Raw genomic sequence first — 112239 nt, 5'->3', positions numbered from 1 at the left:
CAAGAGGCCAAGAGCTCTGTTGGTGGAAAAAAAAAACAAACAAACAACATTTTCCTTCCGAGCAACTTACCCTTCAGCTGCGAAGCACTGAGGCTTCTCGTCCTTCCAAATGCATCGTAAAAATATAGCAGTGCTTTCGAACCCCGCTGGCACTCGTGCTTCCTTTCGTTTCTAATGCTTCTGCAGCCACCGAGCACATCCAAACCTGGGACAGCGGAACTGCACGCGGGAACAGTGAGTGTCTTTGCAGCAGCCACGCAGAAAAAGAGAATTTGGGGTTCAAAAGAATTAAAAGCCAGAGAGAAAAAAATTAAAAATAAAAAAAAATAATGGGGGGGGGGGGGTAATTAAAAAAGGTGGATTTTTTTAGTTCAAAAGAATTCAAAGCCACACAGAAATAGAAGATTTTTTTTTGATTCTAAAGAATCAGAGAAGAGCCCCGAGCACCTCGGGCTGCTCAGCTAACCCCTCCCTTGGGCTGGGACAGCAGAGGGGGCAAAAACGCCTTCCTGTGCTCCCGCGGCTGCGGGGAGCTTCCATTGTCTCAGATCAACATGTGTCGAGACTTCCTTTGAGTTCTTGGATCTTGCAGCTGCAAAAGGAAGGGCAGGCATGAAGAAAAATGTGGCAAGAAGACAGCAATTCATTATTTCATCACTTGTTAACAAGCTCTGCCATTCCTAAGAAACAGGGACAGCTGCAGATTTCTGCTCTGCGCTTCCCACCGGGGCTCCCGGGAAGGTGCAGGCTGGCTCCGACCTCCTGGGCGTTTTGACATGCATCCAGGCCCTGGCATTTCACAATAACCTTGAAAACTTTGCAAGAAGTGGCAAGAAGCAGCTTCCTAAAATGCGGAGCTGTACAGAGGCTCCTCTTTTCACAGAGCGAGGCAGCAGACGGTTGGTTTTGCCAGCGACGTTCAGGCTGACATCCTGCGAAGCGTCGCTCGGCATACGAACTGGGTAGATATTGGAGAAGCAGGATAGCCCATTGAGCTGGACTGATTTCAGCTGTAATTCCCAAGATTTTTGGGTCTGTGCCATATCAAAGAGGTCACACAAACATTATCAGGTAATTGGTTAACGTAGAAGTTTTAAGGGCCAAATCTTCTCTGGGCTGCTTCAACCTTTGGCCCTACTGGCAGTGGTTTTCATCTCAGCAGAGATAAAATGCTTCAGCAGCGACGGTGGGAAGCCTCCCTTTAAAGCCTTTGGGAATCTGTGTAAATAAGTGTATGATTCTCGTTCAATCAGGGATAATGTGGAGGCATTTTTTATAGCTTTCTTCTAAAGGAGGCTGATGACCTTTATCTATGCGCGTATTAAATCTGTCTAGAGGGCATGTTAGTATAAAAGCAGTGCCAAGATGCTACCCTTGCTTAGTCATCATCAAAAGCATCAATACATGCAAATATGTAATAACTCCTCTTCTACGGCCAACATCTGTTAAAACTATTAAAACACGCAAGTTCAACCCCTCTCCTGTCCTGCCTTGTCTCATACTATTGTCACGTGGAGCAAGCAACTCCTTTCCGAGTATTTTGCCAATTTTCCTACTCCCTTTTCAGCAGAATGTCAGAAATAGCACATAAATAAAAAAGAACAACACCACAAAGGCAACTGTGCTTCTGGCCAGAGCGAGCAAGAATGAATTTCTGGCGTGATAAGTGCATATGGCAGGAAGAGGGATGATTCTGTCTTGCGGAGGGACAAACAAGCCTTTCAAGTACCTTTGGCAGCTCTGATGTTAACACACACTTACTGTTATCCTATAATGATGCGGAGAAAAAAAATGACAAGGCTAAAGCCACATAAAAATGCATCAAAGGGCACAAAGCGGCGGTGGAGAGCGGCTCGCCTTTCCTGGATTACAGGGGTGAAGAAACAGAGCTCCCTCGCTGCCCTGTCCCATTTGGGCCAGGAAGGGAGTGCTGGCAGCGCTGCCCGGTTTTGAGATGGAGCCAGGGGAGTGGTAAGGGGCTGAGTGAGGGCAGCTCTCTGGGGGTGCTCTTTAGGAAGGAGCTGGTGTTTCTGATGGGTCTCCTGCAGAGGAGAGGCCCCGGGCTTGCCAGGCACGGGGAAAGAGCCAGGGGAGTTTGCCCAGACTGGGGAGGTGATGCTGGGATGCAGCCACCAGGAGGGCAGTGGTCACTGTGCCCTTACGGGGGCTTTTCACACCAGATCCTGTCCCGCAGGGGGAAGGAAGAGTTCCTGGGGGCAGCAGAGGCGTGATGTGGGTGGGATGGATGGATGTTTCCCAGGAAGAAAAGTGCTGCAGATGGCAGCAGGGCTCATGCCCTGCCGAGATGCGCTGAGCGATGTCCCCCAGGGGGACACCAGCCTGGGCTGCCCAAACTGCTGGGGCTGAGGAATGCGGCTGCTGTCCCTTCCCCACTCCCAAGGGAGGCTCTGGACACAGCCGCTATCCATGAATGCCACTGGTGCGGGATCAGGGAGCCAGCAGCAGTCAAACATCACGAGGGCAAGAGGCAGCCGGGAGGGGCTGAGGTTCTGGTTACCAGCTGTGACTTCTTGTTGCCTTTGTTCAGCTGAGCCTGGCGAGGAGGCCGAGGTGACCTTGCAAAGCTGGGCAGGGGCAATCCTGGGAGGTGCCACAGACCAACCTGGGCATCGCTTTTCCTTCCAGTGCCGGCCGGTCCCACCTCTGAGCCACATTGTCCTCTCCAGCTGTGGGGCGTTGGCTGTAAGCAAGGAGATCGTGCTCTTCCAGGAGGCCTTAGAAGCAGCTGACAATTGTGTCAGGCACAGGGAGCTTTCACAAAAGGCCAGAGGCTGTCCCTCAGCAGTGACCGATCACACATGGGGACAAAAGAATAGCTTTAAAAACAGCTGGGTTTATTTTTAGGGTGTGAAATGGCCGCACGATGCGATTGACTAAAAGAATAGAACAACCAGAAGCAGCACTAAACACCAAACTTGCCTGCACACCCTTGCTTTTAACCACTGGGAGGCTGAACAGCAGTGACAGTGGTGCTGCTGACGGCGATCCACCTTCCTGCACCCGAGTGTGGGATGGACGGATGGTGTCTCACCGCTCTGATAAGAGGGCTCTGATAAGAGGGCAGTTCCTCGAGCTCCTGATCGCAGCTGCACCCCGCAGCTCCACTGGGGAAAAGGAAAGGGAAACAGCACGCAGTAATTTGAAGATTTCTTGTTGCTCTCACACAAGAAGCATCCCCCTGCTTCTAGTTCCCTGGTGTGGTGTGCACAGCCTTTGTCACGGCGCTGCGGGGCCTGGGCAGGCAGAAGCAGAGTGCCCGGCCCTGTGCCCTCCCAGCCACCACCTCCGAGACCTCTGTGCTTTCTTCTGGGTCTGGCATGGAGCTGAACACACACAGGAGCTTGGACTTTTGTTCTGGAAAGTTCTGGCGTTACCACTGCTCATCGCAGTTCCACATCGCAGCATGGTCCCATAGGGCCTGCACAGACCCCAGCTGATGCCACGTCCCGTACGGTTTAGTGATGACATGTAACAGCTTGCTTGCTTCATTCCTTGTCTTGATCTTCTCATCCTGAATGCACCCCTTAAAGTTTTGGCTGTTGCTGTAGTTTTGCAAATACCAAAGAATAATTTGCCCTGCCCTCTGCACAGGCAAAAGGTTTCCGTAACCCGTGTGACAGCTAAGCTCTTGGCAGCAGGAATCACAGCACTAGAAATTAAAAAGAAAAGTAGATTATACAAGAAAGGGATCTAAGTGAACTCAATCCCACATTCCTGAAATTGCCCAAGAGGAGCAATGGTTTCTTAGAATCTGTTTTAAAGATCTTCACTAAGTCACAAACCGTGGAAAAAGACTGAGCATCAACCTGTAGGACTGCTCATTATGCTCAGATGCTAATGTAATCCAATGTTATAAGGACATCGCCTGGGCAAAGGCGACCAAATAGGGTTTTAATTCACTGTCATCCCCAACCCAGTGATTTTTTACAGGCAGGGCTACAAGTGAGAGCTGTTATGAAGCAACCAGAGAGTTTCTGGGTCTGGCTGCAGCCCACCACGTGGATAAAATCCCCCCTGAGCACTGGAAGTGGGTGAGAGAATGAAGACTTCAGCATGAGCCTCCACTTGGAGAAGCTGTAGGAGGCCAGGCTCTTGTCTGCTTTTTGGTGATCTGGGCCAGTAAATCACAGCGCACAAATCTGTTGGCCGTGGTTGGGCAGCTTTGCCTAAAATCAGCTTTGTTCCTCCCAAAATGGCTATAAATCAGTCAGAGTTGCCTTTCCACAGGGTAGAGCGTGGATGCCCACCTGCAAGGACACTTATTGCATCCTGCTTTAAGGAGCAGTCACCTGTCACATAAAGAAATGCCAACAGAGAACGCTGCAAGGAAAAGGCTTGTATTTAGTCTGGTGAATAACAGGATGGATGTCAACCTGCCAGTAAGGTCCTCACGGAGTTGTCCCTAGTCCAAGGGGGTTTTGTTGGAAGTTTTATTAGGACACTACTACTTTGTCTAGTTTTTAACTTCTGTCAGAGAAGGAAGTGGCTCCTCAAGAATATAGAGTCCAGTCTGTTGGTACAGGACTTACCAGGGGACCACTGTTTGGGTTTTTACTAAAGCAAACAGGAAAATCCCCTCCTCTAATTTATATGAGGTTCCATGTCTACAACAGATTAACATGGACAGCTGTTATCTGCAGAACACTTATTTTTTTCTCCAGTGAAAATGAGTTCAAATTCCTCTCAAAGTCCTCTAATGATCAACCCTTTTAGTATTTAATATTTCATTTCCTAGAGACCTTCTTAACTCTAAATACAGGGTTATACATATATATACATATAGGTTTTTATTACCTATGTTTTTATTACATATAGATTTTTAATTATACATACAGATACAGATCTTTCATATATTTGTACATGTATATATAAAATCTACGAAGATCTGTAAAACAGATGCTGATTTAGCAATCAGCTGAAAAATAAGAAAACAGAAAAGCCTGCATTTAATACAGAGATTTTGCTGAGTTTGTGTCACACCTACATCTTTACATATGAAAAGGAAGGAGGATCTGTTTGACTTTCTTTGCTGCCTTGTAAAATACTACCAGAAAAACAAACAAACAAACAAACAAAAAAACCTCCACTGAGAATCTGTTTAGGATAGCAGAAAGCCTGCAGCTCAGCCTGCTTCTAACTTGGATTGGGGTTGTTCAGAAGGAACAAGAGGAAGAACCCTTATCACTGAGCTGATGGACAGATTAAAAGTGGACCTGTTCATGGGACAAAGTGTCATACTGAAATGTCCCAAGATAACAAAGGAAGCCAAGGATGTGTTTTCAGAAAGTCAGTCAGTAACTGATTCAAGTTCCACACACAGATGCTTGCAAAAAAGGAGAGCCTAATAGAGAAAACACTTAGAATAAATAAAAGGAATAAACGGGAAATGCAAAAGCATAAGAGTGAGTTTATCTGACATAAACTGATTGTTATAATCCACAGTTTCTAAGAAAGCAGCAAGGGAGGCAGGTCAGCTGCAAGCCTATTCCTCCTGGCATGGCTAACATGCTCTGAAAGAATTCAAGCTCTTACCTAGCCTGGTTTCTTGCTGGAAAACTAAACCACTGTGCTTCTGATGCTGGAATCTGTTTGAGAACAGCACCATTCCCTGAGGCATAGTTGATATTTTTAATACAGTCTTAATACCTCTCTTCATTCCTCCTCATTCTTAAGTTTCCATTGAGCTTAGTAGCAGCTTGCCTTTATAATTTGATCTATTTCTTTCAGTTATAATACTCAGCCCATGATTAATTCAAGTCTTGAGTGATAAGATCTAACTCCAAGCTATTTGACTTGAAAAAGAGAGCAGAGGTTGTCATGGTTCACTCGTGTAACCTTAACCATTTCTCGCAGCCTTGTGCCAAGCAGACATCTTCTGAGTGCCTCCAGACTGTCTTCATTTCCCTATCAGCCAATGCACCGAAGGAGGCCTCTCATTCTCCAATTTCTGTGTACTTTTCTAATAGCCAGCCAGTGCTGAAATAAATCCCCACCTCCACACCCTCATGGGTTTCTATGTGAGAAAGCTTCTGCGTCTTCCAAGTCTGCAGAGAATACTACAGGGTTTGTTTCGATGCACACCGCTGCCGTGCTGCTTTTAAATCCATGACTCACCCTTTTCCCTGAAATGATATCAGAACAGCCATGATACATTTAGGATTTTTTTAACAACTGCCAGCTCCTGAATGTGCTTTGCTGAAGGCAGGAGCTGTTCTGCCCGCAGGAGGACAGCAAAGGACCATGAGGAGGGGACACCCCCAGGGCCGTTCTCATCGCTCTGCTTCCTCGAACCAGCAGAGAGCTGGGGGACCCCAGGCCCTTGCTTACATCTTCTTTGTTCACACATTGCTTTAAAAAAGGCTCTTTGATTTCTGAAATATCAGTAAGCATCTTTTCCTTTCATTCCCTCATCATTTATACGGCAGCGGCAGCAAGATCCACGCCCTGTAGGTAAACCTGGAGGAACGGCTCTGCCTCAGGCCTAACCCTGGAGGAAAGGCTCTGCTGTTCCCTTGGCCTGAGCCCGGATGGACAGAAATGTTCGGTGCCAACACAGTCACCCTTGTGACATTGGCCAACATGTTCAGGGACACCTTGGGCCTACACTGGGAGCCCCCAGGGGCACTCACTGCCAGAAAAATGCAGACAGACCACAAGGTGAGACCCTATGAGGTCTCCACCTCACACAAGTTCACTTTGCTCCTTCCAGCTGTCAGAGGACAGCAGGCAGGGACCGCCTCCAGACGCAGCAGCTTATCCTTCCCTAGGAGATTAATATCACACACAAAAGCAGCAGCAAATCCTATAAAGCCTTCACTCCTGGCTGCTTTGCTCCCGGCAACCCAGGCTGAAAACCCTCTCGTTGCTCCTGCCCTAAGGAAAAAGGAAATGCACCGGGGCACGGCACTCGTCGCGTCGGGGACGTGTTGCATCCTTGGAGGCAGAGCTGGACCCTTGGGAACACAGGGGCCGTTATTCTCCATCCTATTTTCTGGCACAGAAAGGAGCCTTTTGGGGCCGAAACCACGGGGAATTTGAGTGATGCTCTGCAGGGAGGTGACGCCAGGGAGGTGCGAGGCTGGGCCCCTAGCGCTCGCCCTGCCGAAATGCCGGTCTCGAAGGGAAGGGGATGGGCGAGGTGGATGCATTTTTGCCACCAGAAGGCACTGGGGAGCTGCAAATGCTTGCACGGAGCCTTAACGCCGTGCCTGGTGCTGCCTTTCGCCTTCAGCCCCTCTGCGGCCCTAAAGGAAAGCACAGGGGACTGCAGCTCACCAAGAGAGCCGTGTTATCATTTTCCTTGGAAAAATATGTGAATCAGCTTTTTTTTTTTTTTTTTTTTTTTTTTTTTTTTTTTTTCTGAGTAACAGCGATACGAGGCAGGGAAATAACACCACCAGACTGGGAGGCTGGGATCATCTCCAGGCTCTGAGCTGCACCAGGAGCCACGGGGCACGACAGCGGTGGTGCGGTTTTTGGGGTGCTGCCCTGCCTGCAATGGGAACTCTGCCTGGGCAAACATGAGCGGGGTTCTGCCTGCTCCTTGGGGCTGAAAGGGAACACCCTGACAGAGGAACACGGTGCCAGAACCGCTGATGGCTCAGGGAGGTGGGACGAGCCCTGCAAAGGCAGCAGGGCCAAGCAGCACTGGCTGGGCCGTGGAAGGTGCAGGGACCAGAGCTGATGGGGACACCAGCTTCTGGCGATTTTGTGAGGTTAGTGAGCAGCTGGTGGCAGGAAATGGCTCTTAAGAAGCTTCCATGCGTAGGGAAATATTTCCACCTGGTTACCAGCCAATTTAAGTTCTGACAGAGAAATGGATGTAAATCCTCAGCGCGCACAGACGTAGCTGGCACCTTCCTGGGGTGAGCACATGCATGGACCCCCCCAAGCCACGATTCTCCACCACCATTGTTATTTTTGGAAGGTGCAAAGTCGCTCTGCCTTGCAGCTCGGTGACACATGGTAAAAACGCTTCATGCAGTAAGTGCGTGAGGTCCTCGCTGGCTGCTTGCAGCTGCCATGGCCACAGTGCAGCTGGGCTGTCACCGTCCCTACGGGCACGTGCTTGTCCTCACATCTCTGGGGGACGAGCTGCTCCTAGGAAGACTTCACCCTGCAAGGGCTGATTCTCAGAAGCAAGTTCCTCCTGCACATTGCAGGTTTACAGAGCTTTTGATGGTTATTTAAGGGGTTGCCAAGCTCACCTGTCCACCTGGGCCATGCACCAGAAGGTGTTGCTCCATAGCAAGTGCAGCTGCATCCATCCCACCTCAGCCGTTCTGATTCATAGTGAAGCACTTCAGCACACACCTACACCTTCATCAGCAATTAAACTGGCTGTTAGAGATTCAGTTTCACAAGCTGTTCAGGTGTACCTCCATCCGTGTGCTCATATAAAGGACAACCTGCTAATGCTGCTGAAATCAAACCTTGCGTTTTTTTGTGTTTTGTTTTCTGCTGGGGCAGGTGCCCAGCTCCAGCCACGGAGCAGCCATGTGAGCACGGAGGAGGAAGTGACACAGAGAGTGACATGTGGGTAACACAAAGAGAAACGGGCTTAGCATGAAACCACATGCGAGATTTAAGTGAAAACAGTGAGGAAGTCAAGCATAGAAAAATAAGGGTCAGAAGCCAGCGAACAGAGTAGGAGCCACACCTCGGTTTGTCTTCCCTAAATGGACGGTCAGGTTTTTTGGTCAGACTGGGACAAAAACCCCCAAAATGACTGAAATATCTGCCTCTTGCCATCCGTCTCCTTCGGCTCCAGGAGCCAGTCGTTGCAAGCGGGAGAGTGGCAGCTCCGCAGAGGTCACTGAGTTACATGCTGCTAATTCTCTGTTTATTGACCTCAGCGAGGCAGGATTAGTGCAGGCCAGCAGCGCGAGGTGCTGTTTGCAGGCACGCCAGGAATGTGGCTGCTCTAGCGTCATTTCTGCTGGGTTTTGAAGAGGATGAGGAAGGGAAGGCAGGGAGCTGCTGTGGGGCAGCAGACATCAGCTGCAGGGAACGTATGGAGCTGCCGAGCAGCTCTGGGAGAGCGGCTTTTGGCACCCACAGTCAGTCCTGGCTGCTTTGGAAAGTGTGAGCTAAAGCAGAAGGACTGTATCACCGTGGCGTTGTCTTGTGGCCTTGTTCCTAACAGGGACAGCCCCAGTGCCTCCCTGCGCCTGGTTCCCAGGGAGCTGCGTGCAGGGATCGTTGTGGCCTCTGGGAAAAGCTCTGGGCATTGCCGATGCACCCAGGGCCCCGAGGTGGCAGCCTGCTGGTACCACTGCAGTGTTTGCACCTGAAGGGTAGACAGAGCTTCCCTAGAGAGGGAATAACAGCACAACCCTGAGTGCACCAGAAGATGCCTGAAGTCCAGCTCCTGCTGCCTGTGTCGCAGGAATGCTCAGAGAAAACTGCCTTGAGTGTGAGACCCTCAGGGAGAGCACAGACCTGAGGACATCTAAGGCTACTCTCAAGCAAATCTTTATCTGTTCTCTGAAAGATCTGGCAGAAAATGGCCTAGCCAGGATCAAACTGTGACCAGCAAGCTGGTGCAATGCCTACAGGAGCTACCAAGCCTCTATACAACCCAAGAAAACCATCAGGATTTCATTACCTATGTCCAGACCAAACTTGCACCTATTGCTTTGTCTTGCATAATTCTGAGCTTCTGGGTCCCAGAAGTTTTCTGTAAAGTTCTCGTTCCCAAGGGCACTTCCTAGCTCCTTCACTTACTCTACCAGATGGATAGTTTATCATCTTGCACTTGATCACTTTGCCTCCCTGTCTCCTGCCATCCATCTCCTCATGCTCTGGTTCTGGTTCTCCAGTGCTTCTTCCTTTTGCTGTTTATCCTCCTTCCCTTGTTACTATTAATTCATGACGTTTCTTACACTCACATTTATTACCTTTGAAAGTGGCAGGACTTTATTTATTTATTTATTTATTTTCCTGTAGACACTTGGGCCGCTTTGTTTTGCTAATATCAGTGTATCTTTCCTGGTCTCCTGCTCAGGAGTGGTCTCCAGAGATATCACTGTAAAGAAATGTTTTCCATGAAAAGTGTAACAGAGCACATGGACATTGCCCCGTACTGAGATGTGAGCTTGTCTTCCCTCCCACAGTTCAAAGTTTGAAAGAGCAAAAGTCAGTGTTCTCCCGCTGGTCATCTGCCTTTACTGCCTGCTATCTGCCAGCATAGTGTCACTGATGTCCTGCAGCCCTGACCTGCCTGATTTTCCACTCTCTTCTTGCCAGTTTTCCAGAGGAGAATGAGATCTGAAAAGATCTCCAGCTAATGCTTGAAATGCAAGGAGAGTGCTAGCGATGTGGCAATGCCTTGGAGGGATTAAGGAAGCAGGAATTCTTCGGAGATTGAGGTTAGAGGGAATTAAGAATAGAAAGTACCAGCTGAAAGTGCAGCAGGTTTCTCTGTCTGGTAACAGTCAGGAAAAGAAACATTCCCCAAAATACAATTATTCAAAGCCATGGTTTGCTCATGAACCGAAGATTCCTGTCACCTCTGAGTTCTTCCTATTCTGGATTGAGAACTTCAGGCTTTTCCAGCCTCGCCACACTGCCCTTTTTCTGCCTTTCAGAATTTCCTTCTAAACTCAGAGAGCAGCACAGCATGCTCCCCAAGCGTGTATTAGTGGCAACTGGTAAATCTGTGGCAAAGCTTGAACAAACCTAAATGGTTTTCCTTGACAATGTCCTGTTTGTGGTGCAGTGTCTGCCATCCCCCTTTCTTTTATCGCCCCTGCCCTGGCACTCCATAGTCTGGTCTAAAAATACCACCTGCTCGGCTGCCAAAGCACTTAAATCTCTGTGCATGGTTCTTCTGTTCCTTTCATCTCTTTATTTTTTTTTCCCCTTGATTATTTATCTGTCTTGCATTGATTTTGTATTTCTTTCATATATAAGTTCAAACATCTTGAAAATCACACTGCAGGGTACACTTTCAGCCGCTTGTTTCTTTTCTTTTTACTCTTCTTTTTATTTTCTTTTTAAATTTAGGACTGTTCTTTTCCCCTGAATGACAAAGCAGCACAGGCAGGAATGGGTTTCACGGCTGCCTGCCTGTGCCATGATTCAGCAGGTTGTAAAAGGAAGGAATGTCTTCTTTTTTTGGGAGAGGGTGGGGGAGAATGAAAAAGCTTGTGTGACAGGCGTGTGTGCGACTGAATTTGACTTCCTGGTGCTTGTGTGTTCAGAGCGTTGCATTTTGCTATCCTGCGAGTTACCCAGAAGTTAATAACCTGTTTCAAAAGAGGGACTTGAAAGATGCTTGGTGCAAAACTGGACTTTACCTAGACTGAGGAGGAAGCCTGCTGAATTATATTTCATTATTACTCTTTAGAGTATTCCTCTGTGGTGTTTTTAGTTTCTTATTTAAGCCACTTGGTATCTCACATGCTGCCTGTTGTTTGTGGCCATTTCCCTGCGTGTCTCACTGTATCTTGTGTTTGGTCTCTGAGTGTAGCTCAGTCAACACAGAGGTTTAGGAGCCAGCTTGGTGGCTTTCTGGAAAAAATGTGAGCACTGGATTCCAAACTTCAGTGTAAACAGGGCTTTGCTGATTTCATTTATGCTGAGCCTTATTTCTGAGCGCTGGGCCCCTGCTTGCATTGTCCTAACGCGGTGGAATTTTCTCTGTGGGGAGACTTATATTGCTGACTCACTGCATCAACTCAAAACAGATTTATGTTTACAAAGAAAACCCCTCTTCTTCCCGCCCCTCCTAGCAGCACTGAACGTGGCGTTGCTGTAGAAAACCTCGTACCTGCTGGAGCAGGCTGCAGCCCACAGACCACACAGGGGCTCACTTTAAGCTAGGTAGAGCAGATACAGCCTCCAACATAACTTTTATCACCTGAAGCAGGTCAGGTGGAACTTAAAAGCGGAATTACTGAGAGGGCGGCAGGAGCCTGCACTCATCATAGGGCCTTATTCTTTGCCATCCCACACTGCCCTAAGGGAACAGGTTGCTGCTCAGGTTCAGCCCCTCTGGCGATCCTTTTTGTGGTCCTGCAGCCACCTCCTCCTGCCTTCCCTTCTGTCACCGCAGCAGGGACCGTTACTTCTGCATTCCCCACGCTTCCGTCCTCGTTAGGCCCTATAAAAGTGGAATATTTACAGAACTTCACCCCTTCAGAAACACGTTTATTTTGGAAGCGTGGCATTGCCTAAAGCTCCTGGCGCTACACAACGCCTCCCAGCCCCAGGCTGGGTGGCACCCCCCAAATGCCTGAGTATGGGCTGCATCTCGTGACGTTCATAAATCCTGGTTTTGTCATGTTCCTGATTCCTAGTTTTGTGATGTTCCTGTTTTTGTGCTGTTCCTGATTTTGTGGTGTTCCCAGCTCCTCATTTGGTGACATTCCTAATTCCTAATTTTGTGACGTTCCTAACTCCTAGTTCTGTGGTGATGTTCACTGCAACCCCACGAGAGGTGCTGGATGTACATAACCTCCTAAACGTGTGGAAACCCTTGAAATCCCCTTAAAACGGGCTAAATAAACATGAAGGACACGGGAAAGGCACTTGTGCTGCTTCACACCACGGGGCCCAGGCCCGGGCCTGGGCCTGCACTGGACGAGGACCCCGGGGCCCGGCCCCCCTCAGCCCCCTCAGCTGAGGACCCCTCCCACACCCCAACGGCCTCCCCTCCCTCAGCCAACCGCCGCGCACTTCCTGCAACGCGCCGACCAATAGGCGCGCTCCACGAAGGGCAGCGCCGGAGGGGCAGGCTCCGAGGCGGGGCGAGAGGGTGAGCGGCGGCAGGCTCAACCAATCAAAACGCCGACTCGGCGGCGGGGCGGGAGGGCGGGCGCTGCGCCCACCAATGGGAGAAGAGGAGAGAGGTGGGGCGGGGGGCGGCGCGGGCTGGGCGGCAGATAGGCGGGCGGGCGGCGGCGGCGCTGGGCGCGGGGGGCCACGTGACGGAGGTGAGGGCCGGGGCGGCGTTGGCGGCGCTCGGTGAGTGCCCCCCCACGTGTAACCGGGCGGCTCCGTGACTGGAAATCGGGGGCTGAGGGGGCTGGGACCCGGCTGGGCGCTGAGCCTTGGGCGTGGTGAGCGGCGGGGGGAGGCCCTGCCCCGCGGCGGGTGCCCCCCCCCCAGCCGTGATCACCGGGGAGGGGGCAATGAGGGGAGAGGGGGGGGGCCGGCGGCGGCCTGGGGACACCCCCGGGGTGCTGCGGGAGGGAGGCCGGGCCCCGAGGCCTGTGGCGGTGGGGGCGGCTGGGCCCTGACGGGGGTGCGGGGATGGGGGGGGGGGAACGGGCGGAGCGGGGCTGGGCTCTGTGGGGGGGGGGAGGGGAGCGGAAGGCTCTGGAAGGGGGGAGCGAGGCCCGGGGGGGATGGGGCGGCCAAAACCCGGGGGGGGGGGTGCGAGATGCGGGGCCCGCTGCGGCCTCCCGAGCCCTGGGAGCCTTCGGAGCGCTGTGGGGTCGGGGGCTGAGCTCGGGACGCGTCTCATAACGTGAAAAAAAGCCCCCGAGGCCCAGCCCCGCTGCTCCCCTGTCAGAGCCCGTCGCAAAGAGCAAAGTTTCACGGGCGGTCTCGCGGCCGGGAACTTTCTAGGCTGCAGGAGGAGGAGGAGGAGAAGGGCTGCGGGTGGGCCCGGCCTGAAGGGAAGCGGCCCCGCGTCAGGGTGCTGTGGTCGTGGTAAAGCTCCCAGCTTTCGTGGTGTTGGTGTCATAGGGTGTTAAGCTGTTAATGTAATTAACGCTGCAGCGTTTCTGCAGAGCGTAGTGGAAAGCTCCTTCCTAAATTTGTTTGGGATGCGTTCGGTGTTGCTGAACATCGTCGGGTAAGCGTAGTTAACGTACAGGTTTTATGGGGCATCTCGTCCCCTGTGGTTTGGGGTGTTACTAAAATATTACAAGGAGATAACAGGACTGGAATGATGTATGGGTTAACGTAGTTACAAGTACTGGTTAACAGACAGATTGTGCTGAAGTTATTTCGAGTGCATCAGAGTGACCAGAATATTTACATTAAAAAAATACTATGGAAGGAATACTTCTACAATCCCTGAACCACCTCCCAAGCTGAGTGTAAGATGTTAACTGCTTCCTGGTATCAGCTGCTCTCCTAGGATGGGAAGCCTAATGCTAAGCAGTAAGAAAGCTTTCGGCCTCTGCTAGGTTACCCTTTCATTTGGTGTCGCAGCACTTCCTCCTAAGTCAATGAATAAATCCTTTACTGAGAGTACCCTGTAACTTGTACTTAGCCCTCCCTTTTATTTCCTTTTCTGGCCTTTCATTTTTCTGCCTCTAGCAGTGATCGAAATGGCAGCCTGTTCTTGCAGGAGTCAATTCTGTAGCAAGGCGAACTTGAATTGATTCCTAGGATCTGAAGGATCTTGGGGCACCTCCAGATCTCTCCCCACCTACCATAATTTCCCTTGCAGTCCATCTGTTTTATGGCCAGAAAGCCTTGCAGTTCTCTTTGTCCTCCAAGGACTCCCAGTTCTGCGGGAATCTCTGCTGACAAACGGTACATGGTGTTTCCTCCCTTGCTGTTTGTGCACCGTTGTGCATTATTTTTAGAAACTGGCATATTCGAAATGCTTATTAAAAGCAAGCTTTGCCGTCGCCTTTCACACCTAATCTCTTGCTTGGGTTGTGCTCAGTGCAACCCAAACAGAGGGCTCCTTTTTCTGTGGGACCTTGGGGCTCCATGGGCTTGGCCAGTCCTTTCTAGAAGACTTCCCTCAAGCCTTAAGGAGCAGTGTGTCCTCACCACCCCCTACTTAAAAAAAAAAAAAAAAAAAAATCAGCAAAAAAACCACCCACCCACGCATGTAACTCTGGCCTGTTGTAAGCAAGGCGATGCTGGAAGTTGTCTAACAGCAGAACCGAGCACTTAAGGGAGAAAATAGTGCCTGCACCGTATGAGCTGCTGCATATATACGAGCGTAATTTCATTATATCCCTCTCAGAGCAGCAGTGAGGTAATTTGCTGGCTGCTGAAATTATGGTGCTTGGCCGCGAAGTTGGTGGTTCAGCTTTGCCCCCGAGTGTGGGTTTCCTAAGTCTGCCCAAAGACAGGTCTGTCTGTGGCAGAAACGCACGTGATGCCATGGCGTGGAGCTGATGCCGTGCCTTGCAGCTTCATTTCCTTTATCCTGGGCTGCTTGCTCATTTTGTTTCATGGTGCTTTCACTTGTCCTATAACACCTTCTGCCCTTACGTGCTGGACTGGGGAATTGATGAAGAGTTAAAGCAGCACAGCAGGAGGATTTCCAGCACTCTTAAACCAGCGGCTGGTTCACCGTCGGGCTGTGTGAACGCCTCCCATGGCACAGCAGAGGAGCCAGGACGTGAAGCTGGAGGCATCTTGAGATGGCAAAGAGGAACCTCTTTTTCAGTGCTTCTAACTTTAGGAAACGGGTGTGCTGCTAAGCAAGGAGCCAAGTCTTTGCTCAGAAATGAAAAAAATGTAGTTTGAGGAGGGGAAAAACATGCATCTGCCTCTCTGCCTTCCTCTTCTGGTCTCTTTGCATTTTTTTTGTGTGCTGAGATGAATTTCTTATGCCTCTAAACTCTTGTCATGATTCTTGTCTTGCATGAGGATGTGTTGTGCTTATTTTTACAGCTGTGCTTCCACTGCAAATACCACATGGAAATCCAGTTTTCGGAACAGGGGGCTTTGCTAGTAACCTTTGCTGCTTGTACATGCTCACGCCAGTTTCAGCTGTCAGTTCAGACTGATGAAACAAAAAGCAAGGATGCTCTCCCAGTTAAACTGCTGAGGTGTAGCTGATGACAACTTGCAGGATGCAGGCGGTTTTCCCCCTTCAGTTCTGCAGCAAGTGCCTTGTTTTTGCGAGACGTGTTTAATCTGACTGTTAATTACTTTTAAAAAAAGGAGAAAGCCACTTCAGTCAGCTGTGTATCTGGTAGCAATCGCGATGTGGTTCTGTGTTCTGAAATATGCGGCGCTAAGAGCTGGCTTGAGGAACCACTCAAATAGACGTGTAACCAAGGAGATGATTAAACTGGTTTTGCAGGCTCTGCTTAACCTGTCAGGGAAGAAACTTTCTAAATAGTATGTTCTGGAAGTATGATAGCAAGGCACTTGGATATCCTTTGTGGGGCCCTTCCAGCTGCCTCTCCTTCCCCCTGCGTGTTTGTGGGGATAATCGTCTGCTGTATGGGTCAAGCATTCCCGGTGTCATGCCAATAATCACAAAACTTCAGGTTTTATGCTGCAAAAAAGGGGTTCCAAGTAAGAATAAATCTCTGAAGCTGTGAGTCCTGAAAGCATTGGAACCTGAAGGTGACAGTCACTTAGTCCTGCACTGGGAGTGCTGCTTCTATGGCAAGAAGCTGATCCTGCCTCTTTGTGTCCAGTTGGTTTAGTTCCTACCACTGTAAATATCAAGCTCTGCAGTGCAGCTGTTCCAATGTTCTGGTGTCTGCCCCGTAAATACCAGGGGAAAATGCTTCATTCAGCCTTCTGACAGTCAGGAGTTGGTGAATGGTGCTTAAATGTCCCTTATCCCTTCCCTGGCGTAGAAGCTGGCTGTGGGTAGGCACGCAGACAGAAGTGATTTGTTAGCTCTGACACTCTTGAACACTCTCCCAAGTCAGTGCTTTGCGATATTATGTTGGCACACTGCATTGATGGGAAAACTGCTGCAACGTCTAGAAGACCTCATTTATTTAAAAAAAAAAAAAAAAGTAGATGAAGTTCTAATCGTATTTGACTTGGGACAGTGGCACGGTGAAGGTGAGTTGCACTGCAGTGGAACGGAGACTTCAGAAGCCTGCCTATTCTGAGGCTGGGGGCAGTTGCATGGTGAGAAGTACGCTAACCTTCAGCGATATTACGCAGTGAAACCTACAGAGAGGAAGTTCAGGCAGAGATTCAGAAATAGCTGCTGGTAATCGCTTGGAAACTGGACACTTCTTCAAAGGAGGAATCTGGCCATGATGGTGGCTGTGCTGCTGGAGGTTAGTGTGTTAGGTGGCTGAGCACCTGTACTTCCTAGCAACCCAAAGCTCCACCTAAAACCACCAAAGAATTGTTTTAAGCCTGAGTTTTTATAAAAACTAAGTCTTTTTTTCTCTCCCTTTCTATTGTCCCCTATTTATGAGTAACCCAATTTACTAGGGTCTGATTGCTTGTTGTGTCCCCAGGGATTATGTGTGGCTGAAACCTTCTCATGTAGCAATATGTATGTTACAGACAGATGTAGCTCTTTAAACATCCCAAATGTGTGTTTTGCTTAAATCGCTCTTCTGAGAACATGCTGTCTTTTATTTATTACACTTTATTAATCCCTAACAATACGCAAACTAGAATAAGGAGCTTGCCTTGACAACTGGCAGTTGCTGAAGGTGCTACCAGTCCGTACTGGGGTGTATGAATGAGAGCTTATGTACAATTTGGGAATGATTTAATACGTAGGAGGTGTTCTAAACAGCTTTCTATAGGAATACAAACTTGTGAAAACTGCTTGCCAATGATTATAAAGGAGCAAGGGTACGAAACTGGATTAGCTCCTCTTGGGGCTTGTAGCTTTTGTGAAACAGAAAAGCTTCGTGTGCAATACCAGGCCGTGTGGTTTGCCACTTGCTAAGCAAGAAGTGCTGGTGTTTGCCAAAGGTCACTGCCACTGCCAGAAGCTTCCAGGGTTGTGGTTGGGGTGGGATTGCCCAGGAGGGGTGAATTCGGTGTGGAGATTGGGGGTGGGTGATTGGTGTCGTTCACCAAAACGTCATTGCCCTCGGTGAGGTGACCAGAGAGATGACTTGCATGCTAAATCGCTCATGTCCTTCGCACAGGCTTGGGAGGCGGTATGGAAAAACTGCGTCCCCTTAGAAAGAGGAAGGCATTGGCTTACCTTTAACTTCGCTGTGCTTTTAAGGTGACTTTGCTCGTATCACCCGTAGGAGCAGTGCAGTGATCACTATCCGCATAATGTAACGTGAAAGTGGTTACAGGACTTGGGTAAAATCTTCCTGCATTTAGCTCTGTTAAGAATGAATTTGCTGAGGCTCTGTTAGCAACGTGAGACAAAATCCAACCCTTCCCTTGGAAAGGTGTCCTTGTGCCACCTCGTCTGTAGTCGCTTCGGTCTCAGCACACATCTGGGCTCCAGAGCTTGCTTTTTCAAATGAGGTTTCAGGCTCTTTCTGTTTTTTGCTGTTGGCTGTTGATTTATGCAGAACGTACTGTCTGTGCAGGAGGAATGTGAACTTCCAGTGGCACTGATGTTTGCTGGACAGTTTTTGTTCTTGGTTTTGTGTTGTGGTTCCCAAATTTGTAATATCTATGAGCAGCAATGTGGTCTGCAACTGTTTTCAATTCTGCCTGTACGCTGCCTTAAAGTTAACAACAAACAAAAACACAAGTAGCAGGCTTTGCTTATATGTAGGAACACTTAGTTTTTGTCAGCTGCTCATGCTGTGAGCTGTGTCCTTTGGCCCAGGGCTGTTCTGCTGCAGTTGCGGGGGCTGTGAGCATGTACTGAGCCCGTGGTCCTCAGGGCATCGCTGCTTGGAAACTGGCTGCAGTTGAACGTTGCTGTAGTGGCAAAGTGGACATAACCTCGACAGGTCCTAAAATACAGTTTTGTTGTAATTAAAAAACATCCCCTGTCATTAGAAGCAAGTTAAAGAGTAATCTAAGAATGGTAGATTTGGTATGCAGTGGTGTTTTGGTGTACTGGGTAGTGCTGATAAGCTTTTAAGACTAAATGCTTTCAGTTGCCTAAACATGCTTTGGAAAGTTTAAAAAAAAAAAAAGTTTTCTAGCATGAACTTCTGCCCCTACAGGCCTTAATAACTCCATTTGAGTTATGTTTGTAAATCTGTGGGGCTATAGCCTGCGGCAGGAATGTAGGAGAAGAAGAGGATGTTTAGTTTTATAATGACTTTCAAAAAAAAAGAATTAGGCTTAGCTAAAACCTTGACTTTGGAAGTAAAATCTGGAATGTAATTCAGGGAGCAGACTGCTTTCCTGGTTGCTGTGTGGGTAAAACTACAAGCAGTATGGAAGGAGCGTTGCTTTCTGTATCAGCATAAAGGTGCAGTGATCAAGTAATATTTTTAGCAGGAAAGTCAAACTGAAATTCATTTTACTTAAACTTTTTGAGCTACAGATTGTTGAGGTCCACTGTGTTTTTGGTAGCGTAATATGCTGGGCACATAATTTATTAATTGGTGTGATAGTTTAATTCTGTGAAGTCTCTGTATTAGATTTCTTTTGGTTGTTCTGTTAAGTTAGAGATCGAATTAACTGTCCATTGAACAGCAACAATTTTTCTGCTGGGTCTGCCTCAGTGTCCAGCTGCTTACAGACATCTGCCGGTAATATCAATGGCTGCTGGCAGGAATTCCAGGATAAAGCATGGGGAAGGCGACCGATGAATGAAAGTGCCAGTGTTCTGCATGTGAAAGGAAGAAAAATATTGAACAGGAGATAGAAGATTGATTGTTCCAGGGATGCTTGAAAGAGGTAGCTAATTGTACTTCAACTCATGAACTCGATGGAAATGCCCATTTCAGCATGAAGCACGTAGAGCTCTTCACAAGCAGAAACAAGCTTTCTGTTCAGGTTTTTGTAGGGGTGCGAGTTGGGGTGTTGTGGACTTGGGTATGTGCAGTTCTGCTCATGGGCTGGCAGTGGAGGAGCAGCACTGACACTTCTGCACCGGGATATGCAGAACTTGTCCATGGGCTCCTCTGGTCTGTTAGCATCTGCTTTGTAGTGAATACTTCACCATTTTCTTGTATTCCTCTTCTTGAGCTGTCTTAACTAGCCAGCCAGGATAAATAGGGAAGCTGAGAAGGTAAGTTTGTACCCGTCCTTCAGTGGTGTGGCAAGACACTTCACCTGTTGTCCTCGAAGCTTGGTTTTGAACCGCGAGTTGGTGCCTTGCTCCATGTGCAGTGCTGGCCTGACTTCTTCCCTTATTCAGATCATGGAGCTGAAATGGTTACTGTACGTGGCCCTGCTAGCCCTTGGGGCTCTTGCCGTCCAGGCGCATGATATGGATGATGACAATGACGGTGATGACGTAGTTGATATTGAGGATGATTTGGATGATGGCATTGAGGAGGTAGAAGAGTCAAAGCCTGGAACTAGCAGTCCTCCTCCAGCTCCAAAGGTTTGGCATGGAACTTCTTTAAAATTCAATTACTGCTTGTGCTGTAGCTACTGTGAATCTGATCCGAGTTCTCTTTGCTTTGCTTTGCTTAATGTGTTGTGATGTTTTTCAAGGTGTTAGCTGGGAGTAAGGTTTGGAATTAAGCTTAGCTATTCCCTTTCTTTCTCATCTGACCCTGTCTTCCTTGAAGACTTATATCAGTATTTCAAATCTGAAGTGTAAGTATCAGGCATTAATGCTTCCAGCTAAATATATACTTCAGTTTTAGCTGCAGAGAAGAGCACAATGGCTTGGCAGAAGCAGCAGTATTTACATAACTTCTGTACTTCTGCTGCCAGAGTGTTCCAGGTAATGTGCTGAAGTGTAGACTGGGAACGCGAGCTGTATGTACCTGTTCTTCTTTAAGGTAGAGAATGTGCCTTGAAAGGTGTGTAAATCCCCTTTTTCTCTCCCGTAGGTTACCTACAGGGCTCCAGTCCCAACTGGCGAGGTGTATTTTGTAGAGTCCTTTGATAAAGGAACTCTGGATGGGTAAGTATGATCTGAGGGATGATTGAACATAATAAATCAAAATTTTCTGTGAAAGGGAACAAAACTTTCTAGATTCTGTTACTCAATCACATTATCAGGCAGTGGTTAGGGAGGGTTACAGCAGTGACTATATGATGCTGGTTTTTAGTACTGAAGCAAACTAATATATTCTTAGGTACTAATAATGGGGGGAGATGAGCCATATATTGTGGAATCTTTTAATGCTTTTCATCTGACTTTCTGTAGCTCAGGTAATGTGAGGATAGTGAGGTTCTACAGCTTTTCATAGTAAGAATTTATGAAGAACATGATGCTGAGGCAGTGATCCTACTTCACAGTGGGGTGGGAAATAGAAAATGCAGAAAATTTTGGACGCTTGGGGATAGAATTCATGAGGGGATCAAGACACTGGGATGCTTTAAGAGCAGGCATTTTAGTGTGTGGTGAAAAAGGATGGGTTTCTGACCGTTGGATGTTTGTCTTGTAGATGGATCCTTTCCAAAGCCAAGAAAGATGATACAGATGATGAAATTTCCAAATATGATGGTGAGTCCTACCCAGTTTTTTTGACTGCTAGATGTTTCTGATGTCCTTTGTCATATGTAAAGAAGAGGTGCAAGTCTGTTTCCTGATTGCTTGCTGAAATTATTTTCACTGAAGAAAATGGGGGAGTATTTGTGTACGTGGTTAACAACATGAAGTGTGGTTCTGCTGCAGATGAAAGATTCAAACAAAAGCTGCTTTGAGGTTTTAAAGTTTTTAGTGAAGATGTTAAACTAATAACCTGAGGAGGCGAAGTGCTGATTTTCTTGCTTGGAATTAGGCTAAGTGAAGATTGTATCAAATGAGTTTTGATAATGTTTGGATAATTTCCCTCCAGGTAAATGGGAAGTCCAAGACATGAAGGACACCAAGCTTCCAGGAGACAAAGGGCTTGTACTGGTAACCCGAGCCAAACATCATGCAATTTCATCCAAACTTTCAAAGCCTTTTGTATTTGATACCAAGCCCCTTATTATACAGTAAGTAAAAGATAACTCGGTGTTCTGTTATTTCAAGGGTGACGTGATAGCAGGCTGAGGTTTATTTTGTAACAGAGCTCTTGTTGACTGGGAGTCTAAATGACACAAGATATAATAACCTATTATACTACTTGTGTAAGAGTGTAAAACAGTAATTTAGATTCCTAAAGTGTAGAAATTATGAACTGATGGCTCCCTCTGAAGCCTGTGAAGGAAGGTAGTCTCTGACAACTACACTTGGTAACCAGTCTGTCGACTTCATTTAATTCATTGTGTTAACAAGGACATAAACAGATTTTTGTACTGTTAATCGTAGAAGTCCATGTCTTTTTTGGACAAGACCTCATCTATATGCAAGTCAATGTGCTTATTCAGTAAACTCTCATTTCAAAGGTGGGCAGTGTAGTAGAGGTGCACTTGTTGCCTCCTTCCTTTGTTTTAGTTCATCGGTCGTGGAGGATGAATAGCTTGTTCAGCCCTATTGGGCCATGAGTGATGTAGAAGAATCTACTTGCTGCATACGTGTTAGACTAGCAAGCAGGGGAAAAAAAACTTCCAGTGGCAACAATTGAGTTGTGGGTATTACTTTATCAGTTGTAAACTGAGTAAGCCAATTCGTATTTGTACAAGGTAATGAGTTGGTCACTTTGCTTTGCATTACTGCTTAGTTTTTGGCTCAAAATACAAGGCTAAAAATAAAATAAAGTGGTCACCCACTCCAGCTGCTGGCACTGAGAGAGGATCAAGCATACTTAGCCTATTCCTGACAGACATGTTTTGCCTTTTTCAGACTCCTTGGCATCTCTAAATATACCGTTGTATGCTTATAACCCTAAAGGGCATCTTCCTAGGACCCAACTGTTCTCCCTTTGGTCATCTTGCAAATTGAGTTGTCTGCTGTAGCGGTTGTGGGGAAAAATGGTTTGCTTTAATCTCTGTTGCAGTCTCTTACATACTGAAAAGCCTTTTCTCTCTACTTCTAGATCATAATCTTTTAGACCAGCACTCAATTTCTTTAATCCTTTGTTAGGTTAAACCTTCTAAATCCTTGATTCTTCTCGTTTTGCAGGCCCTTATGAATATCTGCTTAGTCCTTAGAGCAGAGCTTGTGTTTTTAATGTTCACTTGACTCTTGATTTAAAACAAACAACAGAAGTCTTACTCTGAATTTGTACTTGAAAGTTGCAATCATGTATTGTGGAAGTAAGTTTTCCTTGTGTATAACATGCTCTCAACTTCTTTGTCCAAAATTAAAAATAGGTATGAAGTAAACTTCCAAAATGGAATAGAGTGCGGTGGGGCCTACGTGAAGTTGCTTTCAAAGACCCCTGAGCTTAACCTGGTGAGTGATGCTGATACTCTGAGCATTAGCCATGAAATAACGCTTGCTTTATTTTGCTGTTTCCTAGAGAAACCTTTTCAGTAAATTTAGTGGGGCATAGTTTGGGCTTGATCTCCAGAGTACTTTGTACTCAGTTTCCCACTATTTTCAGTTGGAGATGAGGCCAGAATATTTCAGTATTTCTCTTCAGTAACAACTCCAGAGTTTTCCCATAGCTGAGCAGTTCTACTACTTGGAAGTCTACAGTACTTCAGATTTCCCTAGGTTCTAGAACTGAAGAGGTCCCTTACCAGAGTAGCCAGTGTAGAGACCTTCTTGGAAGCCACTGTCCAGAAGGAAGATTGTTTTATCTTCTAAAACACTCATGCAAGTAAAAACATACCTGGCATTTATTGCTGTGCCTTTGAACACTCTTGTCAGTTACTGGATATACTTATATATATATATCTACATATATATATGTGTGTGTGTGTGTGTGTAGATATATATATATCTGAGGTTGGACTAGGTACAGGCTTGTATATTCAGAAGCACACAGTAGTTGTATAGAAGAATTTGCTTCGTTTGCTTCATAAAAGGCCCTTGAATGCATTCTATTAAAAGTGCCCTCAATAGAAGAGACAATGCTGCGTCCTTTAAAAATTAAGAGTCACTTCCTCTCCTCCCAGTAATATAGTTGCTTTGAGTGTTTTAGCCTGTTCAGACAAAGCTTTGCTGCTGGGTCAGTGTGTATATATATATAGGCTTGTATAAACTATGGATTTTCCTGGACTTCATGGGAAGTACCTTTTAAGTCTTATCACCCATCCTTTTCCTTTTGTTCTGCATTCTCATTAAAGCTTTATTAGTAATACAGATTCCAAACTTAAAGCTGTCTAGCCAGTTTCATATGTGCATTGAATCTCAAGATAACATTATCCAAAACAAATAGACTTGCAGTGTGCAAAGGTGAGATTATTATATTCAGTTAAGTCTTAAATTGAAACAATATACAAGCTTAGAAGTATATAAGCTAAATACAACTTGGCCTCACTTCTGTTGTTGCTTATCCCTTTGTATGGAAGAAACTCAGTGCACTAACTATTAATTCATTATTGACAGTACCTGATATGTGTGTGTTAATAACTTTAAAAAATAATTTTTGCAGCGTAGAGATGTTTAAAAATACATACATATATATGGTTGTCACAACTTAATGAATTACTTATCTTGTTGATAACACTTGAATAGCTATTGTTTTCCCTCTGAAGTAGAGGGAAGGTGCAAAATGAAGAAGTTAGGCTAATTCTGGTCTTCTCTCTAGAAAATTCTGGTCTTCTCTCTAGCAGCTTGTAGTTGTGATGCAAGTTTTAGTCTAGCTACTATCACTGTCTTGATATCCAAGCTGCAGATCAATGTCTAATGATTCAGGAGGTATTATGGTGGGCAGTGGTTGAAGTTGTATCTCAAAATAATATCACTGTTCTTGCATTTCTTCTAAAGGATCAGTTCCATGACAAAACTCCATATACAATCATGTTTGGCCCTGACAAATGTGGAGAGGACTATAAATTGCACTTCATCTTCCGACACAAAAACCCGAAGACTGGCAAATATGAGGAGAAGCATGCGAAGCGTCCAGATGCAGACTTAAAGACCTACTTCACCGATAAGAAGACGCACCTTTATACTCTGGGTATGGTGTCTGTTAACTATGCATGTTAATAACTACTACTGTGTTTTCTGAATCAAAAACTCAAAGTAAACCAGATGAACAAACAAATCTTTGTATCAGCATACAGCTTGAGAGCTCTGAATGCTAAAACTAGTCTTACTGTATAAAGGCTTGCTTCTTCCTTGCAAGAAGTTCTGATTCATGTAGGAAGTCATGAGACCTTGAACTTAATAGTTAAAGAAGAACTGAATTTCAGAACAGTTACGAGTAATGTGATATGCCAAGTGTATCCAAAATTATTAGCAACATCTATATAATGTTTGAATGCTGCCCTCTAGTAATTTGGGATATTAATAAACTTTAGATGTAGAGGAGAGATTAAATTACTGCCACTTCCAACAGACTTGCATTCTTTGGGAACAGTGGCTTTAGTACATAACTTTTAAAGTCAGTTTTCTGTAGCATTTAATTTTAGTTGATTAGTTCTGCACTTAGATTTGGACAGCACAGTTCTAGGTGCAGAGGGAGGGGGCAAGGATATGGTGGTGGTCTTCCCACTTCTTTCACAGTACCAGACAAAATCAGTGGTTCCTGCAGTACAGTGTTTGGCATTAGCTATGCCTAAAAGTATCTAATGGGAGTACTCAAGCATCTCAGTGTGTTCCATTACAAAGGTAGCAACGAATAAAGAAATTCAAACCCTGTGAGTCAGCAGTGGGATTATGAATGGGGGTCTTACTCTTGAATAGGATGTGAATAAATACTATTCCTATTGCTAAAGCACTATTCAATAAATCTTAGTTTAACAAGGTGAGATGTTACATCAGCACTAAGTACACTTAGACTTCATGGGAAAGGTTTTTACCGAGTCTTAAAAACAATTGTTAGGTAGATGATAGCTTGGATTGCTCAAGTTTGAATTGTGCAGGTTACAGTGGGGATGAGTGATACCATACAAAACATGCTTCACAAAGTATGTGCAGTGGCTGCATTGACTTTTTTTTCCTTCCAGTCTTGAATCCTGATAATAGTTTTGAAATACTGGTTGATCAAACGGTTGTCAACAGTGGGAACTTGCTAAATGATATGTCTCCTCCTGTGAATCCACCCCGAGAGATTGAGGACCCGAATGACCAGAAGCCTGAGGACTGGGATGAGAGGCCCAAAATCCCAGATCCAGATGCTGTTAAACCAGATGACTGGTAAGATGTTAGAGGGGTACTTGAACCTGTGTTTTGTGAACCATAGACTTGAGTTTGAGCTTGTATGCATATTTGCAGTGGCTGCTAGGGCAAGGGATTTACTGCAATGTGCCCTTTCTAGATTGGCTTTAAAAATGAGTATGATCTTAGGTGAAGTTAGGACTGTGCTGTGAGGCACTGTATATAGGTAACAGGCTGCAAGGCAACTTTATTCTTAAAACGTGATGTTGCTGGCTGGTAATCTAGATCAGTGGGCATGTTCAGACTCTGTAGAATCATGTCTTGGGGTTGAGAACTTGTTGCATATTGTGTATTAATATACTGACTGACTTCCTCAAGGGATGAGGATGCTCCTGCAAAAATACCTGATGAAAATGCTGTGAAACCAGAGGGCTGGCTGGATGATGAGCCAGAATATGTAGCAGACCCTGATGCTGAGAAGCCTGAAGATTGGTAAGTTTACTGCCTGTTGCAAATGACATCAATAATTTCATGGCTTTGGCACTGGTTTTAGCAAGTATAAGAATAGCCAGTTCATTGTTGTTCACTATCAAAGTTGCTGTCAATTCAAGCTATCTTGCTTCAAAAGCAGAAGGCAGAGCTGGTCTTAGTAGGTATCTTGTGTTCTTGTGTTCACCTGTGTACTTGTCAACTGTTCTTTCCTATGACTGTAACCTGAATAGGTCGGGGATGTTCATCTTGTAGTTGTGTACTGCAGTGGGAGGGGGTTGTGCTCAGGGGCTGGCTTTTTGTGAGCTGCTGTGCTTTCAAGCTGCTTCCTGAATTACCTCTCCCTTCTGCAGTATCTTTTTCAGACCTATGCTATCATGAGTTTCAGTATTTACATCTTCTAGTAGGAATCTTAATATTCCTGGGAATCAGACATGCTATAAGCTTGTAAAAACAAGGGGCAGACTTCAAAACTGAGTTGCTGTTACAGGGATGAGGATATGGATGGTGAATGGGAGGCACCTCAGATTGCAAATCCTAAGTGTGAGTCAGCTCCTGGCTGTGGTACCTGGCAGCGACCAATGATTGACAATCCAAACTACAAAGGCAAATGGAAGCCTCCTATGATTGATAACGTGAACTATCAGGTTGGTTTCTTCATTTTTGTAAACTTCTGGCCAGTGCAGGATTTCCCTTCCAAAAATCAGAATGATCTACATTTAGCAGATGTAATTAAGAATAAAAATACTGTCATGGTCTTACTGTGTTTCAAGTGGACAGTTTCAAAGTGTTTTGTTTAACCTGGCTTCACTCTTTTGTAGAACAAATAAAAATTGGTTCCCAGAACCTGAAGAGCCACATATATAAACACTGTAATTGAGTGCAATTACCTTAAAGGAGGTTGTAGTGAGGTAGAGACTGTATTCTTCTGCCAAGCACTAAGTGATAAAATGAGGGGAAATGGCCTCAGTTTGTACTGGGGAAGTTTAAGTTGGCTATTGGGAGAGATTACTGAAAGGGTTGTGCAGCATTGGCATAGGCTGCCCAGAGAAGTGGTTGAGTCACCATCCCTGGAGGTCTTCAAGAAAAGGTTAGATGTAGAACTTAGTAGCATGGTTTTGTGGTGGACTTCTCAGTACCAGGTTAAAGGTTGGACTAGATTATCTTAGTTGTTGTTTTTTTTTTTTTTTCCTCAACATGAATGATTCTGAGATTCTTTGCATTGGTCTTTTTGGCTGAAATGGGCTGAAAAATAAAATTCAACCTCTGTGCTAGTAGGTAAGGCTTGAATGTGTTGTCTTTCCTAGGGCATTTGGAAACCCAGGAAGATCCCAAACCCAGATTTCTTTGAAGACCTGGAGCCTTTCAAGATGACTCCCTTCAGTGCTGTGGGACTTGAGCTATGGTCAATGACTTCTGACATCTTTTTTGACAACTTTATCATCTGTACTGAAAGAGCTGTGGCTGATGATTGGGCTAATGATGGATGGGGACTGAAAAAGGCAGCTGATGGTGCTGCGGAGGTGAGAAACAAAGGCTTAATTGTGTGCTTCCTACTGGAACGGTAGGAGCACTGCTGCTATTCTCGTCTAGTCTTTATCAATATATACTTACGTGTACCGAGGCTGTGGATTGATAATCCTTGTTAGAATCTCAAAACCTTAATTTGTAATTACAGCATGTAATAGTTGCTATAAATGGCAGTAAGTATTTACTGCTCTTCTGAGGTTCTTGCTCTGACAGCTGTGCTGTTAATTGTAGACTAGTTCTTAATTTGTAAACCATGGAAGAAGTACTGGCGCAGGCTAGCTTTAGTTCTTTTAGGTATTAAATATGTTCAATGTTGCAGAAAGTCTTTGAAAATTCTGTAGTTCAAATTTAACTGTTGTAATTTGAGTTTTAATGGTTCACTTTATCTTCTAGCCTGGTGTTGTGGGCCAGATGATGGCAGCAGCTGAAGAGCGTCCCTGGCTTTGGGTAGTGTACATCCTCACTGTGGCTTTGCCAGTGTTCCTTGTTGTCCTTTTCTGCTGTTCTGGGAAGGTATGCGTTTCCTCTGATAAATACACTGAATCTTTTTAAAAATTCTACTTAATGTGCCTTAGCTTCACAAATAACTGGTTGGTTCTGGCAATTTTTTTTAGAAGCAGCCAAGTGCTGCAGAATACAAAAAGACTGATGCTCCCCAGCCTGATGTGATGAGCGAGGAGAAAGAAGAAGAAAAGGACAAAGGAGACAAAGAAGAGGAGGAGGAGGAGGAAACAAATGAGGAGAAGCTAGGTAGGCAAACTTAGATAATCTTGACATGTGAAATTCTATCTGAAAGAATAAAAAGATTGGCAGACCTTGTATCAAGTCATTGGTGAATTGAAGGTGGCAAAGTCTTAATGACAAGGGAATGAATGAGGGTTTTTTTAATTTCTCTTAGAAGAGAAGCAAAAAAGTGATGCTGATATAGGAAGTGCTAGTCAAGAGGAAGAGGAGGAAGAAGATGAGGAAGAGGACAGGAAACCTGCATCAGAGGTATGAGAGCACTTAATTTTTGAGGGAAGCATTGTGGATTTTTTGTTGGTATAGAACAAGCCTTACTAATGTGTTAACATCTAAACTTTTCCACTGTTAGAGCTCCAGAGAACTTAATTGCTGTGCAGAATAGGAATTGTTGTGGCCAACCTCAGCAAAGCAGGAAACCTTGCTAAAGGCACTTGCTGTAGACCCTGCATTGTGAGAGGAGTAGGACTGTGTGGAATGCATCTTCTTGAAGCAAAAGGTTTATTCAGCTTTGTGTGCAGTCAGGATGTGACCTTTTAAGTGCTCCACATTGACATAATGGCTAACTTAAAAAATAAAATGGGTGGAGTGTTGCTTGAAGTTAAATAGATGCTCACAGCAGCAGAATCTGTTAAATATTCTCAGCAAATATTTATGTGTGCACCATGAAAATAAGAATTTGTCTACCATGTATGTAAAGGAAGGGGTAGTAACTGCAGTTGGTCCTTCAGAAAATGAAACTGCAACGTAGAGCTGAGAGTTTTTTAGTAGGCTTGCTCAAAAAGGCTTTCAGGAGTAAATTTAGATTAGATTTCCTTGATGTTTCTACGACTTTCTTACAGGAGGAAGAAACTGTGAATAGATCACCCAGAAACAGAAAGCCAAGGAAAGATTGAAAAAAAATCATAAAAACTTGATCTGTGATTTTTTTTTTTTCAAAACATGGTTCTGGGAGAGGACCTTGGACACCTTACATTGAAACTTGGACAAACCTCAAGATTTCACCATCCACAGGTTCCAGTCACACTATCCAATGTAACGGAGTGTCTAGCAGTAAAATATTTGCAATCATCTGTTTTAAAGAACATCATTCCTGTAGAAAGAATGCAGTTAATATAATGGGCTGTGGATTTTGGAATGTAACATAACTAACCTTTTTGTTTTTGGTTTTAAATATTCTTTTCTGTTTTTAAGTAGATTGGTAGAACTTTACCAGTCTCAAACCTTGGTTTAATTTAATATATTAATTAGTGAGGAATAACAATGAATCTTGAAAGTGCTAGATGATAAAAATGCAGTTTTATAACTAGTTTTTTTTACAAACATGTAAATTCCTAAATGCACCAATGTCTTTATATATATATATATCCCTTAAAATTTAATAATTGTTTAAAGAAAAGCTATCAACATATTTGACAATACCTCTTCCCACAAAGGAAAAAAAACAAAACGGGAAGGGGGTTGTGTGGGGAAACCAGTAACTAAACTCTCCAATCAGCTCTGTTCTTCTGGGGGTCATGGTGGGGTGGGGGAAGAGGAATGGGTGGAAGGAAGGAATTAGTTGGTCTCTGGAATATGCACTCTGTGCATGGCTAAAGCCCGGTTAAGTGTTGATAAATGATCTAGGATTCAGAGTGAATTGTCCTAATGTGGCATTTAATCCTGCAGACCTTGCAGATAATAGTTCTTGCTAGTTCTTGAACTCTTTTCGTAAAGCTAATGTGTCGTTGGGGTGGGCTGGGGTTAGACTACTTTCCCCTTTCCCCTCTGTTCACCCACTGATGCTTTCCTTTCTCTCTGACTGTACAGCTTTTTTCCTGAGTGCAGCTTTGCCTCAATTGCTGGAAGTGCTTCATGTTCAGCTCATTGTCAAAACTCTTTATTTTTATAGCTAGGCCTACTCCAGGGTCCAAACACTGGATAGGACAGTGTCCCATATCCTCTCACTGTTATCACCATATGTCTATTCCTGTAGGAATGGGGGAGGTGGTCAGGTAGACAAGATGAACCGAATATTTCGTAAGGAAAAACAAAACAAATAATAAAAAAAAAAAAAACACAAAATAACCAACATGTCAGTATTTGTAGGTGGGGAAGGAGCATGTGGAATATCTTAAGTGGTATGTGAAACTGTTTAAGTCTTTTATCTGCTCTTCATGTAACAAATGCATCCTAAATTATATTGTGAATGTTAGGGAGTTCCAATTCCAGCTGAATAAATTTTTTTAAAGTGTTGAGTCTACCATATTATACTGTTTCAAACACTTGTGGAATGCCGGTGATCACTACAAGAGCATACCTCTGAGGGTGAAATCTATGTAACTTCATTACACTGTACCAAATATGTTGGAGTTCGGATGTCTATATAGATAAGCTTTTCTTTTTGTTTAGAGTGAAATTAAATGTCCTGAAATTACTCTTCTTGCACTGAATTTAAACACTCCAGTGTTGTTTGGTCATAGGTATAGTACGGGGAGTAATTCCCAGGGGCTGGGGAGGGATGGGTGTTCCAATTACCTTGCAAACAATCTAACCAATTACTAAAAGCCTCAGTTTTATTTTTTTATTTTTTTGGAGAAACATCTTTTGCTGCCTGTCCTTATGTTGTATCCCTTGGTTGTTGTGTTTGAAATAGTAGTGACCACAAATGCATAGCAGGATTTCTTGATCTTTCTGCAGCGTGCAAATAAACTATTGTAAGCAAGATATTGGAAGTAATTTCAGACTTCTGTTGGGAGCTATTGCATGTTTAGAATGCCTTTGCCTGTTGAACACCTGGTAACTGCTGCTCCTTCCTGCCAAAATAGCTTATACTCTGACATGGAAGATGTCATAGCTTAAGCATTGCTATTAGCTTGTTCTCAGGACTGTATTTTTATCAAGGAGCAGCTGCTATTTATGACTCAGTCCTTTGAGATGAAGTATATGTAAATGGTTTCAATTCAGCTAACATCTTGGGCACAATGTAAATCTATTAATCCAATGTTTTTTATCTTAATATGCAAATTGCCTTAAATTCCTGAACACTTCATGTGCATACATGTTCTTTCCAAGCATCAAAAAGGAACTTAAGATCAGCTATCAGCTTCTAACTAGCACTATATTAAGGTGAAATGTAAATCTACATTTGCTTCTGCTAAATCTCCTTAAGAGGTCTCCTGTCTGCATGTTATGGCTTTTTTTTTTTTTTGATACCATAGTGTATGCTTAAATAATCACTACAATAAATTATGACTTTCCAAAACGGATAGACAACTCAAAAGTTACTTCTTATCTTGCTTTCTCACTTGGGTGGCTCAGTTTAACTTCAGAATTGCTTTTAAAGCCTTGAAGGAAAAAAATTGCTGTCTGTTTATCCTGACTTAAAAAAATGCAAGTACAGCTGTGTTCTCCTAGTAGTGTAGCTCTGCCTGGTGGTGAAATGTCAACTAGGATTGAAATTGGTTCAAGTATGTGAAAGTACACCTGGGTTGGGTGTCTGTGAGCAGCCTCAGTGAGAGATGCCAATTTAAGGGGGGGTGAAGGAGGGTGATGTGAGGTGCTTCAGCTAAATGGGGGGGGCTGGAAGAGTAGAAAAGGCTGAAGTTTGTTTCTCTTTTCTCCTAGCAGTTGATCAGGCTGCAGGTAACCTGCTGTAGAAGTGTTATTATGTGGGAACTGTAACTCATAATTAATTCACAATAATTCATCAGGGATTACTAAAAGGTACTGAGGTTATCTGATTTAGGGCTGCTTCCTGGTACCAGGCAGGGTTAGAGGGAAGTGCTGAGGGCTGCCAGAGCTGTTCCTCGGCCTCTCCCTCCCTGTCCCTATAAGAGCGGGGCTGGGACTCTCCCTGTGCCTCCTGTCAGAGCTGCGCCTTTCCTGGGCTTATTTATTTGTGGCCGCACTGCGCCTTTCCACCTACTTGCGGCTGCACTGTGCACTTACACACGAAGAGCATGTTTAAAAATATATATATAATAAAAAATTAACCCGATTTTGCCTTCCGTTGTCTAATTAATGCCCTCTGGGGGCGGGTAGCTCGCCCCGAGCCCTCACCTCAGGGGCCCCTCAGGAGCCGCCCCGCGGGGCGGGCAGCCCGGAGCCCCGCCCACCTGCCAATCACTCCACAAACCCCGCCCCCTTTCCCCGGCTCCTCCCCTCTCCCTGCCTTTTAAACCCCCGGCCGGCCGCTCTCTCCCCACCCCTTCCCTCCCCTCTCCCTATTGGCCGCCAGCCCCGTCCATCACTCCCCGGGGCCGCGCGGCGCCGCGTGACGTCCCCCCGCCACCCAGGAAGCCCCGCCTCCTGCTCCTCCGCTCGGCTCTGGAGGGGGAAAAAAACAATTTCAAGATGGCGGCGGCGGCGCGGCTAACAATGGGGGCTCGGGGCTCGCCGCCCGCCCGCGCCTGAGAGCGGCGCCCGCCGGGCAGCGCCGGGCCGGGAGCGGAGGGAGCCGAGCGAGCTCCGGCCGGGGGAGCAGCGGGGGCAGGGCTGAGGGAGAAGGGAGCGAGCGGAGCGGCTGCGGGGCAGAAGGAGGAAGTGGGGCGGGGGGGGGGGGGAGCCGGAGGGGCGCCGAGGAAGAGGAGGAGGAGGAGGAGGAGAGGGGGGAGGAAGGGCGGCTGAGGGGCAGCCCCGCTATGGCGAGGAGCCGCTGAGCGGCGGCCGCTCTCCTCCCCCTCCCGGCCCATGGTGCTGCCGCCCTGCCCCATGGCGGAGTTCGTGGTGCCGCGGCACAGCGCGGTGATGGAGCGGCTCCGGCGCCGCATCGAGCTCTGCCGGCGGCACCACAGCGCCTGCGAGTCCCGCTACCAGGCCGTGTCCCCGGAGCGCCTGGAGCTGGAGCGCCAGCAGACCTTCGCCCTGCACCAGCGCTGCCTGCAGGCCAAGGCCAAGCGGGCCGGCAAGCACCGGCAGCCGCCCCCGGCCCCGCCGCCGCCCGCTCCCCCCCCGCCGCCGCCGCCGCCTCAGCAGCCTCCTCCCGCCGCGGGGGGCAGCGCCGACAGGAGCGGGGCCAACGGGCTGGACGCTGAGGGGGCGAGCGGGGAGCAGCACGGCCGCAGCAGCACGCTGATCGCGGTAAGGGGACCTTAAGGGATCGGGGGGGACCGTAGGGGACCGGGGAGGACCGGGGGGGACCGGGGGGTGGGTGCCCGGCCGGCAGCGAGTCCCCCTCTGGGAGCTGCCGGTGGCTGTGGTGCCGCTTGGTTCCCTGCTGGAAGGGTGCTCAAAGGTGCTGCTGGGGGGAAAAGAGGGTTAAGGGATCGCCTGCTGGTCCCTACAGCCGGTGGTTGTGGTCCTTGGTGAGGTGTATGGTGAGGGGTTTCACCCAAAATGGCCCTGCGGGGTCTGTCAGGGGTGCGTTGGTGCTGTGGAGGCTTTGGGGGGTGTTTTTGTTGGTTTGTGCCTTCGTATGATCTGTCAGGGTTGAATCCGGTCGCTCGTTAAGGGTACTTGATACAGGTACGCTTATTACCGTGGATAAATTGAAAAATAAAGAGTTTTGCTGCATCTTGGAAGGAGCTCCAGTTGAAGTCAGAAGGCAGCTGCTTATTTGCTGCTCGCTGCAGTGGGTGTGAACACGATGGGAATCCCACTCCACCCAGCAAAAAACTGGCTGAGCTCAAAATCTGAATGTTTCTCTGGCCTCTCTAGCATTTCTGGTTGTCGGGACATATTCATGCAGCCACGTTTGTATATCAAGATAGCTGTTGCTTAACTTATTCTCAACCCTTCAGACGTCCTGCTGTGCACTAATGTGTCGGTAATGTAGGTTAGTGGGATAACCTCGTAAAGGGTGCCTGTCATAATACCTGTCTTTCTCCAAAATAGGTATTTCTAAACGGTGGCCTTCATGCAAATGACCCGGTGCTGTCTTAGGTGCCTTTAAAAAGTGATGCTGGGTTAACCAAATGTGTTTTCAAGTTAATGTATACGTTAAATCCAATTTTTAAGATGGTCTGTGTGTTTCTTCAGATTAGAGGAAGAGGAGGACATGATTTTCTGCTACCTTGGACCTCATTTAGCTGTAGTTTTTAAAATAGAATTGCAGCAGAGCTTGCCGTGTTCTCGGGTATGAGTGTACGTGGTGTGAAGCAGTGAAACATGGCACATGGATGTCAGCTCTAACGTACCTAGCGCTAGGCAGCGTGCATGCAGCTTGTAGGGTTTGTGATGTGAACTGCAAATGTTGCTGAGCTGAGTTGTTGTTATTCTTCCTAATACACACGTGCGAATCTTGGATGTACAGACTTTTCTGAAGACCTCAGCACTCGTGGTAGTTAGGGCACTTCAGGTGGCTGTTAGAGAAGTCTTTGAGGACGAGAGGAAACCTTCTTACACATTCCTGACGGTGATCCTGTAAAACTTTACGGGTAGCTGTTGTTCAGTAGGCTCAGCTTGAATGTAAGTTTGTGTCAGCATACAAATGACTCAAACTCATATTTTGTTTTGAAAGACCTGATGGGATTTGTGTTTATTTCCTGTCAGGGCTCTAAGGCTTTTTCATGTGGGGCTCTATCCAGTAATGGTGCGTCGCTGCACATTTTCGTTGCACACTCTACAGAGCTCTTTAGCATGTCAAATCCTGCTGCTTAAACTGCCACCACGCTGCTTCTTCGTATTGATCCTCTAAAAGAAAGACGTCTTTGATTCATTGGTGTTGTTCCTTTTCAATTGCTTTGGATGTGGATTTGATCTAATTAGCATCCATTATGATGAGGACTCTCAACAGCAGTGTGGTTTTGAAATACACTGCACATCTGGGGAAGCCCTTCTTGTTCAGGAAGCTGCTGCCAGTGGCCAATTTACACAACAGAAGAGGGTTTTAGTGTATGAATGACTCTTCCTCGTGCTGGCCTGCTGTTTCCTTCCTAGGATACATGACTGTAAGCTTAATTGCAGCTGCTGATTCATCATCTCGTTACTAGGGTATAAAGTTGGTTTGCTTAGTAATTCAAGCTTTGGAAAACAAAACAAAACAACAAGGAAAACAACAAGAAGCCTCTGCTGTAGTTGTGTTCCTTTGGTGTAAAAGGTACATCTCTAACTCAGTACTTGACCTCTAGCTGTGCCTGTTGCCTATAACCTGTCGCTGTTACCAAGACCATGTACTCTGTATGGGAAGGACATGGGTATGGTTTAAAATATTCAATAAATTTTGGATTAGCACCGAATCTATGTTGTTTTAAAATTTCCTGGACCCATCCCTTTCAAAAGAATGCTATTAGTTGAGTGAAACGTGTTATAGCAGCTATCGCTGCTCTTGGGGTCTGATTTTCCATGAAGCCACATATGAATTTTCTCTCTGAGACTGGTGCTCTGCATTCAAAGCGTTTATTTTGATCCTTGAAAGGAAGGAAATGTAAAGGGTATGTGATCTAGCACCCGAGAGCTTGGAGCAGAAGGACCTGAAGCTGCAGTGCCGCAGGTGTGCCCGGTGCAAGCGCTCCCAGAGGCTCCCCGTGGCAAACCCAGCCGAGTCACGGGGAGCGCGGTGAGCACCACCACTTCCTTTGTAACGTCTTGTGTGGTTTTACACATGGCCCAAATCAGAAAGTAAGTTTGTCCTCCTTAAGTTTTTTTTTCTGGTTTAGGTCCTGAAACTGGATGGGTCTCAGTTACAAGCAGAAGTAAGGGATGGCTTCATCCTTTTGTTTTCTCACTAAGCAGTGCTACAACGAGAGTGAACAGAAATTGAGAGAATATGGCATCAATACAAGTCCTGGGTGGTTTGTGCACCACGTAGGCCTGTCCTTCATTTGAGGAAAAAGATGAAAAATGGTAGCTCCTTATTTAAAAAAAAAAATAGAGACAATAATTCAATTGACAATTCAGTACTGAAATTTACTTTATGCTCTGTTGTTGAAGATGATGTTCAAAGTAGGAGATGCTTAGAAGTTGAATAATGTATTGTCTCTTGTATTAATCTTGTATTTTTTAGAAACAGAGAAGTTGGAAGGAGAAAGGACTTGCCACCTAGCATGTTTTTTCCTCTTTGTCAGTTTCTGTTTTTGAGAAAGTTCATTTTAATACTGAGTTCTGCCTACTAGAAGGGTTGTCTTGTATATCTCTGGTAGGCTATAATGCAGCGTATCACTGAGTTGAACATCGAGTGTTTCCTTGATGCAAGAGTAAAGAGAATATTGATAGCTGGATTTTTATCTCCATCTTTTTTTCTTTTCCATATATTTTATTTATATATATCTCATCTTTTTATGATGTGGCATTTTGGAAGGAGACCTGCTCAGTGATTCTTTCTGTGTTTTTCCCTGAGCATCTGAGTTGTGTGGATGGTTTGCTTTGCCCAGGACTGCTGCAGATGGTATTTCTGGAACGGGCAGAGAAGTCCAGTCAGTGGCCTGCCTTGGGGTTGCGTTGTGTTAAAGCTGAAGGGTTTGACTGGGAGCTGTCAAAGTTTGTACAGTGAAAATAGCTAAGTGCTAGCCGAAGCAAAGGCACCAAGTAGAAAGTACAGAAAGAAATTTAAGTATAAGGAGAACGAAGAAATGTTTTGTGGTTGAAAGGACCTGAAATAATAATGTAAAGGGAACAGATTGCCCGGGTTGTACTGACAGGCATTCCACTACCGAAGCCCAGGCCAGCACGCTAACAATTCAGAAGACCTCATTTTTGTGTAAGCTGTGGTATATGGGTGTTAAATTGTGAAATTATGTTTTACCACAAAAATAGCAAATTATTTCCACATTATTTATACATAACTACAGTACAGTGTAGTCTTGCCACCATTGTTTGGTTTTGCTGACAAGTCTGATAGCTTGTTGCCCAACAACTCAGACAGGTTTTTCTGTCTCCTTTTAATGCTGCGTGAGGTATTGTTGTAGGTTTGAAACATTTCCCCTCTCAGGCTGCTTAGATATGCAGTGATGCTTTCTAAATTGTACGGATCTGGGAGGGACTGATCTGCTGCTGCTGCTGCTGAAGTTCAAGTGAGGTGGAGGATCCGGCGCTGCAGCTGAAGGCACGGCATTTTTTTGATTCAGCAGAACAATTCCTGTAGCAGAAGCTGCCCCTTGTGACTAATGCAGGCTGGGATATTTATAGCCCTGCATATCCACAGCCCTTCTTCACTCCAGCAGGCAGTCACCCAAATACAAAAGACTTCTGGAATTAAAGTAAAAGTCAAAATTAAAATTAGTCCAGCAGTTTGGTTCTGACAACACGCTGGAATGCAGGAACACATTTGGTAATAAAATGCTTTCCTCACAGGGAGAGCACGAATGTGGAAGCTGGGTATAGATGCACAGTAAACGGGGAGTTTTTAGTACAGCGTGTGGCCACAGTGTTATTTTTTGCTATTCAATATCCTTACGTTGCAATTCCTGATATTTGCATTGCTCTCCCAGCTGAAGAGGTTGTCATCCGTGTTGCTTCTGTCCTCAGCCAGGCAGGAAAGGAGGATCCAGCTGTGCCTGCAGAGGCCCTGCTGTAAGCTCTGGTCCCTGGGAGCTTATCTGTGCTGCGGTGCCACCACTGAAGACAAACTGATGTCTTCTAATTTGATTTCCCCTTCTAGGTGAGAATGCGGGTATCTAGCTGGAAGGCATGTTGCAACTAGACTGTTATTAGTTTGCAAAGTAACACAGCATTTCTTCTGTGAAAAATGGATGGCATTGTGTCTCTTGCTGATGTGTCATGACAAATCCTTGCAGACATAATTCTAAGACTGAAACTGTAAACTTATTTGAAATAAGATAGAAAAATGTAAAGCTCTGTTGAATCTGGTAAGAACAATTTAATATCTGTAACAGACGCTTCAAAAAAAATAAACAGGAATGTCATAATCAAGCCTAAAAGGTAGGGCATACAAGCTAGATTTTTAAAGTTTTGTTTCTATCTTTTTTACTAGGTGTTTTTCAGAATGCATGCAGTTTCTGTAACCATATATAATGTAAATATTTACTGTCTTCAGCATTTTTAGAAAAGTAGTTTTAAGTTGTGGTTAGTCAATTCAAAACTCAACAGTGGGAGATTTCTTGTTTGCAAGAGAATAATGTGAGCTGAACTTTTCTGCTTCCTAACTTCTAATATATTGAAATGCTGTTGGCTTCAGATGGTTATCTAAAAGCATTTTCAGGTACTGTTTGTTTGACTCTTGTGTTTTGATTTCTGGAATAATCTTTCTCTTTAAAAAAGTTTGTGTGGTATTTGGTATTAAAAAAAGAAAAAAAAAAGTTAGTGTGTGGCCAGTTTTATGAAGCCTGCTGATGTGCCTGTGCAGTGAGACTCCAGTCTGGCTCAGCATCGTTGAGGTAAACGAGACTGGGGATTTAAGGTGGGTGTTGAGTGCAGTTTATCACAGTTATTGATGTGTCCTACCCTGTGCCCTGCGTTTTCTGACAGGAGCCCTGTCGTTTGGGCCCTCCCAGCATCGTGGCCCTGCAGCCTAGTCCTGTGGGGCATGGGTGTACCGGGGGTTGTGGGGCCAGATAGTGCCTGGGTTGGGCTGGGCACCCCTTTTGTTGTGAGGGCTGGTACCTGGGTTTTATCTCTTTGTGCTGGGCACACAAGGAAGCCACAGTTAGGGCCTGACTGGCTTGTGTTCCCCTGCCGAGTGAATTTGTGGCTGTGTGACTGAAGTGTGGCTCTGGCTGATGCTGAAGAGAGGCAGCCTGTGGCCAGTGCTGATTTAACCACCCCTGTCCAGTCTTAGGCCAAAGGCACAGGCTGATGCCCATTTCTTCTTTTTTTTTAATAGCTGCTGTATGGCTTTAAATACTTCGGATAAATGCTTTTGGGGTAATAGTTTTTGGCAAAGTTCAATGGGCTTGGTGCAGAGAGGCTGGAGGTTCGTCTGTTGTTGGGAAGTTGAACTGGCTGAGAAAGTCGGAATACATTTCTGTGTCTGATCTTGTGACGATGGGAATCGGCTTGTGCGTTATAAATAAAGTGGGTTGATGCTCTTAAGGAAACTGGGAACAGCATACCGGAGGGCCACCATGCTTTACAAAACGGTAGCAGACAGAAAATTGCTAAAGGGATTCTCTTTGTGAGTAGCGCGGCACATTTTATTTTTGTCAGTGCTTTTTTTGTTTGTTTTTTTGTTTTGTGTGAGTTTTTGGCAGAATGGAACAGGTTTTTCTTGCCTCGAGAACTCTGTTGGGGCAGCTTGATATGTAGATAACTTGCTGTCTGACTCGTATCTCACATGCTCCCTGTTATTTTTCCCCCCCAAAAAATGGCTGTAATTATACAGAGACAGACAAACGGGAAGAACTGAATTTAACATTTCTCCTGCTGTTAGGAAATCAAGAGCCGAGGTGGTGCATAAGAAAGGTATTTCGCAAGAGGAGGTTACGTTATTGGCAGAGCAGCTGTATGAATGTGGTTGGTGTGAGAATTTCAGGTTGTGCTATTCAGAAAGTTGAACGTGAATACATAGAAGGTGTCGGGATGAGACATCTTCCTAATGAGACAGGAGAAGGAACCTGTAACTTTTGGCTCCTGCAACCTTTTGTAGCACGATCCTTTCTTGAGGGAAGAAAGGAGGTGGAAAATGGAGCACTGTTAGGTTAATTTCAGCTGGTTAGCTGCTGTGATGCTGGTAGGGTAACTGCAGTAGCACAAACCTCAGCAGAGACTTACTGCTTAATAGTTCCTAAAATTCGGGAATTAAATGTCCTGGTTATGAACTGGGCTCAGTCTTTTCTGGTACAAATAAAAGATACACAAATTTTCTTCTTTCTTTTCTGCTGGTTGTTGTGTACAGGTAGGATATCTTTCAATTAATCTTACATTGAGATGAGGTGAAGCAAGGCTGGAAAGCAGTCACCCCCAAATTTTACCTCATTACTGAATTCCTTTGAAGTTATATTTCTTTAATCTTTTTTTTTTTTTTTTTTTTTTTTTTGACAAAGGAGTATAGTTTGAGGTGAAAGGGCTTTGTTTAGAGCAACTAGCACCAAGAAATTGCAAATTGGGTATCTTAGTGCTATGATGAGCAATGAAACCCATGTAGATATGATAGATCTTCAGTTTTCTGAGGGAAAGAGCCTGTGATGGATATTAGTGGTCTGTATCTTTACCTAGACTACAGTAAGTTTAGCTTAGCACTCTGGATGATTTAGTCTTGCGTATATTGCAAGTGGTGTAGTGCAATACCAAAGCAAAGACTTCAGCGCAAATTAACATGGAGAATATTTGTCCAGCGACCCAGGTGAGTTTTGCAGCCCGTGGCTGTGTGCAGCCACAGCTGTAACGCTACGTCCTGGTTGCCTGGGGTTGGCTGCATGAGTTACGGTTCCAGCGGTTGCTCCAAGGGCCGTAAGTCCCACATTAACACAGAAATTCACTTCAACTACAAGAAGAATACATTGTGTACAATACTAAATTATTATTTGTATGTCATTTTTCAGGGAGTGTTTTTTCCTTAGTGATTTAGAATTCAGGAGGACTCATTCCCAATCTCTGATTGACTCATATGACCTTGGGCAAGTTACTCATCCACCTTGAGCTTCAGTTTTCCCTGTTGGAGTGTAAAGTAAACAACAGGAAACTTGCTGAAAGCCAAATGCTGCAATGGAGCTGAAGCTTTCTTGCTTTCTGTTGCTTGTTTCACCTTTTTATGAAAAAGTAAATTTCCTTTATTCGTTCATTACTTGAAAAAATTGTTCTAGGTCTGCTACTTGAATGTTGAAATGAAGAGAATTTAAGATCCAGCCTCCTCTCCAAACGGGTACCTTCTCTAAGTAGGTCTTCTGCCGATCTCACTACTCTGCTGTGATTTCCATGAAATAGTCAAAAGATCATGGTCTCCTGGAAGTCGCAGTCCATTCCTCTTAGAAAAATGAGGTTTTGCCACTACCTAGGCAAGCATTAAACAGTGTTTGTTTCCAGAAATCAGCTAACTCTGGACTGCTTAAATAAATAAATAAAACTAAAACGCTATGATCCAGTCCTATCCTTAAATCAAAGCATGTTGTTGCCCAGGCAAGTGCTGTAAAATTCTTCTGATAATTTATGCTGGCTCTACGTACAACCTTTTGCTTTGGTGCAGGGATTTTGAGGTTTCCCCTGTTTGTTCTTGGATGAGACAGTTTTCTCCAGGGGTTAGTGGACCGCATTATGGAGACTGCGTATTAAAATAAGCGTACTTGTCTTGAGGTTTGTTTAATGAGCTTCTTTTCTGCCATCTGAGAGAACTATTGTTCGGCGAACCGCACTTCAGACGAATGGCTTTTTGTGGGGATTCTCCTCATGTGTCCTGCTGGGATGTACAAAGGCATCTTTTACAGGTCAGGGGAGCTGACGGGAGCTTTCCCTCTGCAGGCTGAGGCTTTCCCTCTGAGCAATGTCTCTGCCCTGCAGGTTTGTCTGTGTTGGTGTAGCGATTCCAGTGCAAGCAAAGCCCAGGTTTCTTACAAGATGTACCTGAGGGATGTAAAAATTCCCAGTCATCTTTGATGTGTGCGTGAATTCTGTTCTCAGATATTTTGGGGGTCACTGGGAAGAATATTGGAAAGAAAGCTGCCAGAGAAGAGAAGTTGAACAAAAGGTCCCAAGCTCTGCTAGCAGAGCTGAGGTGCGGTTGCTGTACTCTCTGGTTGCTTCTAGGTGGCACTGCAAGAAAAAGAATACGCATGTTGACCGGCTGGGAGCCAAGCAGCTGTAGAGCTGATTGCTGTTCATGGTCATGGTGCACAGGGTAGCAGGGGGCAGATTCTCTAGGAGAAAAGAGGAGAGGAATGAATTTGCTCTGCTAGAACAGAATCGACCCAACTCCTCCTAATCGCTTCTTACCTAAGCATGAAACAGTGGTCGCTTAGTGACAAACTGGTCTTGCCTAATGGCAAAAGTGTGACTGTGTACGAAATTTTTATACGTATCTGTCCTCCAAAAACTATGATCGCAAGAGAAATGGTCCTCCCTTTGTCTAAATATTTAAATGAGAGACTGCTTTATCAAGAGGTCTTGCAGGGAAGTAACACTGTGTGTACACAGACCAGACAAATACAGGTTGTTATGCTCATCTAAAATTTGAGTCTTCCTATTCTGCAGTGATTTTGTATTTGAACAGGAAAGATCATAATATGTTCCAGTTCAATGCTATTTCTCAACTTTTTGTTGTTGGCAGTATTTGGCAGCTCTTGTCTTTGAAGGAAGAGACTGTTTGATTCAGCATTTACTTTTGAAGGTTTACCCTAGCAGATTTTTAAATCTCATATGGCGATTTGTAAAACAAATCTTATCAAAGCAAAGGTTTAAACTTTTTTTTCACCTTAAATGTTTTATTCATTTTTTTCCATAGTCAGACCAAGACAAAGCTCTTGGTTTGGTAAGAAATAATCTATGAGACCTGAAGCAACATATCTAAAACCTTCCTTTTTTTTTTTTTTTTTAGCAGCTCCATGAGACTGTGAAAAGAAAGCTTGATAGTGCTTCTTCCCCTCAGAACGGAGACCAGCAGAACGGCTACGGCGATGTATTTTCTGTGTCCAAGAAATTGCGTCGTGATGACGGTCTTGGTGGAGCAAGTGGTTCTTCCAATGGAATGCCCCCTGTGTCTCCACTCCATCATCTTGACAAGAAATCTGGCAGCGGAGATACCTTGCAACTTAACGGGAAACATCCGATGGGGCTCGATGGCATTAGCAAGAAGTGTCTTCCAGATTCCAGCCTGCAAATGAATGGAGGTGGTGATGCTGACGACTCATTTCCTCCGAGCTTGAACAAAGAGCTGAAGCAGGAGCCTGTAGATGACCTTCCGTGTATGATTGCTGGAGCAGGGGGTTCTATATCTCAGAACAACTTGATGCCTGATCTTAATCTTAACGAGCAAGAGTGGAAGGAGCTTATTGAGGAGCTTAACAGGTCAGTGCCCGATGAAGACATGAAGGATCTCTTTAATGAAGACTTTGAAGAGAAAAAAGATGCAGATTCTTCAAATTCAGCCGCACAGACTCCCTTGCCGCAAGATATTAACATAAAGACAGAATTTTCCCCAGCACCCTTTGACCAGGAACAGATGGGGTCTCCCCAGGTTAGGTCTACTTCTTCAGGTTCAGCATTTATTGGTGCTGCTTCTGCGCCTGTAAGTGCCGCTTCTCCAGCAGTTGGTAGCTCTCAGGCTATGTTTCAGCCTTCTAGTCAGTCGATGACTGACAATCCTAATCAGCCCATGATGCAGGCATCAAACCACTCTCAGAATGTCCAGAGACCTCTCCCCAATGTGTTGTTACCTGGGAAGGGTGCAGGAAGTGCCAAAGAAATGTCCTCCGCTCATCAGCTCCAGCAGATTGCTGCCAAGCAGAAGAGAGACCAGATGTTGCAGAACCAACAACAGGCTTCACAAGTCCACCAGACAAATCAGATGTCTACCTGGCAGCAGTCTGGGCCTTCTCATAGTCCGTTGGCTGTTCCATATACCATGGAAAATCCCACCAGCCCGTCAGTGTACCAGCCGGACTTCAACAATCAGAAGCTCATGATGCCGAGTATGGGAAATAAAAGCTCGCCGAGAGCTGGAGGCAATTACCACGTGAACATATTGGGTCACCAGCAAAACAGCATGAACCAGAACCCCGTGAATAGTCAGGGCTCGATGCTAGACTATGGGAACACCAAACCTCTTTCGCATTACAAAGCAGAATGTGAGCAGGGGGTTACGGTGCCTGGTCAGAACAAGACTCCCATGTTGGCGTACATACAGCAGCGCCAGCAGCAACCGCTGGCTCACGTGAGTGACGACCAAAATGGAATGATTCTGTTGAAGCAGAAATCTGGAAACATTGCCTACCGGCTACCACACAGTCAGGTAAATGTTCTGATTTTTGTTGCTTTTGTTTAGCAGCAGACTTAATGGTTTTGCAAGATGCTGTTGGATAGGTAAGACCTAGAGTAAGGGTACAAGTTATTTGGTGGTGTTTCAAAACAGTTGCTGCATGTTTTTAAAGAAGAAAATAATACGCAGTATGCTGAGGCAGGAATCAAGATCTGTGTTTTCCACTCAGGACGGTTTTAATATGCAATTCTAGGTCATGTTGTTAATGTGTGGCTTCCAGCCTAATATACTTCGTGGGCAACAAATTATGTCACACTTCACAGAAGGTTCTACTTACAAAGATAAATGGATGCTTTGTAAACTTTTGCCTGAAATAACTCATGAAACTGCAGTGTTAAACTCTGTTCTCAAAGAAGCTTTGCTTTCTTTACCTTCTTTTTAGTCCCTGACTTCTGTCAGAGTTGGCTTACTATAAACAGATATGCCTTCGGTTGCTGCTTTTTTGAAGAGAGATGGGGGTGGAGTCTGCATTCCTGGTTTCTTGGGTGTTCCTTGGGGTTTTTAAATCTGAGAATTTGTTATTGGTTAAGTCTCTGGGAATTGGGGAAGCAGGGGATATGAGAGAAATATATCTTTGGGAAGAATGGTAATATTTGTCTGCCTGAAGCAATGCGCTTCAGGCTTTTCTGTAAAGGAGGAATCCAGGTTGCACTTCTTTGCCTTATGAGATATAAGAAGTTTGCAATAAAAGGATAACAATATATAGCTGATGTTACAGGTTACAGGCTTGCTGGAAGACTTGTTGAGAAACAGGCTTTTGTTACAAGAATTCAAGCTACTTTTGCAAAAGCTGATGGAGCTCCAACGCTAGTAGCATGCTTCTTCAGTACAGCAAAACAAGAAACGTGGGACAGAGAGATCTCATTAATCTGTGGTAAAGACCACACTGATGTAAAAATAAAAATGTGAGATCAATAATACATGCTTCATAAGGCACAAATTTAATCTCTAAAAGCTAGCTGAAGTAACGATCTAATGATATTTTTGATGGAGGAAGAAGAAGGGAAAGGGCAGAGATCATTGTTGTATCTCTCTTGCTGAAAAACTTGAAGATGACCTTTCATCTATGCTGTCACACTGGTGTTGAAATAACAGAAATTCTGGTGCGTGCTTCTGGAGAATTTCTCAAAAGCTTGCATATAGAAAACTTAGCACAGTGTTACCTGTATTTGGCTTGTGATTTCTTACAGAACTGCAGCACGTGAGAGCCAACAGCCTGGATCATTAGCTGAATTCTGACTGTGAAAGTAATATCTGTTTGCATAATGAGGAATGAGACTGAACAGTGCTTAAAAATGATAAAAATTGTCAAATTTCAAATGGATTCACTAGTATAAAGAGGACAGTATCAGGTCTTGAATGATAATCATTCTATATGTGACTTTTGTTAGTGGTAACATGCTTGTCCCAACTTCCCATCGCCAAAAACAAAAAAGCAGACTTATGGAAAATTGTTTAAAAAAAAAAAAGAAAAGAGGATTATCCATAGTAGTATTTTTTTCCTGTGTAATGTGGTGGTTGGATTGTTGAAAAAAATGTTAGGACTCTTCAATTTTGATCAGTGATATCTTTATTCACCTGTGAATACTAAACTCTGATACTTTAAAAAAAACAACCAAACAAACAACAAAACTTTAGGAAGACTTTAGGAAGAAAGGGATTAACTTGCTGAATTAAATGTTGACAGAAGAGGCAGGATATAAATAAGTGTTTTGTGTGATGAAAATTCAAAACAGTGTTTGAAAAGCTGCAACCACGTTAACCAAAGTTCAGGTTGATGCATTTAAGTGCTGTTTGTAACTGGCGCTGTTCCTCTGGCTGAGCAGCAGCACGCAGAGCCACGTTCACCCATCTGAGCTGGAATTTGGAAAGTGCCTTAAGTGAGGTTGAAGTTAAAGCCTCTGTTCCTGAATCTTGAAGAGCTTCTGGCCTGAACTCCAAACTCTCACTTCTGTGTCTGGCTGTCTTTAATTAGCTGAATTGAATATGTGTCACACTTTGCTTTTTCCATTAAAAGCTTCACGAGCGAAGAAGCTATTGCATAAAGATGAGAAGATAAAAGAAACTGTTCTATCTTTTATTAAACAGTGTAAATGCACAAGCAAGCAATAAGTGTCAATTTCTGTTTTTCTGAGGTGTTATAATTCCCCTTTCTGTGTAGAATTCATTTATAAATTCTCTTTCCCTTGTCCTTCACAAAGATAATGTAAATTGTGGACATCAGTTTGAAAGCATCTTTCCTTGTCTGTGTGACTACACACTGTTTCTAAATTCTGGAGGCTGACCTCCTTCTGTAACTCACATCATTTTTGTTTAATATTCTGCAGGATCAAAACCCGTCTCCTAATGTTCCTCGTGTCCCCGTTTCTGTCCCTGGCCCTGGTGTTGGTGCCCAGGCTCCCAATGTCACCATGGCAGGAAACCACAGCAACACACCTTATCTCAGCAATCAGCAGCAAGCAGCAGTGATGAAGCAACAGCACCAAATGCTGATGGACCAGCAAAAGCAGAGGGAGCAGCAACAAAAGCACTTGCTCATGGAGCAACAGAAGCAGCAGTTCCTAATGGAGCAGAGACAACATCTTCTAGCTGAGCAGGTAAGAGGGGCCAGCCGTCATCTTTGCACTTCTTTAAGATCTTGCAGAAATGCTCTCACCTTACAAAACAGGGGATGTAAACTAGAAGATGCTTTGGTATCATAAATGGAATTGCTCTTTTTTTAATATATAAAATTAACTGCAAAATATAGCATTTGATTGCTGACTGACTTAGTTTTTCTTTATAAGGCACAGTTGTGAACAAAAAGAACAAAACAGAATTTAATAGTGTTGAAATGCAAGATAATACCTACAGGAAGAGAAGATATCATAGCAGTGATGGTGTAATTCTTTGTGAAAGAAGAAAGGCAAGTGAAATCAGAGCAAAATAATAAAAGGTTGGGATACCTGTGATGTTTTGCAGAGCTTTAAAAATGGAAACAGTGAGCAAGGGGCTCTGTAAGCTGGTTGTGTTCTGCCTTTCTTCTCCGTGAGTGCAACAACAGTTCATGTTTCAAATTTTAAACCATCTTTCATTTGTTTGTTTGAGGAAAATAATTAGACGTTTGCATCCAACTGCATCTTATCCTGCCAAAAGAATTTAACTCTGCTATCCATCAGACTGTGCAGAAAGCTGCTCTAGTCTCTCTCAGGGAAACAGGCTCCTTGTGTGAACCTTCCAAAGCTTTAAACCTTTTGCAAGTCTTTCTGTTGGGAATCAGCCCAAAGGGCCTTATTCCTGTCATCTGTGTTTTTCTGGATTTTTGAAAAGCCCATACAGGAGTGTTCCAAGCATTGGCACTGTACAAACAGAGAAATCATTAGCGTCTGGTATGGAGGGAAGGAGAAAAGGTTTGGATGCTGCATTTGCCATATTTCGGTGCTGCCCAGACGTTAGATCTTGTTAGCGTTCTGTTTTGATAATTCTTCAGATACGGATGGTGCTGGATGTAGTTTTACAGAAAGGCTGCTGAACTGGTCAATTTCTGTTTTGCAGGAGAATGGTAGTTTCAGGTAACTTCCCTACCACTTGAAAGCTTTCTTTGTGTTTGGTATTCTGCATCTTTTTCTTTTTTCTTTTTTTTTTTTTTTTTTTTTTTGCTGAGCGAGGCTTTTGCAGCTCTTGGTTTCTCTTAGAGCTGTGGCATCTCTCCCTGCCTTCTGTGGTCAGCATCTTTCAGGTTTGACTGGTCCTGCAAGCAGCAGGTCCTTTCTGTCAAACACCCTGCCCTCCTCATTCCTCTGCATGTCTCAACAGCTTCGTAGTTATAGACACTTCAAAACAATGGTAGTGATGTGTATCTGCCTCTCTGCTACACTGCACTAGTTTCTTCTCTCTCCTTTTTTTTTTTTTTTTTTTTTATTGCTTGTGTCTTTGCCCCAGAACTCATGGAAGGGAATTTCTGTCCCTTCCTATGCCTCGTGCAAACTTTTAGATAAGTGGTAGGTGTGGATTGTATTGTTTCCCAATTCTCTCAAAATTTCAGTCTGGTTGAAGATACCTGTGGAAGATGAGCCAGAAATGCTCCCCCGGTTGTGTTTTATATTGTAAAAGCAGTCTGTTGGCTGTTTACACTAAGATCTCCAGGTGTACTGTTAGTGCATGTACGTACACACACCCTCTCCCTTTCCCCTGTGGCTTTAAATTGCTTTTATTCCCCAAATATTCCTAATAGAAATTCACTTATTTTTCTAATGCATTTATCATAACGTAGGTACAGGCTGGATGCTTTTTTAAAAGGCAAGAAGGTTTTGAATCATTAGTAGGGTTTCTTACAATGAACAAGTGAATTGTTGAGAAAATGGTTTTGAACAGTTGTTACAAAACTTGTTTAGTTCCTGTTGGAAACTTAGTTCTATGGTTTTCCATAAGCTTTGAAGAAAACCTGTGGTATATAATAATTTGGGTTTGTATATGGCTTTGGTTTTGAAAACTAGGCCTGGAAAACATTTACATGTTTTTACTTTTCAGAGTAATGCTGACATTCATGACTTCTCTTTCAGCTATCTCTTTGCAATTAAAAAAAATCATCTGGGGGCAAAGAGTAAAAAAAAAAAAAAAAAAAAAAAAAAAAGTGTGAATTTTTTATTCTTGCTTGCTTTTACTCGTTAAAAAAATAACTGGAAGTCAGGAATGTTAGTCTAAAGGCTTCAGACACGTATTGCAGTAACTCCTCTAATGAGTTGTCCTCTTGACTTTGAGTTCCTAGCCTTGTCGCTCATCAGATTAAACTGAGTGCTTGAACCTTAAGAACAAAGGTCTGAAAGAACTTTAGGTTGCAGAAGCCCCTATAATTACCAGCTTCATGTAAAAGTATGATTATCTCGGATTTTTATCTGAGATAGTCACCCATGGAAAAAGCTTGACCTGCTTTCCAACTGTCTTGCACTGAACCTTTCCTAGGAGAAACAGCGGCAGCAGCAAGAGCAGCAGCTGCAGCGGCACCTGACTCGACCACCTCCCCAGTATCAGGATCAGCCACAGAATCCGTACCAGCAGCAGGTTGGACAGTTCACAGGTAAGCAAACATGGTGTTGGTAAAGTGGCAGACAAAATACCAGGAACAAAAACGTTTTTTCTCCTGCCACTTTTGTACATTAATACATCTGTTAGGAGCAGAGTATGTGTTTCTATAAATGAACATTTTTTTTTCCTTGTTGTGATGATTGTAACTGTTTCCTGCATCTTAAATCCTGGTATGTGTACTATCTCTTTGCTGTACCATTCCAGTAAGACCTGCTTGCCCCATAACACTAGTTAATTATTAATTCAATGTAGAGCCAATGTTACTCACCTATCTCAAAAAAAAAAAAAAAAAAAAAAAAAAAAGCCTGCAGCTTTTTGGTTTGGAAGTAGAGAAGGTTTTAGTTAGGGTGAATTTCCCTTGGTTGACTAAGAAATGTGGGGAGGAAATGTATTATAGGAATTACACTTCACGGTGCTTTTCTATTCTTTTTTGTTTTAAGTAGGGGGCTGTTTCTTCTACAGGGAAAAGTGTTTTCTCGTGTGTTTTTTTTTTTTTTTTAACCTAATTTAGAAGAAGAAAGGATTCTGAGAAGACTTATTTTTGCAAATCCTTTTGGTTATTAGCATTGCATATTAATAAAGTAAATGTTTCACCGTGGAAATTAAAAACCAAAAAAATCTGAAAGTTATAGAAAAAACATTTCTGGAACTATAAAAAAAGCACAGGACTGGAAATCCTACAGTTGTAGGATAAGAGACTCATTGTGTATGCACAGAATAACTAACAATGCATGTGTGCAGTAAGTGATTTTTTTAGCAGACTAGCAAATTGTGCATGTACTTCAAAATATGTGTGTATACTTCTGTTCACAATGGAGTAACTACAGTCTTGTCTTTAAAGCCTAATTTTTAATTTTTAAGTTCACGACTCTGAACTCTTAGAAGTGGCATTTAGACTTTTTAGGATGTTGGCATATCTGTGTTTGAGATCAAGGTAGAAGTGCTAACAACCCTCTTTACTTAATTACAGTACTGCTGTCTGTGTGATGGTTGCATAATTTGCTTTATACAAATGCAGCTACACCTTGTTTCTTGATTATAGAGTCTACACACCTAGGTCGTCTCTGGTTGAACCGGAGTAGTTAACGTACAAAATATTTCTTTGTGTTTCAGGGTCATCTTCAGCCATGCCTGGGGTCAGTAATTTAGGACAGTCCAGCTCCAGTAGTCCACGGATGTTTCCTCAGCCCCAGAACATGATTCAGATGGGACCTGGGCACAGTTCTGTTCCTCCGCTCCAGTCGGGCTCCAGCCAGCAGGATCGGGGGGTGACTCAGTATACCAATATGCAAAACATTCAGCGAGGGGGATTGTACAACTTGGCGTCGGGTATGACCCCGATGGTTCCCCAGCATGCAAATCAAAGTGCCAATGGACAGCCACCGATGCAGAGACAGGGCAGCTTGGGCCAGGGTGCTGCTGTTCCTGCTGGCTACGGGCAGAACACCTTAGCGAACTCAAGTATTTCTCAACAGCACAATAAAGGCGCACTGAATCCAACCTTATCTAAGCCACAGATGGCAAGAGTACCGGGTGCTATGGGGGCTCAAAACCCATCTTGGCAACACCAAGGTATCCCTAATATTAATAACCAGACGCAAGGAAACAGTGGCTTAGGACCGTTTACTGCCAGCTCCTCTTTCCACATGCAGCAAACTCATCTAAAGATGGCCAACCAACAGTTTGCTCAAGGAATGCCTCAGGTAAGCCTCAGCACCAGCAGACCAATGACCTCTATGAACGCTGCCGTCTCTGGGCAGATGCTGTCATCGTCTTTAGGCTCGCAGCAGCGGACAAACGCACCTACGCAACAGCAGGTACCCTCACAGCAAGTCTTGCCTGGCATGAACCAGACTGTTCCGGATCTGAATGCGTTCAACCAGAATCCAAATCAGCAAATGCCCAACAGAGGTAACATGCACTGTAGTCAAGGGTACCCGGTGAGGACAACGAGTCAGGAGCTGCCTTTTGCGTACAGCAGCCAGTCGGGCAATAATGGACTTCAGAACTTAACTGGTGACACAGATCTGATAGACTCTTTGCTGAAAAACAGGACTTCAGAGGAGTGGATGAATGATTTGGATGAGTTGTTGGGAACTCATTAAAAATGGGCTGGGGTGGGGGTTCTACTTTGTTGTTTTGTTTTTTTTTTTAATTATTTCATGAAACATAAAACAACACTTGGACCAAAAAACCTGTGGCATTGAGGAGAGTTGCAGGCATTAGAGGTAAATGGTTGGTAAAGGGACTGGAGCTGCTTCTCAATGAGTGTTGATACACGGTGAAGGCGCACCAAGCAGGTCTGCAGGAGCAGTGCGCTTTATCCTGGTGTCTTTACGGAGTCGCACGTCTGAACAGGTCAAACAAAACTGTGCGTGTCCTAGCCAGCCTTTCAGAAATCTCACTTGCAGTGTTCTAAAAATTAAAATTTTTAATTATTTAAGGATAATGTTCCACAGAAATAGTGCAGAAAGAAAGCAAGTAGTTGCAAAAATTGTTGTTTAGGGCTTAGTTTCCTACAGCTATTACTTGCAATCATTATTGTTCATAGCTTGACGTGCTATTATAGTACTGTCATCAAACGTCTGACTTTTTATTTGAGAAGAGGCTGTATGCACCTGAGTACGCTTGCAAGATGTTTTGAATTGTTTTTTTTTTTTCCATCGCTGAAGCATGTGCCTGTACTCTCAATAAGCAAGTGATATTTCACGGTAAATATTTCTAGATGCTGGTGATAGATGAAAGAAAGTGTTAAAACCTGGCCAGTTAGTCTAGGTAGTCTTCTTAATAGATTGTAGTCTTTTAAGCTGCAGTTTGCACTCTGTTGTAGAGAGGCACAGTTCTTGGCTTATACCTTGCTGTGTTTAAAGGGGGAATTTCTTATGGGAGAACTTTTAAACTATAGTAGTTTTAACATGAATTGTAAAGCCATTTACTTTGCACCTGTTTCTTCATAACTTATTTCCAAAGGTAGTTGTATTTAAATGAAGGCTTTGCTTCATGACAGCTCATCTAGTTTTCTTTGTTGTAAAAAGCAAAACTAACTTCTGAGATCAGTTCATTCCCCAAAGTTAGCAGTGACACAATGAGCACAAGACTTTGTCACTTCAGGGTAAAGTGAGGAATAAAGAATTTGGCTGAGAGGTGAGAAGTCCTTATCAGCAATAATAGCACAGGCAGCCTGGGAGAATACTTGTATCAGGGTTGCTCCGATATCGAAGTCTCCCCCTTTAAATACTTTTTTTAATACTGGGTTATGAGTTTGATAATCCTTCTATAGACAGGTGGGTTTATTCCTTTAATATCCCTTGAAGCAGATGCTGGTTCCTCAGCTCAGCCCAAGGAGACCTCATCCATGGTGGGGTCAGTCTCAGAAAGGACAAACACCACAATGGGAGCAGGAAGTGTTCCAAAGTCCTTACTTTCTACCAAAAAAAAAAAAAAAAAGAATCCCTTATCCACCAACAAACCACCTTGCCTTAACCTTTACTTTAAAATGAAAATAAAGTTGAAAGCTTTTGTTTTAAATGCACAAATACCTCTTCCCTTTCTAAATCCACTTTTTTTTTTTCCTTGAGAACTCCTTTAAACTTTCTAACCAAACCCAGCATTGTGTTTTAAAAGCATTTTCCTTCAGTGGACCGGCTTCTTTGGGAGTTTTCTGCACTGCAGAGATGTGAGAGGGTTTTTTTCCAGAGTGGGTGATGGAGAAGTGAAGGATAACATTGAATTCAAGGAAGGAAAATATTTTTACTGTATCTGCAGCTTCTTTATCAGACAATTTGCACTTTTAAAAACTGCTTTTTAACACTAATACTTTAACCCTTTCCAAATATGCATGGAACATGGTTTGTCCAGCACACTTATGTAGTGTGGATGAATTGCGCTCTGTTAAACAGATTTGATCTTGTGTCATGTTGAACTGTCGGTGAACAATGTGCATTGATCAGTGGATCCCACCGTTGAATAGAGGATAAAACTTCCCTGAAGTAGGCTTAATCCCTGGTAGAACTTTTAACTAAGATTGTCTTTGGATGGGAAGACAAAAGTGTTAGCGACTTTGGTTGTTGACACTTGGGATATTTTCTAGAATAAGTAGTTGAGATGCAAATAACTGATGCTAACTTTTCTTATACTGGCAATCAAAGCAAAGAGCTGGTGAGTTTGGTTTGCTGTCAAACCAAACGCTGGTCCAAGGTAAGTGTCGTTAGAGTATCAGTAAATTAGCAATGGCAGGGGAAGAAGTGTTTGCTGTATTTTTTTTTTTTTAATTTTTTTTTTAAGGGTTAACTTTGCACCAGTGTGCCTTCCCTTCCTGTTGGGGGTGCTTGGGACCTCATAATTTCAAGTGACATCCTTCAGTGTCACTGCTTCCACCCTCTTCTCCCTCTCCCTTCCCCCTTCGGTGACCCCCCCCCCCCCCACAAACACTTGAGAGAAATAGCAGGGTAGGAGGATTCAGCTCTTCTTTCTTCCCTGTTTAGAGTGTGGTGAAATCTGCTACATTCTCCAGTAGGTTTTGCACACAGACTTTGTTCTGAGTAAGTCAAAATACAATCCATCCAGTTTTAATTTCTTAATCAGAGGAAGAGAACATATGCTGTTTGTGTTGTTACTACCAAAAAGGCAATCCAGCTTAATGTCCAGGACGATGCAGATGTACTTTTTCCTCCACTGTTTCTGGAAGCTAAGGTGGATATTGCCCCATTTGCCAGAGGGTTTGTTCAGGAAGGTGTCAAGTTTTGTGACAGGGCCTTTTCACGGTACTGTTGAACTAAAATTAAGTGTGATTCTAGGCAAACTGGCTTATAATGCCCATTGGCCTTCGTATGTGAACTGGATCCAAACAGCATTTGGCCTGGTAGAAGAAAACAGCCCTTGCTTCTGGTTTTGGTCCCTGTGCACGTAATGCGGTCAGACTGTTAAAAATCTGGTGTCACTGTAACAATACTGAAACAGTTCAATGGAAATGAGAACACGGTTTGGATGAAAGAGGTGCATGGGCAGGGCTGGGCTTTGCCCTTACGCCCTTTAACATGTAGCTGTCTAAATATGCACTTGGGCTTTCCATTTGCTGCAGCTTCAGAGCAATAAAATGTAGCTCCCCTGAACTGTACCTAGCCAGCCGCCCATGGCTTTATTTATAAACTGCGGTTCTGGTTGGGTAGGAAAGGTGAGAGTGTCACTGTGCAACATCCACTGCCTTCCAAAAACCACAATTCAATTGAAAAGGGTGCTCAAAATTTTGTTATACACATTTCCTTTGTGTAAATAAATGTTTACAATTTTATATTAAAGATTTGAATAAGAGTTAGATCTTCTGACTGTATATTTTTTACTTTTTATAGATTTTAAAACTATAATTCTTTATATATGTGTTTGGGGGGTATTATGGTAAGTTTTATGCTTGTAAATGGAGAACAGTTGAATTTGATGCTAACCTTTATGAATTTTTGTCATTGAAATGTATAAAGAGTCCATTAATCCCCTTATTCTTTTACTACAATTACTGGTGCACACCAAAAAAGAAATCCTTCACTTCTGTTTTATCATTATAAAATAAATATTTTGCTAGTGTATTAAACATACATGGTGTGACTTTATATGTTTGTGTGAGCTGAGCAGCAGGGGGTTCTGTGTTTTCCTACCGAGATGGGTCCCTTCGTCCCAACACACCACTCTGGTCAGCCTCTTACAGAAGCTCAGATTTTTCTACTCTGTTTAACAAATCTTACAGTTTTAGAAAGTCCATTTTGGCCAGGACTGGATAAAGAGGCCTTAAGAAGGCAGTCTGAAAACAAGGCTTTAAGCTACAACCACAATTTCTGGCCCTTTGTCTTTTTATTTATATATTTTTTAATGCAGTTTTAAGCCTTAAGCTAGAGAATGTGACTGCGGAGGTGGTGGTTATTAGCATTGCTTCACTCTTGTTTCTAAATTTGAAAGTGAAGATGTTAACTACTCAGATGTGCAAAATCCCAGAGCTCTGAGTGTGCTCAGATTCCCTCAAAATAATGGGCCTTGAAGTTGGTTTCCTTGAGACTTGTGAGAGGAGAATGTTTGAAGTAGGCAGATTGTATGTATGCACACACAACCTGAAACAAAACCAAAAGAAAAACTACCAAAAACACCCCGAGAAATGAGACACAAACTGCAAGCGTGAGTTAATATATCTGATCAAGGACCAAAATGCTGGCAGTGAGTTACACGAAGATTTTGGTTTAAAGTTGGCAAGGTCACGAAGCCGATACGTGGAGTGGGTGGGTCGAAGAGGCTGTGGGAAGTAACAGCAAAATAGGGTTTTCAGACCCTACTAGGTCTGAAATAGGTTTTTCAGAGTCTCTTAAGTTGGACGTTTACATGTCATGGTTAGAAGCAAAGTGAAAATCTGTGGCTCTGTCATCATCCGGAGGAGTCGGCTTTCAGTGGAAGTGCGTTAGGGTGTTGGTGTGTTCTTGTTAACCAGCTACAGCTTGATGAATTACTTGAACATTTCAAAGCAATTCTCTTAAAAGTGAAGCATGCCACTCACAGCAAACACACAAATTCAAATTACAAAATATACAAATTACAAAAAATACAAATAAAAATTACGTAGTATTTCCTGTTTGTCAAGGGTACCTTTTAACTGCTTATATCTAATCTCAAGTTTTAAACTACCATCTCAAATCTCTCTCCACAACCACAGATGTAGCAATAGTGATAAAGAAGAAATTGAAAAGCGTGACAAGCTTCTTGCTAAGGCTGTGTTCCTCTTACAGGTTGCAGTAATTTCAAGCATCCTCCTGTGTAGGAAAAATTTTAGTCAGCTTTAAATGTTGAAGGACAGTTCTCCAAGCATTGAAGTTGGGTTGGTGTCTCGTTGTATGGCCATTGTGCGTAAGGCTCCAGCTCAGAGCCATCAGACGTTTTCACATGGTGCTTTCTGAATTGCTTGAGTGTATTTCCTGTTCTTTTATGCCTTTGGGTTGTGTTTGGGGGAGGAGGAAACGTGTAACTTCAGAAGCTTGTAAAGAAGCAGAAGTGAGAAGGTAAATAATAATACCAAGCTGGGCTGCTCCTGGCCTGCGGGGATCTGCTAAGTTGTAGGAACTTCTTATTCATTGTCCCATTAAAAGTACTTTGCTGAATTCAATGTTGAGGAAATCAAATTTCCCAAACTGTCATCCTGTTAAGTGCATGTATGTGTTTTTCCAAGGATTTTACAGAGTCAGCAGCAGCTCGGGATCAGCCTCTGCTCAGAAACCAATCTTTTTTTATTATTGATTTGTTTTTCTTAAGGCTAGCGTCAATCCATAACGGAAGTGTTTTCTAAAACCCGAACTGTTTGTTGAAATGATGTAAGTGGAAGTGGGCTTCTATTGACACCCTGTACGAAATCAAGGATCACCAACAGATCCTGTTAAACAGAAATATAAAAAATAACCTTCAGTCTGGGTCTGTTGGCAGCTTGCACGGTCAAAAGTCTTACCATGTTTTGCAGAGGTAGTGGTTTTGCTATATTTTATGTGTTTTGCCAAAAGAGTACCAACTGTATATTCGAATAAGCTGACTTGGAAGTTTTCAACTTGATAAGCTGCCGTGGTGGGGTTTTGAGATGAAGATCCAAAGCAGAAGTAAGAACTTGCAGCATCCTGCTCAGGGGAGGCAGCAGGTCTGATCATCTCTTGTTGGTGCTGTGCACGAATTCTGTGCTGAGACTGTGTGAGCCTGTGTCTGCAGAGAGAGCAGCGCAGCCCTTTCCTGCAGCCTCTCTCAGTACAAAGTTAAAATTAAGGGAAAACCTTAGCTGATAATGAATGAAACTCCCCCCGCCCCCGCCCCCCCCCTTTTTGGTATTTAAAGTGGTATTTAAAATTTAAAGCTGGTATTTAAAATCAGAGTAGCCTTTTATCTATATTCTGAGTTTTAAAGCACATTTATAACTTTTTGAGCCAATGTGTATTTTGCCATTGTCACCCAGGAAGAGATTATATAGGGCTATAAAATACTGCTGTTCTTTGAACTTCACATTTCACATTTATAATTCATTGTAATATTTTTGAGTAATTATTTTTATATCCCATTTGGCCACCCTTTCTGAACTGAGAACTTCTATCTTGTATTTTAGCCAGAAAAATATTGGTACTGCAGAATTTTAAAAACACCTGAGAACTATAAAAAAAGTCAGTTAGAAAAGGACTGTACTGTGTAAACTTACATTAATATTTAATAAGCTAAGCATCTGAATGCTCATCTGCATGTAGAATCCAGTAATAATTAAGTTATTCCAGCTAAAGTCTAGAAAATCTTTCATGTGGTCAGCTCTAGTACTTGGAATAGGAGCAGCAGGCCAAGTCATGAATCTTTAAACCCTTGTTAATATTTTTGTACCCTTGCACGTAATTTAGCTGCTTTAGAACTATTTAAAACTAGCAGTAAAAGGCCTGGCAATTTTCCCATAATCTTTCAATTGCTGGTAATAGATAAAGCAACCCGGGTACGAAATCGGTAATTGCAAGAATCTCGGTTTGAGTGCAACAAAACTTGTGCTGCTCCATGGCTCAGTGCAGGGCACTCGGCTCTCACAGAGGTTGTCGGATGGGTGCTTTGGGAAGGTTTGTGGCCAGGGGAGAGTTAACGGGCTGTGGAGGAAACGTGTCACTGCAGGGCAAGAAGCTGGCTCCGCTGTAGAGCGTGCACTAGTGGGAAGGTGGGAGAGGGAAGCGGCGAGCAGCCCTGCTCCTCGTGCTCCATCCCTGCTCTGCTCCAGAGAGCACCATGAGAAATGAGATAGACCTGCTGGCCGCTGTCACGGTGCTGGGAGTCCTGGAGCAAGGTAAATGCCCTCAGGATCGGTGAGGTATCAGCTAATTGTGCTTAACCACGTGGAACTTGGTTGTGTTTTGCTCGCAGGCTGTGTGGGAAGGAAGGTGCTGATGTCCAGCAGGGAAAAATGATGCAAATCACTCGGCTGTTCAAGGTGTAAGTGTTACGTGGGAGCAAGTTTATTTATTAGGGAGCAAAATGATGTGCAAACCTCACAGCCGGCATTCTAGAAGGAGACAAAACTTAAGTTTTACTTTTAAACGTAGAACAATTGGAGCAATTGAATGTTTGAATTATTTTGTGATGGATTTTCAGCAGATAACTTGTAGTTTGGATGGGTTGGAGGTAGGAGCCCAAACTAAAGGTGGGCTGGCTCGCTGTTGAAGAGGTCAGCGTGCGAGCCCTTATCAGATGTGTGTGCAAAGAGCATCCTGTGCACATGGGCTCCTTCTCTGTGAGCAATACTGTTAGGTGTCCAGGTCATACCCTGAGCAGATGACAAGACGAGCTGATGCCACACAGTAATTCGGAAACTAACGCAAGCCCTTTTGGTTAGAAATAGATGCGAACATCCTCAAAGAAACTCTGAGCGAATCTTCTTAGTTGAAGTGGACGTGTCCATTTCAGCCTGCTCAGAAAGCAACAGCCCGAGCTGCTCCTATCTCAGCGGTGCTGCAGGGCTCTGTCTGTGCCGTGGCTTTAGCTGGGGGCAAAAGTGGCCCTGGGGCTGCAGGAGGGGGGTACCCACCCTGCCCTGGGGACGGTGCCCCCCTTTTGTTCCTTTCTATGTGGAAAGGTGGATGTTTTTCTGCTGTTGTTTTTTGTTACTGAATGCATTTATCTTAGAGCTGTTGCACCTCTTTGCTCACAGAGGGTTGGATACGATTCTCCGATTCTCTGAGCAGCCTGATTTAGCTGTCAGGTGCTACATCTCTTAGGACAAGCACTATCTAAAACACGAACATGCTGCTTGAAGAAAGGAGTTCACAATTTCTGAACTATCAGTAATTTTCCTCAAACAATTTACTTGGCAGCTGACCCCTAAATAGCAGCTTCCTCTCAAATACATTTGTTTTACGAGAACTTTAAGAAAGGTTGCAGCCCTTGGCACTTCACACTTCCACACTATGCAAACCACGGATCGGTGTGAAGTCAGCAGACAAATAACAAGCACAGCACCTTCCACCTATATTAGGTTGGACAAAGTAGCATAACTTATGGTCTCTGCTTGGGAAGCCAGGGAGCAATTACAAACTAAGAGGGTTCCTTTCCTTCCTCTCTGCAGTAAGAAATGTGTGTGCTAACATCACCTCGATGCAGAGCTGTGCGGGAGCTTCCCCTGCTTCTTCTGCAAGGCTATTCTGTATGTGGATTACAGATCTGAGATCGATTTTGAGAAGGCAGAGAAGTGGAACAGTGACACGCATGATACATACAAATGCTCTTCTGTCACAGGTTACGTAGGAGACTTAATTTAATAGCTGGGCTTAGTAAAGGACTGGTCGATTTGTTGTTTTTCCTCCCTCATTTTTTTTTCTGAGAGCACACTGTTTCCACATTCTTCTAATTAATTTTCCCCTTTTTAATTTAGTTAGGATCAATTTAGCAAAGCTCTGAGCGCAGCGCTCCATCAGTGTGTGCTCTGGCCCTGGGCTGAGCGCTGTGCCTGGGATCAGAATGCTGCTGCCAGGCTTAGTTCTTTTTTTCCCTTTTTAGTATGGCTTCAAAGGAAATAAAGCTTATGCAATGTCACCGTCTGTCAGTCCCCATAGAGCTTGTTTGCCAGGATCATTCAAATGTGATAGAGATATCAGCCATAATAAGGTTAGACAAGTTTGTGGACATAATCAAATAGAGAACGGAGCTCCTGCTGATGTTCCTCAGTGGGAATAATGTGAAGGGAGAGCTCAGCCCCTAGGAGCCACTTGGGAATCCACACAGGGGTTTAATTTGAAGACACGTGCCATGGAAAGCCTGTCTGAAGGGTTCTGCAGAGCAGATTGATCGCTCTTCCCTATTAGTCCCTTCTGAGAGGTTTTGTGTGATGTGGTTTTTCAGCACCTCATTCTGAGGATTGCTGCTTTTGGAGGGTGAATCTTCATCCTGGCACTCCACCATACACCAGGTTTGGAAGACAGCCAGCCATGCTCCAAAATGCTCTCACTCCTCTTGGGTATTCTATGTGTTATCCATCTCCGAGCATAAGGGATCTTGCAGGAATTGCTTGTCTACAGGGACAAATACTCAAACAAGACGTTAAGCATAGAACTGATGGAGAGTTTGGGCTTAAAATAATTCCTAAAGTGCTCGTGGATCTGAAGAATGCTCCGTTAAGCCTTGGCAGAGCTGCATGGGGTGCAGTACCTTTACCTTGCTGCATTTCCTGGGAGGAGTCTGGGATAAGACCTGAAAGCATGAAATATCTGTGTAGGAGAGGTGTGCTTGTCTGATGGGAAGAGGTAACGAGATGGATCACACTTCCATAATCGTTCATCAGCGCTCTGCCAGCCACCGCTGACTCGCAGGCTGTGCACTGCTGCAGCCCTTTCTGGTCTGCAGGGCGGATATGGTGTTGAGCAGAGGCAAGGCGATATCCTCGCCCACAGCCTTTATCAAGATGCTGCAAACAAATCGGGGGGTGGGGAAGTGTCTTTGTTTCTTCTGCCTTCCTCTCCAGCCCCAGCTGTGCCATCGCATGCTGTGTGGAAGACACTGGAACGTGCATATCCTGAAATGGATAATAGGTTGTTTAATACTCAGGTCTCATAGCATCAGGTTATTTACATTTCTCATTCCCTTTTCCTCTACATATGTTCCAGTGCTTTTCTGCAGGCATGCATGGATCTCTCATCCTTAATCTTGCAACATCTGTCTCTACTTTCCTCTCTCTATCCTGCTGCTCTGTTTTATCCTCTTTCTTAGAATAAGACAGTCCACAGCAAAGTCCTTGCAGACTCCTTGTCTGTCTTTGCAGTGCCCTGTTAGTGTATGCTACATCAGGACCTTGCTAATCCAAGTGACTTGCTTAGCAGCATGCTGCCTCAGCCACCAAAGTAATTGTTTTTATAATTTAATTTTCTCCTATATGAAAATCCTCAATTTCCATAAAAGCAAAATGTAGTAGTGCACCTCAAAAAAATAATACTTGAAACATAACAAGCCCCTGTGAGAATAACATCCATCAAATAGTGGAATGGTCCAAATCTTCATGTTAACAACTTTTCATCATTGTGAAGTGACTTTTGACATCCCCAACAAATGCACAAAGGAGCGATGTAGCAGACACCACCATGATACCTTGGCCTGTGTTTGGTGCAGGCTCACCGTGCTAGTTGGCAGTGCTTAAACTCCTCAAACTGCCTCCTGCTTTGGGGCTACCCTGCAGGAATGAAGAGGAAGAAATAATTGCCCCATTGCCTTATAATGCCATGATTATGAGCATCTCTAGTTGACCTAATGATAGCCCAGTGCTTCCTGGCTTGGGTGCTGCTCTGTACTGGGGTGCCATCCTTGTACAAAAGATTTGTGCCTCTCTGGAAGTGTTATATGTTCCTGTGAGACTGGCTGAGGGTGTACTAATGTCCTAAATCCAGAGTGCAAGATAAAACATAAGAAGAATAGCTCTGTGATGGGCTGGACGGGGGGAGTCCATGTGCTGGCCTTCCTGCAGGGCCAGGCTGGGTGTGATGCTATGCAAAGTGCCCTCCAGCACATCAGCTCTGTGCCACACATGCTCTGTGTGGCTAACCAAATCTGGATTTACATCCAGTTCGAGCAGGAGGTAATGGCACTCTTATTTCCAGTCAGGTGTGACAGCCCCGGACTGTGAACCTGGTGGTACTGGCCATTTTCCTCTTACCGCTTGCTTGATTCCAAACCAGATAAAGCTTGGCTAAACAAAACACTGCCAGACTGTTACCTTTTGTGTGTTATTCTTTTTTTTTTTTTTTTTTTTTTTTAGCCTATTTTACGCTGCAAGTGATCTATGCTCGGCGGAAGTTCAAGATCTCTCCTCCAGAGACAGCAGGTCACCCTGAATTCGAGCGGATCTTCAGGGCTCAGTAAGATTTTGACTTGTTCATGGTGACTGCATCTGGATATGACTTGAGTCAAATGTGACTACCAGGAAAGACCAAAGTCACTTTTTCACTTATTTGTGCTGATACTAGACTTTCTTTCATGCTTTGCATGCAGATGTAGAATTATGACAGCCAAAGCAGCGAGCAAGTGCCTTGCTTGGGCTGGTTTTTGTTTTCAGCACTTCGGCTGGAGTGTTTCTGTCCATGACAATCTTCATTCTGCTCTCATGAGAGGCAGCCAAATTAAAAATTAATGGCTGTATGGAAGAGGTGTTGAGCATCAATGCATTACAATCATTAAGTTTAATGTTAATGTTGGCTCCAAAATGAGAATAGCTGAAGCTGTATTAATAACCTGATGTTTGCTTGCATGTTTTTGCTGTTGAATTGAAGCAAAGGATCCTGCTGGCAGAACCAGCTATGAGGACCTTTTTTTTTTCTTTTCTTACTTTATTTATTTATTTTTTTTTAAGTCCTTGTACTGTGAAAGTCAGCACTTGTGGGCCCATGCTGAGGGCTGTTTCTTTTTCCTCTGTTTCTATGGAGTGAGAAATGCTGGGGCTAAACTGGAAACGTTTACAGATCCCTTCAGCTTCCAGCAAGCACCAGCTCCCATCTTTCATCTCAGTCGTGCTGTTTCGTAAGCAGCTGAAAGGAATTGGCTAGAGTGGCTTTCAGTGATAGTTTGAGCACGGCGGTAAATTCTGAACAAAGCTGATGCATTTCCCTGCCAGCAGGCAGGAAACATTTGTGGAGTGGCAAAAACACTCGCTTGGGCCTTTTGTGATGTACTGAAAGGCCAACCTGTGTGGGAGGCATCAGTCTCTTCTAGCTGGGTAGCCGCCGGTGTGGCTTTTAAAGGAATGCTGAGAAGCTCCATTACAGTCTGTGGTGGAGGTGACCTCAGAACTGGGGCTGGAGAAGGTATTTCTTCCTAGTGTATTTCTTCATTTTTTTTCCTCCATTCTTTTCCCTGTGGGAAAGGATGCAAATGGATAATTTGTTTTTATATCTTCCAAAAAAAAAGTGTGTGTGTGGGAGGTATTGATTTATTACTTATGGAAACCTGGCAGCCTCCTCTTGCTCAGGCTCTAACTACATTTGCAGTGTAGGTTTCTTCAGACTTTCCAGCTCCCAGTCTGGCTCCATTCCCTGAGACTCAGTGACTTCTTGGCCAAATTCAAGATTAGATTGCTTAGGACACTGTAAAAAGTAGAAAAAAAATTAAGAAGCAGAAAGGCATCATCTCTCACAGCGGCAGCTCCCAGCACCCAGGAGTCCCTTCTTGCCTGGCTTCTCCTCCAGGAGAGGCAGCAAGTGCCTGCATGGCCCCAGCTGTGCCCTTCTCCTGGAACAGCACCATGGTGCCAGGGGTCTCTCCTGCAGCCTGCTCTGGTGTGTACATGAAGCTCGCCTCTGTCTCTGATGTGTGCAGGTGCCGGGTTAACTCCCCTCCACTTCTCACAGGGTGAATTGCTCCGAGTACTTCCCGATCTTCATCTCGCTCCTCTGGGTTGCTGGGATCTTCTTCCATCAAGGTAAGGGGAAATAAAACAACCAAGCAAACAAAAAAGAATGTGCAGATGGACAAATCCCAATATAAATCCCAGTGTGACTGAGTGGTGCCCTCTCTGCACCAAGAAGCAGTTGCTCAGGGAAAGCAAAGCTCCCCCTTGCCCTGAAGGGATTCAATGGGATGGACTGCGGAGTGCTCTGCCTCTGGCATGCTATTTGGTGGAGATGTTCCTGTGGTGGCAGCAGCAGCCCCTGCTCCTTCACTAGGGCCCAGCCAAGCCCTGTGGTGTTTTCCTTGGAAAAGTCAGGCCAGGGCCAGGAGTGGTGCGCTGCTCGGTTTCAGCGGCTACAGCTTCCTAATGAGTTGCCCTGTCAGTAAATAACCAAAACCCAGCCTCTCAGTGATGTGGGGTGGGTGCAGGGGATTCACCTGCAGCAAAAGCATGAGGAAGGATTGAGGTGAGCACTGGAAACCTGAGTCCAGAGGCAAGGAGAAAGCACTTGGGCTGTGTGTGGATGGGGCAGCTCATCCCTCAAAGAAAGTGAGGAAAGAAACCCCATTTGTACTCCTGGTGCCCGAGTCCCATCCTACTGTGTTCCATGAACATTTTGGGGCAGTTCCATCCCTGGTGTCCCTGCAGGGACGGCGGCAGCCTGTGGGGTGCTGTACCTCTACACCCGCTTCCGCTACTTCCATGGCTACGCGCTGGCCGCGCAGGGACGGTGAGTACCCAGCTGGGGCTGCAAGCACCCAAACCCAACCCCGTGCATTCCCCATACCACCACCACCCCTGTGTGGGCTGCTCATCCCCTCAGGTGCTGCCCTGTGGTGCCCAAACCTATCCTGCTGGGGCTAACGGGGACGTTTCCCCACACAGGTTGGGGCCGCTGTACGCCAGTGCCCGGCTGCTCTGGCTCCTGGTGGGCCTGGCGGTGGCTGGGCTCCTGGCACACTTCTTGCTGCTCCCGTCCTCCCCGTGGGCGCTGGCATGGCCCCTCCGACTCCTCAACGCCTGGTGAGCGAGGCCTCAGCTCCCCTGGGCACCCCAACCTGCTCTGTACCTTGAAATGCCTTTAATTCATGAATTGGCCTGCACGCTGTCAACGTTCCTCACCACTGCTGTGGGCATCCCTGTCAGAGCGTGTCACTCCATGGAGATAGAAAGAATAAATGCCTTTTCACCACAGAAATCATTTGTGACTGTCAAACTTGCTTGAGGGGGGGACTGGGTGTGAGAACATCAGAGGTTTATGGGCATGGGGTTGCATGGGAAAAGCTACCATGAATAAAACTAATTTGAAAGTGTGTGCAAACTTGTCTAAAACCTCACCACAACTGAGGGGAAAAAAGCCTTACTTTAATCTAAAGGGCTTGCCCCTGACTTGAATGATCTTGCCTTGCCAGGCCCTGGTCCTGGACAGGACACAGGCCCAGTGCCTCCCCCTGTGAGTGACTCTCACCACTGCACCAAAGGTTTAAATTTTGCTTTTATTACAGTGCACATTATTTTATATATTTATATAGAGAGATGTACTTGAAAAATCAAATGTATCCAATAATAAAAAATACAGCACATTAAAGTAGTATAATGCATTCCAGTGTATAGCTGAAGAGACATTGGGATTTACACTAATCCCTACTATTTTTGAACTGGGCTACTTCTGTTTTTTTTTTTTTTTTTTTTTTTTTCCTCAAAAAATCACACCAATCAATAACTGAAATAGTTATTTAAAAAGCTGTTTTCTGCACTCAATCTCAAGGCATGAAGACACTGGAGACTTCACCATGAGTTAAGGGGCTGTGTTCAATGCTGGCAGGCACAGTGTGGCGTATATATTTTTATTCCCTGCCATACTCATAGTTCCAACCCCCTTTCAGCTTCGTTCCTCCACCACAGGAGGGTCAGCCCTCACCCTCATGTAATCCTCAGCTGTGGCCAGGACCAGTGCCTGTGCCAAGGCGATGCAGACGTCAGTCCCTGGCTGTTTCCATCCTGGTGATCCTGCACCCTGTGCATCAGCCTGCAAAGCAGGGGCAGGACTAAACTGTTCCAGGCCCCCTTTCACCCCAGATACAGCCACCAGCAGCCCCCTTTCCTGGGCCGAAGGTGCGTTTAGTCTCCGTGCCTGCTAAAGCTCATCCTGACACCAAACGGCCCCGCGTGTTGGTGGGACTGTGGCACCACACACATTGGCGATGCACCCACAGGAGGAGCGGTGAGCACCTGGGGCTTGCCCAGGAGAGCAAAGCCAACCCTTCGCAGCAGAGCTTGGTTTTTGCTTTTGCTCTTCTTCCAGAGGAAGGTCTGTCCTGGCCCTGCAACACCATGCACTGGTGCTGGCCTCGAAACCAGGGTGTCGAGGGCCATCCAGCACCCGTGTGTCAGAGTGCAGCTCCTCCCGGCAGCCAGGCGCGCGTCTCGCTGGCATCGCGGTCCCCACGTCTCGGCAGGAGCAGGCGGCGAGGCGCTGCACACCCACGGCCGACTTGGGGAGGAGGGAGAGGGAAGGGAGGGAGAAGGACCCGGGCTCTACACGTGTCCATCCTTCATCATGCCCACTTCACTCTGCTTTTTTGATAAAAATCTGCAAGGAGAGGGAAGGCAAAAATCACATTTGTGCAACTGCAGCACGGTACCCACGTGAGGTAGTGCACAATGGATGCTGGAGAATGTGGGGCTGGGGTGGATGCACTGAGGGCTCCCCAGGCCAAACGCTCAGGCAGGAGCAGCCCCGTACCTCGCTCAAGATGATCCACACCGGGGAGTCAGTCTGGATGGACAGCCGGATCGCCTCCAGCGGCCCGAAGGACGGGTCCACTTCGCCTTCTGCAACGCCCTTGGAGAAGGAGCCTGGTGGGAGAGCACAGGGGTGAGGTGGGGCTGGTGGACCTGAATGCCAAGGGGACCACAAACGGACACTACGGCCCCTCTGTGCACAGCACAGGGCCCAGATGAGAGGGAGAGGCTGAAACCAAGTGTGGTTGTCAATAAAGTGCAGTTGAGATAATTTCGCAGACATTATGCTCAATGCTGGTATCATTTTCTAAACAAATAGTGGCCTTGAATCACTGGAAGATGAGCACAGGGCATGCATGTTCTCCACCCTGCCACCTGCTGTACCTATCTGGATGTAGCCATCCGACGTCCTGCGGTATTTGACGGCTGCACCTCTTCCCTCCTGCAAGGTTTCCTTGTCCGACTGCAGGCTCTGTGGGATGGAGAGGCGCACTCTGCTCAGGGCTGGAGGCAAGAGACACCCCAAAGCCCCAAGCAACAGCAGGAACCCCAGAGCTGTCCTTGCAACACTCTTGGCCATTTTGAGGTCACAGCATCCCATGGCACCTCGGCCTCTCACCTGACACCATGCAGCCCACTCCCCAAAGCAAGAGGATGTTTGCTGCTGCTTCAGCTGCACCATCCTGACCTCTGTTCTTTCTTCTGCAGCCATCCCACCCATCTGGGCATCCCTCTGCAGGCAGGGACAGCTCCTCCAGAGGCAACTCCATCCCAGCTCCCGAGGTGGCATCACACCAGGGGTGACCCCCATCAGGACGCCAGCACCTCCTGAAGGCACTCTTGGGAAGGTTTTCCTGACAGCGTTCAGCAGTTTCCTTCTCTCAAACCTCTTTTCCTTCCCACTCCACCCCCGCCTCCGTTCTCAATAAAACACTTACGTCAAACGGCAGAACCTCCACAGTCGTATTGAAGAGTTTGTCTTCTGGGTGCTCGATGTTCCCACTGCGGAAGAAGAACCTGTGGCAGAGACAAAAGCCATGGAACACCACACTGAGCACAGGGACATGACATCTTTCACCCTGGGTGAGCCATCAAACATCTCAACCGAACAGGCACCCTCCCAGAAAGCCCACGAGTGCCTGCTTGGGAAGGAGAGCTTCTGTGCCAGATTAGCAAACTCTGGATTGCTCCAAAGTGCAAGAAAGCAAAGAGGTCTGGCAGCCGTGGACCCACCAGGAAGGGTGGAGTTGCCTCCCCCTGGCAGAGCACTGTGCCCTCCTCCCAGGGAACCAACCCGTACCAGGGATGGACAAGAAATTTGGAAGAACACACGGGAAGTATTTCCATGCTCCGTGCCCCCCCAGACACTGGCCTTTCGATGCGGAGTGGTTTGAAGAATCTGAATCGGATGAAGTCTCCGGCAGTGGGTGTGAAGGCCCAGAAGAAGTCCTCCTGCAGGTAAGCCTTCTCCAAGGTGAAGTGCTGGTAGGTTTTCAGGCTGGTGCTCACCTCTGCAGGAGGGTTGACGTGCTCTTTCCGCAGGGCTTGCTTGCCAAAGTCTTTGTCCTTGATGGATACAAAGCAAAAGGGCAGAAATGGGTCATACGCTGCTCTCAGCCATGAGGAACTACACACACACGCTCGTGCTCTGCCTGCAGCACGATCCTCCCAACTCTGCCTGTCCCCTGACGCAGTCCCTGCTTCTTGGCCAGGAGCTCACACACAACTCTAAAATTTCACAGAAGCCTACATCCCAACAGCTCTCTGCCAAGTGAGAGACAGCAAAAGAGAGGGCAGCTTTATTAAGGGCCTTAAAATATTATTTGTTTGCAGCAGCTGAGGTGATGTCTCTATTAATGGTACCAGAGAAGCAGGCGAGGAGCAGGAGCAGAGGAGCTGGTGCCTCCTCTCCCTGAAGGGCAGGAGCACACCAAGGTTTAAAAGCTCGCTGTGCCTGAGAAGTAGGAGCTAGATGAGCTCCCTGTGATTCAGGATAAAATACAATTACTGCACAGAAAGCCACAAACCACGGTGCTGTCCCTGATGTCCTCAGGCAGCCCCAGTGCCCTCAGGCCAGGCCCAGCAGAAAGGCCGCAGGCAGGTTGGAAAGGTGATTTCGCAGCATCTGGTACCCACCTTCAGCTTCTGGATCTTTCCAGCCAGGGAGGAGTGGGTTCCCACATGCTGGAAGAGCGAGGGCTTGAAGCGGATCCTCAGGTTTGCCTTCTGCCTGTCGCAGTGTTTCTGAAACGGGAAAAATCCCGTGTCAACCTCCCCATGTTCCACTCTCCAGCACCACCAGAGAAAGGGATGGGAACACAACAAAACCTCAGGGAAAAGAGGTGTGATGATGAACCCCACCCTCCCTCTGCATAGCTCCCTGTGTTATTTTGGCTTTAATTTGGCCCCAGGGCTTTTAATTGCGCTCCGGAGGAGCCTGTCCTTGGCTCTCAGCTGGTCATCGCTGGGGTTCACAGGCCCAAGTGCCAAATATCTCCTCGCCAAGCACATCTTGGCAAGCGACGAGCAAATCTCTGGGCTCTGCGAGGTAGGGACAGCCAGAGAATTTAGTTTCTTTTGTCCTTGACTTACCTGGAAAGCCTTTCCCTATGACTCAGAGCTCGCGATCTCTGAAGTGACAGTAAGTACCGTGATACTTAGAGCCTAAGCTGGGGTATTTAGAGCCTAACAGGCAGCAGCTGCAGTCTCTCCTCAGCTGGGCAGCTTTCAGTTTGTTGGCAGGTTTTGCTGGGCACTGAGACCCCTTGGCTGTTTCACACCCATCCCACCAGGCAAATGAACCCGGACAGGCAGCTCTGCTGCGGCCAGCAGTTCTCTGTGGGGTACAGGGAGAGCGGTGATGGAGAGGGAATAAAGGACAAAAGGGAAAAGCCCTGAGAGTGTGGAGCAGAGCCACGGCGAGGGGAATGGCAGCAGGGGGCACGGGGTTTCTATGGAGGTGATTTTTTCCCCCCTTCCCCGTCTCATTTGCCTGGCACTGCTGGGCATGGTGGGGAGGGGGTGACACCAAGCAACACCCCAGAGCTGGGAAAACTCGAGCACACCCCTGCGAGCTGCCAGCAGATAATCCCCTAATCAGCTCACGTTACTTTAGAAAATTAAACCCAGCCCTGCTCACAGGAGAGACCCTGCTCATTGCCAGTGACAACAAACGTCACCCCACAGAGCAGCCGTCAGGCCTCATCCCTGGGTGGGCAGGGAAGGGGGAAAGGGAGAGGAGGGAGCTATGACATCCCCGATCTCTCCTCCTCCCTTTTACTCCTTCTGTTAAAGAAGCTGTTGCTGACAGCTACTTTGTCCCCAGTGGAGCTGGGAGGGGGAATGGCCCAGCTGGTGGTAACAAGGTCATCCTTTCACATGGCTCTACCCCAGGTAAATCTAAAATTAGGGAACAAAAGAAAGAGCAGGCTACATCCAGAGCAGACAAAGCACTTAGGGAAAGCTCAGGTCAAACAAACTTTCAATCAAAAAGACAAATCCTCACTGCTACCGACTTGGTTCTGCACAACAGGACTTAGGAGTGAAAGTCGTGTTTGAAAGGGCGCGGTGCAGAGTTAATCATGCAAACAGTGGGGAAAAGGAGCCAGAAATCCACACGGAAAGTAGGTTAATTTTTAAAAAGGCAACACATTTAAGAGGCTTGCAGGTGCCCCTGGGAAAACCTCACGAGGACTTTGCCAGGCTGGAGCTGAACAGACCTGGCTGTGAGGCAGGACCCGCATTTAACCAGTGCTTGGGCTGGGGGCTTTAAGGGGAGGGCAGAGGGAGCAGCACTGTTCCCAGCTCCATCCCAGCACCCTGCCTGTGGCTCTGGGGACACTGGGAGCCACCAGAGATGCCCGGAGACTGCTCTGCCAGACCTGAGCCCTGAGGGTGCCCGGCCACCCTCCTGCACAAATGCGGTATTGTCCCAGGAGCCACCGCTTGCCCTGGCATGTGCCAGCAGCTCCCTTGTGGCCAGCAGGTCCCTCCCACACTGCTGGCTCCAAGCAGTGAAACTATTCTGGGCCACTGCGACTCAGCTGCTCACCCTCTGTCGGGGAGAACGCAACCAGTGCATGAGTGAACACAGTATGCTCAGGGAGGAGACAGGAGGGAGCTGGCAGTGAGCTCATTTCACTCGTGCTCGCTCTCACTCCTCCTCTGCCCTTCCCACTCGGTTTCATCCCCCGCTGCTGCTGCTCTGGCTTCAAACATCCCTGGGTGCAGGGGTTTCTCCTGCTGCCATCCGCAAGGTGTCACACAGACCCTGCTCCGCCAGCAGCAGAGCACGGAGCAGGTCCCGTTTCACTGTTCCCACCCCAGCAGGAGCCCAGGCGAGATGCCTGCGAGCACTGTGCTTCCAGGAAGCAGGGCGGGTGGCTGCGGGTCAGCTGAGGGCAGCCCGCGCGTGCTCCTGGCAGGTATGGTATGTGAGCTCCGAGCCAAGGGTTATTTTGGGGTACAGCGTGCCGGGACGGCTGCTCTGCTGCAGGACCGCTGGAGCAGCCTGTGGGTGCTCAGATGCAGAAATAACACCTTTTCTGACAGCTGCAGACCACACAGGGCTGAATTCCTGGGACCTACACAATCCGGAAGGATGCCCACAGGAGCAGCAAGGCTCCGTGCAAAGCCAGCTAGCTCCAGAGCTCGCAGAAATGACCTCTGGAGGGACAGACCAAGGGTATGCTTGCCCACGCACAAAAGGAGCTTTCTCCTTAATGGAGGCTATTTACGTACTGCGTCCTTCTCGGGGTTGCAGACTTTCACCCAAAGGATGTGATCCAGCAGCCAGTCGATGGGTTTGTCCTTATAGAACATCAGTATGAACTCCACGATCAAGCTCAGATCCAGAGACTTGAACATTTTTCCTACAGCACAGAAAAGGGAGAAGAGAGAGCAGCTGTTGCAGGAGACAGTCAAGAATGAGAGCTGGGAAGAAAAAACTTGGGAGACTGGGCTGTGGAGGTCAGATGTGTCTGTCTCTTTACGTAAACGAAATAACATGCAGCTCTGTTTTATGTACCAGTACTGCTGGCATTGCTAATACAGCTCTGGATTTAGTATTCATGGCAGAACTAGAAAGCATGAGTGTCTCATAGGTCACAGCAGTACCAAAAGGTCTAAAACTCTTCCATTCAGCAGAGAGAAATAAGGTTGAAAAACATCCAGCCAGCTGTAGGACAGACCATTTCCTGCCCCAAAAACTGGAAGTTTTAAGCCAGTCAAACCAGTATCGAGAATAACAGATCAAGCTGCTACTGCAACCATGTACTGCTGTTCCCAAAATAGTTCAGTGCTGATGTAAACTTCCTTTTGTACACTGTTAGGCAACACTAGATCCCATCCAGCCTAAAAGCTACTGCTCACGTCGAAGCTGTCAGGCTGTCTGGTGGGCCACCGACCAGGTTTATTTTTGTTAAAAGTGAGCATCAGCAGCATCAGCTGTGCAAAAATAAGTGTTGTTGCAAAAACAAGGGGGAACTGAGTCCAAGTACGTGACCATCTCATGGGGATGACGTGTTGGACCAGGAGCTTAACTGCTTACAGGACCCAGCAGGAGTTTGTGCCTGCTGGGATGGGGGCGCGGGGGAGACGTTACCGATAAACCCCAGCTGAGAGAACTCCAGGATCATCCACTCCTCGGAGGGTTGCTGCAAGGCAAAGTTCTTCATCGTGCTGAGATAGTTTGGTTTGGCCACGATATCGTCCTCCAGCTGCAAGAGGAAGGGACACTCAGTGCCAATGACACGTCCAGGCTCCAGTAAGAGCCTCTCTGCAGAGCAGTCGTGCTGTAGAGTGGAGGAAAGCCTTGGCAGACCTAGTTTATTTTGGAAGGCTCTCCAAGGAGATCCTCACCCAGTGTAACAGCTAAACAAAGCAAGGACTCTTGCCCTCCCTAGGGGAAAGGTCTCCAAGTGTGAAGCATCTTAGAAAACTATCTGGCCATCACAAAACTCAGCAGCCACGTCTGCCAAGCCATGCTTCACACACAGCAGCGTCCGGCAGCACCTATTCCCATCAGCTGGAGGGATGGATGGTAGGAATGAATGCTGGAAGAGGTTCAGGTTAGATGTTCCTCCACAAACCGTGACACCATGCATGTGCAGGCCCCAGGAGGACTCACCCCTCCACAGCCACACACTGGCCAAGGCCTCGCTCCCATAGGAAAGCAGCCCCTGGGGTTGGCGTGCTCAGCCCAGCCACGCACAGGAATGGCTGAATCACCAAGAAGCACGAAAAAAAATGCAAGATTAACTTTTAAAAATAAAAAGTGTGTGATTCAATGTAAAATGTGCACAGGGATGTAGGGCCTGACACAAAGGCCAGCTTTTACTGTGAGCTCAGCCCCATCACACACCAAGACACACACTTCTTCAGCTGGGTGCAAGCTGCAGTACGCACACGTACACCCACCTCCTCTCTGCCCCCAGCACCAAACCTACCTGCACGTAATATATGCCTTTGGACTGGGCGTACATCATTAAAAAGCAGTAGTCAAGGTTCTGCTTGGTCCTCCACCTGCAACAGACAAAGGCAAAGGGAAGCTGACGGAGGCCTGGTGGCAGCTGGGAGGAGTGGGTGGCATGCAGTCGCTCCTTTTGGACTCTAAATGATCCGCTCCGAGCTGCTGCACAACCCAAGGACTTCCAAAAGGAGCATGCTCTGGGTTAAGGCCACCCCATAGCTTGGTGATGGAAACGTTGCAGCTCAAGGTGAGCACTGCAAGGCTGCCACCAGCTCGTATCCCCCCACACCATGTCCTTCCCCCTGGATAAAGCCAGTTTTGGGGCCTCGCCTGGACCTGCAGAAGAGCTTTTCCTGCTGGAGTCTGAAGGGAAGACTTAATTCAGGGTGTGCTTGCTCTTAAGTTCATTGATTCTTACCTGACTCTTTCCTTGGGGTCCCCAAAGGATTCTCGCAGGTGTGAGAAATCAGGATAGAAATGCGGAGAGGGGGAAATTACCTCCAGGAGACCTGAGTGTATTTCCTTTGGGAATCTGAAGGAGAAAGACAGCAGAGAATGAACACCTCCACACTTGACATACCATTTCATTGAGCAATTCGCTGGGTAAACACTGAGCCGCAGAACCAAACACAAAATGCAGCCTCTAAGAACAACCTCCCCAGCAGCCAATGCACCTCCACCCTCACTGAAGGACAGCACTGGGGACTGTCACCAAGATTTAAAGCTGCTTGCTCCCTCCCATGGTCTCTGGCAGCCCATGTGCTCCCCTAGCATCCCTGGCACACATGCTGACTGCTGGTGGCACGCCGGGCTGGTGACACATCATTTTTGCAGGTGACCATAAGTGCACTGCCTGCCCCAGACGCCAGCAAGAGGGAATGACTTTCGGTACTGGTGGAGAAACCATTTTCCCTGATTCCCTGAACTGCTCAGTGCTTTCTGCAGTGCCACAAAGCTGGTGTGCTGAGAAAGCAGGGCACCACTGGAGAGGTCAACAGGGGCTGCAGAGAAGTGGCGCTGCCTGGTGGGTGGCAGAGTCCCAGCACGTTCCTAAAGGATGGCCACACAGACATGGTGCGGTCTGTACCAGCACCCAGGACAGCTGAGATAAAGGACAGGAGAAGTGGGAACACTGAGAAACCAGCCCAAAGTTCTGCCCAAGCAGCCCACAGCTTGTCCCAGAGGCACTGCCTGGTATTTGTGGCACTTATGAAAACACGGGGCAGCCTTAGAGAGAAGCCACATGCACTGAGTCCCCTCGACAGGATTAAAGGGCCCAGCAGACTGGCACACCAAAGGAAGGACTTGCTGACATTACCGACACTTAGAGATTTTCTGAGTGTGTTAGTAATTAAAAGCCATTTTGCAGAGATTATGTTATGCCTTTCTGATAAGTTACTTAAAGCACCGCACTGTGCTGTAGTTAGGATAGCCAGCGGGAGTTCTACCTAGGCAAATCAGCATATATTTTCCCTGTAATGTGGTTAAGAAGCCTTTAAAGGGTCAAACCCAAACAACAACAACAAAAATCTCATTTGTCTGAAAAATATGTACCTACACAAGAGCTGCAAGCAATACCCAGAGATTACTGCAACTGCCAGAGATAAGCAGGAAAACCAGTTATTTTTATACTGCCCTTTTTGAGAACATTTGGTGCAAGGTTGATTTCCTTTGTTTGTGCAGAGCCTGGAGGATGGGAGATGTGGCAGAGGGAGACAAAGCAGCGAGAATGCCAAAAACTTCTCACTTATTTTTCTCTTCCTTATTCCCTCCTGGAACTGGCAAGACTTCCAACTATTTCCGAAGCTTCCCCTCCTCACACAGCGGCGAAGCAGAAGTGGACAAAACCTGCAGCGAGGCAGCGGCTGCTTTCCCCCCTCCTGCAACGTGAGCTCGGCCCACCCTGTCCCCACACCACCTCGCTTCCATTTGGAAGAAAAATCATGTCAGCCAACAGGGGTGGGGAGAGAAATAAAATCATTAAGCCAATTAAAGTCGCAGGCCATCTCCGCAGAGCACTTGCTGCAGCGGGCGCCCGGTAATTTCATCAGGCTGCCGCAGACAATCAGCCCATTATCCCCGCTAAGTGCGTCCTGCAGCCAGCAGGCAGGAGGAGGGAGCTCTGCCAGCCTCTGCACAGCAAGATGGAGGGCTCTGTTTCAGCTCTGCTCCCGGTGCCCAGCACACAACCCTTCGCTTGTCCCAGCCCCTCGCCCATCATTGGCTCGGGGACGGGCGCTGGTCGGATGCGCTGCCCTTCGGAGCCTCCTTCTTGTGCTATGGTTCCTGCGAGCCTTTGGAAACATGCAATCGCAGGAGCTGGACTGCGGGCAGAGCCTCTTCGCTCCCCGTTTTTTCTTCTGCCTCTGAGCTCTGATGCTGGCAAGGCCTGGCCTGGCTCACGGTTAATGCTTCACCGCCGGCTGCTGCCCAAGCAGCCCCAGACGAAGCAACCACGGCGCTGCAAAAGCCACTGAAGGCTCTGGGATGTGAATCGCAGCTAGCAGGAGGGAAAAATGTTACTGTCGCCTAGCGCATGGGAAAAACAAACAGGCTGGAGAGGGAAGCAAAACCAAACATGGATTTTTGAAAGCAAACTAAGGCGCTAGCATTTGGGCGTGCTTGCCACGCTGCCCAGTTGCTCTGACTCCGCAGAGCAGGTAGAGGGCTGCACAAGGCACGGAAACAATTGCCAGGATTATTGTAAACCTAAATAATCCATCTTCTCGTGACACCACAGCACAGAAAGAGCAAAACGGAATGGCACGGCCATGTGTGTTAAATACTGCACGCACAAAGCAGCCTACTGGAAGCTACATATGGGACACATTTTGGAACAAGCAGAACTGGAAGCAGCAAAAGCAAAGGCAGGCCAGAACAGAAAACAAAGCAAACAACAACAGCGATACAAAAGGGTTGCAAAAAGCGTGTTTTCTCCTTAAAGGAGCTGCCCCACGGCAGGCACAGAGCATACCAGCGTAGTCATTCAGAAATGCTTACAAGTTTTTGATATTTTCTGCCACTCCAGCTGTGTACTGCGCATCTGTCTGAAAACAAAAGTTAAACAGCGTTAGATTGGTCAGCCTCAAGCCTGTCCTGTCCCGTGTTTTAGAAATCACATGGAATATTCCCTGGGCATACTGTCAGCACCTCAGGTGTCACCATCCTTTATCTGTGTGTCTCCTTTTTTCCCTTTTAATGCCCTGACAGATTCCTAGGAGCCCTCCTTTGGGGCCGGTGTTAGCCCAAGCCACCACAGAGCCAAAGCACACCGGAAAATGCAAGACCCTGTGCCTCATCACCCCTGCTCTGCTGGTGCTTCTGCCCCTGCTGGTGTTTGCACAAAGCGTTAACCGCTGGGCTATTTGCTTTTTTTTTTTTTTATACACGCTGGCTTTCATCCAAACAATCTTCTCTGCGGAAGAGGATCTCCACCCCTCTTGTGAAAAACAGGGGTTATTTACATGCTCGCATTTTCATTTCAACTTCGTTTCAACACTTTTCGTCCTAAAACAACAGCTTGTTCCCACAACCCACCCCGCAACCTGCGGCGGTTCGGAGGTGAAGGTCGGCGGCGCTGCGAGGCGCTATCTGCACGGGCCAGAAAACATTTGCAGGGTGACCGGGAAAACAAACCCCAGAACAAAGGGCAGGAGACCCAGGAGCAGAAACGTGTGTGTTTCCTGGCGGCTGTATTGTTCTGGGAGGCTGCATCAATCACGGGACCGGGACCGCGGGTCCGGGCAGATCTGCAGACGCAGCAGTGAAGAAGCTGGGGTCGGCTGCTGCTGCCCCGGCCCCGGGTGGAAGTGACACGTGTGATATGGGGACGTGTGTCACCAGCCAAGGCCAGCGCCTCCACGCTGCAACGGTGACAAGGGAGGGTTTTTCTCGAGGGGACAAACAAGGCTCAAGCTCTGTTATGGAAATACCAGCCAGGGACCCGGCAGCCAAACGCGACTCTACACGTCAAATCACGGGTAAAGAGGCTGCAAAAGCAGGCGTTTATCTTTGTTCCGCTCCCAGTAACACGCCACTGAGGTTTATCATCCTCACTGGATTTCTGGAAATTAAGACAAATGCATTTCAGGCTCACAAAAATAATCCCGAGGGGAAAGCCACGGAGAAAAATAACCATCTAAACCCGTGGATAAAAGCAGCTCTTGTGGATTAATGTATCAAGGCTTTTTAGCCTCTGGATTCAGCAACTGATTCTGGTTGCTCCACACAGGCGTACAAAGCAGCGTATTAGTCTCAGCCCCAAATAAGTGGGCTCTTGGGTCTGGAGAGAGGCGTTAGAGCTATTTCAGAGGTATGGCTGAGAAACCAAGCTGCTGCAGGAGGAGTCTGAGAGCCCCTGAGATGTGGCCATGGGGCCACTCCAGCTTGTTTCGGGAACAACCACTCCAGCACCCTGCAAGAGGCAGCATGATTTAGACCAGATCAAAGCACGTGCCACACTGGTAGGTGCCGATGTGAGGCATATTCCTGCTCGCACCCTGACCTTCCCTGCCCAAACCAGGGCTTCATTTTGGGTGGGATGCACCTCATGATCCTGGTGGGACAGTAGCCCAAGGCTGGGCCTATCTGCCCAGTGGCAAGACTCAGCCTCCGGGCATGCAGCCGTCCCATTTGGCACCCAGTCTGTCAGTAGGGTGGGATGTGGCCAGGGAAGCGGGATCAACAGGCCCAGCTCCATCTTACCTCAGCGATGAGGACGACGATGACCGAGTCCTCCTTCTCCTGCTGCGTGAGCTCGGAGATGAGGGAGCTGAGGGTGTCTGTCAGGTAGGAGTGCACCTCCCGCTTCACGCTGGGGATTCCCATCACGACGGACACTGCCCAGGGCCAAGAAGAGATTTTAGAGAGGGGGTGTGCTGGGACAAGACGTTTCTCGCAGTTCCCGTGACCGCCTCGTGGTTCTCCTGCTCGGTGCCTGACTCCATCATTAAAACCCAAAGGTGCTCAGCAGGTTGCTGGGTGCCTGGGCTGCGTGGGGCTCCTGTACTCCAGTGCCCCAGCCCAGTACCAACCAGTAGCACCCCAGTGCACCCATCTGGAAGGGCACCAATCGTGGCCAGATGCTTCCAGGACAGCCGGGACCTGCTGTCCACACACTGCCCGGCCTCTGCAAGCACCTGCAGGGGTGGTTGGCCATGGGCTCTCCCACACCTGCAGCCTTGCTGAGGCTTGATTTTGGAAATGTGGGACATGGGAGTGTCAAGGTGTTCACGGCCATGAGCAGCCTGGTTATGCCTAACTCGGGGTGAGCCCATTCAGCCAGCAAACTTGGTTTTGTACTGCTTTATGAAAAATAGAAAGGAATCAGAGATGCCTTCTTTTCTCTCCCAAAGACTGATGCCTTAAGAAATGCCCCAAATCCCTCCCCTCCCAAGGGCCTTTCCAGCCTCTGACGGTAACTTCAAGACCACCCTTGTTCTTCAACACCCACCCATGGACGAAGCACCTCAGTTTAGGAGGGATCAGGTGGTTGCTTGGCTTTGGGTTGGGATTCAGGAGCAGGGATGGGAATTGTCTGGGAACCAACGTCCTACCCCAGGTGGGATTTGTCTCCTAAGACAGGTTAGAGTCTCCACAAATTGCACTGCAAACTGTGCTCTCATCTGACCACCTTATAGGCAAAGCCCAGAGCGCTCTGGAGATGGAAAGCAGCAAAAAACATCTGAGAGAAGCACCGAGAACATCTCAAGAGCACAGACATCCTCCAGTCATCCTGGCTCGCAGAGGCTACATGGCTTACCCACCCCATGTGCCGCTGCACCAAGGAAGCTTGCATGATGCATGCAGCCGTTCCTCCAGTCCTGCTCATCTCCGCACCGCAGCCAGGCCCGGAGGAAAGGGCAGGGACAGGCACCAGCTGAGAGGAAGAGCACCAGAAGCAGCACTAATTCCCATTTACCTCCAGTGCGCCCCTGTCCCACATGCACGGCTGGCTGCAGACTGTTCTCCTTTGACAGCAAATGTGGCAAATGATGGAAGATGGTGGGAAGGTGCAGCACATTCTTGTTGGTGATATTCCACAGTTTTAACTTGGTTTCGTCTTAAAAAGGAAAAGGGAATCAATACGCAAGGAACTGTATGTAGGAAGAGACTGCAAGGCAAACAGCCTTTTTAGAGCAGCCTGGCCACCCGAGACTACTGCTGGGTTATAAAAAAATCAGGCCAACCTTTAACACACTACCACAAACCCAATTAAAGTTCAGCTGGAGCTATGAGAGCCTTAGAGAAGTCCCAAAATATTTGGGAAGGAAGGGGGAGAATGAAGATCAACTGAAGGCCAAATCAGATCTTTCTGGAGAGATCCAATTTTCTTCAACTGAGCAACTTAAAAAAAAACAACAAATAAATCGGCAAGGGGTGCTCAGCCAGTCTAACTCCTTCCTCTCCCGTGTCTTCAGATACCCATTTTCCATATGGATTCAGTACAGCCATAGGAAACGGTATGTATGACTTGCAAGAAAAAAAAAAACAAACAAACTATAAGCAAGCAAGTTGGCAAATATCACTGGCAGAGGCAAATCTCAGTGTTTAATGATGCATATGCACCTGTAATTAAACAGGAGTTTAAGAGTTCCCAAGTTCATTGTATTAAATAATAAAGAACAAATCAAGCCCTCTGAGCCCCACAATTTGCTGGTGCCAGGAGGGAGAAGAGCACCGTCCTACCTGCAGCCCTGCACGCACGCGCACCTCTCTACCTCCTCTCTAGCAACCTTCAAAACATCCCGAGATCCTCAGCTCCTGCTATTCACCAGATAAGCTGCTCCAGGTCCGGTTGATATCCCGCAGGGCCTGCTTCTCCGAGATGGCTCGCTTGATCTCCTCCAGGACCAGGTTCAGCTCCTTGGAGCGCTTCAGGCTCTCCTGCTCGGCTGCGTGCAGTCGGTCCCGGAGAGCCAGAAACTCCCGCTGGTAGATATCCACAACGTCGCCTGTGGATGGGAAAGAGAGGAGTTTTCTCTTCCATGCTCTGAAGGGTTTCAAGCTGCAAAAGCAAAAGCATTCATCCCTTCCCTACCTTCACAAAGTTACAGAACCACAACGAAAAAGTGACTTTTTCTCATTAACTTGGGTTCCTGGGTCATACAGACCTATGACCTGATGCTATGCAACAAAATCATGCAGCAAAAAGTTCTGCAAGTTAGCTCTTCTTTGCTACACATGCTGCTGGAGTTAATTTTAAGAGCAATACCGTGCCCCTCTGCAGCTCCAGCACTTTGTGTGTGTGAGAAGGCAACTGCTGGAGCGAGCAGCGGGGACCAGGAGTCAAGAGAAAAAGAACTGGGAGTACTGGTGTTGCTGACCTGGTAAAACCATGAAAAAAAACAAGGAATATAAATATTTTCAATCGCCTTGAACCTTGCTTGGGTTCCCTTGTGGTGCAAAAATAAGAGTTTAAGAGCAAAAGCTCTGGGCGTGAGATGAGAGCTGGTCTCCGAGAGAGGACACAGCTGGGGACCTCCGCACACCAGCCCTGAAGCTGTGGCAGATGGGGCCATGGCCACACGGTGCCACATCCCCATGCTTTCCTTCCCACAGAAAAGAACCTAAAATTCCCTCGCAAGGCCTGCTTCAAAGGACAGTTTATCAGCAGGGTGAGCAGAAGTCAAACCTTGGGCTCGCGGGGAAGGAGCTGGCACCACGTGCTCAGCTGTGCCACAGACACGGCTGCTGCAGATGGCCCAGCATGAATAATCGGGGCGAGGGCAGCGGCATCGCGGGGGCCTTCTCCAGATGGCACGGGGCATCTCCAGGGAGAACAAGCTGCCCAGGCTGGCTCGAGAGGCTTTTAAAAGTGCTTGGTTGTAGCGGCTGTGGAAGAGATGCTCCTAACCGCAGGAATGGCAGGCGCAGGCAGCTCCTGGCATGCTGAGAGGTCTTGTCCACGGGGTGGACAGACAGACAGCTGCTCCCACGCCCACAGAAACCCCACAGGTTTTCATTCAGCCCTCCCTGCCTTCAAGCAAGCCCCGAATATGTATTCTGCCTGTGGTTAGAATGTGCTCGCTGTCCTCTTTTATGGTGAAAGAAGCACTCGGTGCCCCAGAACCCCACAGGGCCCCGTGGCTCAGTGCTGGGGGCTGAAAGCAGGCAAGGGCCTGCACGACACCGAGTGATGTGGTGAGAAATACAGAATATCATGTGGCAATAGTGCTGGGGTGCTTATATAAATTCAAGTGTCCGGATACACACCTTAAAGAAACATAATAATGTAATATAAATAAAGAAGTAACTTTTGATAGGGTAATAAAGATTTTATTTCAAGACAACATCTTGTCGGCACGCCCTTTTTAAACAGTAAAACTACTGAGTGCCTTCAGCCGGAACCGACTGTACAATGGCTGGGAGTGGAATTGGTTACTGATTAATGAACTTTCCTCGGTCACTTTTACCACATTATTAATGAGACTTGTGTACTCAGTAAACACACATGTTTATCTGTGGTTGTTCATGTGTTTTCAGTAAGGTTATAGCTCACAGAACCACACCAAAACATGTTTATCCACCGAATATCAGACCCGCAGCCCAAACACAGCCAGGACAGCTAACACGACCGAAAATACGGCCCCGGAGCTTCCAGCATGGGGCTAAATATAAACCAGAGCCATTGAAAAAAGATACACCGACTGCATCAACAATTTCTATTTTGGGGTCCACAAGCAAATAAAAAAAGTGTGTTTTGAAGATCAAACAATACGCAGCTCCAAAGCACAGAGTTTCCAAGACAACAACGTTCTGAGTCAAGCGCTCTCTAATGCTTTTGCCTACAACAAACGCCCCCCATGGGGTCCCTGCCCCCCAGACAACCTTGGGGACTCACTGCTTCAATTAAATTCCCCACACGATGAATGCGCTCTTTACCTGGTGCTAGCTCACAGATGTAAGAATTTACCTCTAAGCTCCCACATCGTCCAGATGAGAGCTTTTCACACACGTATCGTTTAGTAGCTGCATCTATGAGGACCAAACCTCATTTTGTGTTATTGAAGGGACCAAGGGGCAGCACCAAGCTTCAGGATCTTGGTGCACCTGGGTTTAGGGTTAGGGCTGTGCGGCTGTGAGCGAGTCCTTGCTGCAGGCATCAGGCCTCGTTCTGCAGTACCTGGAGCAGAACGCAGGGCTTTGTGCTTAATGGCTTTTTCCAGAGCACTGCACTTCGTTTGTGTCAGACCGAGAAGGGAAATGTCACTGATTATTCAGGCACTAATGACCTGCCCGCTGAAGCCAAGAGCTGTACTTTTCATTAGGCTGCGATGGTGATGTGCAGTCAACCATTTGCTGCTTTTCCGGCTAATGGTTGGAAGTGAAATTGTATTTGTTTCCAGTGCTCTTGTCCTATGATGTCTTAGTTGGCTTTCCATTCTTTAATTAAAATTTCATGAAATTTAAAAGCTGATCGATCGTGACCAGTTACGGTGACAGCTTGAACAGCCTGAGACAAAGCCCGAGATGGGCGTGCAGCTCCTCACGACTTTCCAGTAACGCCATTTCGCACTCATCAGGCTGTGGTGACACAAGGATACAAGCTGCTTTCCTTGCATGTCCCTCGACTGCTAACCCAGGGAGGGCCCCAAAAAAACACCAAGGGCAGCAGGGTGCAGGGGCGAAGCTGGCTCCCACATCTGCAGGCCAGGCTGGATGCAGAAGTGATTAGCTGCTAATTAGGCTGAACAAATCTTTCAGGTAGTGGCAGTTCAGCACAGAGCCTTTCCTGACCTTTCCAAGCAGCAAGGCTCACTGTCTCCCTATTTACTGTAGTCCCACCCAGCACAAGAGGGTAGAGCTCTTAAAATATCCCGACAACAAGTGCTGCAGGACAGAAACTCCTCGCTGTAACTGTATTAAAAAAAAAAGACTCATCTTGTGTTTTCTTGAGAGATAACACATTGCTTCGGGCTTAAAATACACTGCTTTAATAAAGATAGAAATTCAGTGCTAGGTGGGAGCCTGCAGGATGGAGCTGGGAGTCTGGCTGAGCATCAGACCAACCGAGCCTCACACCGGCTGAGCATCGTGCCGACCCAGCATCACGCTGACCAAGCATTGGCTCCTCCCTTGGCTCCGTTATCTCTCCCCATCTGTGCCCAGCAGCAGCTGCCAAGGTTTGGTTTTGATGCGGGGGCCCCCAGCTGACCTGCTGCGGGCTTCCCAAAGGTTTCAGTCCACCTGAGAGGCGCTCGCTTAGCACAAAGGGAGAGAGGAATGATGTGGCTTTGCTCTTGCTGAAGTGACGATGAGGTGAAGCGGGTTTGCCAGCAGAGGGAAGGGCTGGGATGCCCACATCCACTGCTTTTCCACTTCCAGTTTTTGAGTCAAAGCAAAAAACCTAATCTGAGCCTAAAACAGCAGATGGGCGCAAAATCAGGCCAATGCTGACAAAGCCCCCACTCCGAAATCTCAGGGTCATTCATCCATGTGGACACACATACATATAGTCAAGAGTCCTATAATCCTGTGCTCTGTCTCTCAAATGGTGTTCAGCCCCCCGGGGAGCGGGTGGCATGTTCCCCGTACACCCACATTTTGGGAGCACTTGCCCTGTGCTTCTGTTGTGTGCAGATAACCTCTGCCGGCAGGGCTGCGATGGGCAGCTCCCTCCCTCCCGCCCAGCCTGCACTGCCTCTGCTAGCTGGATTTGCCTCTCATTAGGAAGGCTTTTGAGAGACTTTGCTTAAAAACTCAAAACAACTCCCAGGCCTCTAATCTGTTTATAAAATCTTGGCTTCGAGAGCGTAACGGCGCATTTTGACCCTTCTGCTGCGAGTGCTGCGATCAACACAAACACCAGAGTTTCCAGGGACAGAGCAGCCAAAAGCAAGCGCAGTCAGTCACAACACAGGGGGAGTGAGAGCAGAAAGCTGAACTTTCTCCGTAGACGTTATCGAGCACAGCGAGCATCCCAACCTCGTCTGGAGCGAGGTTCAGGCGCCCTCAGCCCTGGGTGATGATCGTCGATTTTACGTTTTGATGTTTAATGATTTATATAATGCTGGCACCACTCCACACATCATGCTCTGGACTGCCCTGATTGAATCGTGATGTTCGTTAGGTGTTTGCTAATGGGATTTCACCGGACCGTTAAAACGGGTATCAGGAGTGACTGTGCCGCGTCGGTGAATTCGGTTCAGCTGCTGAGATGTGCAAAAGGTTGGTGCTGCCGTGGCACACAGCTGGGACAGCCCTTGCACAGCTACACAGCCATCCACAATAATTCCACCATAAATATTTCATACCATCAAAAGCTAAATTTTGCCATTTGCTGGTTTGACTGTGGAAGGAAGAAACCAGCTTTAGAGACGTGTCATCAACAGAATCCCAAAGCAACCCCAACAGCCGCAAGGAAGGGACTGCTGGGCTGTGTGGAGCTGCAGGTGACAGCTGTGACAGCCCACAAATAGAGATAGTAAAAAAAATCAGTCTAGTAGCAGGGAGGGAAAAAGACGGGAGAGCTCAGCAGCCAAAATATCCCCCAAAAGTCTCTGCCCTTGCTGGGCAGGATGAGATCAAGCAGGTCTTGTCCTTCAGGTCTAAAGAAACACCAGCTGTCCTCGTGCACGATGAGCGAGGTGTTGAAATCCCACTCGCAGGGAGAAGCCTCCTGCTCCATGGAGGGCTAACATTTGCAGCCTCAAGCTCGTCTTTTAAAACCATAAATATTTTGACAGCTTAGGATATATGCACCCACTGGGACAAATCAAACACGGTCAGGGCCAAAGGGCCAAATTTCTGGGAGCTGTATCTGCCAGGTGGGACCAGGAAGGGCAGGAGGGATCAGGAAGGGCAGGATGAACATCCCAAAAGGCTCCCATGGTTGCAAACAGCCCGGGGTCCCAGGCAGGCTTTCTGCTAAGCTCCGTGGCTGCTCAGTGCTTCCATAGCCTTGCCCATCGCTGCCAGGGCAGGCAGGCAGGTCCTGGCTTCATCCTGGTAATCAGAAAGAGCATCCAGCACACAGCAAATGCAGGTGCTTTACTTGCTTTCTTCAACAAACATTATCTGACAGAACACCACCGTGCACCAAACCACCGGGGTACTGAGTCACAATGGATATTTTCTAGCCACTGCTTATAAAAATACACTTCAAGTTTCTTTATTCATTTTCCATTAGCACTGTTATAATTTGTGGTTAACACCAGGACACAGAGTACCATGGAAAGCAGAGTCCTTAGCAGCACTAGAAAGCTCATTATTACTGGGAAAACAGCTGTAGGTGCAGAGAGAGGCGGGCAGGGCAGGGGATGGGGAAGAAAGGAAGCAGCACAGGGGTCCCCAGCTCATAGAAAACGTGTCGTGCGTGATGGTGCTGCCACGGTCACTGATGGGGAAAGCCCAGAGTCACTGTAGTGGGCAGGGGAGGCCAAAGAGGTGATCAGAAATACAGCATGGGATGAAAGAAAGCCAGCATTTCTAAAACGCGCAAAGTCCTGATGCTGCCTGTGGAGCCCTGGGGGGATGCAGGCACCAAGAGCAAAATGCAGAAATTCAGCACTAACAAACCACCAGGGACGGGCCCATCACCTGTGCCTACACCATGTCAGATGGCAGGGGAGGTACCAGAAGCCATCAGATTCCTCTTGGGCACCAGCAGAGCAGATTTCGGGCACTGCTCCCGCAGCCCAGCTCCATGGGTGAACAACGCTGAAGGAGACAAAACACTCCCGGATCAGCACGGGTCCCCCAGGGTTTTGCCATGCCACAAACAAAAGCAGTGACAAGGAGGAAATTCCCAGAAGGCATAAGGCAGCATCAGCTTCTGCAGAAGAAACCAGCCCTGCATTTGTCTGGGAGTTTATCAACCTGTCCGAGGGATTTAACGAGGCAGACTCATCAGATGGCAACTCGTTCTGCTGCGAAACAGCGAAGGGGCAGAAGGAAAGAGGGCAAACACTGCCGTTGATCAAAAGAGAAAGAATGCAGTATTAAACAGTGAATTTTCATCAAAGCAAAGGTTTAAGAGGAGGCCATAAGGTTTGGTATTAAAACCTCTGTCTCATAGATTTAGTAAGGATCTGAAGAAAGAGATGAATTTGCAAGGTAGCAAAAGGTAGAGGTGACACAGAGATAAGTTAGTCAAAGCCCAAGACCAACCAAGTGACCCGGAGAAAAGGCAATGGAATGGCAAATTGACACCAAAGCTGACAGATAAATATTAATCAGGGAGGAGAGGGGAATCAATGTATTTTTCACAGGGTTCTTAACTAACAACATTAACTCGGAAGGAGACCAGAGCATCAGAGCGTCTTGGTGCTGCTCTGCGGCAATCCAGGGGGAAAAGGGGATGGCGAGGGAGGCAGAGATGTTGGCCTGCTTGGTGAATGGGACGGAAAATAATAGCATGAAGATTATAACATTATTAAAATGATGCTGCCTAATCCCAGAATAGTCTTCACCTCATCTGAAAAGGAGTATTATTATGGACTTAAAAGGGGCTTTAGAAGAGGGTGATGAAAATGATCAAAGGGCTGAAAAAACCCTGCTCTGTGAGGAAAGAAAATATATGAGATTATTCATCTTGCAATGGGCATAATAGGGCTCATGATGAAAAGCATATAAAATAGAGTGATATAATGAAAATATATCACAGACTTCTATTCTTCTTGTCTCAAAATACAGGAATAAGCGGCCATTTGATTCAAATATTGTTAATTTCAAACTGATAAAAGGAAATGTCTTATGCAGAAAAAGCATATTATCTCTCTGAACTCGCTGCCACGGATAAACACAGAAACTGGGAATTTAAACAAGGCCGGAGAGCTGGAAGATGCAGCAAGCACTGAAGCATCAGGAGATGGGGCTGCAAGCAGCGTGGGTGCATCGTCGCCAAGTCCTGTGCTCCCCTGGTTTGGCAGTGCCCTTCATCCCCAAACTGCCCCAAACTTCCACGCCTCTCCTCCCGTATCACAACGTAATTAGTAACACCACAGCTTTATTCTTCAAAGTGAAGCTAATTCATCAACGATCTAATTATTTACCTGCGTAGCACAAATAGAGCTTTCGAAGCATTTTCTCTCGACTGGAAAGCGAAGGCTTTATTCTTGTTGTTTTTTTTTTTTTTAATACTTTTTATTTGACTGGGGAATAAAAACATGCTGAAAGTGAACAAAATAAGGCATTACAGAAATCAGGGGTCATTAAACCTCAAAATAATTGCAGCTCTACAAGATTTTTAAGGGGACACAGCACACTGGGGTACAGAAGTGCATTTCTTTCCCTTTCGCCTTGTTCTCACAAGTGCTAAAGCCAGTGAGTAAAACCCCGTGAGCTGAAACGACCCCAAGGAAAGAGCTGATGTCCGAGCGCGCAGGACCGCGTTCCTGCAGGTGCTGGTAAGGCTGATCCTTGGTGCTTTAAAGAAACAGAAAAACCTGAAACACAGCAAATGCCTCGCAGTCTAACAGGAAACCCCTGTTTATTACAACCTAATTGTGTTATTAATGAAACCCAAAGCGCCCACGCACTCCGCTCGGTGCCGTGCCTCAGCGCTAATGGCTCTGCTTCCCTCCCAAGTCCATCCAACAGGAATGCCTCCAAGAAGGCAAGCTGATCTTTGCAAAGGTCACTGTGTTAATCATCACGCCCTTTCTCTAGCAGCAGCTGTCGCTAATTGCCTGTGAAGGAGTCGAGATGAAATTCCTGTTAATCCTCCTCCCAGCATCACTACAAGCCAACAACATCATCGTGTCCCCCCCAGATGACCACGAGCTGCGGGCAGCTGATGGACCGGTGAGGTGCGACCGTAGGGGTGAGAAAAGCAGCTCCTCTCTGCAAACTGGAGGCTAACTGGTTGATAACTGGTTGATGGGGCACTTCTCCACCTCCTGTCAAAAATGACCATCGCAGTCATTGCTCCGCTGAAGTTACCACCAGCCTCAGAACAGCCCAAATCCTGGAACACGGGGAGTTTGTTTAATCAATAACATATGAAGCTTTTGGCACAGCTGAGCATATGAAAGAGTTTTACTAGAGCAAAATAAAGTACTGCTGTGTTATAAATCAGAGAACACATATGGAAAAGTTAAAGTGCTGTACTAAGTCGCAGAGATATCAAGGAAATCACAGAAGTTCTGGCTGGAGTCCCTGGCTCCGTTTATGTTAATAGCAGCGAACTTCAATGCAAGTCAGGTTTTACTTCTTTTTTCCAAAAGAGTAACTCATTTGCAATGCATACAACTGTATTGGAGTGAAAGGATATTTAGTGTTCCCTTCACTCACTGCCTGCCTATGTAAATTGTACATCGTGTCTACCTACAGACACGCAGAAGCAGCTTACAATTTCCCCATTGTACCAATGCCTGATCAGATGCACAATGGTGCTTGTGGGAAGAAGCAGATTTTCAAATCATCACATACTGATCACGGGATGAGCTGATCTGAATTGCATTTTGTTTTAGTGGTCTTAAATAATTTGCAGAATGCTTAAAATAAAACTCACACAGAACCTTTTAAAAATTACTCAGCATTAATATTTGAAGTATTTGTCCCCCAGGGTGCAGGCTCGTAACATGAGCACTTAATGGGGTGCATTTCCTTCTCTCCGGAGAAAAAACAAGACACTGCCATTAAATAGCACACACAGACCAGCTATAAGTGTTGATGCTATCTGAGGTCTCTTGTTTCATTTTATATGCTAGGATAATTCCTGGGAAGAAAAACATTCTGCTAAGAGACAAGGAAGACCTGCTTCTCCCTTTTCTCATTCAGCAGCCAAGAAAACACGAGAAACGGTTATCAAATAATGCTGACACCCCCTCCCACAAAGCCACACCAGCCAGGCTTCAGAAAAGGAGTGCAGAAAACCCTTTCCTCCTCTCCTCTCCTTGCAGAAAACCTGCCCCAGAAGCACAGCCTCTGCCCGGAGCAGCAGCCTGCAGTCACTTGGCTGCTCCCTGCTCACACCCTCAGGGACCGAAGCAGAGCCACGAGGCCTCGGTTACACGCTCGCCAGCCTCGTGCCAGCATTATTTCAGCAGAAGCATTATTTATTTCAGCAGATCGGCTCCGCTGCGAGGCAGCACAGATGCTGCGATGGCACAGCGCGGGGGGGCTGCAGGACGTTTCAAGGGTAGACAATGAACAGCTGGGGGAGGAGGATGCTGACTATGTGGGTGTCTTACTGCTAGGCCCTGGGTTGTTTATTAAATGTTTATTATCCCAAAACGTGCAGAGCACTCCCCACGCTGTGCCAGCATGCATGCCATCCCATGGCCTGCCACATCCATGAGCTGGTCCAGCTGGAAAACGAAGCATCCTAACTGCAGGCTCAATTTTTGGCCAGAGCATCCTGGTGACACAGTTCTGAATGCTGGTGCAAAGGACTTGGAAGCACGTGGGAACGAGGATGCCCTTTTGGACAAGAGCCAAAACCACAGCCCGAGAGGTGGGGCTCTCCTGCCAGGTCACGTTTACCTAGCGGCTTTAGGACAACTCACCCAGCCTTGCATCGGGCTGCTTACAACCTCAAAAAATAGTGATGCTTCCCTTCCTGCAGCACAGAACTGCAAGACCACTGATGCTTAATTTTGTGACTTAAAATGCAGTTTAGTCCTGGCCTTTGTAAGCAGAGTCACCTCACGCTCTCCATGAGCGGAGATGCAGCTCCCGCATCTCATTTCCTTAGAACAGGTCTATTTAAATGCATTCGGTTTTTCAGCATTTCACACACGGTTACCTTTACTGGTGGCATATATAAGGTAACACTAATTGCTATGTGGGCTGCTGTGGCTCAGTTTTCCAGACTTTACGCCCAGAGGGAAGCTATGTTGCAGAAAGATTCAATTTGACACGTTTAGCTGCTGCGAGGAGCGCGGGCTCACTGTGGTCATGCTGTCCTGGGGGCTGCCAGGAGGTCAAAAATCGAGGGAAAACCCCACTGCAGGGAAGCAGGGCTGGCCTGGCGAGGGGAAAACAAGCAGCATGGCTCACCCAGATGGAAACTGCCCTTAAAACCTGCAACACAAAGATTTAGAGTCTCTGTTTCCTCTGTACAAAGAGGTTTTGTGTTACTGCGATGCCCAGGGAGGCATTTCTGCACTCACACCGTGTGGGTACCCCTGGGTGCACCCAAATGCTGCCTTACAAATGGTCCCTCACTGCCACGTGGGCTGCTCAGCACCTCTTCTGGTACCGATGGCTGTCCTCTGAGGACACACAGTAGTTTTTAACAGCTGGCTTGTCCCTTGGAGACATCAATGTGAGAAATCACTCTGGGTCAATAACTCACCCTTGTATCCAGCTCCCCAAAGCCTCCCGTACGCATTTTAGCTTTGCGCTGAAGGATCACTGCTGTGTGTTGCTGTGAAACACCTAATCCAATTTTCTTCATTTTCGTGGATAAAGCATCGAGATGGGGCAGTCAGCCTGCCAAACGCAGCAGCAGAGCTGCACAGCCATCGTCAGACCTGAGCACAGCAGGCGGGTGAGCCCCGGCTCTGCCAGGCGGGCAGGAGCAATCCTGGATCCGCAGCCCCTTCTGGGGAACGGCGGCGGTGCTGGCAGCAGGAAGGTTGCCCAAAGGACGTCATAATTTAGATTGAGGGTCATGGGAAAGCAAAATGTATAAACTATAACATCGTGACTGTGTATGGAGGTAAATGTGGATGGCTGTGCCCACACCCTGCTAAGAGAAGCGACGTTCTGGCAGCCTTGGAAGCCACTACCCTTGAAGCTCTGCTAGCACCCAGGAGCCAGCAGGAGCCAGGGTGCCAGAACAGCCTTGCACACCTGTAAGACAAATATGTTCTGTAGCAGCAGGCAGCAGACAAGGAAATAAAGCTGTAAGAGCAGATCGCTGCACGTGGAGGGAAATTCATCCTGCTGCTAATGCCCATAGCTTCCCTAAGGAGGGTAATGGATACCACGAGGAGAACAGGCGTCTGCCAGCGGTATGGTACCTGAAACACAGAGCTGATGGGTTCTTCTCCCCGAGCCTCAAGCTGATGCAAAATGCTCACGTTTTAACAGTAAGTGTGATGAACCATTAGCATAAATTACCAATTTTATAATGAACTCTCCAAAAACATCCTGATGGTTTCTTCAGAGCTGTGTTCCAGTTACACACTCAGTTATCCTTCAGTTTAAATATAAAGTGAGTCTTGGGACAGGTATCACATCAGAAGTCAGGCTAAATGATCCCGGAGGCCCTTTCCACCTTTGAAATAGATAGAAGTACATATTATTAATATAAAAACACATAAGGGAAAGGGCCACATGATCCTCCAGAGGAGAAGGAAAAAGAGAAAAGCTGGTTCAGTTTCCTGGAGAGGGCAGCGATTTATGGATAAGAGCATTTCCTAACCTTGACTTCTTCAGCAACAAGCCCATGTACTCACATCTCGCTGCTCAGAGGACATCTCGAGCACACAACAAGTAAATTTGTCCAAATGGCTCAGGCTGGGGCTGCAGCAGCACACAGTGCTCGCTGCTTCCAGCTGTGCTTTGTGTCCGTGGCTGGGCGCTTCCCGCAGCCAAGGCTCTTCCATCAGCTGCGGGGCTGGGGGTCACCACCCCGGGCATGCCATGAAACCCCCACTTCTGCTTCAGTTTCTGTTACAGCTGCCCAAGAGATATGTAAGCACGGGAGCAACCTAACCCCCCTGCTGCTTCTTGCTTCAGTACAGCAAGGCTGGGAATTGCAGAGTTTGAAAGAGTCAAATTTCCAAGGCTACTGAAACCGTCTGTTCTTGGATTGCTCTGAGTAATGCTAAAGGATTTGATAGTAAACATCTTTTTATTCTTTTTTTGGGGGTATAGGGTGTGGGGAGGGACAGAAGCCAACAAATAAAGTGTTCATGAAGACACGCTGTCCTCCTCCTCTCCCTCAAATGTTTTTTTATGCCTCCTGTCCCCTGTACAGAGGGTGTATCAGATGGATTTCAGCAGAGGTATGTTTTCCTATTTTAAGGACAATTAAAAAAAAGAACACAACAAGCATTTAGACAGCACAAGTATTTCCTCTCCGCACTAACAAGCATTTCCTGGCCAAGCAGCTCCACAACATGGAATACATCTAACAACTTTGTTTTCCCACAATAATATTTTTCCCAACCTTTGGCTGTTGCGGCAGCTTACTTTCCATTTAAGGCCATAATCCCACTTGTGGGATAACCCATCCCAGTGGATCTTCACAGATGTAATTACGAAGGCAAAGTCCTAAAACAGAAAAGTGTTGCAACTATTCTTGGGAAGAAATCAGGAAAGAGAAGAGAGAGAAGCTGAAGAGTTTCCAAATGTTGTAGCTCACAAAGTGTGCCAGAATGGCTCGGTTCCTTTTATTTTTAATAGAATTGGACAGTTAAGTCAGAAGTTAACACAAGCACATAAACTCGCACTAAACTCTGAGCAGGCTGGCCACAACCCCTGCCTAAACAGGAGGTATGTGCATGCTCGAGAGTTACTGAAAGCCTTGCCGTGAGGCCCTGGATGGACTGTATATGGCTTTGCTGGAAATAAAAACAAAAAGCAGAGTGGCATCCTGCTCTGCCACTGCTAGCAACATTCCCACCAGTCTCCACCAGGCAAAGTGCCAGAGATAAATTCAATAGATTAAACCAAGCAGAGCAACACAACGGATAGGGACGTGCTAATTCCACAGGAAGAGGCTCAGCAAACGCTGCAGGTTGCAGGCAGAAGCCAGAGAGGGAAAGCCTCTCGCCCAGCACCGGCTCCGGCCCCAAGCACTGGGCACGAGGTATTTACATAGGGTACAGCGAGCCAGGCAATTTGTACTGTGCTTTGACTGTGTAAATCAGAATTCAAGTAACTTTTATAGCACTCTAGCTCTTCCTTAAAGTTTATTTTTGATTACTGCGTGCACTTGATGCCCTGGGTGAGATGCCCTATGAAGCTCTTAGGATGCCTGATGAAAGCCAGAAAGTTGGAAGAGCTTTGGGCAAACCAGACCCACACCTTCGGTGACTGCACTGAGAGCTTTCGGGAATACCCAGCCTTACAGGAATGGATTTCAAACGAGAAGAGCAGTTGGCAGGCTCCAGCAAGTAGAAAAGCACACGCACATAAAGGATTGGGAGCTGTGCACGAGCTAATGGAGCAAGCAGAAAATGACTGGGCATGCTCTCTGGGCTCAGGGACCGCTTCCTTTACGACAGACAGTAATGTCTCATTACAGGAGAAACAAATACAATAAAGATGAATATTCCATCTTCCCCCGGCTGCACTTTAAGCGCTAAGCCAATACGAATTCTCAGGTTATATTTCACAAAAATAGCTCCTCCAAAAAAAAACTGCTGGCGGTGCAGCAAGGCAAATTTCATTTCAAAGATAAATCCTACATTCTTCGTAGGCAGATGTTAAAATATATCAGGCTTTATCCTAACAGCCCCTTCCTGGACCAAAAGGAGGCACAGAGAGAATTTATAACCAAAAAGTTTCTTTTCACCCCACCTTCCCTACATGCTCACCGCGGGGCTCTGCAGAGTCAGTGCAGCCTCAGCCCAGTATTCGGGATCAGCAGGAAAATGCTTGGATGGTAAAACTACGTTGATGCTGTGGTGGCTGCCATCACAGCACACACTCAGTTCCACTTCTACGTGGAGGTGAGACCAGCACAGCCCACAGCTGACAGTCACAGCCTTGTCAGGGCACCTGGGCACGGTGCCGAAGCAGCCCAGCAGCTGCCAGGGGGTTGCTGGCATCTGGGGCTGTGCTGAACATGGGGCTGTGCCAGGACGCTGTAGCACAGCTGCTTCTAGCTCAATTTACCTGCACGGTTCCATGGAAGCTCCCACAAGCTGGCACGTGCAACAGCCTTAAAGCTGCCCCTGGGAGCAGTGCTGTGAAACTGCATCACCACCACCTCCTGCAGCAGGAGCCCGCACGCCGTGCCAAAGGGTCACCAACAGCTCGTTCCAGGATGGGTAGGGATCAAGGAGAAAGCATCTTCGCCAATAAAAACCCAGCTTGGCCTGGGCCTGCTGATTCCTGGTGATGTTTGCAGCCTCAGCCTGCCCCTGTCTGCATGCTGTGGACGTCCTGCTGGCCAAAAGTCCCCTGAATTCAAGCACTGGAGGCAAACATGCACCAACACGAAGCTGTGCCTACAGATCACAGCTTGAAGCAGTTCAGCTTTTTTGTTTCTTTTTTTTTTTTTTTTTTTGAAAAAGTTGGTTTATCCTACATTCATTCTGTCTATCACCTCCCCTTGCATCTCCATTTTGAATTATTTATCATCAGGTATCACATTCATTTGCATACTTTATAAGGTGCAAAATAAATGATTAGTCATTACATATTAGCCTCTTCCAAACCATCTGTGCGAGGCTCTGTGGCAGCTTTGTTTTGCTTTTCTGTAAGACTTGGGGGAAAAAAATCCAAGGGGAGAATTGGATTTGCTGGCAACATACAGGAAAGTAGTGCGCACGCTTGTTGAGAGCAAAGGTTTATTGCTCTGTTATAGCTGCGCTCCGCATCGAACGCACAGACTATCATCTTCGGTGTAATTTAGCCGGTGGTACAAATTGCAAGGAGCATTATTTCAAAGACCTTTATTTATTGATTAGAAACAAAGTCCTTACCCTCTTCCTGTTCCCTCCTTGAGTCGTGCTGATTGCATACAAAAGAGAGCTATCACTTAAAGAGCCAATTAAGTCAACTTCTGAAAGGTAATTGAATAGCTGAAATTCTTAGTGCAATATTGTACTGCATTATCTTGATTGCAAGGAAGGAAAACAAAGCAGTTGGAGCGACGAAAATTAGAGAATGAGGCATTAGGCACAGGTTGGAAGAGCAAAATGGATGGAGCCATTACCATTTGCTTTCTGTGCTAACTTCTGCTGCTTGCTACAGGTGTGAGAAGGAAACAAAGAGCCTTGCTTATTGCCTGCGCTGGGCAGGGCTTTACAAGGGACCGGCTGAGCTGCTGACAGGCACGGAGAGCGCTGGTGGCCATGGCCACCTCCCCGGGGAGCTCCACGTCTTGGTGTCCTGTGGTTGACTGCAAGCGTTGATTGATGCAGCCCTTGTATCTGGGGCTTAATGAAGATAATGCCTCCTGGGTGGGTTCACTGAAGCCTGAGGGAGGGGCTCATACTCGTCTCTAGCAAAGCCACTAACAGAATTTCTCTTTTCTGCCCTCCTGGCTACCTCCAGAAATACTTGGAGGCTTTTTGATCACCTCTGAGGGTCCCAAACCCCTGCCTGACCTGGCTACAGTGAGACCAGGAGACTCGGATGAAGGACGTAAGCTTCATTCCCTTAGAAAAAAAACAAGCTTAGCCAGAAAACAGAAGAGAAAGCAATTGCAAGCTTGCCAATACTCCAAAGTTACATAAAATCACTGATTTAAATGCAGTAAAAGCCAAACACCAACTGAGAGCGGAACCCTCAGCAATCTGAAGCCACCGGCTGAACGTGGTCAAAACCCACCATCCATTTGTAGGAACCTCTCAGAGTCACAGCACTCGGGCTATAACTCATTTATTTACACAGCCACATAAAAAGGGAGCTTTTTCCAAAGCGCGAACAGTGGCGCCACGAACCATAAAAGCCTCTTTCCTCGTCCCGCACTGGCAGTGCTTTGGTGGACCCATCGGTGCTGTCCTGCTGTCCCTCCACCCTCCCGCAGGAGCAGGATGAGTCCTCCTGGCCCAATCTCCCTGCACATTAGTGGAGTGCTGCTGCTTTCCCTTCACTGCCTTGGCACCAGCTGCCTTCCCGCACACGTGTTGTGTCTCGCACTGAGAGTCTTCTTGGAGAAAGCACAGCTGAGCAGGGTGAGGTGCTGCCACGAGCCCCCTCTGCAGCTCCACAGGTATGTGGGTGGTTGTCCGTCTGTCCTGAACGCTTGCTCTCAAGGTCCCTGCCCCGAGCTCTGCAGACTTTCCACCCCCAATGTAAGCAGAGACCTCCCGGATCACCCGGATCAATGCTGTTCCTCTGCCTGCAAACGTGTCAGCAGAAAAATGCAAGGCCATCCATCAGCACACACGGCCTCGCTGCTTCTGTTTGAGAGGCCTCAGGGGATGGTCAGAGGGAGGTTTCAGGGGGGTTTACGCACCCAACAGTGCAGGTCGGTGCTTCTGGAAACTGCCCCTGTGCCGTGACTTCCCCATCTGTGGGGTGAGCTCAGCGGTAGCCACCCTGTGAAGGGCTTTGCTTTCCACCAGCGCTCCTCCATCTCTAGGGGTCAGGTGCCGCCACCCTCACCTTGCTGCTCTGGGGCCTCAGGAGCCACCAATCTGAACCAAAACGTCCATAAATTCACCAGGAATTTGGCATTAACATGTAACAGCACCAAACATGCATGTAGTGGCTGCGCTTGCCACCATGCAGCAGAAATATGGGACTTGAAGGCACTGCTCAAACTTTGGTGTCGTTCATTTTTGTCAGTAACTCCTTAGCTCATGTTGCAAGTATCTCTGCAATTTTTGTTGAAATTCATTGACACAATTTAAAGAACTTGAGCATTTTTTTTCAGACTTGAGCAGTCTTTGCCCAAATGAAGCCAGAAGGAAGCTTTGGCAGTCAAATACCCCCCGTGAGTCCTGGTTGTCAGACAATAACCCATAAAACAGGAGCTTTGGTTTTTCTTACTTCAGCAGACTGAAAGCACATCAAACACAGCAAAGCGACAGCCCTCCGCTGACCGGTCTATACTTGTGACTTGTTACATCTTCTCAGGAGCTCTTTTCAGTTACACAATCAAAAAACCCGTAAGGACTTTACTGAGAACAGCTCTCAAAATTGTCTGCACTTCCACAAGAGCCTACGTCAACGCTGCGGAGAGGGGAGCCAAGAGGAGAACAAATATTTCACGTAGCAGCACTCACATAAATACTGCCCCGTGACACCGATCCGCCGTCAACACAATTACATCCTCACATAAATTACCGGTGCACTTCAGAAGCGCTGCTAATAGGAGACAAATAAATAAATAAATGAGCGCGTGAAATAAGAAACCATTTGACACTGCAGTGAGCCACTTCACCCTCCGATCATTATTTCCCAAGGCACGCCGTGCTGGTTCGTATTCCAGCAGCACATCCTGGTAGCCGCACAGGTACAAGAGGAGCGTACAAATCATGTTTTGCAAACAATTGTTGACGAAGAGCAGGATTTGTGTATTCATTGTTCACCGCTGAACAGTTACATACATTTTAATCCCGACCTCAAACACAATTTGGGCCGTGGCAGATGTTTCCTACGGCGCAGACTTCCTCTGGAAGGGAGTTAATTCAGTTTGAACACGGCAGCAATGAAGAAAGGGATTTAAACAAATATTTTCTGCTTATTCTCTAAGCTTAAGACTGCAGAGGTAGAAATGAGGGAGCAGCAAATTGAAGAGCTAACCCTGCCTGCTCTGGCATCGCCTCCGGATTGAAACCAGCTCAGAGGCCTGCGCTGCCCTGTCACCGAGGATTTCTCTGTTACACCAGGCTGTGTCTAAATGAAACTAAATTATTTTAATGAGGTGCCTCCAGACGCACAGCGATGGAGCAGAGAGGGGAACACACCTCGTGTTTAAGGCTGCTTAAGTTTCGCCAAAAAAAATGGAGCACGTTCGACTGCGATGTCGTTCTCCCTTCCCTTCTGTTACCTGCTGCAGTTTTCTCCCATTACTCAAGAGCAGTAAGGGGATCGTTGTTTCACCAGCCGCTGTCCCAGCTGCCCACAGCACAAGATCCGATGGCAATCTCATATTTACATCGTCGCCCATCCTGAAGAGCCCTGAGATGCTTTTAACGAGTCGCCTGCAGAAGGCCCGTCACTTCGCCTATCGGTACAACGGGCTCGGGAAGTGACAGCTGTTTAAATAGTGCTCATGCAGTGGAGTAGTTTAAGGGAAAATGAAATACTATAAATAATTGAAACCGCAGCACGGAACGCAGGCAGAGCAGAGGGAAAGAGGGCGACCCAGAGGAAGCTGGCAGCAAGAGAAGCAATAAGGACTTCTGCTGAAAGCCAAAGTAAACAAAAACATCCACACCTCTGCACAATGCCACACGCCAGCAAACAGAAGCTGTTCCCAGCCTGCTCTGCCCGGCTTGGCAATCCTGGCTTCGCCCACCACCAGCCCTCTGCTGCCGACATCTCCCACTCTCCTGCTGGGGACCAGCGATCCTGGCCTCGCTGACCAGGAGACCCGCGTTTGAAATAGCCAGGGTCTGACATCTTTTTCGAGGGACTTGCACGATGACCACAAGCTTTGAGGGTTCCTCAGACCCCCAGCAAGGTGGATGTTTTGCCCTGGGGACGGCTGGGCCCGGCAGGAGATGGCAGAGAGCTGAGGATGCTCTCTGGAGCGAACTGCTGTGGGGACCCAGCTCAGCACAGGGTCGAGGAGGGAGGCTTCACGATGAGCCCATCACGAGATTCCTCAGGGAGTGGTTCATTCAGAGGGCACGCAGCGATACCAAGACCCAGGTAAAAGTCCCCGTTAAGATTCCTGTGCAATTCAAGAGCTGCTGTTCTCAGAGATAAGATGGGTATCTTGCCTTACACAGCAATCGATTGACTTTTAGGGGTCAACTGGCAGGCCTCGCCAGGTTCCTCTTGTGCAATGCCAGCGGTTGCAGGGCAAAGCCTGCGCCAGGCACAGCGGTTAAAATCAGCCCAGCTCCCAGAGCCACAGGAACCGAGAGCAGGAGGTGGAGGAATCCTGATGCTGAGGCTTCTGTGTGGGCAATTCAAGCTTGAGAGCTCCTGCTCTAGAAGCACATCACCAAGACAAAAAGAGACCACGCTTCTTGTTCCGTAACACGGGGCTGGGAACGCTGTTAGCGGATCCAAACCTATCCAAACGTCATGGCTGCTGTCAATACAAAGCTGTTCCTTTCTCTTTCTGCCATCCTCTGCTTCGGCCGTGGGGCAACCATTAGCTGCAGACACAAAGGGAGCAAAGAGCCTGCAACAAGAGCCTCATTAAAGCGACCGTGCAACCGGATTTGTTTTGGAGCACAGCACAGTTCTCCACGCTGCAAGGCAGAGCTCTTGCTGGGGGAAAAAAATAGATCAAATTTAAAAATGTCTTGCATACCTTAATATTGCAAGCAGCTCCTCAGTCAGGCTTAAAACAACAGCATTATCAGCCAAAAAAAAAAAAAAAAAAAAAAAGAAAAAGAAAAAAAAAAGAGCAGAAACTCTCCCACAACAGCAGACCAAATGAAAAAAGGAAAAGGATGAAGGCGGCTTCAAATCTGCCCTGGATAAAATGTGCGTCTCTGCTTTAACCAGCTGTAGGGAGGGGGAAAAAAAGGAAATGGGATAGCAGGGACCAGAAATCAGATTTATTAAGGCCAACCAGGTAGATAAAAGACAGATGATCACCAAGCAATGATGTCTCTATTTTGGGATGAGTTAACTTCTGAAAACATCTAGTCAGCTTTAGCATTTAGTACACATGAAATTAGCGTCCACACAAGAGCACTCTCCTGAAACGACAGGATTTAACATAGCCGAGATAATTATCTAGATCCTTCTTTATCCCATTAGTGGTTTTCATTCGCGTCCTGGAACACCATAAGCGGATTGTTCAAGAATTATTTGCCATCCGCTGTTTCAATCCTGATCGGAATTATCTTTATACCTTGGTATGAAGAAAAGAGATTACATCCCTGCCGGGGCTTGCTGCAATGCCCTCTTTTCTGAGGCTCCTTTTATCATTTTGTTCTGCCAGGTAGCGAAAAGAATCAGAAAACAATTGCCATGGACATGACGTTGCCCTCTCCTCCTCATGTGTTTGGGAGGAGGCTGAGGTGGGGGCAAACGCATGGGGATGAAGCTGAGCAGGACTTGGCCATCCAAAGACCCAGGATGGGATCCAGAAATGCTCCCAGCTTCCTCCTGCACCACAACGCAATAATAACAATAAAAAGCGATGAAACTCTTAAAAGCAATTAAGCAATTCACCATGTGCAACAGGAAGAAGTGGGATTTGCTGCAAGGAGAGACCCCAGGGGTGGATGATAAATGTCGCTGTCCGTGCTCTCCAGCCACATGTCACTGTGTGAGCTGACAGAGATGAACCCGGTGTGATTCAAACAGCCAGCACCATCCCTTGCTTCAAGGCCCAAACCCTCACGAGCCAACATTCCCCTCCCAGCCACGAGGTTTGTATTAACAGAGGAATTACATCTCCTTCCAGGGATGGCCAGGGCACTTCCCACCTCCCCATGGGCACCCATGGCAGGAAACGAGGAGACTCCTGGATGAGACGAGAGCTCTTTCCCCCTTATAGAAACATAAGAAAGTAGGTAAGCAGACCTGATGTGAATAAAAATGCCTTTTTTTTTTTTTTTTAAAGCATGTTTTACAGCTTCGTAATGAGCTCTGTAGGAGAGGTATCTCTATAAACAAGTTATTAAAGGGGGGAGGAGGGACACAATAATAGCAGGTGCCAATTACTCAGCTCCCAGCAGAGACTTTCCAATTTCTCACCTTCCCCCAAAGCAAGATGTGCCTCTGCACGGCAGCACATTTCCCTGCGAGTGTAACACCCTTGCAGGGTGTTTCTTCTCCCCCCCAAAAACAAGGATGCATCGCTGCTGTATTGCCACTGCACAGGGGCTGTCCCTCTCCCCACCAACCCTGCACCAGAGGAGGGACCAACACAGCATTACGTTATTTTGAGAAGAGCGGAGCAGCACGGAGTAAATAAAACAAAATTGTCTTTTTATTTGACTACAGAGCCCGACCACTCCTACTGCCAACAGGAACGGCGGATTTATAGGCTAATTGCAGCTGCCAGGTTTGCCTCTCTGCAAATATCTGCTCCGTTTCAGGAACAAAACCCCAGTAACGATTTTGTTATTTTCAGACAGCAGCAGAGTTTCAGACCGTAAATGTTCACATTGCAACCGGAGCCGTCAGCGAGATCCCATCCTCCGAGACGAGCACACCACGGCAAAGATTAATATTGCAAACGTAATCCAATCCTTTAAAATCATTATTTCCAAAATCAGCAAATAATTACCGAGGCCTTCAGCAATCAATACTCAGGATAAATAGACAATTAAATTGCAAAAAGAAACAAAAGAAGGTAGTTAATATTTGCCGAGGACATGCCAAATACACTTTTTCATGGTAACCAAATACTTCCAGTAAATAGATATTTTAGCTCATCGGAGAGGCACTTTCAGAAAGTAATAAATTAATCTAATAAAACCGACAGACAGGGTGGAACCAGACGTTAATGAAACACAAACTGATCTATATGGAGCCAACCCACAATCCATGTCCTAATTACGCTCATCAGCCCTTCTGGTTACTTACCCTCTCCTCCCTCCCAGGTCAGCCTTTTAGCTCGAGGAAAACACGTTTCGTGCCTCTTCACGGGAACGATAAGGCAGAGGATTTCAGCCATCAAGCTCAGAAGTTTGCACTCAGCTAGAATTTGCTCATTTCCATTTTTTTTTTTTTTAGTTTAATACCTCTCCATCCCTGAAGTCAGCAAATTAATCAGCTTTTAAACACGACACTTTCTTGTCCTTTGATTTACTTCAAGCTCCACCTGCGAGGTGCAGGATAAGCTCTCCCAAAGTCCTGCAAGCCACCCAGCGGGCACGAGCATCCCCTCCACACGGCACGCTCAGACCAGGAGGGTTCAGCTCATTTTCTCTTCTTTTACTGTTTTTTTTTTTTGCCAACATTTTGCTGCACCTGACCCTGCCATCACTCTCAAATACCCATGGAAAGAGGGAACACATCCTACAGCTGCCCTGCGGTGGGATCTGTCAACAAGTGGGGGCTTTATCACCAGGGTGATATAAGAGTCAATGAGTCAAGAGCTCAGCATCTCGCACCCTGGTCCCAGTCCCCTTTGTGAGGGAAGTTTTGGTGCTGACCAAGCAGAGGGACCAGCACACATGGAGCACGTGGGATATCAGACATGAGGCTGGAGGTGGAGGAGCTGGATGCTGGAGGGACTCAGAGGAAGCCCTGGCCTGTGCAGGACAATCACCACCTTCTCCCCCTGCAGCCTGTTCTGCTTCAGCAGCTCCTACCAAAAGTCATCCCTTGGAGAGAACGAAGCCACTGCACTAGGCAGGCATCTGGGAAAGTTCCTGGAATGGTGATAACTCAAGCTGGACAAGATTAAGAGAGGGAGAGACACGTGAGAAGTCTGTCCTGGTCATTTTCTACAAAATCAAAGGAAGAGAGAGAGGAAGATGAGGGAAATGGAAGACAGAGGAAAAGATATCAAAGACAACACCCGAGAAAGTGCAATGAGAGGTGGCACGAAAAAGGAATAGTTAAAACAGGAAAGGCGAGATCAAACAAGAGCAAAAAGATCAGCCTGGACACCGAGAGGAGGGAGGGGAGGCCGCCGCCACGCTAATTGACTGATTCACTTGACAGCTACTTTTCCGTGGCAGCTGCTAAGTCTGAGAGCATAACACCCCCCGAGTCCATCCGTCCACCAGGCAATCGATGCAGTCAGATATTTCCCTTGCTCTCCACGTGCACGTGGTGACACGCACTGGGGATGCACAGAGAAGCTCGGCTCCGGGGCACAGAGGACCGCGGCGGTGTTGTCTTCGTTGGGAAACCTTCCCCGGCTGCTTCTGCACCAGTTCTTGTCCTGGCAGGGTTGTGTTCCCACTATGCTCCCACTAAAGCTGGCTATACAAACATGCAATGCACTCACAGGTCACCTCTCAGTATTGGAAGTGTTTCTTTGATAATTTACAAGGGCTTTCAAAGACTATGTGACTTTTTGGTAGCGCTCCTCCTATTGAGGACATGAAACTCCTCGGAGCAGTGACTGCACACCCAGGATTTGCTATGGCAAACAGACAGGCTGCGAGTGACAAAAAGGTCTCTGTGTTGCACCCAATTTCCAGAAAGCTCTCACCACCACAGGGAGAGAAGAAAAGCCCTTGTTCCTCAGGGCAGAGCCGTGGATGTGGTCAGGGTGGTCTGAAACCTCCTGGAGGAAGAGGTGTGAGGCGGGCTGGGCTCTGCCCCAGCTCGGTGTCTGTCCCACTGCCAGCAAGCCCTAAGGCAGGAGCATGACAGGCATGGCTAAAAGTATACGGACAGCACGACTCGACTGAACTCATAGCGGGGAAAAAAAAAAAAGGCTGGTGGAGATTGGTTTTTGCATACAACCCCCTTGAAAACCTAATGATTTACATGTTAACGCTACCGCTGTCCATTCTAAAATAAGCAGAACTGAAAACAACTCGCACAAATGTGCCCGGTTGCCTCACCACGCGGCTGAGCCCCCTGCTTAGGGGGCACATGGCAGAGAAAGGGAGGGACATGAAACAGCAGTGGGGTCACCCCACAGCGTGGTCACCCCATGGCAGATGTAGTCATGGTGCTGTCTGCGAATCAGCAGGGTGTCCACACTACTGCACCCATCCTGGAGGCTCGGATGTAGCTGGGCACCAAGAGGAAAATGGGAGGAAAAGCAGCCAGTGCCACAACTCACACAGAAAGGGATGGCTTGGAACAGAAACCCGCCCTTCCCAGATTTTCTTGCTTCACAAGGGAAGCCTGACGCGAGCTGTGCTCTGTGAGGGCTCAAAAACAAAACAAAGAAGGTCATCGCTGAATAAAAAGCCTCCCGACACCTCAATTAAAATAAAAATGCAGAAAAACACATTTCCCTCTGTCAAAGGCAACAATCCTCTCCCCAGACCAGGAAGCTATTAAGCAGATGTTTGATCACCAAGCCCCGTAAGGCTGTCCTTCCAACAGGGCTCACCTTTGAGGCCCAGCTAAAGCCCTGTCTTTCTTTTAATAGTTTCCATAACCCCATAATTTGCCCTCCCTGCACCGAGCCCCGCTGACCCCATAGGCTTCCACTTGTGAAAACCCTTGATCCAAGCCTGCAGGACGCCTAAATCCAAGGGCACGGGGAGAGGAGCACGGCAAAGGGAGCTGCCTGGAATAGCCCAGAGTTTGGGGCATTTTCTGTTAACTCATTTCTAACTCAGATGCAAATCTCGGCGAGCGTTCAGTGGTGCCAGCAGCGGGTGAGCGGTTGGCTGACTGCAGCAGAAGCGAGTTCACGCCCTTACAACGAACCCGAGCAGAGGTTTTCTGCAGTTCAGCCCCAAAGAGGCTTCAGCTGTGACTCTGGCTCCACTGTTTCCCCCCGCAGGAGCTGCTCTTCTCCATCCTCTGCCACACATAGTGGGACAGGATGGGATGGGACAGATATTTGGCTGAACCTCGGCACGGCACCAACCCAAAGGGCTCCCAATGCTCTGGTCCTCATGGGGACCCGACACCCACAGCTGCGCTTCCCGCAGCGAATAACCGGAGTTTATCAAGCGAAGCGGCTTTGCCCAATTTATCACTAAAGCAATTTCTTCATAATTTAGCAGGCTTCAAAGCTTTCCGGAGATGACTGGCAGCTTCACTTAAACTAGCAAGCTATAGATGTGCTTTACCTTAAACGCTAAGTGAATAATCAATGAACATCCCGGATATAAGCACAAATCAATGATTTCTTTCAGATGAATCAAACGGAATCACAAATTAGAAATGGTTTTGTTCTGTAAGAGAAGTAAGCCACGAGAAGCACTTGGGGGGGGAGGTATTAACCCACTCCTCTCCTACATCCTGCTGCAGCCTCTGTTTCAGGAAGCTCTGCCCTCCAGACCCCTGTGACAAGGGGGTGCTGTGAATGCAGCTGATTGACGTCCCCAGAGAGGGATATGGCACAGCTGGGGCCATATCCAAATCCCCCACATCCCACTACCCCAGTCTGGAGAACGGCTCCTTCCACCAGCAGGGATTTAAGCTCCATCACATGATGACAGCGCTTCGTGTCAGAGCAGCAAAGGGACGCGAATGAGTGCACGTGCAGCACAGATCGAGAGCCCAGTTTAAAAACCCAACAAAAACTGCCAAGCAATGTAAGCAGAAATACAGCTGACTGCAGGCAATGAAAGATTTAATTTGATAAATGCGTATCAACAGACTGCGCGGGGCCACTCGCTCGCAGGACGAAATTTGGTCAAACCACGGGCAGGATAATTCTGCAAACGCTGCTGCTCTGCAGCCATGCACTGCACACAACTTTTGACAAGCACCAACCAAGCAGAGGCTCTCAGAAACATTTGTATCTATCTTTTTTTATTTGTTATGCATTTTAACATCAAGTTTCCTGCACCGAGCCCCCACCTGCACCTCCTCGGCCACCACGAGCGCACGCTGCAGCTGCTGGTGAACGCTTCAGAGAGGCTCCGGGTGGCAAGGAAAGCCCCCAGCGCAGAGCAGGGCTGTGGTGTGCACGGGGACCGCAGCCGGTGCCCCCACACCTCCAAGGGAAACCACAAAGCCCTGCAGCCAGGTGCGTACAGGAGCAGGGAACAGAAGTGAAAGCACAGAAATGGGAAGCCCACACACTGCGGCAGGAGATACGGCTGATGGAGCCGTCCCCCAAGGTGTGACTGCTGCTTCTGGAGAGGGTCTGAGCTCATGGCTTTTTGCGCCGCAGCACGAGACTTTGTGCAGGTGCTCAGGGACACCTCCCCGTGCCACCGCTGCCTTCGCTCCACTGGTGGCACCTCCAGACCTGAGGGCACCTCACATCCTCTCGCAGTCCGGAGAAGAGCAAGCACGTTGATGCAGGGTCGCAGCTCCTGGTGGGACCACACACACCTCTGCAGGGGCTCAGCATGTGTCCCCCCTGGTGCTCAGCCCCACCACGGCTTGATCCTCCTCAGCCCTGCTCCAGCACCACATCTCGAGCCTGCTGAGAAGAGGCAGTGTCTGCTTTTGCGGACTACGGGGTCAAAACTTTGCTAATAACCACGTCGCAGCAGAACACTATTAGCGGGGAAACAAACCCTAATTGGGTACAGAAGGGCAGCTCTGGAGCTGGTCTGACCTGTTTTATTTTCTTTCGCTTAATTGTTTTGTCCTCCCAAGAGCAGGGTAGCAGAGACAAGCAGGCTCTGCAATGCTTTCCTTGTGCTTTAAAATCATTTTCATTCCCCACCTGAGGCAGTGTGGGCACCTTCCCTGCCTCACCCCAAATGCAAGCATCCCACAGCTCGGGGGCACCGGGAGCCATCCCCAGCTGACGCTGCAGAAGGCTGGGAAACACAAGGCCTGTCGTGAAGAAGAAGGGGACGGGGATGAGGAGGATCCAGGATATTATAAAATAATCAGCTTAACTTCAATTGAAGTACTTAGACGATAATGAGGACTCGAGCAAGAGCTAACCTCTTTATCAAAACTAAATCACATTGAATGTTCTGTATTTCTTTGTTTCCGGGCACGACATCCCAGGGACAAAGCTAGGGATGCAGGAGGGGTCTGGGCATCCTCACGGGGGTGTCTCACGGCTGGGAAACCCGACAGTGAACTGGTGACTGCATTTAAAGCATGGACAGGGAGCACAAAGTACGGCACAGGGAACCCACCCCAGATGGGACACTGCCCAGCGCTTTCATTCAGGACTTGGGTTTCGGCACAGACGACGTGCCGATGGCACTGGGAGGTGACAGCAAGCTGAGAGGGACTGCCAGCCCGCGGGAGGACAAGATCAGAATTCAAAACCATCCTGACACTTCAGAAGCTGAAAAAAAAAAAAATAAGGACGCTGTTCAGCAAGGACAAGCATGAGGTAATGCGATTTGGTAAGAATAATTAACCGGCCGAACACACGATGAGGGATGAAAAGCAGGAAAAGTTCTGGAGAAGAATGGCTGGGGGGCAGATGGGATTAAAAAAAAATTAAACGCGAGTCATCTGTGGCAAAAGTAAAAAGCAAACACTTTGCAGTAGATAAGGATCTCAAGTAATCCCTTGCGCTTCTGAGCACAGGCAGGGCAGCGGTTCGGTCCTGTACCACAGCTAGTGCCACTCTTTGGGAAGATGACAGCCCTGAGGAGAGCAACGAGAACAACCCCAGATCAAGCACACCGACCTAAAAAGAATGATCAAAGGAACTGGCATAGCACGATCGATATTGGCAGGGACTAAGGGGAGACACAGCAGCAACACCCAAATACCCAACCAGCTCCCTACAGAGGGAAGGAACTTCCCTGCACGTGCCCGAAAAACAGGCAAGGAGCAAGCAGGGAACCAAACTGAAGGAAAAGGCATCTCTGCTCTGCTCATAAGAAAAATCCAACGGTAGGGCTGTTAAATGTCAGACGGATCGTCTGGGGAGCTCAGGCATCTCTGTCAGTGAGGTTTTTATGAGGGAACAGGATAAACATCTGTCAGGAAGGGCTTAGACATCGCCGATCCCGCGCAGGGGCAGGAGATGGACCGAATGACCTCCCAAGGTCTTCTCCAGCTCGTGACAGCCTGATACGCGCACAAGTGACCACAATGCCCGGAAACCTGCTGCGCTGACACTGCCTGACCCACGTTGTTTGTAACCTGCTGCAGCGAGCAGCAACCTCCAGGTGCCGGAGGGAAACGTGTACGCTAGCGAGGTCCTGCCAGGAAGGACGGAGATGGCTGTACTGGGTTATTTTAGCACACAAAGCAACAGCATTTGTAATGGGGTGACCTCCCCCTGCCTGCCCCACACCTCAGAGCAATGTGGTCATATCTGGGAGCACTGCAGAGGGCTGGGCAGCCAGAGCACCCTGCTGCCGACCCCACGGCTGCAGGACATGGAAGAGGCGAGCAGCCAGCACGGGAGCGAGAGGTCCCTGCACCGCCGTGCGAGGCAGGCACAATTCTGAAATAACAACCAGAATTTTCCTGCAGGCCAGGGTAAATCCGGTGCATTGCTTTTGCGAGCAGCAGGGTGGGAAAAAGTGACTGAGATGCTGTCAGGAAAAGCTCACGGAGACAAACTCCTCAGTACCTGTGCCACGACAGGACGGGGCTCTGCACCCCTGCTTTGCCCACACGGGGTGAAACCAGCAGTGATTTGTAAGCGACAAAGCCGACAGCCCTCGTGCTGTAGGGCTGAGCCCGACCTGTCCCAAGCAAGTTCCCCAGCTGCAGCACCAAACCCCAAGAGCTGCATGGGGTGCAGGAAGGGCGCTGCCTCTGAAGCCCCCGGCAGCAGCAGTGGTGCTGCTGGGCTCCACCCTCACCTCTGGCTCCCCAGGATCCCCCAGCACCCAAGGGTGCTGAAGCGCTGGGGTCCCACCTCTCCACTGGGATGTGGATCCAGGGGGTCCCATTGACCACACAGGTTCTCACCACGGGCATGGGGACGAGGTGCATCGCAGCAGCAAAACCCAAAGCACCCTCGGGTTACAGCACAGCACCACCGATACCCCCGGACCCCCACTCCCCCCCCAGGCTGCAGCACCCTGCAGGGGATGCGCAGCACCAGGGCGCACAGGACCCCACCGTGTCGGGATCCCACCGCACCCTACCCCACCGGGGAGGGACCCCAAGCATCTCCCCAAGGCAGCACCCCCAAAACCACCCCCCAGAGCTCCATCCACACCCCCCCCCAGCTCCGCATCCCACCGCCCCCCCAGCAACCGGGGCGTTACCGGGAGCCCCCCCCCCTCGTCCTCCTCCCCAAATTTACCTTTGTGCCCCCCGAAGGCTCCGTACCAGGAGAGCGAGAGCAGGGCGCAGAGGCAGCCGAGCAGCAGGGTGAGCGCCGTGCCGCCCCGGAGCCTCATCGCCTCCTGCCCGCCGGGGGGGGCCGCATGGCCCGGCAGCGGCGGCGGCGGCGGCGGCGCGGCCCCGGCGAGCGCGGAGCGGGGGCGCGCAGCCCGCACCCAGCCGCCGCGCCGGGCCGGGGCCGGGGATGGGGCCGGGAGAATAGGGGAGGGGCTTAACGGGGCGTGGTTAAAAAGGGGGAGGGGCTAAAGGGGGTGGGGTTAAAGGGGGCGTGGTCCGGGAGGGGTGGGAGCGGGTGGGGAGCGCCCCCGTGCGGGGAAAGAGGGGAGGGGGCTGGGGGAGAGCCGGGAGGGGGAGAGGGGGGTGGGCGAGGGGTGGGTGGGAGGGAGTGGATATGGGGGGAGAGACCCCCGTGGGGGTGTCCCGGGTGGGTTCTGGGGGTGGGAGACCCCCCCCCGTGGGGGTGTCCCGGGTGGGCGCTTGGCCCCCCTTAGGCAGGATGCGGGATGCGGGAGGCAGGGGGAGGGATGCGGGCACCGGGCCCTATCCCAGGATGGGGGTCCCGGGTTGGGGGTCCCGGTCTGGGGGTCCCGGTTGGGGTCCCGCAGGAGCCCTCTGCCTCCAGCCTGACAGCCAGCCGATGCCAGGGGAGTGTCACAGGTGGATGCTGTGGCCTCAAAGGCTGGCATTTGTCTTCCAAAAGGCTCGTTGTTTGGTAATTATGGCCTTAAGCTGCTGGTCAGGGTGAAGGGCAGGAGGAATCGGATGTAAATGGTGCTTTGGGTGCGAATGGGTGCTGCTTTATTTCATTGTGAGCAATGAGAGCTGTACGGTGAGGCTGGGCTCAAAGTGCTGAGCGTGCACCCCTCCGCCACCCGAACCTGCCCCTGCTGTGCTGTCTGTGGTCACAGGCGGGCAGGTGTGTGGCTGCAGCCGTCCTGCTTCACTCCCCGCAGCTCTCTCAGCCATTAAAAATCGTGCAGGTGCTGTGGGACTGCCTTCCAGCGATCAAAGTCTGCTGCTTGAAGTGTTTGGAGCGATCAGACAGCGATGCAAAGCAAAGCCTGCACGTGCCAAGCACAGCAGCACGGGTGATGCTCAGGGTCTGTCCCCGTGCCGGGGTAGCGCTGTGGTGGCAGCAACCTGTGCACATTGGGCAAGGCCCCGCATCCTTAGCCACTTGTCCAATTTGTCCAATAAATCCCATTTTCAAACCTTGAAATGGCAGCGAGCCTCTGGCAGGAGGAGCCGGCAGGGGGAGCGCTCCGGGAGCCGCGGGGCACCCAGCATTGATGGAGCGGGGCTGGGGCACCCAAGGGTGTGGGGTTTTGCTCAGCTCCAGGGAGAGCAGCAGCATCTGCATTTTCAGCGCTAGAAAAAGCGACCCCCAGCCGCTCTGCTTGCTCACCCTAAAGCTATCTGCAAAAACCCACAGCCCGCGAGGGGTTTGCGGCAATTAACGGGGGAAACTGCAGGGGCAGCAGGTGCATAATAGCTCTCGTGGGAAAGGCACGTGAAATCCTACAGCCATCTGAGTTTAGTCAAGTGCCATGGCACGTTATGATGTTGAGTGCCTCTTTTCATCTGTGCAACATGCTCCTACTGCATGGGATAGGTAGTGCATATGCAGCGGGAAAGAATAACGTTAATAATTTCCACAAGGAAATTAATTAGGCTTCTCCCCAAGAATAAAGCTTAATCTAATTTCTGCTATTATACTTTGTCTTCATAAAAGTCTGAAGAAATGACTGAGCTTTATGCCACCATTGCATGACAAAAACCTTGGGCTCTCTTGGAAGAAACAAGGGACTGAGCAAAACTGTCAGCCTGGTTGTATCAGTGTGGCAAAGTTCACATTGACTTTTAAAGGCCCTCCCCCACGTCGGTTTTGCCTTTATCCTGTTAAAAAAATGGGTAAGTTTTGAACCTTCTGGGTGCTTTTGCAGAGCAAAGTTTAAAATGCGAACTGCAGAGACTGTAAACCCCAAAAAGCAAATAAACAGAGAGAACCTGTTTTTTCAGGTGATCTCGTGATCTTTGACCAGTTGATGTTGGCAGCACTGAGCACGCTGCAGAAGCTAGGGCTGTCTGCTGCAAGCAGTCCACAGGTCCCGAGGCCTTTACAAAAATTAAAAAGAGAAAACACGTATTAGGTCTAGTTAGAAAATCTAATCCAGATTTATAGCTGATTTTATCTAGCTCTCTGAAGAGCTTGGCTCCGGAGCTTGACTCTGGCCCAGCTGCAAGCAGGTTGGGCCCTGTCCTTCCTGGGCTGCTCTGCACAAAGCACGAGTGCTATTTCACCCGAAAACACAGCCACTTCATTTCCTGTGTGTTTATAGGTCACTGTGTTCGAACATCATGAGGTCTTGTTTTACTCATTAATGCTTTAATTTGGGGCAGAAGCCATAAATCATGTTCTGGAAGTAACGCTCCCTCCAGGTTGCAAGAAGTGCCATCTCACCTGTGTAAACACGAAATTCTGACGTAGTTGCACAACACAGGTTGCATGCTTCTACTTTGTGCCTGCTATCTGCTCATTTTTCCTATCTGCTCCTCCCAGTGCCAGCATCTTCTGCCCTTAAAAAAAAAAAAAAAAAAAAGTTTCACGTTACACCAATGACAAACGGAGTTGAAAGAGATATCCTGTGTAAACACCCTGATGTTTCAAAGCTCACCTTCAGGAAAACCTAGCCTCGAAAATGAGACAGCAAAAAGCCAGTGTCGCTTTCCCTTCCGCCCACACTGTAGAGAAAGGAGGGCTTCTGCATCCCGTTTTCCAGAGCAATGTTTCTGATTACGACCCTTTCACCTAAGAAGAGTGATATTTCTCTATTAAAAAGAGCTAGATTTCTGTATTAATGTATTATGCATGTTTATGTGTATAGATGCATACAAATATGTATATATTTCTTAAACTCACAGCAGCAGGAGACGGCTGAATGCACGGTGAGCGTGACCAACCCTCTCAGCCCAGCTTGGCTCGGACAGGAGCTGTTCCAGGGCCGGGTGCCCCGAGCACCCTGCAGCAGCGCCGGGGCCTCTGGCATCGTCTGGAAGCAGCACAGAAGCAGACGAGCAGCGTTTCCGCTGGGCTGGAGGAGAAAGGAAGCTGTCACGGGACAGGACTGAGTCACCACTGCCTGACCCCGCACATCCAGTGATCCCGTGCCTCTCCAGAAACCTCCAGAAAGAGCCGGCGCCTGCTCGCTGCGGGGCGCCGCGCCGTCCCTCCAGGGCCAGGGGTCCGAGGGGGGCACCCCCAGCCCCACCAAGCCCCCTTGCGTAGTGATGGGGCACTGGTGGGGCCTCAAGACAAAGCCGTGAGTTAGAGAATAATTCCCGCTGAGAAATCACCAGCAGAAATCTGTTGTGGTCTGCAAGTGTGGAAAAAAGCAGGCCCTTTCCTCTCCCCCCTCAATCCCACTGGGAGTTTGCTGTCAGCACGAAAAGCTTGGCCATAAGGAGCACTGCTGGTGAGCATGCCCTCAGAGCAAGAATCTCACCAAATATTTTTAAACACTTCCCAGCAGAAAGTGGGTGGAGAGAGAAAGCAGAGAACTGCAGGGATGCTAACTGCTCCTTTTTGAGCCCTTCCTCTGTAACTTTGATATTTTCAACTCAAACAGCTTTTTTTCCCCATCCCCTTTGCTGTCCCTCTGCTACATCCATCTGCGTAGCTGCTCAGAAAC

At 47.4% G+C, this 112239-nt stretch overlaps 4 protein-coding genes and 1 long non-coding RNA gene across 8 annotated transcripts; 3 read left to right on the top strand and 2 right to left on the bottom strand.

Annotated features, from left to right (window-relative positions):
- The first annotated feature begins 12913 nt into the window (after positions 1–12913).
- CANX (calnexin) lies at positions 12914–30842 on the top strand. 2 transcript variants are annotated; one of them, XM_082771609.1, is made up of 15 exons: positions 12914–12959; positions 19949–20137; positions 20595–20668; positions 21156–21214; positions 21549–21690; positions 22951–23032; positions 24515–24707; positions 25699–25888; positions 26228–26341; positions 26829–26985; positions 27646–27861; positions 28262–28381; positions 28483–28618; positions 28767–28861; positions 29452–30842. In XM_082771609.1, exons 2-15 carry the CDS (start codon positions 19952–19954, stop codon positions 29503–29505), a joined length of 1818 nt encoding a protein of 605 aa, XP_082627735.1. In that variant the 5' UTR covers positions 12914–12959; positions 19949–19951; the 3' UTR covers positions 29506–30842. The 2 variants fall into 2 exon arrangements, with proteins under 2 accessions (XP_082627735.1, XP_082627734.1); XM_082771608.1 differs by having other exon boundaries at positions 12914–12990.
- A 2342-nt stretch (positions 30843–33184) lies between these two features.
- On the top strand, positions 33185–54768 carry MAML1 (mastermind like transcriptional coactivator 1). 2 transcript variants are annotated; one of them, XM_082771291.1, is made up of 5 exons: positions 33185–33670; positions 42954–44363; positions 46718–46987; positions 49332–49446; positions 50568–54768. In XM_082771291.1, the coding sequence occupies exons 1-5, from the start codon at positions 33281–33283 to the stop codon at positions 51557–51559; spliced, it is 3177 nt and encodes a 1058-aa protein (XP_082627417.1). In that variant the 5' UTR covers positions 33185–33280; the 3' UTR covers positions 51560–54768. The 2 variants fall into 2 exon arrangements, with proteins under 2 accessions (XP_082627417.1, XP_082627416.1); XM_082771290.1 differs by having other exon boundaries at positions 42951–44363.
- Positions 54769–58166: 3398 nt separating this feature from the next.
- On the top strand, positions 58167–65175 carry LOC309883487 (leukotriene C4 synthase-like). Its single transcript, XM_082771588.1, has 5 exons — positions 58167–58272; positions 62224–62323; positions 63809–63879; positions 64498–64579; positions 64735–65175. The coding sequence occupies exons 1-5, from the start codon at positions 58215–58217 to the stop codon at positions 64874–64876; spliced, it is 453 nt and encodes a 150-aa protein (XP_082627714.1). The 5' UTR covers positions 58167–58214; the 3' UTR covers positions 64877–65175.
- A 162-nt stretch (positions 65176–65337) lies between these two features.
- On the bottom strand, positions 65338–108718 carry MGAT4B (alpha-1,3-mannosyl-glycoprotein 4-beta-N-acetylglucosaminyltransferase B). Its single transcript, XM_082771833.1, has 15 exons — positions 108510–108718; positions 79837–80016; positions 78984–79124; positions 77768–77901; positions 76064–76110; positions 73482–73595; positions 73041–73116; positions 72197–72311; positions 71335–71465; positions 68731–68838; positions 67967–68160; positions 67533–67611; positions 66979–67066; positions 66596–66708; positions 65338–66442 (listed from the first exon to the last, which is right to left on the bottom strand). Exons 1-15 carry the CDS (start codon positions 108604–108606, stop codon positions 66419–66421), a joined length of 1641 nt encoding a protein of 546 aa, XP_082627959.1. The 5' UTR covers positions 108607–108718; the 3' UTR covers positions 65338–66418.
- A 1749-nt stretch (positions 108719–110467) lies between these two features.
- Positions 110468–111584, bottom strand: LOC309883616. Of its 2 annotated transcripts, XR_014318489.1 has the most exons (4): positions 111471–111584; positions 111226–111359; positions 111012–111122; positions 110468–110665 (listed from the first exon to the last, which is right to left on the bottom strand). It is a non-coding gene; the product is annotated as an uncharacterized lncRNA (long non-coding RNA). The 2 variants fall into 2 exon arrangements; XR_014318488.1 differs by having other exon boundaries at positions 111012–111359.
- Between the last annotated feature and the right edge of the window lie 655 nt (positions 111585–112239).

Source organism: Aythya marila, assembly GCF_965140915.1.
Source record: "Aythya marila genome assembly, chromosome: 14".
Taxonomy (NCBI): domain Eukaryota; kingdom Metazoa; phylum Chordata; class Aves; order Anseriformes; family Anatidae; genus Aythya; species Aythya marila.
This window is presented reverse-complemented; position numbering and strand designations above follow the sequence as displayed.

Coding starts and splice junctions, on each gene's coding strand:
- CANX (XM_082771609.1), top strand. CDS start 19,952: ATGGAGCTGAAATGGTTACTGTACGTGGCCCTGCTAGCCCTTGGGGCT. Junction 25,889..26,227: donor GCTGTTAAACCAGATGACTG/GTAAGATGTTAG, acceptor GACTTCCTCAAG/GGATGAGGATGCTCCTGCAA. Junction 28,382..28,482: donor TTTTCTGCTGTTCTGGGAAG/GTATGCGTTTCC, acceptor AATTTTTTTTAG/AAGCAGCCAAGTGCTGCAGA.
- MAML1 (XM_082771290.1), top strand. CDS start 33,281: ATGGTGCTGCCGCCCTGCCCCATGGCGGAGTTCGTGGTGCCGCGGCAC. Junction 46,988..49,331: donor AACATCTTCTAGCTGAGCAG/GTAAGAGGGGCC, acceptor AACCTTTCCTAG/GAGAAACAGCGGCAGCAGCA. Junction 49,447..50,567: donor GCAGGTTGGACAGTTCACAG/GTAAGCAAACAT, acceptor TTTGTGTTTCAG/GGTCATCTTCAGCCATGCCT.
- LOC309883487 (XM_082771588.1), top strand. CDS start 58,215: ATGAGAAATGAGATAGACCTGCTGGCCGCTGTCACGGTGCTGGGAGTC. Junction 62,324..63,808: donor GAGCGGATCTTCAGGGCTCA/GTAAGATTTTGA, acceptor CACTTCTCACAG/GGTGAATTGCTCCGAGTACT. Junction 64,580..64,734: donor GCGCTGGCCGCGCAGGGACG/GTGAGTACCCAG, acceptor TTCCCCACACAG/GTTGGGGCCGCTGTACGCCA.
- MGAT4B (XM_082771833.1), bottom strand. CDS start 108,606: ATGAGGCTCCGGGGCGGCACGGCGCTCACCCTGCTGCTCGGCTGCCTC. Junction 76,111..77,767: donor TCGTCGTCCTCATCGCTGAG/GTAAGATGGAGC, acceptor TTTTGTTTTCAG/ACAGATGCGCAGTACACAGC. Junction 66,709..66,978: donor GGATGGCTACATCCAGATAG/GTACAGCAGGTG, acceptor CTCTCCCACCAG/GCTCCTTCTCCAAGGGCGTT.